The sequence below is a fragment of the Malaclemys terrapin genome, chromosome 1 (genome assembly GCF_027887155.1).
Source record: "Malaclemys terrapin pileata isolate rMalTer1 chromosome 1, rMalTer1.hap1, whole genome shotgun sequence".
NCBI lineage: Eukaryota > Metazoa > Chordata > Testudines > Emydidae > Malaclemys > Malaclemys terrapin.
Window position 1 is genome coordinate 342096072 of NC_071505.1, and position 143427 is coordinate 342239498.

A 143427-nucleotide genomic window follows, 5' to 3' on the forward strand; every position below is an offset into this window, starting at 1 on the left:
CGTCTCCGCTGCAGACGTAGCACAGCCGGGCGGCGTTCTGCCCGGTGCGGATCTGCCATTGCTCTGTGACGTGCTTCCTCACGCAGATGAAGAACAGGAAAACAGTCTGACTCTTCCGCTCGTACACCGGGCAGGGGCTCATCGTGCGGTGACCCGGTAACACTGCGCTCGTCAAGCACTCCCTGGGCCCCCACTGCAGCAGGAGAGAGGGGGCGAGAACAGGTAGGTCAGAGGGGTAAGCCAGCGGGGCCCACTCCTCAGTACATCACGATGACCATCCCATACGGGCTGGGCAGCAAGCGAGAGGGGTCTGCAGGGAAACAATGCACAAGGAATTACCTCGACCGAAGTCCCTGTCTTCCGACCTTGTCTCAGCACCAGGTACTCAGCGTCCTCGTCCCTGGCAGAGGAGCGCTTCTCTGCGAACGCCAGGAGCGTGTCTGTGGGGATATACAGCAGTGCGGGGATCCGATAGGTGACCCCACTCTGCTGATCCTGGTGGAAGAGAGTCACCTTCCCAGAGCTCATCGAAGCCTTGATCATGATGTCTCGACGTACCAGAGACCTCAGTTGGGAGAGAAAAAGGATCAAGGGGGTTAAAACAATACTAGTTACGGAGCTTCTCTCAGCCACAGAGCTGCACCCACCTGCTCGGACAGGAAACATACTGGGCTCCTTCTTCCCCATCTCTGCCATAGACTCACTGCACCAGGCAACCAGGTCAGGGACCAATGCTGCAAGGGGCTCAGCACAGACTTAGCTCCTACTGATTTCAATGAGAGCAGGATCCAGCCCTGATCAGCAGGGGGTGGGGCCAGGACACTGAGTTAGGGCCAAATTCTGCTCACTTACGCCACAGTAATTTCTGGCTCGGGGTTTACACCAGCATCACAGCGATCAGAACCCGGCCCCCACTGTCTCCAAGTGACAAACAGGGGCCTCCCTCCAAGCCCAGACCTTCCCAGCACCAGCCCAGGGCAGCAATTTACCATCAGCCGGTGCCTGCCCTGCTGGAGGGGATCCCCGCAGCGCTGTCTCCAATGCAGACCGGCTCTGGCCTCTCCCTCCTGGCCCGGCTTTCTGCTCTTTCCAGCGGGGAACGGGACAAACTAGACCAGGGAGCCTAGAAACAGCAAGAAAAGTGAAAGTAGAAGCTCTAACCCTGGCAGGGATTCAAGCCCTACTAAGCCGAGCCAAGCCCACCCCACCCCTGCAGACACTGCTTCGTCCAAGATTACTGCTAAAGAGACGCGCTACAGCGCCCCACCTCAAAAAGGCCTACGCACTGCCCCCAATCATGGCGAGTCCCCCCAACAGACCTGCCCCCACCCCCCTTGCGCCAAGTGCCCTCCACCCCCATCAGACCTGCCACCCCCGTTGCGCTGAGTCCCCCCCGCCCCATCAGACCTGCCCCCGCCATCCCCCATAGTATCGAGTTCCCCCGTAGCAAGATGAGGCCCTGAAACATAAACCCTTGGTATCGGAGGCCCGGTATGAGGCCTGAGGCCTGAACTAAAGTAATGGTCAAGACTTTGCTAATGTTGCCAGCACAGAGTGCCCGAGGCAAAGCAACAGCGGGTTCGTTGCCCGGTGTGCTTCGCGTCAATAAACACACCAGGGGGAGAAGCAAACAAAGTTTATTTGGGATCCCAAAGCGGTGCTAAGAGACAGGCACGTCTCAGATCAAGCACACTAACAGAAACAGTTTTTCTTCTTTTATACATTTTGCAGTTAAGCCTCACCCCCCCCTTTCCCCTCTAGCCCTCCCTTTCTCCCCCCCATTCCTCCCTCTACCCCTCCCGTCCCTGGTAATAGTTACTAAGCAAATAACGATTACATTTAAGCAGTTAAGTCATTCTTGGCAGCTATAAGCCTAGCTTGTTAGTAACTTCTTTAAACCGTTATCTTGTCCTTTTTCCCTTCAGCCAGAAACATGCAGGCCTCATTATTACCGCTTGAGCAGGAGGTTGCACACAGATAACTGGTTGCTTACATATTCCAATTGCACCTGGCTTTTGAGGTTGATTAGAGTTTAAACATGGAAGGATAGAGTTTGGTTCACTTAGGCCTAGTGCAGGAAGGCTTCATTGACACTTTGTGGCCTTCCACCCTCCCGAGTTACCTAGGGTGAGGCCTAGTGACGTCAACACTAACATAATGCAAAGTTAAGCTGTGAGACAGAGGCAGGCCCTGCTCACAGAAGTTGGCAAGGAGAAGGCTGCTAATTGCACATATACACATATCTAAAAGGTATCAAGTACTAATATGTCTAAGTACTAATCAAGTACCAGGATGGCACCAGAACATTCTGGTACGAACACATTCCACAGAGATAATGGGGAACAGGCTGACCCATCCTAAAGACAGGGTCAAAAGGATAATATGATGGATAAAGTTGTTTGTTCAAACCAACATGTACTAGGAGAGAGGCAGCACCCTAATGCGTAGAGGGGTTGTACCTCAATGCTTCAGGAGTGATGTATAACCTGTTTGTACCTGTATATAAGAATGCATCCCTGGGCAGTGACTTTGTCTGGCCTAGGGGGCAGTGGAGTGTCCCGCCACTGTCTGAGCCGGTCCATTGACAGGGAGCATATCTGTATTAGCAGAACTATAGACATCTGATCCAGGGAGCTAGAGACTGCATTTCGTTTGGCAATAAACCTGTCCGGGGGCCTTCGTACCTTATTGGAGTCTGTGGTCATTGGGGGTTCGCTCGAGGTCTGCTGTGCCAGCGATCTGCGCAGAGCCGGGACAGCACACAGAGGGAATACACCCACACAGCCGACTGTTATCAACATTGAATAGAGCAGAGCACAATACAAGTGATGTCTGACAACACGCCCCAGCCCCATCAGACCTGCCCCCCCATCCTATTGCGCCTAGTCCCCTCCACCCCCATCAGACCTACTCTGCCACCCCCATTGCGCCGAGTCCCCCCCCGCCCCCATCTGACCTGCCCCCACCCCCCCATTATATGGAGTTCCCTGCAGCCCCATTAAACCTGCCCTCGCCGCCCCCCATTTCACCGAGCCCCCTCCACCCCATCAGACCTGCCCCCCACCATCCCCCTATTGCGCCAAGTCCCCTCCACCCCCATCAGATCTGCCCCCTCAACCCCCTTTGGGCCAAGTCACCTCCGCCCCCATCAGACCTTCCCCGCCCCCCCCATTGCGCCAAGACCCTTCCACCCCATCAGACCTGCCCCCCACTCCTCCATTGTACCGAGTCCCCCCCGCCCCCATCTGACCTGCCCCCACCGCCCCTCACCGCAGACTCTGCTCCGCACTCACGGCTCTGCGGGCCGGCTCCAGGCACCAGCACAGCAAGCAGGTGCTTGGGGTGGCCAATGGAAAGGGGCGGCACATTCGGCTCTTCGGCAGCGGGTCCCTCGGACCTGCCGCCAAATTGCCGCCGAAAAATGAAGCAGCGGCAGTAGAGCTGCTGCCGAAGTGCCGCCGATTGGAGCTTTTTTATTTTTATTTATTTTATTTTTTTGGCGCCGCTTGGGGCGGCAAAAACGCTGGAGCCGGCCCTGCCACTGGGAGCAGCAGGACCCGCACACCCCCTAATTGGAATCGACATGAGCAATCACTCAAAGAAGAAGAATCACTTCTCTCGATCTGCTGGCAATGCTCCTATTAATGCAGCCCAAAATGCCACTAGCCTTCTTGGCAACAAGAGCACATTGCTAACTCATATCCAGCTTCTCGTCCACTGTAATCCCCAGGTCCTTTTCTGCAGAACTGCTGCTTAGCCAGTCTGTCCCCAGCCTGTAGCAGTGCATGGGATTCTTCTGTCCTAAGTGCAGGACTCTGCACTTGTCCTTGTTGAACCTCATCAGATTTCTTTTGGCCCAATCCTCTTTCGGCCATGGCCTGCGCAGTGGCACAGGCCAGTGCAGTGGCCATTTTGGACCCCATGGTATACCACCAGGCCCAGGGTTCCCAGTCCAAGGCCTCACGCTAAGTGGCGTCCTAGCCTACGGTGCCAGAGGCAGCAGCCAATCGCCCCACCCCTAGGAGTGCAGAGGAGTCGGCGGTCGCACCACCTCTTCCGGAACTCACCCCAGTTCCTGAGCCAGACCAAGAGGGTGTGGTGGACCCAGTTCCTCCACTAGCTTCCTCGTCATCCTCCCCGGACAAGGCGATGGCAGGCACCTCTGTCTCGGGACCGCCCCCTATAAATAGCCATGCCCACCAGGAACTCCTGCGCAGGGTGGCACGGAATATGAACCTGCAGGCTGAGGAGATGATAGAGCCGAAGGACCCTATGGTGGACATCCTGACACCAGAAGGACCATCCAAGGTCACTCTATCCCTCATCAAAACTATACAAGCCAATGCAAAGACCATTTGGCAGACCCCAGCCTCCATCCCTCCCACCACTAAGGGTTGGAGAGGAAGTACTTCGTGCCCCCAAAGGGGTTTGAATACCTGTTCACACACCCACAGCCTTGCTCGCTGGTAGTGACAGCAGTAAAGGAGAGGGAGAGGAAAGGCAGGGTCAGCAAGCCCCAGCGCCTAAATCTAAGGACACCAAGTGCCTGAATTCATTCAAATGCAAAGTTTACTCCATGGGGGGCTTGCAACTGAGGATTGCCAAGCAACAGGCAATCCTGAGCAAGTACCTTTAACTCCTGGAACTCAATGCTGAAGTTTAGCGAGCGGGAGAAGTTTGGGGCAATTGTCGAGGAGGGCAACGTTAGGTCAACGAATAAAATATGGAAAGGCTGCAGGGAACCCCCCAACAAAAATACAGGTCCACAGTCCTTTACTGTGAGCTCCAGTATCTATCACCTGGTTGGTAGCCAAGCTAGTCCTGCGTATGTAACCTTCCTTCCCTTTGCTGGAATGAGGCAAGTGGAATCAGGTGTATAGAAACACATTATGTTTATTTTGGGGAAACTGAGGTACATAAATGGGAACGGGAAAAATGCATAAAACAATAACAGAAACTTATTCTCTCTATCGGTACAGTAACTCAGAACATCTGTGACCTGAAGCCAAGACCCAAACTAGACCCCCGTGGAGTACAAACAGTAAGTAAACATACAATGTCACCCTTCTGATGGTCGCTCAGGACCTCGATCCTTTGGCTCATACAGAGCCTCTGGAGAGGAACTCTGAGGAGATCCCTCGATGACTCGTCCTTCTTACTGGCTCCAGATGACAGGGCAGCAGGCTCACGAGATGACAGCGGGTGTTCACAGGCGAATGACAACGGTGGAAGTTAACTGCTGCAGATGGTAAGTAATAGCTGGAGATGGCACTTGTCCGGAGTTTCCATCACCCATGGAGGCAAACCCGCGTGCACCTGCAACTCGGATGGGCAGCTCCGAACTGAGGTCACTGCCGCTCTTCTATAGACTCTATAGCGCGAAACCCCTCAGGGAAACCCCATAGAATCCCCGGGAAAATCCAGTTAAAACTGGAACTTGTTTACTACTTGGGCCACTGCTGACCGTTGGAAAGGGCGGGAAAACACTCCAACTGCCCTCACATGACCAAGTCCTCCATTTTAGATAACAAAATGGGTTCCATATAAACATAACAAATCATACTACTAATAACCTTACAAACACAGCTTTAGGAATTTGCCCCGGACAGCAAGGCTCTGGCATGGACCTCTTTACAGGCCTCACTGGACGCTGCAGACTCAGCAGTGCGCACCTTGTCCTCAGGGATAGCTATGCAGTGTAGTTCATGGCTGCAGGCCTTGGGGCTCTTGCCCGAGGTTCAACAAACTATGCAAGAACTACCTTTTTACGGGATGGATCTGTTTGCCGAGCAGACTGACTCCAGACTGCATAACCTCAACGACTCCAGAGGGACAATGAAATCTTTGGCTATGCACACACCCCGGCAACCCAACGAAACCCTTTAAGCCCCAACAGCACCCGTATCCTCCTCAGCCAAGGCAGGAATTCTACAGGCGCAGAGGTAGGAATGGCAGTCCTAAGCCGTCTCATCCCCCATCCGGACAGGGACAGGGCCCGACTAAGCCTTTGTTGGGCTCAAAACAGACATTTTGAAAGCGTGCCCGAGGATGGAGCACCTGTCTCAACACCGGATCCTTCCCAGTGTTTTTTGAACTGTCTATCCCACTTCTACCATGCGTGGTCCCAAATAACATCAGACCGCTGGGTTCTTCGCACGGTGGAAGTGGGATATTCTTTCCAATTCTGCTCCTACCCTCCTTCCCACCCCCCTTCTCCATCCCTCTTCAGGGACTCTTCTCACGAGCAACTCCTTATCCAGGAGGTGCAGGTGCTCCTCATCATAGGAGCAGTGGAGGAGGTTTCTCAGGAGCTAAGGGGCAGGGGATTCTATTCCTGATACTTCCTAATCCTCTAAGCCAAGGGGGGGGGGTCTCAGACCCATTCTAGACCTGCCAGGACTCAACAAGTTCATGGTAAAGTTGAAGTTCCGCATGGTCTCCCTCACTACAATTATCCTTTCCCTGGATTCGGGAGACTGGTTCGCCGCCCTCTAAATGAAAGACGTGTACTTTTACATAGCGATTCTCCCTGCTCACAGACGCTTCTTAAGGTTTGTGATCAACTGAAAACATTATCAGTTCACAGTCCTTCCCTGCGACCTGTTGACAGCCCCACGAGTGTTCACCAAATGTACGTCGGTGGTAGCAGCCTTCCTCTGAAGGAGGCAGGTGCAGATATACACTTACCTAGATGACTGGCTACTCAGGGGGCAACACATCTCGAAGAACAACAGTTATAAGAGATAAGTAACCAAAAGTTTTTGTCGCATTGGGAGTTGGGACAGCAGCCTGGATAACGGCAGTTTCAGAAAGCATCCTAAATGGCAAGACTGTTTAAGCTTCCTAGTGCGTCTCACACTGACTCTCAGGGTTTTCACACTGCAAAGAAAAACCCACAGCACAAAGTCTCAGGGCTCGGGGGGTTAAAAACAACAGCGTAGACATTACCGCTCAGGCTGGAGCCCGGGCTCCGAGAACCTCCCACCTTGTTGAGTTTCAGAGCCTGGGCTCCAGCCTGAGCGGGAATGTTTACACCGTTATTTTTAAGACCTGCAGCCCAAGCCCTGTGACCCTGAGTCAGTTGACCTGGGCTCTGAGACTCAGAGCCACGGGTTTTTCTCTGCAGTGTAGACATATGCCTCATTAGCCTGTTGCTTGCTTAGGTGACTGCCAAGCCGAGCCGGCTGATGACCTGCAGAGAACAGTGTGGCACTGTCAGGCTAGTGCTGGCTTGGCAGGGGCTATCACAGTGATCATAAATGGAGTCACTGGTGGGTGAATTGCAACTGTGCTAAGCATGCCTGGAGCAAGGTCGCTGGGACCCAATAGCAGGAAGGGTAGGGGAAGAGCATGTGTCACTATGTGCTTGGTTTCCAGGGAGTAGTCCACGAAAGCTTATGCTCTAATAAATTTGTTAGTCTCTAAGGTGCCACAAGTAATCCTGTTCTTCTTCATGCTTAGATAGGGAGCCCCATAACAAGGTCTGAAGTTTGACTTTATATCCCTCTCTGGTGATCCCTACCCCTGTAAAACTCCTCCTGGAAGGAACCAGCTGCAGTAAACAGACCTGCAGCTGGAGGCTAGGCTATCTGAGTTGATTTCTCAGCTTCATTATTCTGTCCAAAACAGATGGATGTGGTTTCCTGAGAGGTTCCGGAGGCACAGAGCCCTCCGACGTACAAGGCATTTAGACGAATACTGTCACGTGCATGCTCTTCCTCTAGCTGAGTGGCACCTGGCAAGAGGGCACAGCGGGTGCGGGAATGGCTGCTCTCAGGAGTTCCTCACCCACCTCCAATTCTCATTCAATTCAGAGCGGCCTGAACAAACACAGCCGCTTCTCATCTACTTCCTCCTTTCTCTCTCAAAAAAAAATACGAGGTCAGGGTGGGAGGTTTCAAGAGCACTCTGCCTTGGCCAATCACAGCTCTCATTGAAGGAGGCTGACATTACTTTGGCTAAGGCCCAGTGCTTGTGAAAATTCCTCTCTACATGACACTGGTCCCCGTAGCAGCCCCCTGCACTGCTAACCTCTCTTCACTCCCCAGAACAGGAACAAGCTGTTCTCCGCTACTTCCGGCACCTTCCATTGCTTCACCTTTTATGTGAAAAATTTGTAAACTCTTCAGAGTCAGGCCCATCTTTTTGTTCTATTTTGTACAGTGTCTACCGCTGTGCGCTCCTGATCCTTGACTGGGACCCTGGAGGCAATGCAAACGGGCACAATACAAATAGGTCATGTAAGCTCATTTTTTTAACATGAAGAAAGCAAAGTCCCTTCCAACCAAATGACATCACAGCAGGGACAACTCGTTTTCAAAGACAAGATGGGCTGTCTTAGCCCGTTGCTGTTCTTTAAAGGGCGACAACTTAATTGTTTCAAAACTGAATTTTTTTTTTTCCCCAAATCATTGCAAGACGATGCTGATGGTTATAAAAGTCTTTTCAGTTGGGCAGTTTCGCCCTTGAAGTCTCCAAGAAACAGTGAAACGGACTCCCGAGAAAGTCCTGTCAAATGCACAAACGGAAGGGAGTCAAAGGCCCAAATCCACAAAGGGACTGGGGCATCCACAAACCCTGGCTTGGATGCCTAGGCTATGCATGGGGAGAGTTTGGGCCCTGAGAATGAGACCCACAAATGCCAGCAAACTGGGGGGTAGTCTTCTAAACTAGCCAATAGCAGACACCGATGAGAGGGGTGTGTCCTAAGCCCCATCCCTCTCAAAAGTTAGGCACCTATGTCCGAGCTGGATGGAGGCACCTATGTGTGCTTCTGATTCACAGCTGGAAACCCCTCACCTGCATCCAGAAGAGTTTCTAGCAAGAACAGCAGCGGTGCACTTAACTCCACACAAAAAGGCAAGGGAAGGGCTATAAGCACGTAAATTCCTTTGTGGATCTGGGTCTAACTCTTCAGTGTTAGTGATCTCAGGTAAGTATGTAACATGGCAGTGGGTACCATGTTTTTCTAGACAGGAATGTGATCTTCAAGATGATTGTGCTCCTTTAATCTCTCCCCCATGAAGACCGCAACACTGTTTTCACATCTGTTCTTTCCTTTTATTGAAAAAAAAATCATTTAGAAAAATGACAGTTTATATCAGGGACACAACTGAACAGAATCTCAATACGAAATATGCCAGTTGGACAAACATGAAGGACATTTACAGCTCTAAAAATGCCATTGCTTTTATTTTTTCACCTTGTCGATAAATTTCGTGCTCTAACATACAGAAGTAGCATATTTGCAGTCTCGATATTTTTCCCTTCCAATAGATAAAAGGATTTGATATAAAAATCGATCCCACCCACCCACTCCCCAATCAGATAAATATAAAAATAAAGAAAACACTTGTTTGTGAATGGACAGAGTTGTTTTACATAAAGGTTTTGTCCTGAATTCCTAACAAAGATTCACGACGAAAAGGATAAAATGAAGTCAGCGAAATGTGAATGCTAAAATCCCCCAAACACTGCATGGCACAGAGCTACATACTATAAAGCACTGCCAGGTAAAAAGGAGGAAGTCAATAGAGCATTGAGCAAAAACCTCCCTCCTAAAGGTCTTTGTTAGGTCAAATGTCATCCAACATCATCTCAAAAGTGACAGAGCAACCTGAAAGGCAGGTTAAACACTGCAACCATACAGATCAAGACTGTCTGAGCTAGGCATTAGCTTCAAGATCTCGGATCCAAGTTTAAAAATCCTGCTTTATCCAGAATTCAATAGGATTTCAGGACAAAAACAGAGGCAAGTAACATTCTTTGCTATTTCACTTTCTTTATTGGTATTAATTTAGTATGATCCACGCAGGAAGATGGCCATTGGAATAGTTATTTTGTTTTTTTTTCCGTGGCCAAACTGTCATGAAGCTTGGAGATTTCCGGTTCGTAGACCTCCATGACTAATGTTCCATTGTCATCAAAGAATTTAGCGATAGATTTGGTGAACTCTGCTTCTCTCGGCTGTTTGGTTTTCCCGCTGATGAAAGTCAATTTCAGGGTGTATTTGTCATCAAACCTTGAAGGAACACAGAAAGAGAACCTGAATCAGAGTTTAGAGAGGGGGCTTTCTTCACATGTCAGTAAAGATCAATCTGTCCATGTCACAATGGACCTGACTTCCTGAAAATGGCAGCGTCCATGCCGTGAGATCAGTTCAACAGCCATGGAAGATTTCCACCTTCCATGTGTGTTTCTAGGTGTTTTTTTTTTTTTAAATATGTATCTATATGATCTTTTAAGGAAAACTGTGTTTTTAAGTCAAAGATGAGGCTAATTGGGCCACATTCCAGAATTTCAGAAGCCACACTTCGGGTTAACGCCTCCCGGTTTTAAATGACATGAACCAATTCCACGTAAGCATTTCTTCGGCCCTTAAAAGTGAACTAACATTGCTCCCGCTCCCTCCCCCACCCACTTCCTTCCTGCTCTACTTTCATTGTTTCAGTTAATAAAATGCTTGTGTGTTCAAAAGTCTGACTGTTTTATACTTTAATTAAAATATATTTTACAGGCCAGGAATAGAAAGCACAATTACATCACAAACAGGGAGCCAACCATCTCTCCCTATATGTATATATATGAAAAGCCATTTGTCCCATCTCTTTTGGTGTCATATCTGACAGCAGACAGTACCAGATGTTTTAAAGATATAGGATTCCTAAATTCCTTCCTAACCCAACAGTCAGTGATTGGTTTATGCCTGAAGCATGAGGGTTTATATCCCTTGTTCTTTTAGCCCATCTAAGCTAACTCTCTCTTCAGTTAAAAAGTTTCTTTTTTGAATCATGCTAAACTCTGAGGTCTCATGAGTTCCACATGTTAGTTATAGGAGACAGAAAACCGTATACTGCATACAAATTTTAGCCATCTCAAAACTAGAAATGATGACAGGAGCTAAAGTAAAAGGAACTAAATGTCCAATACTGCAATCTGCATTCATGTAAATAGAGTTAAGGGGTCTACTTTTCTAAGGGCTGAAGGACCCATTTGTAAATGTTTATAGCCTGTCACTACCCAGTAAATAGTCTGGGGGTGGAGGCCCTGGGATGGTTTCGGTCACATCCTGCCCCCCACGCCGGTTGGGTCCTGCCCGGCACTCATCCCACAATGGCAAATCCAGTGCTGTGAGGCTGGCTTGGCTCCCCCTCCCCCCCCCCCCCCACATGACTGAACCAAAATTGTTTGTGTGGAGTCGTGATCTGGCTCCTGGAGTTGCAGTGCCACTGACTCAAATTTGGCCTTCAGAACTGGGCAGCTGAACAGTGGCGACTGCTGGCCAGGCCTCCAGCTCTGAAGGTAGCACTGCAGTGCAGAAGTAAGGGTGGCAATACCATGCCCGCTACAGAGCTCTACCAACGGGCTGAGAAACACTGATACAGAGAGCAGAAAACATCTGGGGTGATTCCATGTGGGTGTTAACGGCAATAGAGCACAGGGAGAGAGACAGGCTCTAAGGAAGCAGGTCTCAGACCATTCAGGGCTTTTGATAGAAGCAACACTTTGAATATTGCCTAGAAGCAAATTGGGAGGCAATGCAGTGCATGACACAGATGTAATATATAACCCTTTGCATAAGACTTATGCTACACCAGCCATTTGGCTCCTGTACTGCTCTGAGTAAATCTGCACAGAGAAAGGTGACAGACCCAACAGGGAGCAGAACTGACATTCCTGCCCCATAATAACTACAGTAAGTAGGCAAATCACAGGCCTCAGCAGGGCGTGGATGTTCTGTCACTATGGTCCTTTGGTAACTGTGGTTCTAGAAGCAACAATACCTTTTTAGACTGGAGGAAAGTTGCCAGATGTCATCAGGGTCCATCCCTGCAGGATCCTTTCGATGTGCTACCAGGAAAATGCTCTTCTCCTTGTATGAGGTATAGATGGTCAGGATTCCCATCATCACAAAATAAGTTCGGGAAAGTTAAAGAAATTCAGGGAATATGAGAGCCATGCAACAGTAACACGTAGGACATGTGAACAATGGAATGCATACAAATAAATGATTCATCTCCACACAGCGCCTGGGGTATTTAATTGCTTCTGACAAGATCATTTAGAGCTCGGTTTTTGGTTGACATTTTTATTAGTATGAACAAGTTAAATGCAAATATAACGTGTCAATCTCTGACTCTTAAAAATCTTCCCACTGCCACCAGACCACAAATCAATGCCTGAATAGACAGGAATGGTGGGCAAAAGTTTATCAGAACCTCCCTTGAATGAGGTTTACCAAGGAGTCAGATAGAAAACTCAAAAGATTAAAAGACAATTAAGCGTGAATATAAAAGACTAAATCGTGTTTTCAGTTACTTGACTGAAATTTCATTGGCAACATCTAACGGAGGCCTCAGGAAAGCCTGAGGCAGAATAAGCAGTGGAAATAATCCTTATGTCTAGGGTCACTCAGCAGGTCAGTGGAATAGCAGGGGTTAGAAGCCCCAAACTCCTGGCTCTCAGCTTTGTGCTCGGTTTACCAGCCCACACTGCCCCCCTGAGACTATCTGCACAATTCAGAGAGATTGCGGCATATACAGAGAAATATTGCACCCTTTAGCCATCACTCTGGACACGGTATCCTGAATTATCTGCACTAACTAACTCCTATAGCCAAACAGCAGAAACAAAGTCAGTATTCAGAATGGCAGAGTATGTTGCTGAAAAAAACCAGAATGATAAAAGTTACTCAATTCTTCAGATTTACTAACTGGTCTCTAAATGTAACTTACATTTATACTGCTGTCCTCTTCCCAATTTTTATGCTGCCTGTTATTCCTTGATGGCAGCCTCGGACAATTGCTCCTGCTTGCCGTTTCACTCCCAGCACCTGATCTGCAGTATCACACGAAGCAGCTGGTGCTATAGGAGTCTGTCTACAGAAATACAAGTTTCTTACACTAAAATAAAGCGGAAGAGGCCTCGGATGTAAAATAAAATACTAACGTAGAAACCCGGTAAGTCCCACTGTGTGTGAAATTCAGACAGGACCTAACAATTTTACTTCTATGTCTGCTAAAAGAGGGAAAGACAATTATGGATTTTTTTTTTTTTTTTTTATATACACTTGTTGGGGGAAGACAAACACATGTCTTAAACCTGCAGCACACAGGAAAGGATATGATACCACACAGAAAGCGAGAACAGGTTTAGATTCAGGAAAGGGATGCAGATAATCCCAAATCAAAGCCACGACGGCAAAGAGACAGGAGACTGTGCAGATGATGAGGCGGCCATCAATCAAACAGAAATTCTCCACATACTTGTACTTTTCCAGGAGAACCTGATGGGAAAGCAAAGAGCCCAGTTTATTGTACACTTGGCTACTTTTACAGGTGGCTTCCAAAGACGACTTAAATTAACTCTCTATAGATGCACTGATTTTAACTGCATAATCCAGATAATTTTAATTAAAGCATCAGAAAGGGGAAAACCCATTCAAATCCAGGAGCGTCACAGAAACAGCAATAAATGTGGGGAGAATGTTGCAACTTGAGATATTTTTGATATCTAATTTAAATAGTCTTTAAATGTACATATGTTCTTTAAACTTTTCACTGACACACGTAAAAGCCATTTGAAGGCTAACTAGCCAATGTTATTAATGCAAAATGACAGTAATTGAGTTGGAAGCAAGTGATTTCTGAGTCACCCACAGCTCTAGGAGGAGGCACTCAAGAGGAGTCTGATCCTGGAAACGTCTGCATACAGATCTGTCATGAGAGTTCTGTACAGAGCGAGGCTCCAAGGTGGAATCCGTAAAAGGACTCAAGTGTTGCAACACTGAGGGCACCTAGAAAAATCACAGGAGCAACAGTGCAACCCCCCAAGCTGGGTTAGGCACCTGGGCTCCCTATATGATGAACAGGGAGGGTCGGCGCCTAAGAAAGGCGATCCACCAAAGCCAGCTTGCTAGGTGCAGAGCCACCTAAAGCAGCCTACTTGGGCATGGGTCCTGCTTTGAGCAGGGGGTTGGACTAGATACCTCCTGAGGTCCCTTCCAACCCTGCTATTCTAGGATTCTGTGCCAACCGGAGGGGGAGGAGGAGGTGCTAAGCCCTGCCCCACTCACAGATACAGGCTCCTAAGTCTGGGCTGCAGGGAGGCGCCAGCTCTGCTTGTGATTCACAAACCAGAAGATGGGTGTAAATTGTGTGCAGAACTTGAAACAAAATGGCCAAGGAGGGGAGGGCCATTACATACAACCCATTCGCCTAGTGGCTAGGGTACTCCCCCAGGATAGGGAAGACGCCTGGATCATGTCCTTCCTCCTCCTGAGGGGAAGATGGGATTTGAACAGGGATCTGCCACCTCTCCGGTGCGTGCCATAACTACTAGGCTACACAGGCATTCTAATTCGGTCACTGGCCCAATTAATAGTGAAGTATTCCACTGCTTAATTCAAGTGGAACAACTGCAGGAGGAGACATTGAGGAAATCACAACAGAATATCCCATAGCCTGGTAGCTAGGGCACTCACCTGAGAGGTGGCTGCTCCCTAGACAAAGGGCGGTGGGACGACTTGAACTGGGGGCCCCCCACACCCTGGGTGAGTACCCTATCCGCTAGGCTCAAGATTATAAGGGAGGTCTTTCCGCCCCTGGCTGTTTTGTGTGGTCACCTCGGGTAAGTTCGATCAGGAAGGTGTGCTCAGAGGGTGCCAACAGGATTGGGCCCCTGCACATGACTTAGGGGACCAAACACCTCTCTCTTTCCTGGTTTGTGAAGGGCTTTGGAGCTGAGGTGGGGATAAGCCTCCAAATACCTACCAGAAAGCAGCAGTGCATATGTTCAGGAAGGAAACAGGCGTCCAGGTGCCTAGAGTGAAGCGGCAGTGAGCACGCCCAGAGGGAAAAAACTTAGATGCCAAGTGAGTTTAGGCATCTACTGGGCTAGAGGCATCTATTGTACTTCACAATAGCGCCTAAAAATGGAACTTAGGCACCTAAGTACCTTTGTGGATCCCACCTGCAGTGATTTCAAAAGGCCCATCGGGAGGCTAACACAGTCAGTCAGTCAGAATATACCTTTTTGGCAGAATCATCCAAAGAATTTTTCACAGCTGATCCATCCCACTTGTCAATTTTTACTGGTTTGTCATCAATCCTCCACTGCAATGCAAATTGAGAAATCAAGTCACTTCCAAGAACTTGGCATGTGTAAATATTTTATTTGTTTCTATACTGAATAGGAAAATAATAGCAAATGATAGCTCAAAGCCAAACTCAAAAGAAGTGCTCCATAGCAAGTATCTGTATATGAACGACTGTCCAAAGATTAACAAAATCTAGTATCTATTACACAATTGTGCTGCAGTATGTAAGTGGATTGCACCGCAATTCAACATGATGTTAGACCTTCCAACCAGGCTTTTTTCAAAGCAGACCTCAGATTTAGTAGATTTTATTGTTGTGGCCATGATATACCAAGTTTTGAAAAGGTTTAACCTGATGAGTCTCAAACAGCGCTGTAGAAATGATCCCGTAAAGCGACAATTTAAGATGGGGAGTGATTTTAATTTCAGTCCTATGCTTGCCTTTGTCAACAGATGTCACTGCCAGTGATAGGAATTCTAATGATGCTGGATGATTTGTTAATTCTTTTCCATCAAATCTTCCAAAGTACTTGCATTTGCTATGAAAACTCTCTCTCTCCACACACACACACACACACACACACACACACACTCTGCCAACACAGGTGAAATTTGAGGGGGGGAAAAATCAGGAATCTGATGAGGACAATTTAATGGCACATACAAATAAGAAGAAACGACAAGTTTCTCACTCAGACCCTAGACCAGCAGTTCTCAAACTGTGGGATGGGACCTCAAAATGGGTCACAACCCCATTTTAATGGGGTCACCAGGGCTGGTGTTAGACTTGCTGGGGCCCACGGCTAGAGTCCCACTGCCTGGGACTGAAGCTGAAGCCCAAGCCCGACCACCCGGGGCTGAAGCCAAAGCCTGAAGGCTTCAGCCCTAGGCAGTGGGGCTCAGGTTACAGGCCCCCTACCCAGGGTTGAAGCCCTTTGACTTTGCCCTCCCACCCCCATGGCAGCGGGGCTTGGCTGGGCTCAGACTTCGGTCCCCCCTCCTGGAGTTGTATTGTAATTTTTGTTGTCAGAAGGGGGTCGCGGTGCAATGAAGTTTGCGAACCCTGCTCTAGACTAATGAGAGATTTTTTAAGAAAACAAGGACAAAAATAATCCCCACTCTTTTAACCCAGCTATACGCAGGCCATCTAGCCACTTGGCAGTGTGAGCTAGTGGAAAGAGCACTGGACTGGAACTCTGGAGACCTGCGTGCTATTCTCAGCTCTGCCACTGTGTGCTGAGTGGCCTTGGGCAAGTTACTTAGCCCCCCTGTGCCTCAGTTTCCCCAATGTAAAATGGGGGTGATGACTTTGACCTCCTTCGTAAAGCGCTTTGAGATCTACTGATAAAAAGTGCTATGTACGAGTTGTGTATTATTATTACATTCAAATTTCCCACAAGTTGTCGCCCAAAGATGTGCCCCTATTGCTTATGATGGACCAAGTATAACTGCACGTGTGCAATGAAAGAGTTAACTCCCTCCCTAAAGTTCATAAAACTCGTAGCAATATCTGTCTTACATTCATTTGGCAGGATTTTGCAGTACTGCTTTGAGCTGTGTGTATTTTAAATAGCCCGATATTTCAATGGGACTTGGACCACATATGTTAGATTCTGGTAGGAGATATTCTGAACTTGCATTATTTCCCCAAGGTGAAGTTCACAAGACAGTTTACCGATTTAGTGCCAGAAGAGCACTTTTCTCTCTCGGGTTAAAATAACCTCTACCTTGATATAACACTGTCCTTGGGAGCCAAAAAATCTTACTGCATTCTAGATGAAACCGCGTTATATCAAACTGGCTTTGATCCACCGGAGTGCGCAGCCCCGCCCCCCTGGAGCGCTGCTTTACCACGTTATATCGGAATTCATGTTATATCGGGTCGCGTTACATCAGGGTAGAGGTGTATTTTAAAAGTAGATGTTTGTCCTGATTTACTTCTACAGGCACTGAAAAATAATCATACAATTCTGCTCTGAGACACACAGGCATGAATTGCTGAATGCCTAGGAAACTTCAGCACATGTGCGAGTGCAGGAGCGGATTTTACAAGGCAGAGTAGTAACAGGCCCTTTGTATTTAACTCAACGGGCCAGTAGTGAACATAGCCCTTGTTTTGGGGTAAGTTTAAAATAGAAGATATTTATGGAAGGCCACTGGACCCTGATTTTTACAGCAATGCTAAGGTTAGTATAGAATGAATCATAGGTGAGAAAACCTTTTCCTACAGATTATAAAGGCATACAAGTCAATGATTTTTAGATTTTTTCCACCCTCCATATTAGATCATCCACAGGGATTTAGTTGAACGCATGTGTTTGGGATGGGGGGGTGGGGGGGACAGAGAGGGGAAAGTGAAAAAGGTTGAGGGGGAAGGATTTCTGATTTTCTTTCTAATAACTAGATTGGTAGCCAAACCTCGAGTAAGCTTCACATCCCCACACCACCTCTGAGTCCCTCCATTACTCTTATCTGTTGGCAGAAAGAGATACCAAAAGGAGCTAGAAGAAAATAATTCAAATGTCATGACTGCACAAAGCATTTCCTATTCATCCTTCGCCAGAACCTCTAGGCTCCATTTCTCAATTGGGTGGGGTGGGGGGTGGAATCCAAAAGTTTTGTGGGAAGTTACTTGCCTACAAGCGGTTGTATTTTGCTTACTAGAGGCTTAAAATGTATTACTGTTCCAAAAAGAAATTACGTAAAAATGGCAGCTTCTTATGCTACAGATCTGCTGTGTGTGTCACTCAAGTGTCAAAAATAAGTTATTACTGTTAGACCTGCAGAGTCAACATAGAATAGCTTGATCCTATTGTGTTGCTGATGTATAGACTAGAACTGTGAACTGTCAATTGCAGGACCATGTTCTGTCCTCTATTACACCCATAGAACCCAATGGAACCAACGGTGTTACAAAGAGGCAAAAGTGTCATTTGACCTGCAGAATCTTTGTTACTAGTGATGAAGTACAAGAAGGAGAGAGGCTGAATTTTCAGGGCTGATAGAAAAACTAGCTTTTTACTTGTGAAATTGAACAAATTTGATACAACAGGTAACTTCAACAAGCCATATAAAAGTCTCTTTTTGGAACTGATCTGCCCGCTTTGAGATGAACTGTGAAAAAAATCAGAGAAATTCTCAATTATTTCTATGTGCCCTTTATTAAATTACCAGAACAAATATTTTTCTGAAGCAACAATAATTAGTTCTCTCCATAAAGTCATTACTGTATTCCTGGGCTTGTTCCTAAGATATGAAATGAAGGGAAAAAGTGACACTTGGAATCCAGTGATATTTAAAGGGAAGGTGTCTCCATGTTTCATGATTAAACATTTAATATTAACTTATGTTAAAAGTGATCTCTGAACATTTGAGCCACTGAATAAAATGTCTGTGTTCTAATAAAAGAATCCCTCTCATAAAATGTGAAATGTGTAAGAATTCACAGGTGTCCATTATAGGACAATTAGGGATAGACAATAAATATGGAGATGAACTTGATTGTATTAAAAATGTTTGTTTATTGACATGTTGGTCTATATTGCTCACTGCTTTAGTAACCGAGTGCCTCACATTAATGAATTTTGCCTCAACCCAGTGGGTTAGGATTTACCCCTCTTATTTTTTTTGTTTTTTTTTTTGCATCAGTATAGCTACCCCCATGCCAACCCTAGAAAATGCATAGCAGTTTGTTAAGGAGGCAGCAGCAATGGAGAAGCCCTGCTGACAGGTGGTAATCTCTTTTAGAGGCTAGGTACAGTAGAATCTCAGTTACTAACACCTAGGGAATGGAGGTGGTTCGTAACTCTGAATAAAACTTTATGATTATTCTTTCATAAGTTTACAACTGAACATTGACTTAATACAGCTATGAAACTTTACTATGAAGAAGAAAAATGCTGCTTTCCCTTTATTTTTTAGTAGTGTACGTTTAACACAGTACTGTACTGAATTTGCTTTCTTTTTTGGTTTCTGCTGCTGCCTGACTACATCTTCTGGTTCCAAATGAGGTGTGTGGTTGACTGGTCATTTCATAACTCTAGTGTTGCGCAACTCTGAGGTTCTACTGTACTTATATGCTTCCATGCCTCCCAAGTGCTTACAGTAACGCCAAGATTCATTTGTGTAAACTACCACCATGTTAATCCTTCCTCAAAGCTCACTCCTGCATCTCAGCAAGTTAACACACACCAAAAATACCCCACTATGGAAGGAATTCAACATGTTCACATGTCAGAATTAAGTCACTGCATGATCTTTATCTTGGTCCTTCCTCACCCCTTTCACCCTGTCATTCTTATTTTATTAGATTGGGGCATTTTTAAGAGCGTGAACTTGTCTTTTCACATATTTCTAGGAGGCACACAGCACATGTTGGGGTGCTATAGACATAAATAATCAGATGTCTTGCAAGGTCATCCCAGGATAAACAAGGATCTTCCTGCACAAGTCGCTCCAGTAAAACCCACTTGTATACTACATCCAACCCACAACCTTCTATGACAAGGACTGAGTGAAAGTGACACCCAAGTTCTTAAACCACCTCACTGCCTGGAAGCAAGTCTCCTCAACAAGCAAGGGGCATAAATGAGGAAACGTCAAATACTCTCTCTTATATTTGGAAGTAATTTCACCAATGGGCCTCTATTACATGGAGCAATAGGGGAGCTCAGATCAGCCCTCAAAAGATGGTATATGTCAAATCCCTAAGGGATGACAGCATGTCATCACCACTAATTGACTCCCATCTTACACTACAACATCAAAAGAGAGGGATTCAGACCTTGAAGATGGAGAGAACATCTGCATGTTTAAGAATGGTTGGCACCCTCTCCTCCACATGAGGTTAAGTAGCCAATAGGAACAAGTCAGCATCGTATGTAGATTATGGTTGTAATAAAACTATTTCAACTCAGCTAGAGAGACATGCTTATCTCCCCCCCGCCCCTCTACAGTTCCTTATATCTCCTTGTCAAGGGTTGGAAATGGGCCATTTTCATAACCTCTACAAACAGTTATTTTTCTCTCCTGCTGACAACAGCTCACCTTAACTGATCACTCTCCTTATAATGTGTATGGTAACACCCATTGTTTCATGTTGTGTGTGTGTGTGTTTATCTTCCTTCTGTATTTTCCACTACATGCATCCAATGAAGTGGGCTGTAGCCCACGAAAGCTTATGCTACAATAAATTTGTTAGTCTCTAAGGTGCCACAAGTACTCCTATTCTTTTTGCGGATACACGCTAACACGGCTACTACTCTGAAATCTGTCAGGTTGTGGCTATCAAAATCTGGACCCAATCTAGCTTATCGTCCAAGATGAACTGCAAGCCCTACTAATGGAGCAAGAAAGTATGGAGTAGTCAGTATGCAAGGTACTCAGAAAAGTTCTACCTGACAGTATATTTATAAAACACTAGAAGTGTACTAAATATTTGTTCCTTGCCATGGCATACCTCCTGACCTTAGTCTTAGCTCTTCTGTAAATCTGAATACAAACCCTTGTAACCAAAGATATTCAGACACCAACAGTTCTCCAGATATCGCCTCACCAACATGTACCCCAACTGCTTTGCTCCCTGAGATCATCAGGTTTCATTAAAGCCATCCAAAGCATCCCAGAAAGAATCAACATGGCTGAGAAAGAACAGGTCTCAGGTGTGTGTGCACACATGCAAACAGAAATCCTGAGGAGGATACACCAGATTATAGTTAGGGTTTCCAACAGATTTAATGCACTGTTACTGAATGACTCAGTTTCTGCACCAACTGGACAGTCGCCATTTCAGAAGATAAAGATATTGATATTCCCCAGCGCACATTGGCTTTGGTTGCACTTTAAATAACCACAATTAAGTGCTTACCAAGCACATCGAAAATAATGAGGATACTTCCAGAAGGCATCACACTAAAAACCACAAACTGCTGCCATTTGAAATTCGAAAATTAAACACATTTGCTTGCAGCAAGAAACTTGGAAGTATTTAATTAAAAAAAAAAACCCACATTGTTCATGGCAACAGTTAACGCAAGTGTTTTTAAGAGATGACTGTAGCTCTAAAAACCTACAGCTTACAGGATATTTTGATCTCAAACTCGATTGTCCCACTCCAGGCCAAAGTCAAAGCTGATGCAGAGAAAGGGAGAAATAAAGAGGCAAACACCTTGCCCTTCATAACTGGGCTGAGATCACCAAACTCACTTCATATTAATAACCATATGCATTAGGCCAGATCTACCCTACAAACTTTTCCCAGTATAGCTATGTCTGTCAGGAGTACAATGAGGTACAATCTGTAACTGACAAAACTGTGCCAGTAAAAGCCCCTATTGTGGACACCGCTTATACCAGCAAAACTCGCACTTATTTTGCTCAGAGTAAGGTGGTGGTGGTGGGCATTTGGAATAAGCAATGCTGACATAAGCTGAAGTCATACTAGGAGCGCTTTGCTGATCTTGTATAGCTGTACCAGCAATATGCTCCTAGTGTAGACCGGCCTTAGTTTCCTATGTTTTGTTACTTCTGCATTTTACTTCCTACCATATGCTGCACATGCCAGGCAAAGAGACAACACCAAAAAGGAACAAAGCAGAGGGACCAGTTACAGCTGTCCATTATTTTAAATGTGCATTTACAGAACCACACCTCTGTGCGGAGTAGATTCCGATCGCAAAATGCTCCGTGAAGCAGGGTTGGTACTAAAGAGTGCCTGGAGAGGAGCATGTGAATTGCAAAATGTGATGTTGGCAGCAGAGGGCTTACTTGAGCAGAGAGCCCTGTTTCGATGCCCGCATGTGGCATATACATGCCAAAATCACCATTTCAATGTACATAGGAAGCCTTATGAGACCAAAGAGCCCCCTCCTATATTCAAAGTGGGGAAAGGGGAGCAGGTATAGGTGCAAAAAGCCCTGCTTCTATACTCATGGGGAGAGAGCCACGTAGAGGTCTCTCGACACTCAGATACAGGGTGTGAAGGATGTTCTTCTGTGAGGGTGTGGGTGCCAGGACTCCTGTGCTGAGGGTCACAGGACCAGCACCAGATGGATGCCTGTGCCCCTGTACCAGGGCTCATGGAGGTAATGCTCTAAGGGGCCAGGGCTCCCACCTCAGGGTTCAAAGGGGAAAGAGTATGCCAGGATCAACCTGTGCCCAGTGAGGGGGATCCCTGGGGGCACACAGGAGATGGCTGGGGTGGAGAAGCAGGGACCAGCCTGCACCCAGTGACGGGGATACTGGGAGGGAGTAGAGGAGGCGGCTCTGGGGGGGCGGGGAGCAGCCTGCACCCAGTGAAGGGGATGTCGGGGGGGGCAGAGGCGGCGGCTCTGGGGGGCGGGGAGCAGCCTGCACCCAGTGAGGGGGATGTCGGGGGAGGGGAGGAGGCGGCTCTGGGGGGCGGGGAGCAGCCTGCACCCAGTGAGGGGGATGTCGGGGGGGGGGGGGCGGGGAGCAGCCTGCACCCAGTGAGGGGATTGTCGGGGCGGGGGGGCAGGAAGCAGTTCCGGGTGTCCCCCGCCGATGCCCACAGAGGCCCCCGAGGGGAGGGGCCCGGCCCCGGGTTGCAGCGCCTGAGCCAAAGGCCCCTGGTCCCAGCCGCGGGGCGCCCCGAGCCCGCCTTCCCCTCCCCAGCCCGCTACCTTCTCCAGCAGCCCGTTCTTGCCGCCCTTCGCCGCCATCTTCTCGCCTCCCTCCACCCCGCGGCTCGAGGCGACCTGTGCGCCGGCGATTGGCTGCGCAGAGCAGGCGCGCAGGGGCTGACGGGATTTCTAGCACGTCGCCTCCAAAGAAAACGACAGCTTCCGTCGCTTGGGGCACGTGACCGGAAGCGCGCGCCCCGGCGCACCCCGGGATACGTAGTTTTTTGCGTGACCTGATCTGTTAGAGCCCTCGGGAGCGTCCCTGTTGCTATGGTGACTGAAGGGGGAGAAGACAACATGGCGGCTGCCTTGTGGCCCCCGGCGCGCAGAGACCCCGCCAGGGGCTGACGCTCCCCAGGACGATAGCGAGGGAAGCACAGGTACTAGCAGCACCCACAAGGGAGAAATGGGGTGAGAGGGGCCCCGCGCAGCGTCCTACCGGGAGTTAGGCTAAAGGCCTCTCTAGGAACTGGAGGACCAAGAACTCTATGATTTTAACTTGGCTCCAACGCTTCACGCTAGTGGGGACTCCCAACTAAGTCAGGCCGCAAACCGCCCTGGTACCTCCCGCCAACCAGGCGCCGACTCGCCCCGCACCGCATCCCCCACTGGTACCTCGCGCCAACCAGGCGCCGACTCCCCCCGCACCGCATCCCCCACTGGTACCTCCCGCCAACCAGGCGCCGACTCCCCCCGCACCGCATCCCCCACTGGTACCTCCCGCCAACCCGGCGCCGACTCCCCCCGCACCGCATCCCCCACTGGTACCTCCCGCCAACCAGGCGCCGACTCCCCCCGCACCGCATCCCCCACTGGTACCTCCCGCCAACCCGGCGCCGACTCCCCCCGCACCGCGTCCCCCACTGGTACCTCCCGCCAACCCGGCGCCGACTCCCCCCGCACCGCGTCCCCCACTGGTACCTCCCGCCAACCAGGCGCCGACTCCCCCCGCACCGCATCCCCCACTGGTACCTGGCGTCAACCCGGCGCCGACTCCCCCCGCACCGCATCCCCCACTGGTACCTCCCGCCAACCAGGCGCCGACTCGCCCCGCACCGCGTCCCCCACTGGTACCTGGCGCCAACCCGGCGCCGACTCCCCCCGCACCGCGTCCCCCACTGGTACCTCCCGCCAACCCGGCGCCGACTCCCCCCGCACCGCGTCCCCCACTGGTACCTCCCGCCAACCAGGCGCCGACTCCCCCCGCACCGCATCCCCCACTGGTACCTGGCGTCAACCCGGCGCCGACTCCCCCCGCACCGCATCCCCCACTGGTACCTCCCGCCAACCAGGCGCCGACTCGCCCCGCACCGCGTCCCCCACTGGTACCTGGCGCCAACCCGGCGCCGACTCCCCCCGCACCGCATCCCCCACTGGTACCTCCCGCCAACCAGGCGCCGACTCCCCCCGCACCGCGTCCCCCACTGGTACCTCCCGCCAACCCGGCGCCGACTCCCCCCGCACCGCGTCCCCCACTGGTACCTGGCGCCAACCCGGCGCCGACTCCCCCCGCACCGCATCCCCCACTGGTACCTCGCGCCAACCAGGCGCCGACTCCCCCCGCACCGCGTCCCCCACTGGTACCTCGCGCCAACCAGGCGCCGACTCCCCCCGCACCGCGTCCCCCACTGGTACCTGGCGCCAACCCGGCGCCGACTCCCCCCGCACCGCGTCCCCCACTGGTACCTGGCGCCAACCCGGCGCCGACTCCCCCCGCACCGCGTCCCCCACTGGTACCTGGCGCCAACCCGGCGCCGACTCCCCCCGCACCGCGTCCCCCACTGGTACCTGGCGCCAACCCGGCGCCGACTCCCCCCGCACCGCGTCCCCCACTGGTACCTGGCGCCAACCCGGCGCCGACTCCCCCCGCACCGCGTCCCCCACTGGTACCTGGCGCCAACCCGGCGCCGACTCCCCCCGCACCGCATCCCCCACTGGTACCTCGCGCCAACCAGCCGCCGACTCCCCCCGCACCGCATCCCCCACTGGTACCTCGCGCCAACCAGGCGCCGACTCCCCCCGCACCGCATCCCCCACTGGTACCTGGCGCCAACCCGGCGCCGACTCGCCCCGCACCGCATCCCCCACTGGTACCTCCCGCCAACCAGGCGCCGACTCGCCCCGCACCGCGTCCCCCACTGGTACCTGGCGCCAACCCGGCGCCGACTCCCCCCGCACCGCGTCCCCCACTGGTACCTGGCGCCAACCCGGCGCCGACTCCCCCCGCACCGCATCCCCCACTGGTACCTCCCGCCAACCAGGCGCCGACTCCCCCCGCACCGCGTCCCCCACTGGTACCTGGCGCCAACCCGGCGCCGACTCCCCCCGCACCGCGTCCCCCACTGGTACCTGGCGCCAACCCGGCGCCGACTCCCCCCGCACCGCGTCCCCCACTGGTACCTGGCGCCAACCCGGCGCCGACTCCCCCCGCACCGCGTCCCCCACTGGTACCTGGCGCCAACCCGGCGCCGACTCCCCCCGCACCGCATCCCCCACTGGTACCTCGCGCCAACCAGCCGCCGACTCCCCCCGCACCGCATCCCCCACTGGTACCTCGCGCCAACCAGGCGCCGACTCGCCCCGCACCGCATCCCCCACTGGTACCTCGCGCCAACCAGGCGCCGACTCCATCGTACCACGTCCCCCACTGGTACTATCCAATCAGGCGCCAACTCCACCGCACTGCTCCCCCATGCCAACCAGGTGCCAACTCCCCCGCACTGCGTCCCCCACTGGTATCTCACGTCAACAAGGCGCCAACTCCATCGTACCGCGTCTCCCCGGTTCCTCCCAACCAGGGGCCAACTCCATTGTACCACGTCCCCCACTGGTATCCCATGCCAACCACAGGCTGACAGCACCGCACGTCCTTCCATACTGGTACCCCACAACAACCACGCGCTGACTCCCCCATTGGAACCTCATGCCGACTTCACCAAGCCACGTCCTCCACTGGTACCCTATGCTGACTTCACCATGCTGCATCCACAACTGGTACTATTGTGATACTATTGTACTGGTACCACACACCAACCACGCACCAACTCCATCGTACCACGTCCCCCACTGGTACCCTACGCCAATCCCAGGCCGACAGCACCGCACCTTCTTCCATACTGGTACCCCACTTCAATCACGTGCTGACTCCCCCGTGCCATGTCCCCCATTGGTACCCCACGCCAATCACATGCCGACTTCACCGAGCCACGTCCTCCACTGGTACCCTGCGCTGACTTCACCATGCCACATTCCCAACTGGTACCCCACGCCAACCACACACCGACTCCCTCGCGCAGTGTCCCCCACTAGTACCCCATGCCAACCACATGCTGACTCCCCCGCCCACGTCCCCTATGCCAACCAAGCACCGACTACACTGCACTGCATCCTCCACTGATACCCCAGCCAAACCATGCACCGATTCACTCGCGCTGGGTCCCCACTGGTACCCCACGCCAACCACACACCGCATCCACCGTGCTGGGTCACCCACAGGTACCCCACACCAACCATGTGCCGACTCCCCTGCGTCACATCCCCCACTTGTACCCCACATCAACCATGTGCCAACTCCACTGCGCCTCCTCTCCCACTGGTATCCCATCCCAACCACTCACTGCATCCACCATGCCGCGTCCTCCACTGGTACACGGTGCTGTGTCCCCACTGATACTCCACGCCAACCACGTGCCAACTCCCCCGTGCTACATCCCCCACTCACACCCCACGCCAAACACGTGCCAACTCCATCGTGCCGCATCCCCAACTGGTACCCCATGCCAATTTAACCGCGCCACGTCCTCTACTAGTATCCCATACCAACCACATGCCAATACCCCCGTGCCGCATTCCCCACTCGTACGTACCCCACGCCAAACATGCGCCGACTCCACAGTGCCGCTTCCCCCACTGGTACCCCACGCCAACCACAAGCCGACTCCACTACTCTGCGTTCCCGTCTGGTACCCCAAGCCAACCACGTGCAGACTTCACCGCGCCGCGTCACCTACTCGTACCCCATGCCAACCATGCACCGACTCCCCCGCATCGGGTCCCCCACTGGTACCCCACGCCAACCACGCGCTGACTCCCCCGTGCCGCGTCCCCCACTGATACTCCACGCCAAATATGCGCCAACTTCACCGCGCCTCATCCTCCACTGGTACCCCTCGCCAACAGCACGCCAATTTCCCCGCTCCACGTCCCCCACTGGTACCCCATGCCAACCATGTGCCAACTCCACTGCGCCTCCTCTCCCACTGGTATCCCATCCCAATCACGCGCCGTGTCCACCACTTGTACACTGTGCCGCGTCCCCTTCTGGTACCCCATGCCAACTACGCGCTGACTCCCCCAAGCCACGTCCCCCACGCCAAACATGCACACACTCCACCACGCCGTGTCCTCTACTGGTTCCCCACCCCAACCACACTACGCCTCCTCTCTTACTGGTATGCCATCCCATCCATGCACCGCATCCACCATGCCATGTCCTCCACTGGTACCCCGTGCCGACTCCACCTTGCCCTATCCTCCACTGGTTCCCCACGCCAACCACACACCGACTCCACTGCACCGTGTCCCCCACTGGAACCCTGTGCCAACCACACACCGAGTCCACCGTGCTGTGTACCCTATTGGTACCCCATGCCAACCATGTGCTGACCCCCTCACTCTGCATATCCTGTCGGTATCCCACGCCAATCACGTGCCGACTCCACCGTTCTACATCCCCTACTTGTACCCCACGTCAACCATGCGCCGACTCCATTGTGCCACGTCCTCCATTGGTACCCCATGCCAAGATCACCGCGCCGTGTTCTCTGCTGGTACCCGATGCCAACCATGCACTGATTCCCCCGCACCGTGTCCCCCATGCCAAACACGCACTGACTCCATCGTGCCGCGTCCCCCACTGGTACCCCAACCCAAACACGCGTGGACTCCACCACACCACATCCCTCACTGGTACCCCACCCCAACCACACCCCGACTCCACCATACCGTGTCCACCACTGGTACCCCATGCCAACCATGTGCTGACCTCCTCGCTCTGCATATCCCATCGGTATCCCACACTGACCACGTGCCAACTCCACCGTGCCATGTCCCCCACTGGTACCCATGCCAACCACACGCCGATCCCGTTGCTCTGCGTTCTCCGGTCAGTACCTCACACCAACCACACACCGACTCCATCATGCTGCATCCCCCCTTGGTAGCCCACACCAATCCCATCATGCCACATCTCCCCACTGGTGCCCCACGCCAACTCCTTTGTGCCTTGTCCCCTATTGGCACCCCCACACCAACCACGTGCTGACTGCTTTGCACCGCGTCCCCTGTCAGCACCTCCACACCAACCAGGTGCCAACCTCACCACTTCCTTGTGTTCTCCATTGGTATCCAGTGCCAACTCCTCGTACTGTGTTCCCCCTCAGTAGTCTATGCCAATAACATGCCAATGCCTCTGTGTCACATCCTCCGATTGATACCCCATGCCAATGTCATGCTAACATCATTGCATTATGCTCCCACCATTGTTACCCATGCCAATGACACACCAACTCCATTATGCCATGTTCCTTGCATTCCTATCCCATCCTAACCACATGCTAATTCCATTGTGCCGTGTCCCCCGAACCAGTATCCCATGCCAATGACATGCCGACTCCATTGTACTGTGTCCCTTCAGTCAGCATCCTGTGCCCATGCTGTGCCAACTGCCATCATGTCACGTTCCCCGTCACCCCACCTCAGTATCTCATACTGATGGCACACCATTGGGCTGGCTCCCCACCAATCCCCCATGCCGACACCTCCTTTAATGCCTTTATGCTACATCAGCTCCATGCCCAGTGCTTGTGCCCCTTCAGTAGCTGGCTGACACTGTTACCATTCTGACCACCATGGCTCTGCATTACCCATCAGTATCCCATGCTGATGTTGTGCCAGCTCCTATCACACGGTCTCATCTCTTTGGTAACTCACAGCAAAGCTCTGCTGGCCACCACCTCACCGCTTTACCCTGTCATGCCCACGCCACACCGGCCATCACCACTCCTCCATCAAGTCACTTATTTAGGTGCTTAATATTTGACACCCAGGTTTTGAAATGTTGGCTTATGTGACTTGCTCAAGGCCTCAGAACATGAAGATAACAAAGGAAAGGGGTAAGAAAAGGGAGACTGAAGGTTAAAGCAGAAAAATAATGGGAGTCATGTTCTATACTGAATCAAACAAACACACTCTGATATTTTAAAGATGGATTTAGCTGTCTATATTTGGGAACTCTAGTTTGAAAATGTTGGCTGTAATCTCTCCATCTCACAGTTTACCCTTGTATATAAGAGTAGGGAATGCCTACCATGTCCCACTCACAGGATTGTTTTGAGGATTTACTAGCTAACCTTTGTGCAGTGCTTGGAGTAATATTATTAGCTGTAATAGTAACCAGTGAAAGTGTTAACTGGTTCATTTGTGCCTTGATCTTCTTAGTAACTCTGCAGACAAGATGGCTACAACAAAGCTGTATAAGCTGGACAATGGAAACAGTTATGCAACCAACTGCTTCCCTGCCAGAAACATTTTGCGGACAAGTGAAGAAGGTAACATTTTTTGGACTGATAATAACTTTGTCACCCCGCAGTATAATACCATGTCAGATTCCATAGAACTCCAATCATTAAAGGCTTGGGGCCAGATCCTAAGCTGGTATAAAGCAGTGTAGCTCCATTATTTTCAGTGAAGCTACACTGACTTACACCACCTCAGAATCTGGCCTTTGGACTTTTGATGTCTCTCCATCACCCGTATGTTAAAATATATGTTTTAAGGGATTAATCTCATTCAGACTAGAAACTCTCGACACTTACTTCAGTTTGTGTGCAAGAGTTCTTACATCTGCATGCACTTAATATGGGAAAAGTCACTGGGCCAAATTCAGCTCTGGTGTAAATGGCTTTTATGGGAACTGCACCCCTTTATGCCAAGGCTGAATTTGGTTAAATGTGATACTTTAATTAGTTTATCATCACAGACAGTAAGTCAAATGTAACGGTCACTATAATGATCTGTGGAGGGGAAGACCAAAGAAAATAACTCATTTTTCATGACACGTATTTGCTATCATGTGCATGTCATAAATGTACACAATGTTGTACATTTAGGCCAAATGACTAAGAGGCCCTGCCCTTACAAGCTTAGTCTAGAGTTATGTGTGAACACAACAAATTAAGACTATGTCTGCACTAGGGAACTGACCATTGGTAATTAAACAGATGGGACATCATAAGGGTAAGTACTAATGGTGCATTGTGTGCACACTTTTAAGTTTTGCCTTGCACCCACACTTGCACAAGAATATGCCAGGTCAGTTCCATTGTCCCCTGGTTTTTCTTCACAGTCCCCAGCACAGCTCCCTGAAGCAGTGGCTTCCGGGAGATTTCAAAAGGCCTTGTGGGAGCCCAGGGAATTGTAGAAGTCAAATTATTTCCTGGGCAAGTCCCACAAGGTTCTGAGACATGGAGCCATTTCCAAGTCCTTTTTGCCAAACGGAGGCCAAGAACAACACTCACCTTTTGCTTCTTGCTCAGCCAGAAGGGTTTCTGCTGGAGCTTTTGGAAAGTAATTGTGATGCAGCTACACTGGGAAAAGGACTTGGAAATGGCACTGGTTCTTGGAAGTTTATGGGAGTTTCTCAGGAAAATATCTGGCCTCTTTCCCCTTAATTTTCCTCCTTGACACCCAGAAGGTCTTTTGAAATCTCCCATGAGCCACTGCTTCCGAGAAGTGTGCTGGCTATTGTTAGGCCTCCAGGTGACAATGCAGCTACAAGGGTGCAGAACAGCACTAGTATATATGTGCAGGGAAAAGCTGCATCTGAAGCCGAGTGGTTAGTTAAACATTGCACCATTGGTACAGGCACCAGTGCTGGCTTGCATATTCATTTACTAATTGTTCAATTCTGTAGCGCAGATGCAACCATTGAGTCAAAAGCTCTACTCCAGCTCTCTTTGGGGTGGTGCAAATCTGCACCTCCTGCTACTAACACATTCTAGCCCCTGGATTATAAAGTGTTTTGGCCATCTTTTTGTTTTGCATTCGTACAGCATCTAGACAACAGAGTCCTGGTCCAGGACTGGAGCTCCTAGATGCTATAATGAGACACACACTAATAATCAGAATTTGTAATGTAAACAAGTACATTCTAAAACTACATTTAAATGTACCTGAAAATGTTCCAGAACGTCACCTGATATAAAGTGGACAGTTGTAAAATCTCTAGGGCTTCATTTTAATGAGAATTTCAATAGGAATCACAGCCTGATGACAAAGTAGGACAGGAACAGTACAGCTGCAGCCAGAGATGCAGGGAACAGCATCTGTCCCCTTTCATTGTTTTTAGCTATGCCCTATATATTTTGTGGGATTGTTTTGGCTGAGTTGATATCCATGAAATACTTAGAAATTACAGAAAAAATCCAGGATTTACTTAAAAACAGTAGTAAAATTCTGCTTTTCTCTGTCTCTGGCTACAACCTTGATATTTCTGTCCTTATCTGACAATAGAATTGCCCCCCGATTAATTATTTTATACACAAATATTTTATAGAGAGATCATTTAAAAAAAACATTGATTTAGCCATGTTTTACATCAGCTCAAATGCCGAAGTGCCTAGCACACTGTTGGTGCTGCACAAACACATTCTAAAGGTTGTTTGCCTACTTTGATGTCTATTTCAATCTTGTACTTCCTTATGCCAGGGGCTGGTCACTGGCTGGTGGCTCACAAAGCTGCCCAGAAGACCAAGTTTGAGGCAGTGATCTGTGCAAAATCCCTTCAAGATGAAGTAGGGGGGACTCTACAGTACCTGGCAGAGCTCCAACACCATGGATACATGGATGAAATGGTTCAAGAGAATATTCTAGATGGGCCATTTCTGGTGAGTGCAAACCTAACTGAATGAAGAGGCAAAATACTTTGTAAATTATACTTTGCATTTTCATAGCATTTTTAATCTCTCGCTCTCAAAGTGCTTTCCCAGCTAACTGAGAACACAACAATCTTGGGAGGGAAAGTCTAAGCATCTGTTTTGAAATATCTTGGCGGTCTTGTTACTAGTTTCCATTAGTATTGGAGTCAACTTTTGCTTTGATCCTGGGGTCTATACCATTTAGGCTGTGTAGGTCACATAGGAGATACCTTAAAAGCTGAGGTTCTCTTCCTTCTGTATGGACCCGGTGGCAATTTTTGGAAGAGTTAGGGACTTGCCCCTGTATCTATAGCCAAGTTATTCAGCGGTGGTCTGCTTGGCTGCCATCTTCCATGCAATAGGTAATTTCATTTCAGTGACGACACTGTACCTGCAGACACAGGTCAAATATTACTTAGATTGTAAACTTTTTGGCCTAGGGACTCTCTCTTTGTTCTGTCCAGCACAGTGGGGTACTGGCACTATTCCAATGCAACTAATAAATAAAATTTTGAATTCTCTACTACTGGAAGGGCTGCAGAATCCATGTGAACAAAAATCAAGATAGACGCTAATTTATGCCTGGAAAATCGACCCAACGGCATTCCCTACGTCTCTATTCAGCAAGTGACCTGATCCTTTCTGGCCTTCTTCCCAGCTCCCCCCAGCCCATATCCTAGCTGTTCCACAGGAAGTTCCCTACTCTCCTTCCTTAGGCTAGTCTACACTACCCGCCTGAATCGGCGGGTAGAAATCGATCTCTTGGGGATCGAATTATCGCATCTCGTCGGGACGCGACAATTGATCCCCGAATCGACGCGCTTACTCCACCAGCGGAGGTAGGAGTAAGCGCCGTCGATGGGGCGCCACGGAGGTCGATTTTGCCGTCGTCCTCACAGCAGGGTAAGTCGGCTCCGATACGTCAAATTCAGCTACGCTATTCGCGTAGCTGAATTTGCGTATCTTAAATCGACCCCCCCCCATAGTGAAGACCTGCCCTTAGTCACAACATCCTCTTCTCTACTCCTCCTTCCCTCCAAAAGCACTCTGACTTCTTAATCCACACCCTACCTCCAGTTAACTGAGGCTATTCTAAAGGTTACTTCTGGTGTTCAGATTCTTAACCAAAATAGCATGAACGATTGTCTCACACAAAGCTCTATGATCACACCACATTCCCACCTAACTTCATATGCACAGTATGGCGTTAAAGCCTGAGTTGTCTTCACCACCCAGAAAGCATGTTAAGAGCTTTAAGAAATTAGTATATTACATGTCTGCAGCCAATTGGCTACAAATACTCAGCCTATACAGTGATACATGATCCACACATATTAGCAATCACTGCCAGCTGATCAGACATGTCTTCTTTTAGAGCCCCTTACAAGACCAGTTCAGACATACAGGAGCCAGAGGGAAAATGCCCATGCTTCAGATGCAGAGAAATGCAGGGGCTATTGTAGAACCAAACAGACAGGGACAGGTCATGATACTCATTGCTCACTGGCAGAAAGAAATGACAGTCTAACAGTCCTCTCGAAGAGGAGAAGGACCTAGGGGTCCTCGTAGACCGCAGGATGACTATGAGTCGACAATGCGACGTGGCGGTGAAAAAAGCCAATGCTGTCTTGGGATGCATTAGGCGAGGTATATCTAGTAGGGATAAGGAGGTCCTGCTCCCGTTGTACAAGGCGCTGGTGAGACCTCACTTGGAGTACTGTGTGCAGTTCTGGTCTCCCATGTTTAAAAAAGATGAACTCAAACTGGAACGGGTGCAGAGAAGGGCCACTAGGATGATCAGAGGAATGGAAAACCTGTCATATGAAAAGAGACTAGAGGAGCTTGGGTTGTTTAGTCTGACAAAGCGAAGGCTGAGGGGGGATATGATTGCTATCTTTAAATATATTAGAGGGATTAATACAAGGGAGGGAGAAGAATTATTCCAGCTTAGTACTAATGTGGATACGAGAACGAATGGATATAAACTGGCCGTGGGGAAGTTCAGGCTTGAAATTAGACGAAGGTTTTTGACCGTCAGAGGGGTGAAATATTGGAACGGCCTTCCGAGGGAAACGGTGGGGGCGACGGACCTGTCTGGTTTTAAGATTAAGTTAGATAAATTTATGGAGGGAATGGTTTAATGGTAAAACATAGTAGTCAAGGAAAACCAAACAATGGTAGGTAAATCGTATAATGGCTGACAGGGGTCAGGCTGGTGACTCTTGCCTATATGCTCGGGGTCTGACTGATCGCCATTTTTGGGGTCGGGAAGGAATTTTCCTCCAGGGCAGATTGGCCGAGCCTCTGGAGGTTTTTCGCCTTCCTCCGCGGCATGGGGCAGGGATCTCTAGCAGGAGGGTCTCTGCCGATTGAAGTCACCTAAAACAGGATTGGGGACTTCAACAGCAGAGTCCAGGGAAGGGGTAGGGACGGTTTTATGGCCTGCAGCATGCAGGGGGTCAGACTAGATGATCATAATGGTCCCTTCTGACCTTAAAGTCTATGAGTCTATGAGTCTATGAGGTTTTCAAAGACTTAACCTTTAATGATTTCACAGGATGTGGTACAAACTGTGCTTTGTAAACATGTAACCTCGAACTTTGAACAGCATCTCTCTGGGTTCAAACAAGACAAATGGTTACTGCAAAAACAGTGTGTTTTGTTCCTGCAAACGATGACCCTCACACCGCAAAATAGTCTTTTTGTTCCATTTTTAAATCCAATTGTCATTGAAAAATCACTCAGGGTTTGTCTGTACAGGTAGTTAATGTGTGGTAAGCTGAGATGTATCTATAGTGCACTAACTGCTTAGAAAGAGTCGATCAAAGCGCGCTATGGAACTTTTACTGCGCAGTAGCAGGGTCCACACGGCCAATTCGTGTGGGGCAGGCTACTGTGCTACCTGTATATACCCCAGCTTGCCACACACAAACTGTCAGTAGACCAGCTTTCACTAAGAATTTTATAAACTCATTAACACAGAACTAACAAGGAATTACAGTAACTGTTTAATATTTGCTAGAAAAGGTATGTTCTTGTGCATCATTGAATATTGTCCTTTCCTCATATCCTGATGCTCATCTGAACCCCTCTCCTCTTCATCCTCTTCATTTACTACTCTTAAATTGCTGTCACCATTCCCACCTACCCCTATTGACATTCCTCATTTCTTGCTATGTTCTAGCTATCTTCTCCTCCATTCCTTTTTTCCTCTGTTCCTCCTCCTGTTTCTTCTTGGAGCGCCGCTTCAGCTTAACTGAGTTGGCTATTGAAATTGTCCCCTGCACCCAGTAACGTTGTGAGAGGTTACACAAATTAGTGAGAACAGGAGGCAGTGAGGCAAACAACGCATGTCTTTAGGACCGCATTTTGGAAATGCTGCACCCAAAGTGAGATGTCAGCATAAAGGCTGCAGATATTGCCCTCCTTCGAGTGTAAATGAAGGAGTGTGGAAGTGCATGGTACAACATGTTAACAAATGCTCCAGCTAAAAGCCATCAGTCTGTAAAATTTTACAAAAAGTTGCATTATTTTGCCAGGGACCTTTGAGCGATGTCTTGCTTCAGCTCTGTTTTGTCCCCTTAATACATGGGAGGCTGAATCATAAGCCATAGCTCAAGACTTCCATATATGGTATAGGGATGAGATGTAATAAGATGTTCTCAAGAATATATGTTTATCTTAACCCAGGTGGGGGAAGCTAAGCAGGAAAAAGGCACTTTTGTTGCAAATTAAGTGTCTCCACACATGAAGTATCAGGGGGTAGCCGTGTTAGTCTGAATCTGTAAAAAGTAACAGAGGGTCCTGTGGCACCTTTGAGACGAACAGAAGTTAGAACTTCCACACATGACGTTAATTATGAACAATTAATCAGGAAGTATTCCATTTGTAGACAAGGCCTTAGATTCAATGTCATGGATGGTTGGCAGAAGGGAACCAAAAGGCTTCAGAGTGTTGGTTATTCAGAGCAGATGACCTGAACATTAGCATCCGTGGTCCTTCACAATGGGCAAAGAGGACGGGATTGTTTGTAAACAGGCAACAGCAAGAGCCATGAAACTAATAAAGATGAAACAAGTGGAGTTTGCTCTGGTACGTTTGACATTGTGGCACTAGGGATTGATGCCACAGTACTGCCTGATAAGTCACTCTGCGGTGCAGGTCTCATCCCACCCTCCCACGTGGCAATATGTGCAGACTTTTCTATACTTCATCTTGATTTCCAGCCACCTTTCTGACTTTGGTTCAGCTTTGCACAGGTAGAGAGTTATCTCACAGTTGCAGCCAATATAAAAATTTGGTTTTGTCCTGGGATGTCCTCTGTATTTTTTCCTCAAACTGGCTAGGCGACAACTGACACATCCCAAGCCCTAGTTGAATTCAGTGAAGAACCCTTGCAGTATTCTGGGGGTAGCCTAAGGGAGCTGCTCTCTCAAAGCATCTTTCAAAGGGCCCATGTGCCTTGAATTTCTTTGTGATTCTGGCCAGACGATCCACAAGTTTCCTGGTTCACTGTCCTATCTGGGAAACAGTGCAGTGGTCTTGACTCTGAATAGATTCCTGTGATCTGCTGTCTGAGGAATCCAGGCTGGAGTACACTGCAGAAATTCTGAGTGGGAGAAAATAATAAATCTATTAAAACAACATATATGCGGTGGGAATTAAACTAAAACCATGAGTTTTCTATAGAGAGATGCTGTATTTCCTCAAACACATGGGAGATCTTGCTGACGCTGCCCCCCACATAAACCTGCTGGAGCCTCAGCTAAGTTATTAGCACTGCCTATGTTTATGTATGGAAGAAATATGATATTGCAGTGGTTCAGGGAGACAGGAAAACACGCTATGTGAATAGTCTGTGTGTGTATGTATCAAAGAGAGAGAGACAGGAGAGAAGCAAGAGCGGCTTGGATTCTGAAGGAGCCCTGCAGTGGACAGCGGATAAAGTGGTCTGAATTGAGCCATGGGAGTTGTAGATAGGACAGGGTATACCACGTTTAGGAGTTAGTATGTTGGGTGCTAGGTAACTCTGTATTTAAAATAAACTAAACCAAAATTCAATTTAGAGAAATAAAGACAAAGGCTAGGCAGAACATTTGAAAAAACATCTGCTACTTTAACTCTGGGAAAGGACCTAACCATTACAGCTTGTCAGCCTCTGACTGATTAAAGCTGTGAAAGTAACAAACAAAACAAAAAAATTAATGGAGATAAGTAAAGTATAAAAGAATGTTCCATCAAAGTCAACAGGACTACACATGTGCTTAAGAGCTCTGTTGGATCAGGACCTTCACAACCATTCTATTCTGTAGCAGTTAAAGTGAAAACATAAATGTAACGAAACTATTGAGTCTTTGAAAACAAAGTAAAACCATCAAGTAAATGAGAAAAAAAACATAAATATGCAAGGGTCTTATGCTTTTGGTACCGGCTTGGGGAAGTCAGAAGATCTGGTTCTATTCCCACTTTTCCCAGAGTTCCTTTTTACTGAAAGTGTGACTCTGCTTTGAAAAGGTGCTCTGTAAAAATGCTATCAGAGTTCCATATTTATTAGCTCTTAGTGGCTCCATGCGTTCAGTTTTGCAAGTAAACAAATATTTGACGGCCAGCACTGCAATCTTGTTTTCCTGTTAAAGTTACCCTTATCCGCCACCCCCATCTGCTTTATTGTTGTTATAAATTATTTGGATTACAGGCACTCCTAGAGACGCCAACTGAGACTGGGACTCCACTGAGCTAGGAACTGTATGTACACATAGTAAGAGAGAGTTCCTGCCCTGGAGCGTGTACAGCAGGTCAATAGCTGATATGACAATAGAATCCAGATTGGCTGACTCCATGTCCACTCACCAGACCATGCTGCCCCCTTTTCCTAGCATATTACTGAACAGCAGTATTATGTTACAGAATCTCAGATTTAAAGGACCTCAATGTCTTATTCCCTCTCCCCTTCAGTGCCCCCAAAAGATTGCATTACATATTGTATATACACATACACACAAAAGTTGAATTAGGGCTTGTCGACACACGAAAGGTATTCCAGAATAAGGTAGGTTGTGAATTGAAAGCAGAACAACTATTCCAGAATAACTCTATGTGTTGACAGTCCCTTAATATCTGGGGTCTGATTAAACCTGTAACTTCTGGGACAATCAGAGCCATGGCAGAACTTCTAATTTCTTACCTTCCCTGGTTGGACCTACATATTAAATATTCCTTATCAAAAACAGATTTTTTAAAAAAGAATGGAAATATATAGGTGTGTGCATTTGTTGCAGGAATTAGACTGTGTGAGATATGCCCACTTTCTCTTAATGGTGGTTCCCTGCTGGATACTCCGGAGAGCCAAAAATGTTTAGGGTCCCTGCCAGTGTGATCTGCAGGAGGGAAATTCCTCCCTGATCCTGGTGATCAGTGCAGCCCTGTCCACATGAGTACAAGTCTCTACACCTAAGCATCTGATCCCATATATACCTCAAAATAATATTCCAGGCACCCCTGACATCCCTTGTCCTTATTTAGGCCCTGATCCTTCAAGTTACTCCATGTGGGTGGGCCCCTGAGCCTGTGTGGACCCCAACGGGACCGTTCTTCCTCTTTTATTTTAATTATATTTCAGAGGGTGATTTTCAACCTGCCTAAACCAGTCTGCATGTAGGAGCAAGTCTTTTTGCATTACCTTTGATAGATGCAGACAGGAAACAGTTACAGGAAATATTCTAGATCCTTCGTTAAAATCAGTTCAGTTCAGGTTGTGAGTTTACCTATCCCTTGGATAGTGTTTATGAAAATTTTCATGTACTCACCAGATGTTTTCTTTGGCTTGGTCTTCTGTAGCATAGCTGCTTAAAGTCTTCAGTGTCTCTGGCACTCCTTAGTGCCTCTGTGAAGCAATTCCTAGTCTGTGCTGCTACCACCAGCTGGTCATTGCTCTACATATGGCCTTGGTTGCAGTTTTATCTCTCCATAGAGAGACAACTCAGCCTTCCTGAGACTGGCTTTTCACAGTTCATACTGTTCTCATTGGCTTGATATAAACACTAATATGTATGTAGATATAGGCAGTGACTAAAAATTCCTAGGTTATTTGATGTTCTCTAGTCTTGGCAAGGCATCGGAGATCTCCTTTGTTCTGGAAGATGGCCTCTACTGACAGAGCCCATATGCTTGGAAACTTTTCCAATTTCTTTTAAATCAGACTCCTAGGCTGGTTTTATCAAATGTTATTTCTAGTTCAGCAGCACAGAACATGGCACGTTCTCTTTCTAGAGAGTCCAAACTCAAATAATGTAATAGTCTTCCTGTTCGAATATTGTTCTCTCAAAAATTGTAACTATTTGAGGTGGCTACAAAATATTTTCTAAAAAATACCAATCACAATTATACAATCTTAGCATTAAATATTAAACAGTAACAAATTAGGGCACTTTACTGAGCACATAAAACAGAGTTTAAAGAAATTAGTAGTGTAAAAATCAACACAGTTTATACACTTAACACAGTTCTATGAAGCTTAAAATTATTGAATCTAAATGCAAAGGGCTGGATCCCCAAGTGTGCTAGAGGGGGGTAAAACTGGCTTTACACAACTCTGATCCTAGGGGCTCCTAGGGGGTCAACTGGCCTCCATTGCATATCAAAGCAGCTCTGGGGCTGGTCTAACTTGTGCTGGTGGATAATGACCCTCAAGAGGCCACTCTGGTGTTGCTGACCTGGCATCCCCCCAGGATCGGGGGGACTTGGCATCAGGCTGGCTACACCAATGGTTTTCGCATTCAATGTATGATTCTTTAGTTTAATGCTTAAAAATTCACTCACCCCTGGTGAGCAGAAACTCGTCCTGGTAATTGGGGATGAGACTTAAAAATCAGCAATTTCTGCAGAATTTATGCTTTAATTTGGAAAAAAAACATTTCTTGTCCTTAAGAATATATAATAAGCTTCCAAACATGACCGGATGCAATGCTTTCTTTCTGATACTGCAGACAGACAGCTCAAGTGTCTCTGTTGCAGCTCATGGCTTTCCCAAGCATCAGTAGGGGGAAGTTAACAAGACTCTGGTCAGTTTCATGGCTACCATTCAGAACTCATTTTGGACAGCAATGAAACAGACTCTTCCCACCTACCCCCTTCACAGCAGCCCCCAAGAGGCTGTGAAAATCCCCAACAATTAGCTGGTTCTGGGATGGGGAAGCAAAAGCTGTTTCTTTTCCAGCAACAGAATGGATGGAGATTCAAATTTATCAAGACATCAAGTACTCAAAGGCTGACAAATAGTGGAACCCCTGAGCAGAGTTCAGGACCAAGCACCCTGATAGGAATCCCAGCAACCTCCCTATTCTCAGCATTTGGGGGACAGAAGTGGGGTTCTAACCATGGCATTGTTGACTATTGCTGGTGCAACCAATTGATTTATCTATACTAAAGTGTTTGACTGACTGGAGAGTTAACTGATTGCCAATTAGTTTGTACATGCTAATCTGGACACTACAAATGTTTGTGCTTTATACCGTAGGCTGCCCCCCCCTCCCCTCAAAGGCTCGTTACATCAGTTTTCAGTTAAAATTAATTTGTATCTGCTAGTATGGACACTTGTCAAACATTCATTCCAAGAAACAAACGTTTGTGATTTGCCATAGCCTGATCCCTAGGACAAACCACAGACATTTGTAGCCTGGAACAAATTTATTAATGGCAAAGGGTTCACGCCCTGCTTCTGTCATTAAAAGGGATGTCTCCTTTGTTTGGAAAAACCGTTTAACTCTGGAATGTGTGAAAGAGGGAGAGAGGGCTGCAGACTGAAAAGACTGTGGTGTACCAGTTAATAATGCTGACATTTAAACTGTCTAGCACTGATATTGAGGTGAATGAGGAAAATTTATACTAGAGATATAGTGTCAAGCTGTTTGCAGATTCACTACACTGTATCCGGTTACTTAAGGTTGATTTTCTTTGCCATTGTAAGTGCTACATGCAGAATTTATTTTTAAAATGAAAGCATAGGGACCTGAATGCCTAGGGAATCCCCTGAACTGCTTCCAGTCCTCACTTCCCAGCTGCTCCATCCTCCATACTGTTGCTTCCCAACCCCCCACTGAGAATTTCCCAGAACAGACCTCCCTTTACAATGTAGAGCCATCCCACTATGCCAGTTCTGATTCAGTTTCCAGGTTTAGTCTATCAAGAAGCTAGGATGCAATCTGAGAGTTGCATTTGGTGCTCAGATGGTCACAATTACATTCCCGACTTTGGCTGCTCCATCTTGCACAACATTAAGAACTGAGTTGCTTTCACCACACAAGAGGCATCTTCATGGTTTTACAAAATTAGTTTCTTACATATATGAAGCCAATTGACAACTTAAAGATGCCTGCATATTAGTAACTATTACCTGCCAACAAGATCCATCTACTCATGGAACTCCTTGTGCTAGTAGCTAATTCACGGATACAGGAGCCAAAGATAAAATGCAGACTGCTCCTCAGCAAAAGGAGAATGCAGATGGCTAGCTGCACAATGTAGCATAGAGGGACAGATCATGAGATTCAGGCTATACACCACAGACTTCTGCTGGCATAGCTAGGTCGGTCAGGGCTCTGTTCCCTTACTGATGTAGCTGTGCTGGCAAAAGTCCCTAGTGTAAGATGCAGTTACACTGTCAAAACTGCACTTTTACCAGTATAGCTTGTTTCCCTGCGGGGTGGGGTGAAATAAACCCTACTGGAAAATACAGTTTTGCTGATATAACCACATCTATACTGCATCCAGACTAGGAGCGCTTTGGGACATAGTATACCAATATGTCGATAGTAAAGCACTCCTAGTTTTGACATGGCTTAGCTGTTCCTACACAGAAAGAGGTGATAGCAGCAGATTTGCTAAATCTTTACCCTTCATTTCACACAAGAAGGGTTACAAAGAGTATGGCTACACTGCAAATTACGGTGCAATTGTAGCATAGGTAGCCATATCCCCCACTAACTTTAATCTAGCTGGTGTGGGTAACAGTAGCAATGAAGAACCAGTGACATGGACCCCAGAGTAGTCTAGCAACCCAGGGACGTACTTAGGGCCCTGGGGGGCTTGTGCTGGGGTGGCTAGCCCGCTCTGAAGCCCCAGCCAGCCCATCTTCACTACCATTATACACACTAGCAAGATTAAAGCTAGCACAGATATGCCTACCCATGCTACAATTACACTGTGATTTGCAGTGTGGATCCAAATTCTGTGCTTCACAGATCTGTAATTTCACTGTCTGAAGAAACCACAAATCACCTGGCTCAAAGAGCAAGCCAAAAAGTTATTGCAGAAATAGTCTGTCTTGTCACTAACTACAAACATTCTCTTCACACACTGAAAAAACCGTTTCCTCCCTCATTGTTTTTAACACAAATGTAACAGAACGACACTTGGCAAGACCTTTTAAACCCAGTAAAACAAAGCAAACCTAATAAGAAATAAACTGGTTGGATGTTTGCCAAAGATGGGATTTTCCTGTGCCCAAATGAATATCCCTTTCACTATATTATTCCCCTTATACATAACCACTTTCACTGCCCCAACATGCCCCTGGTGCTCTTCCTCATCTCTTCTGTCCCTCTCCTATTTCCCTTCCCTTTTCTCTTGTCTCTCCAGAGAGTTCTGTATTGACTTCTCTGAGCTGGTTGTTGGGCCTGATGAAATGAATTGTTTTTGCTGAACCTCACAATACAGATCAGGCTTGGAGGCAGCACGCTCAACCTGTTATCAATAATGTTGCAGAGGGACGTAAAGATCAGACAAATACATGTCTGTAGGACAACATCTTGGAAATTCTGCACCCAATATGAAATGGCAGCATAAAAGCGGTTGATGTTACCGTTTATTGGGTACACAGTGTGTGTAAACTCATAGACCAGCCCGTCAACAAGTCACACTCTGAATGCTTATTTTATTACATTTGAAAAAGGACAATAAATGCAAAGAAGTGCATTCTTTTGTTATTGGCTCTTCAGCAACATCCTGTTTGAGCACTTTGGCCCAGATCCTCAAAGATATTTAGGCACCTGATTGATTTTAATGAGAATTAGGTGCCTAAATGCCTTTGAGGCCTCACAAATAGAAGTATGGCTGAATGACAAATGTTAACCAGAGATCCCTGTAACGGAGAATGGGTGCAAGTTGCAACAAGATGTTACAGACAGGACCAGGTTTCACCATCTCAGGCACCTTTGTTCAAAGTGTTTGTGAGGCTCTCTTAGGCTCTTGGCAAGAGAAGGTAGGAAGAGGCTTCAGAATATTGGTCCTCTAAAGCAAAAGAGCTGAAAAATAGCACTCAGAGATCTTTAGGTGTGTCACAGAGAAGTGGGCAGGGTATGCAAAGGCAACGGTGGGAGTCCAGAATGTACAATGAATATTCATTCCGAACTTTTAATTACAGGTATTTCCTCTGATGTTTCTTCTTTTCCATATTGGTTCGTCTGTGACCCTTCCTCTGCCCCACGACATAGGGTTCTTTCTGTAATTTCCTATGTTTACAGTGTGAGCAAGCTTCCATAAGAGGCGGACGACCAATGTAAAATTTCACCAGATACAAGAAGGACCCTATGGGTACCCTCTCACCTTGGTACCAAGGGGTACGATTGTTAAGGCAGCGAGGATCCCTCCACTTTTTCTCCAGGAATCTCCTCACATCAATGGTACCATCTACCTTAGTGAAGTAGGTGTGTACTTTCTTATACGCTTCCAGCTCACGTTTGGCAGATCCGATCTCCCACAGGTAAGGTCACAGGGATATTAATTCAGCATCCAGTATCCTCACCAGAAAGCCTTCCGATCTCTTTAGCTCACAGAGGATCTTTTCCACATTTTGCAGGAATAGAGGATGAAACTCAGTCATGGCTCAGCACTGCTCCAGGTAATGTGGGTATTTCCCCATCACCTGGAAGAAATCAGTCTTCAAAAACTGCACTAGCTCATTCTTGTCTTCCATTTGGCAGATCCTAAAAATGATTTCTATCTCTAGTACCCAAACATTTTCTTCACGCTCACTCAATGCCACTGGTGGAAAGTGACTGCAAGGTTCCCCCCGATACCTGTTCAATTTGTAGATCAACAGAAAAATGATACCAGAGTGGTTTGCTCTGGTACGTTTGACATTGAGGCACCGGGGATTGATGCCACAGTACTGCCTGATAAGTCGCTCTGCGGTGCAGGTCTCATCCCACTCTCCTGCATGGCAATAATATGTGCAGGCTTTCCTGTACTTCATCTTGATTTCCAGCCACCTTTTTGACTGTGGTTCAGCTTCCCACAGGTAGTGAGATATTTCACGGTTGCAGCCGATATAGAACAGTTTGGTTTTATCTTGGGAGGTCTTTTGAATTTTCTTCTCAAAGTGACTGGGAGGCAACTGGCACATCCTGTGGCACTGGATGAATTTGGTGAGGAACCCTTGCAGTATTCTAGGGAATGCCCGACGGAGCTTTTCTCTCAGGACAGCTTCCTGGCTCCCAAAACGTCCAGCTGCTCTGAACTCCCTTCTGGTTCTGGCCAGATCATCCATGAGGTTCATTATTCTATTTGGGTCTATCATCTTTTCTGGTGCATCAGATTATGGCTCTGAAATGTTTCCTATCAGGTGTCACTGGATCCCTGTTGGAATACAGAGGGGTGATCTTGACAGAAAATAAAAAACAATAAATATATAAAACTACATCTCAGAGATGCAACTTAACCCCAAGCCTGGGCTCTTCTGGAGAGAGTTACCCAGGTACTATTAACAGCAATTGGAGTGGCATTGACTCCACTAGCTCATTTGGGTCCCATCAGAGCTATTGGCACCCATGTTTATGTTAACAGAATCTACTGGCATGGACTCAAAATCTGTTTAGTGCAGCTCCCAGTGTGTGCGCAAAGGTAGTTTTAAGCTCCCTTGCACATTTCTTGGTGCTGGTTGCCAATGGCCTCAAAACCCCAGCCTGGCAGCCAGGGATCACTAGGTGGCATTGGCTACATCCTTGTTTACCTGTCTACTCTCCTGTCACGAGAAGTTGGGGTGGTGATGGTATAGGAGCTGTTAGGACAGTGCTACAGCTACCTCCCCCCAAGCATTCCCCTAGGCAGTGGCTGGCTTTGATGCAGTGTGGCACTGTTGGAGTGGTGTAGAGCTCCCTCCCCAAGGGAGGATCGGGGCAGAAGGTCAGAGGGGCAGCACAGCCTCTGTTTGTCAGAGGATGGAGATGGATGGCAGGAGAGAGATCACTTGATCATTGCCTGTTAGGTTCACTCCCTCTGGGGCACCAGGCATTGGCCACTGTTGGTAGACAGGATATTGGGCTAGATGGACCTGTGGTCTGACTGGTTCGGCCGTTCTTATGTTCTGTTCTTCTGTCCAGTGAGCCCTGTGCGCTGTCCGGTGAAGACAGAAGGGTGCATCCCAGAGGAGTGTGTGGGTGCTGGGGAGGAGCTCTGAGGGGGGTCAATGGGGGAGAGGAGGGGGCTGGGAGGAATGAGGGGGCCAGGCACTGTGGGGTGGGATGAAGGGAAGGGGGCTTGGGGCAATGAGAGTGTCAAGGTCAGAGGGGAGTTGTGGCGATGGCTTGGGGGACGAAGGGGTGAGGCGCTGAGGAAGGGGGGATGAGGGGTCAATGGGGTGGGGAGCTGAGGAGGTGGAGATGAAGGGAGGGGAGCTGTGAGGTGGGGGCTGGGGTGGGAAGGGTCAATGGGATGGGGTGAAGGGAGCGGGAATGTGGGGTGAGGTGCGGGGCTCAGGGCCGCCTTAGGGGAAATGGGGCCGTGGGCAAACTTGTATTTTGGAGCCTCTGGCCCCGGCTGCCGCCCTGGCCCCCGCTCCCATCCCCCCGGCCCCCGCTGCCTCCCCGGGCTCCTTTCCGCGGCCTCGCACCCCGGGCTTTGCCACTGAACGCGGCGCCCCCCCTCAGGCCGGCCCTGGCGCGATTGCCGGCGCCGGGCGCTGCTTCCGTTGAGGCGTCGAGCGGGAAATGAGGCCGGGAGCCACCAGCGCCACCCGGGACTCGGGCTCAATGCGCCTGTGCGGCGCGTGCGGGCCGGAGTCTGGCGGGGACGCGCCCCACCCCTCACTGCGCGCGCCCGTCTGTGCGCGCGCGCCTCGCCCAGCCCAGCCCCGGGGGGACCCGCACACCCGGGCGCACCCAGGCCCCGCCGGCAGGGGGCGCTGCTGTGCTGAGGCTGCGGGGAGGGACAGCAGCTCCCACCCGATCCCGAACCCAGCCCGTGCAGCGCCGATCGCTCCCCACCCAGCACGTGGTTCCGGCTCCCCGCACAGCGAGCGCCCCTCACGCCGTCAGAGCCGGGTACCCTGCACCTCTGCATGGCGTGTCCTGCTGCAGCGTGCGGCCACGCGCCTGGCAGAGCTGGCACTTCAGCTGTGTGTTACCAGGGCCGCCCGGGGGGGTGCAAGCGGGGCAATTTGCCCCAGGCCCCTGGGGCCCCCACGAGAGTTTTCGACGGGTCTTCGGCGGCAGGTCCTTCAGTGCCGCCGAACACACCCGGAGCGAAGACCTGGAGCTTCTTCTGCTCCGGGTCTTAAGCGGTAATTCGGCGTCGAGGGCTCCTTCCGCTCCGGATCTTCGGCGGCAATTCAGCGGCGGGTCCTTCACTCGCTCCAGGACCCGCCGCCGAAGTGCCCCGAAGACCCAGAGTGGAAGGACCCCCACCGCCGAAGACCCCAGGCCCCCGAATCCTCTGGGTGGCCCTGTGTGTTACATACTCTGGGGAAGCTCCTCTAGAAGTGAGAGCAGAGTCACTTGTCCCCAAGTCATCATCCAGATAATAAACCCATAGCAGTTGGCAGTCCTGGTTGTTCCTGTGCCTTCGTGGGTCCAGATACCGAACTGTTGAATGTGGAATTGCCTGGCGAGGCTGCAGGGCTAACCCTTTGGTTTGTGTTCCCAGATTAAGCTCCACTGTGTGAAGATCCCTTCAGATCTGTGCTCTGTGGATATAAGCAACAAAAATCTGGTCTCAGTAAGTAGGAGATACTCTCTAAACTAAATGTGGAGAAACACCTCAGATCCTGAGAGATCCACTGTGTTAGCTCGTGAGTGTCCATGCTGCAGGCAAACAATGTGTGAGAATGCAGACACCTACTTCCTCCCTGCAACCAGGCCAGACAACTGTGCACTCCTAGTATAACTCTGGTTCTTGACATTTTTGGGGACAGGATCTGCCTGGAAACCTTGACGGCCTGTTGTGACCCAGTAAACAGCTTTAGTGCAAAAAAAAAATCTGGTTTATTAAATATTTCTTACCCATGATACATAATATACATGTTCCCATAGTAAGTATTAAATAAGTCCACTGGACATACTGTGGTGGTGGCTCCTGGGGATAGATGGCTGGTGAAAATATTCTTGTGGGGGTGTGGCTGAGTAAAACTGTCAGGCCCCACTCTCCCGTGTGTGGATGGCAGGGTACGGGGGTGTCCCTGTCTCTATCCCAGTCCAGTGCGGACGGGAGGCCTCGGAGAATCAGGGGGTACACGTACCGTGTTGGAGAGCGAGCGTGCCCTGCACTCACCCTGCAGTAGCGGCTCCTGTCCCATGAGACTGGGATTGGCTCCCCGCTCTGTCCCATTGGCTCTCGCCACTTGGAGATTTTCTGTGTCAGGCTCCTCTGAAAAGGGGAGGGAGTCTAAGCCATCTGCCCACCCCAAGAAGACGAGGGGAAGGGGAAAGAAGGGGTGAAAAGGTCACCAGTCCTTTTGTGAAGATGGGATGCTGGGGTTAGAGGGGTGAGGGGCCCTGTGAGGGGCTAAAGTGGGGTTCCTGGGTGAGCCATAAGGGACTGGAGCAATTGATCACCCAAGTTAACTCTGCAGTGAAGACAGACCCTTTTCTGCCCATTTTCAGAATGCACAGTAGGAAACAAATACTGGGAAGTGCTACAGCTTAGGAGTTGTGAGAAAAAAAGATCCAGCTATTTCAAAATGGGTACGAACGCTTGTTTTTCTTTCTCTTCTTTCAGGCTAAAGAAGATGACTTTGAGCAGTTTGATTCCGTCGCTTATATCAATGCTACAGAAAACCTATTGACATTAGGTAAGAAGGTATATTGCTGAAATGTAGATCTCTCTCTTAGACAGAGGCATGTAACACAGGGAAGCTAAGAATCTCTGAGCTTATGGCTAGAATCTCACAAATAGGTTTAAAAAAGAAGGCACATGTGGCACCTCTCTGCTGGAGAATTGCTCCCCATCATTGAGTAGATTTCCTTGTAGAAGTTCTTATAATAATGCTAATAATGCCTAGCTCTTACATAGTGTTTTTCATCACTAGATCTCAAAGCATTGTAAGAAGGAAGCCAGTATCACTCTCCCCATTTTACCGATGGAGAAACTGAGGCACAGACAGGTGAATTGACTTGTTCAAGGCCACCCAGCAGGCCAGTGGCAGAACAGGGAATAGAAACCAGGTTTCCTTAGTCCCAGGTGTTGGGAGCAAAGGGCTGACAGACACCCACTCTGATGTAACAGAAAGAGCAGAGTAATCTTGTTTAGTGTTGCACATATGTAAGAAAGATGCAATGTAATTGTGTTTGTGAGGAAAACCAGAAGATGCAACTACAGCACTAGAAGAAACTGGTCTGAGTTAGCACAGGGCCGCCCGGGGGGGGGGGCAAGTGGGTCAATTTGCCTCAGGCCCCGGGCCCCGCAGGGGCCCCCACAAGAGTTTTTCGGGGCTCCTGGAGCGGGGTCCTTCACTCGCTCCGGGGGCCCCGGAAAACTCTTGCGGGGCCCGGGCTTCTTCCGCTCCGGGTCTTCAGCAGCAGTTCGGCAGCGGGGGGTCCTTCCGCTCCGGGACCCGCCGCCGAAGTGCCCTAAAGACCCGTAGCGGGGGGTCCTTCCGCCCCGGGACCCGCCGCCGAAGTGCCCTGAAGACCTGCGGCGGGGGGTCCTTCCGCCCCGGACCCGCCGCCGAAGTGCTGGGTCTTCGGCGGCAATTCGCCGGCAAGACCCCAGGCCCTCTGGATCCTCTGGGCGGCCCTGAGTTAGCACAAAACTTGTACTGGCAGGGGTGGAGGATTGATAGGGAAATGAGAGACTAATATATAGGTATAAGAAAATATCACAAAAAGTTATGTATAAGTCAGCCTTACAAAGGGAAGTTGAAGCTGTGAATTGTCTGGTGCTGGAGGCGACAGTGATGAGATCATCCTGATGTGCTTTTCCCACTTGTAAATAACTGATCACTGCTTGCTCGCGCTTTGGCTTTATACAGGTTTGTTAGACCCACTTGCAGAGTAGTGTATTTCAAGCCAACACAAGCCTAGTGCTGTATGATCAGTTATTAATTTGGAGAAAATAAAAGAAACGAATTTTAGTTGAGAATAAAAAAATTAAGCTAAATGTTTCCTTCAGTGGTTCAAGGATACACGCAGATCAGAGAGCAGGAAACGTGTGAAACGGACTTGCATCTTTGAAAAACAGCAAATTATTTTGGGCCATCATGTATTGTAGAGATTGTGTTGAGTTGAGGTGTGGTTTATATTTTCTTTCAAATGTGTTCGTCAGTAATATCAAGAATTTCCAGAGTTGTTATAATTAATTACAACATTTTGGAAGGGATATTAAACCTCATGCTACAAGATTTAAGCTCATGTCTCTGCTCTTGGAGATCAGGATGAGACCTAATGTGGGGGACAGATTGCTCCACATCTGCCTACTATGGGGCTCTTATTCCTTCCTCTGAACCATCTGGCACTGGCCACTGTCCGAGACAGGCTATTGGACTGGATGGGCCTTGGGTTTGATCCATGAGCTGACCATCTTCCATTGTACCTATTTAACCTTTACTAGCTTTACAATAGCATAAGCCCAAGAGAACACTGGGGCATGTAATCCAGCTGGTGGGTCATCTTTACGGGGGGATATCTAGGATAGGCCAGGAAGGATTGAAGTATGGATGGCTGGCCATGCAGAGGAAGACTAAGGCTTGGTCTACACTTGAAAGATATATCAGCATAGCTACCTCAGTCGGGTGTGAAAAAACCCACCCCTGCCCAGAGTGCTTCTGTTGACATAGCTAATGTAATTTAGGGAGGTGGTGTTCCTGCTTTGACAAAAAAGAAACAACCCTTCAGTGGGTGCACTGCTTCAGTGCTATGGGGCAATGTTGGCATAGCGATGCCAACCTAGATACGCGGATATAGATATAGCATTGTAGACATACCCTTAAATGTGACAAAACTGGGGGAAACTGACAACAGTGATGGTCAGGCAAAAACATTGAGGGATTGAAGATGTCAGCTTATGGGTGGGGTCTGTGAAGGAGCACACTAGAAGAGTTTAAACACCCAGCATGGTAGGAGTTCATGCAGGGTTTTAAAAAAAAAAGATGGCAGCTGTGAACTGGATCCTGAAATATATTGGGAGCCACTGGAATGATCTGAGGATGGGATGATGTCATGCTTTCTTATATACATGGGAAGAGAAGAAGCAGTATTCTGTACATTCTGGAGTGTAGGGAGTTGGAGATTTACAGGGAAGGGAGTTGCAGCCATCGAGGTAAGAAGCAACCTTGAGGCATGGATGAAGACTGCAACGAGACAGGTCCATACATGGTCAATGTTGCCGAGGCAGTGAGAGCTGCATTTGCAGGCATATTTAGGGATATGCAGGATTGCTCCTGACACGGCCAGTAGGAGAGGGGATCGAAAGAGAAGCAATGGCTGGCATTATTTTGTTGGAAGTGGACCAATGTTCCCAAACACTTTAGGCCCCAATCCAATCATTGATAGTACCTGGAGGACTGCCTGTGACACTCCATGTGTTATTAATTGCAAGATTGGAGTCCTAGTTGTGACCCATGTGGAGGCCATCCCAGATTCCCAGGACTCACCATAAAATCAAATTGCAGTCTCAGTTCTTTACTTAACAAAAAAAAAAAGACAATATTAACCCCCCACCTCTGCACTCCAGTGACTCTCCTAATCCTTGGTGGGACAGATTGTTTTGGTGCCCAAACTCCCGCTCTTTATTGTTTAAAGGGGCTAGCAGTCAACTTCCATGTCGCCAGTGTTTTGTTTCAGCTTGTTTTGCTCAAGACTGGGGAGCGATGCTGAAAATTAACATTGAGCATTTTACAAAAAGGAGCTCTGTATAGCTCAAGGGGTAAGTAATAGGATATAGAGTCTTTCACTTTGACTGCCGCCCAGGTCAGTAGTGACTAAAAGTTGTTACTGTCTGATGGCTGTTCACTGGCCCTTCTATGAAGTGACTTTGATGGCCTCAGTCCAGTTCCTAATGGACATGGTTACACACCATTAAACAGTCACTAGAATTGGTACTGAGACCAGAGAATGAATGGCAATGGAGACTGAACTCATAGAGGTGGTCGGTCCCTCTAGGGCAGGCTTGAGCACGGTGTGACTTTCACTGCCATTAACCATGATGCACCTGATGTTTATATAAACAGGGGACTTTGGTCTCCAGGGTTGTCAAGAGGATTCTCTGTTTGGCGTCTCCTTGTGGTTCCCTCATGTTGTACCTCTTCACCCCATTCCTGTTTGTTCATTTTTTTATCCCCCATATTCAGTTAAGCCCTAAGTGCTGCCCCATCACTCATCTGAGGGGGTGGGCCTTCTATTGTTGCGTGGGTTCTGCGCACCTCTCAGGATTTAAGGGCCAGTGCTTTTCACCAACACTAAATTCACTTACGAGAGATTTTCAAGGCAGCATGAGGGAGTTAGCTGTCCATTTTCCGTTGCCTTTCAGTGAGAGCCGGACCCCTCTCTCTGTTAGGCCCCTTTCTTTTTCTTTTTCTTTTTTTAAAGGCTAGAATTTCAAAACAAAACCATATAAATGATCATTAGAAATAAAATCTGATTTGTTTTTCTAGGAGAGAAAAACATGGTCCTACTCTTTCCTGCCAGCTGGGTACCTTGGCTGGTTCCACAGCAAGATGTCAATTGTTTTTTCAACGCAATTTTCTCATACGACTTTTTCTCTTTTTATTCATTTAGAAGCATTTCGTACGTTTTCTGGACTAAGGGAACTAGAACTTTCCTTGAATGGACTAAGAAATCTTAAAATCAGCGCTGGAGACTTTCTGCACTTGGAAGTAAGATCAGAGGGAAGGTGGAAACCAAACTCATCTTCTACCCACCCACATTTAGAGTTGTCATAGCAAGGTGTAACATTATTGATATTTGTTATTAACATTATTTAACAGGGTATTTAGATTTCATTGTGGATATTGTAAAGGAAACCTGAGCAAAATGGTGAAGATGTGGGCAGAAAATATAATGAGGAATTCAATAAGGAGATTTTTATCTCTTCACCTTGGGCACAGATGTGATTCACATACTCCATTGGTGACAAGAGTGAATGTAACTATAGGCTGGTTGTTACTCAGTATTTCACATGGGATACCCATGTTGGAGATTAGTGGGATGAGATGGTGATGCCTTCAGAATTGCTTTGAATTCCCAGGCTGGCTATTTTTGGGCATCTTTCATTCAGAGACTGTGAATAAGGAACACTGAAAAGATTTTTCTGATACTTTTATGGGAAAAGGTCATTTTTAGATACAATTTTTCAGTGTTTAACTAAAGCCACACACCTACATTCTTTAGAGCTGTTCTTTTAAGCCAAGTATGTTTGTGATTAGAGGAAGGAGCACGGTGTAGTCTTTAGAGCACAGGACTAGGAGCAAGGAGACTAGGTTTTATTCCTGGCCCTGTCAGAGGTATACTGTGTGACCTTGGGTGAGTCAAGGAACCGCTTTGTGCCTCAGTTTCCCAATCCCCCAAGACCTCTTCCATTCGCAGGCCAAGCTAGGCTTACACTTCACACACTCAGAATCGTTTTGAAAGTGCTTTGAGACGCTCCAGGGGAAGGTGCATCAGAAGTGCAAGGTATTATAAAAATATTTCTACTAATAGTGACTCGAAAACTCTTCTGTCAAAGTCTTCCTTTTTCAGTCACTTCCCTGACAGTTTCTATTTGCCTGCTCGCACCTGAACTGTTGTCACAGGTATCAGATGCATCTGAGCAAGGGCTCTATGCTGAGCTCTTCCTGCAAAGGCTGAGCAACGTCCACCCCCACTGAAGTCACTGGAAGTTGAGTGTCACCATCACCTCATAGGATCGGGCCTCACTGAATATTACTTACTTATTATTATTTATTAATATCCCATATATAGAGAAACCATAAATAGTTCCAGCAGAAGCCAGTGTGTTTGTTTTTTGCAACATTGGGAATTTCTTTTACATTTCCCCTAGATACTGGATCTTTCTTATAACAATTTGTCTCCTGAGGATGTTCGGAGATTGGGAGTTTTGTCTCAACTTAAGGTTCTTCACCTAACGGCCAATGGACTTAGATCTCTTCCTTCTGACCTGGCAGTCTCAGAGAAGTAAGTCCAGAAAGAGGGAGAATCGTGAAGCATTATTAATTTGATCTGAATAAAAAGACAGACTCTCACTGTGCATTATCAGTCTTTCTGAAATGTAACCACGGCACTGTTCTGCTTAAAAGCCATGCTCTTGTGGGTAAGGTGAGGCTCATGTAGCAAGTTACATTAACATGACTGTTGGACGGCTGTTGTCATGGCTGGCAGGCCAAGGATTGAGCTTGTCTTGACAGTGAGCATTTCTTACCTTGAAAATTGAAACCTGTTTTTTTTTATTTCTGGGTAAAAAAAATCCATCATTGAAAGAGCCTCATGGCTGATGGCAGAGTGAGTGTGACCCCCCCGCCCTCCCAGGAAATATGAAGTTGGCCAGCAGGTTAGATTCCAAAAGCCCACAGGTTTATCATGGAAAATCCAGCTCGGTCAGATGCCCATGAGACCAAATATTCCCCTCCCCCTCCCATGTAGGGTGACCAGATGTCCCCATTTTATAGGGACAGTCTCGATATTCAGGGCTTTTTTAAATATCGGTGCCTATTACCCTCCACCCCCTGTCCTGATTTTTCACACTTGCTATCTGGTCACCCTGCTCCCATGGGTGATTGGGCAGGACAGAGCCCCCCTTACTAAAGGCTTGCACACAAGGTGCTGAACACTCTGCACACAGTTCAGCAAAGCACTTAAGCATGTGCTTAGCTATAAACGTGTGATCGGTCCTGTTGACTTCAGCCCCATGGGGACCATGGCACCACCTGTCCCGTGATCAAGGTGGGAGAAGAACCTCCTATCCACCTCAACACCCAAGGGTTGGGGTTTTTTTAACAGCTGCTTCCCCTAGAAATCTAGGCCCTGCTCCCATCCCTCTCCCCTACCACTTCACGCCCAGCTGCTGTCTCATATCCCAGAGCAGAGGCAGAGGGCCAATCCGGGAACCTTTGTATTGCAGAATCTTATCTGTGCACTCCAACAGCTCCTCCTGTGTCAGGTTCCTCTGTAACTTAAAGGGGCCCAACCCTCTAAACTGTCTCCTGGGAAGTTCTGAGCACTTAAACTCCCATTGAGGTCAAAAGTCCTCCACACCTCTTAAGAGGAGCCTGTCAGTTGTATGTCTCTGGTTTGAATCCAGCCCAGGTTGGTAATTACCCCAAGTTGTTACCATCTAGCTGTTTGGTTGCCTGTGGTGGCCTAGTGGATAGAGTACTGGAGTGAGACTTGGGAGACCTTGGTTCTGTTCCCACCTCTGCTGTTGAGTGACCTTGGGGCATGTCACAGCCTCTTTCTGTGCCTCAGTTTCTCCCTCTGTTAAATGGGGATAATGATACTGACCTGCTTTGCGATGTACTGATGGTAAGATCTAGCTGTTCTTACATGTGAAATGGATTGGTGATGTCATTCCAGTTTGGAGTGGTCGGAGGAGTCTTCTCCATAACTGGCAATAATTGGCCTGTGAACAATTCCCCCCCATCCCTGAGCGCCCCCTTGTGGCTGCAGGGCCGGCTCTGGCTTTTTGGCCGCCCCAAACAAAACCAAAAAAAGAAAAAAAACAGAACGGCAAAGCAAAAAAAAAAAAAACCCCTGCGGCGCGGTTGGAGCGCGGGTGCAGGAGGACCGGCTAGCGGGGGGGTGAGGGAGGGAGCGGGAGGGAGAGAGAAGGGGGGCGGCCAGGGCTACAGCGGGGTGCTGCCATGCGACCCCTCCCGCCGCGCCGCCGCCTGCTGGGAGGGCTCCGCTCTGGTCGGCAGGGAGGGAAGGACGAGGACTGCCCTGCCAGGCTTGCTGCAGGGCACTCCCGTCCTCCGCCCCCCTACAGGGTGGCCGGAGCAGAACAAAACAAACAAAAAAAGCGGCCGTGCCGCCCTAGGATTGGGCGGAATGCCGCCTCGTTCAATCTGCCGCCCCAAGCACCAGCTTGCTCGGCTGGTGCCTGGAGCCGGCCCTGTGTGGCTGGGCACCCTGATACTGTGATTACCATCCCACTTAACCTCTTGAGCCCCTTTGGACTCTACAACAGGCTCAATAATACCCCTCCTTGGGACTGGTTTGTTACCAAACCATAGTGCAAACAATCTGTAAGAAAACTCCCAAAACATGGACCATTTATCATCCCCAGTCCTTAAATTCCTACAGCATCTGGGACATCAATATAGCATATACCACACTCTGGCATCTTCCACCACATCCATGTTCTTCTTTGGTCCTCTCCTGTCCTTTTGCCTGGACAGTTACTGCAGCCCTTCCAGATGGAGTGTAGCGCTGCTTTTCCCAGCAGGCCTTTCCCCAGCCTCCCTGCTGGAAGTTCATCCTCACCAGGGAACCACCCATCCCTCCCCCAGTTCCATTAACCTCTCATCTCAGAACGGCCATCAGCTGCTGGGCCCTTCCACTGCTTCCCTGGCCCTCAGCCCTCTCTGGTTCCAATGTGGAGACATCAGTGGGTAAGCCCCCTTGATACTCCCCTGCCTTCAGCTCTATCTAGCCCTTGGCCCCAACTTGGAAGTCAGCAGGCAACTCCCTCTGCTGCTGCCTTGAGCCTTCTCCAGTTTTGGGACGTCAGCTGGCAAACCACTCACCTATTCGCCCGCCTGCCCAGAACCTCCTACAGCCTCCTTCAGGGGCCTTCTCCCTGATCATTTTTGTCTTTTTAAAAGCTAAGACATTTAACAATTTTCTGTTTAAATCTGAATTTATGATAAACTACATAAAGGCCTAAACTTGCTACAATCTATTCATATCATGTAAATAAATGTAACAAACGTACTGAGCACTCCTCATAAACGTTGACTAAAAAGTTAAAGGCTGCTGTTTGATATACTCAATCAGGGGGGAAACTTCTTTAACTTTTTAGGTAAAGCATTATAAATACGGCACAATATTATATACTGCTTTAAGTTAAGTATCACAGTCATTTTCAGCCTTTACAAAGGAGCGATCATTTATATTCTTTTTTCTAAATGTCAGTATTTTCCTCTTTCTGTGTGTGTATATGTGTGTATGCAGAAAGTCTTTTACCTAGTTACTTTTAGTTTCCAAATTCCATGTAATAGAAATACTTTTGTTTTAATATTTGTAGTCTATTCATTAGTCATTAGTAGATTTCAATAATTGGGAAGTGTGGGAAAAAAATACGATAGTTTTATTCAACTACTAACTCTCTGCCCCAACCTTGACAAATGCGGTTTTTGTGCATATTTGAAATTGAGTTTCAATTTTCATCCAAACGAAGCTTGATACAAGTAAAAAGTGAATTATTATCTAGTAAATAAGAAATACATCATTACCATTTTCTAGCACACTTTTGCCAACTCTCCTGATGTCTCACTTAAAGCCCAGGGCTCTTGGAGAGAGGTGATTATATGAGAATCTCAGCTTTCATCTGAAAAGATAAGAAGTTGCTAGCCCTCCTGGTTGCAGAGAATGTAAATGTGACCCAAGTGAAAGCTCAAAATCCAGAACCCAACCTGTATTTTATTTTTAAAATCTCTTGATTTTTAAGATACTCTTGTGATGGGGGGGGTGGGGAGGCTGACTCGTTATTTTTGAATGTTTGGGGTTGGCAATACTACTGACAATAAAAAAATGGAGATATTCCAAATGTAAATAAATGTTACGTTGAGCTGTAGGATTGCTTAAAGTCGTAGTGTATCCTGCTCGTTAGCAAAAGAAAAGTACAATCTGTATTGCAAAGGTTATATTTAGCTGTAAGTAATCAAATTAACATGTTTTAATGGTTATCACAACCAATGAGATTGAACTTTCCCTTGGGAAAATATCTAAACGTACACATGGAAAACATAATTAAAATCAGTTGTTTAAATCCAGGGTTTCTGCCTGCTGATTTAAACTAGGGTGACCAGACAGCAAGTGTGAAAAATCGGGACGGGGGTGGGGGGTAATAGGAGCCTATATAAGAAAAAGACCCCAAAATCGGGACTGTCCCTATAAAATCAGGACATCTGGTCACCCTAATTTAAACTGTGATTCAAACAAGTGGTTGAAATCAGTCCGTCCTGCTGACCCCTCTCTTGCCCTGGAGGGGGTCCCTGAGGTCGGGGGTGAGGCACATTAGTGGGTGGTGAGAGGGAAGCGTGCGTTGCTGCAGTGCATGCAGTACCTGTTTGGTGGAGAGGTAGTCAGCGTCACTGTCCAGAACAAGGAAAAGCAAAGAATAAATATGTAAAAATGAAGGGTTGGATTTAAAGAGCAAACACACGGGGAGAACTTCATGTAACTGACCATAATGATTTAGATTCCGATCCCCCTAAGCCTTTGCTCCTGTGGGTAGACCTCACTCACATGAACAATGCCATTGAAATCAGTGGGACTGCTCTCCTGGTGCGCGTGACTCCCACCCATAAGGGTTTCGGACTCTTACTGAGCCCAGACCTGAAGGTCTAATTGTTAGGGGTACCAAGCTCCACCAACTCCCATTGACCTCAGAGGTGTCATGGGAGTTAGGGTGATCAGCTCCTCCCAGGATCAGGCCTTCAGGCCTTGCTCAGACAGCACTCCCATTGAAGTCAGTGATCCTGACTATGGGAATTTGACTGAGTATGGCCCTTAGGCCCAATCCTGCTCCTTTGATGCCAATGTCAAAACTCCCATTGTCTTCTATCGGAGCAGGATCTGCTTCTTGAGGACTGTTGCCAATAACATGCTTAGAACCATCTTTAACATTGCTAAACCATGCCAGAAATATACTTAACGCCTCTAAATCATGCCAGTAACATGCTTAGAACTACCTATAACATACGTAACCCATGCCAGAAACATGCTTCATGCAGCTAAATGCCAGTAACATGCTTAGAACCACCTAATCTTGCCCATAACATACTTAAACAGCTATTAATAATTTATTAACCCTTTATAAACCATTTAAAAATGGAGTCTTAATGGAGCCTGAACTTAAAAAAGGTAATGTGTAAAGACCAAGGCTCATGTCTCTAGTTGAACCAGTGGAGATCTGTTTCTTGCACAGCAGTGAAAAATGTGGTTTTGACTTCTCTCCCCCTGTTTGATTTATTAATGAGATCCCTTTTGTACTTGCAGTGACAGCCCAAGTTGTTTAAGGTTTCCATCTCTAGAAGTCTTGTTGCTGGATGACAATGATCTTTCTCACCCGAGCGTCTTTGTAAGCCTGGCTAATCTCCGCAGGTAAAGAAACCATCATGCCGCAGATGTTTACGACTTCTTTTGGCACACTGCCCGGCTCTGCTCGCTGCTCTTAGTAACACATTGAAACTTAAAAAAAAAAAAAAAGTCTTTGTAACTCATTTAGGGTATTTTCCTTTCCACTTTGTGTAACCTTGGGAACTGTAGGTCAATGAAAACAGCCTCAAAGTGACAATGTCCCCCTAGCTGCCCTACAATAAATGGGTGGGACGTAATTCAGAATCATGCCAAGTGCTTCTGCTCATGTCCCAAGGCTCAGAAACGATGGATTGGAGAGGATTGCTCTTCCCATTTTCCTTCCGTGGATTTAACTGCCTCAGATGGGCCCAGGAGGTTATTTCAGTCCATCTGAGTTACGGGAGCCAGTGTGAAAAGTCCCTTTGATTTACAATCATTAGCTATTCATACAGCCCAGTGGTGGAGTGCACTGCATTTTAGAGGCATCTGAGTCGAGGAGATCAGTCAGTGCAGAATCAGGCCCCAACCCCTCACCAAGAGGGGGCCACCTGCTACAGTAGAATCGTGGACACACTGGTGTGGTCTTTACACATGCTGTGTGTTATAGAACAATAGGATTTGAGAAGGTTTTTGAAGGGAGACGGGGCTTGTAGGGGGCATGCAGCGGAGCAGGAGGGAGGAGGAGAGCTGAGTGAAATCTTTCAACGGAAACTTTTTTTTGATGAAAAAAGCAGATTTGGGGCACAAATTTGTGTTCATTTTGCCGAATTGTTTCAATCGTAAACAACCAAACAAAGTAAAATCCAAAAAGAAAAATGGAAACGTTTTGCTTTGACATTTTAAAGATGAAACATTTTGATTTTTTGCTTCAAAATGACTTTTTGTTTCTAACTTTCCTTTAGTTTTTTTTTTTTTTTTAATCAAAACCCTTAAACCATGGTCAAGATTGAAAGGCTTGGTTTGGAAGTGTTTGAAATGAAATGTTCGGTTAGACCTGAAGCAGTTTTTTCCCCCTAACTTTTTTATTTGCTGCAAATTAGAAAAAATGTTTTTGGTTCAACCTGAAATAATTTTTTTCAATTTTTCGGAATTGCCATCAACCTGAAAACTCTCCCAGCTCCAGTGAGGAGTGCGTGAACAAGCCAAGGGGAGCTGGCAGGAGAGCATTTTATAATAATACCCTGCACTTCTGTCACACTGAATGATCTGAAAGCCCTTTGCAAACATTCACCAGTCAGACACCACAGCACCCTGTGAGTTGGCTAAGTGTTGTTATCCCCATTTTACAGGAAGGGAAATTGAGTCACAAAGCGGTGAAGTGTCTCATGCAAGAGCACTCAGGCAGTCAGTGGCAGAGTTGGGACTAGAATATAGCCACTGTCGGAAGACAGGATATTGGGCTAGATATGGACCTTTTGTCTGACCCAGTATGGCCGTTCTTATGTTCTCTGATTCCTATTGCTGACAATCACTAGATTGTATTTTTTTGGAAGCATTTTGGAACTGTAACTGGCCTGGAGGTGGTGGTTTGGTCTGAATTCAAAGAGATGCTCCATATGTTATTGTTCTTCCTCAGTGCAGACATTCCTGGCGTAGAATTTCATATTGTCTGTGAAGTTCTGAAGAGAGGTGGACGGCCAGACTGGGTTGGGACATGGGATTAGGTATCAGGAGCCCTTGATTTTATTTCTGTTTCTTCAACAAATTTCCTTTGTGACCTTGAACAAGTCAGTTAATCTCTTGGGCCTCAGCTTCCCCATCTGTCAGTTGGGGATCTCATGCGTACCTTCCTCACAGGTTAAATTCATCAATGATTTTAAGCTGCCATGGAGGTACAAAGCACTGTTCTATTCTTACAGCAGGATCCCAATTACCCAAACCCCAGGATCAGCACCTCCTGATTTAACCAACTGCCAGCCCGTCTTCCTGCCTGAGCCCAAATAACTGAACACACGTGGGGTCACTCAGGCTACAGAGCCCAGTCCTGCAAGACGCTGAGAACTCCCATAGACTTCTGTGGGAGGGAAGGACCCTCAGCACCTTATACAAGCGGGCCTGTGATTGTTACCTTAGCGTATTTCAGCATAGATGAAGAGCTGTGGGAGAAGCAGCTCTCTCTGAAACCTTCATGTTGCATTGTTCTTGAGAAGTACAGCATCCACGGAGGCTCAGGGACAGTTTCCCACTCCGGGTGCTAGTAACAGGGCTTTGGTGCATATTGTGCAATGGTAACTTTCATTAGGCTTCACGGTCACTTCCTCTTCTGATCAGCCTGAAGCAGTTAAACCTGGACAAGAATGGGATTGCAGAGGTCCCTTACCTGCATCAAATGGAGAATTCCCAGTTCTCCCTCCACCCACAATTGGCAAAGATGGGCACAAAGGCAGAGCCATGCAGCTTTCCGTCTAGATTCGGACAGAAGCATGAGCAGCCGCTGCAAGCCGGGGCAGGGCTGCAAGGCCAGCTGGTGACGGAGAAAGAGCAACTGGAATACTTAATTTTACAAAACCACCAGGATCCAGACAGGACAGGTAACAGCTCCGCCTTTCATTCCCAGCTCTCAGGGCCTGCTCTTCTTCTTGTTGAAATCAATGGGAACGTTGCCATTGATCTTAGTGGGAGAAGGATCAGGTTTCTTAATCCGCGGCTGAGCCTTTCCAGAGCCATGTATCAGAAACTGCACGCCGTGATTCAAACAGCAATACCGTGTGTGTGTGTGTGTGTGTGTGTGTTATGGGGGAGGAGGGGAGAGACTGGTAACTCAGAGAGCGCCCTTCATTATGAGGTCAGACAAGGTCCCTTGTGGCCTTAAACATCTATATGGGGTGAAATCCTGGCCCCATTGAAATCAACAGCAAAACTCCCATGGGCGCCAGGTTTGTATAATTTTTGGTGGTGCCCAGAATGGGTCCAAGCAGAGCCATGCCGTCCATAGGATGGATCGGGCCAACTGGCCAGGGCCCTGCGCTTTGTGGAGTCCTGTGCTTCAGGGGGACGCAGAGTCCAGGGCAGTTTGTATTGTCACAGCACCCAAGATGGATATTTGCTTAAAAAACGAAATTGAAATGTATTTGACATTTCACTCCATCTAAGTATGTGAATCATTTTTAAAATGAAAAGTTTCTAAAGAAACATTTTCCTAGTAAGGACCAATAAAAACACAAGCTGCTTGGGGTAATGAAAATTCTGTATAAAAAACTTACAGTGCTGTAGGGGTTTTTAACAATTAATTTATCACACATTGACGGTTGTGGTGGAGGGAAATTTCAAACTTCATGACTCTCAACCTTAAGATCCTTGCACTGAGCCAGGACCCCATTGCGCTAGGTGCTGTACAAACAGAGAACAAAAAGGTGGTCCTGCCCCAAAGAGCTGACCGTCAGAGTCCCATGCAGTGGTATTTAGAAGCCCGTGATTTGTTTGTGTTTTATTACAGAGGTTGTTTTCACTTCGGTGTCTCGAGAACCACCACTGCTGGTAAGAATTGTTTGCTGGCTTATAGAATCATAGGACTGGAAGGGACCTCGAGAGGTCATCTAGTCCAGTCCCCTGCACTCAAGGCAGGACTAAGTATTATCTAGACCATCCCTGACAGGTGTTTGTCTAACCTGCTCTTAAAAATCTTCAATGAGATTATGGTCTAGGATGGACATTCCAAAGTTCTCCTCCTCGGGTTCTTCTCTTTAGGAGCATTAGCCTCTTTCTGCCTTATTCTTTAGAAGCCCTTCTGGGAATGCCAAGGCCTTAGCAGCCTGAATGATTTATGATCAGTAGCCTGCCGTAGCCTGGAGTCTTGTGCAGCTAATTTTCACATAACCTGTGAATGTTTCAGCTCAAATCTGCTGTGTACGTTTAAAATAAACCTGTATGCCATTTGGGTGTATAGTGCTCCCTACGCAGAGTGGAAGTGCGTTCTAACGGTTTCAGTGTCAGGTTGAGCGGAGTCCAGAGTTCTGTCCTACCACTGCCAGTTTATTACTCTGTGATCATGGTCAGGTGACACAGGCCATAATTTGGCAGTTGGGTGCCTGAAGTTAGGCTCTGAAATCCGTATTTAGGCATTTAAATCAGTGGCCAGATTTTCAGAGACGCTAAGCACCCACAACTCAGCTTCGCCCTCTCTCAGGTTATATCTGTGCTTCAAGCTGGGGGTGAAATTCCCATCTTGAGGAGACATACCCGCGCTAGCTCTGATCAAGCGAGCACGCTAAAAAGAATGTAGCTGTGGTGGTGTGAGCAGTGGGAGGGGCTAGCTGCCTTGAGTATGGACAGGTCTGTATTTGGGATGGATCACCCTTCCTGCTACTCGCTGTACTGCTGCAACGCTCAATTTTTTGCATGCTAGCTCACTTAGCGCTAGCATGAGTATGTCGGCTTGAGCTTGGAATCACACGTGTGCACGCACACACGTAGGAGAGAGAGTAGTTCTGATTCCATCCAGTAGGGGGCAGTTCATTACCCATTTGTATTTGAAAATTCTAGAAAATTCCACACAAAACTCCAGCATTAATGCAACATGCAAAAGCAAGTTCTCTCACGGCTCCCCTGGCTGTAATGGATTAGTCTTCATTTAAAGCTGATTTAATGCACATTTCTGTTGCTGTTTAAATAACACATCTGGTCCTATGAACTATCCCAGCAGGAGCATTTTCTGAGGAAAAGACTCTTTGTTAATTTCTACTACTCCCAGGCACTTACGCAGTGCCTTTCATGCAAAGGTCTCAACAGGCTTTACAAACACACAGCAGTGAGTGAGAAAAAAAAGTTAGTATTGTCACCAAAACGGTTGTGCCATTCAGTGGTTGCGGCGGATTTTCCTAATATGATCATTCCACTCTCCTTTCAGGCAAGCTCTCGTCAACAGTGATAAAATATTGAGATTTAATCCATCCTCGTTAGACTTCAGGGTTAACACCTCCTTGAGATGGAGAAGGGTCTGAGATGGGGTGTTCACCCTGCAACAGCACTGAAGGGGTTCAGGTGACTCAGAAGGGCCCAATTAATCTTATAGGCCGCACCTGTGGGAGAGTCTGGCTTGAGCTGGGGCAAAAATCAGTACTTGGTCCTGCTAGTGAAGGCGGGGGGCTGGACTCAATGACCTTTCAAGGTCCCTTCCAGTTCTAGGAGATGGGATAGCTCAGTGGTTTGAGCATTGGCCTGCTAAACCCAGGGTTGTGAGCTCAATCCTTGAGGGGAGCCACTTAGGGATCTGGGGCAAAAATCAGTACTTGGTCCTGCTAGTGAAGGCAGGGGGCTGGACTCGACTCGACTCAATGACCTTTCAAGGTCCCTTCCAGTTCTAGGAGATGGGATATCTCCATAACTTATGATTGATAAGCACTAATTGAGGTGCAGGAGCAAGCTGGGCTTGGATAAAGCCAGAAGTTGAGAGCAGACGGGGGCATCAGGAAGAGTCTACAGTTGCTCTCTGAGCACAGAGAGGTGGGTAGGAGGAAACCCAGTGAGGAGCAAAAACCCTGGTATTCTGTCCTGGTATTCTGTCCCTGATGGAGGGGGTTTATCCCGAGGAGTTGTGGGGAGAAATAGCCTGTGGAAGGCAGAGGAGGAAAGAGCAGCGAGGATTGATACTGTGCAGACCTTGGCTGCTGATTTTAGGGTCCCTGAACTGGAACATGGAGTAGCAGGTGGGCTCAGTTCTCCTACCTGCCACTGGGGAAGGGGCACAGACTGGGAATTATAGAGCACTGCCTGAGATGGCCCCTGGGCAGATTGTCGGGTGGGACTTGGCTACCCTGGAAGGGGAAAACTGTATAATGACGTAGCCAGAAGGCTGAGTCACAGAGAGCACCCCAAGTCCTGGAGAGCCTGTGGGGCGTGCGAATAACAGACAGAAGGGGGCACCAATCCATGAGGAGGTGTCAGAGCAGGGAGTGAAACCCGTTACAGGGCTGTTCACACCTCTGATAGCTATTGGTTTCCAGGCTAGCTGTAGGCTCAAGCAGAGATCACAGCAGTGGCGTGTTTGGTTCCTATCTTGAAGGTTTGCAATACAACTATCAGGTTAGAGTTTTAATTTATTTTAAATGAACGCTTAGATTCTGGAGCAGAAGATGCAATCAGCAGGGGAAAGTACCAGCTGGCTGTGCTGCCTGGAGCCAGGCCAATATGAACCTTGCAGATATAATAACGGCAACACACCTGACCTGTTACAAATGGGGAAACTGAGGTGCTGAGAGGTTAATTGATTTGCCCAAGATCTCGCAGTGAATCAATGGCAGGCGTGGGGATGGAACCCAGGCGTCCTGAGGCCTAGTCCTCAGTGGTAACCATTAGGCTTCGTGCGTTCTCTCTTTCCTACTCGGTTCCATTCCATGAGTACTTTGCTGGTCTTCAGCGAGTATGGACTTTTTATGCAAAAAGAAGAACAGGAGTACTTGTGGCACCTTAGAGACTAACAAATTTATTAGAGCATAAGCTTTCGTGGACTACAGCCCACTTCTTCGGATGCATATAGAATGGAACATATATTGAGGAGATATATATACACACATACAGAGAGCATAAACAGGTGGGAGTTGTCTTACCAACTTTGAGAGGCCAATTAATTAAGAGAAAAAAAACTTTTGAAGTGATAATCAAGCTAGCCCAGTACAGACAGTGTGATAAGAAGTGTGAGAGTACTTACAAGGGGAGATAGAGTCAATGTTTGTAATGGCTCAGCCATTCCCAGTCCTTATTCAAACCGGAGTTGATTGTGTCTAGTTTGCATATCAATTCTAGCTCAGCAGTCTCTCTTTGGAGTCTGTTTTTGAAGTTTTTCTGTTGTAATATAGCCACCCGCAGGTCTGTCACTGAATGACCAGACAGGTTAAAGTGTTCTCCCACTGGTTTTTGAGTATTTTGATTCCTGATGTCAGATTTGTGTCCATTAATTCTTTTGCGTAGTTTGATATGCAAACTAGACACAATCAACTCCGGTTTGAATAAGGACTGGGAATGGCTGAGCCATTACAAACATTGACTCTATCTCCCCTTGTAAGTATTCTCACACTTCTTATCACACTGTCTGTACTGGGCTAGCTTGATTATCACTTCAAAAGTTTTTTTTCTCTTAATTAATTGGCCTCTCAAAGTTGGTAAGACAACTCCCACCTGTTTATGCTCTCTGTATGTGTGTATATATATCTCCTCATTATATGTTCCATTCTATATGCATCCGAAGAAGTGGGCTGTAGTCCACGAAAGCTTATGCTCTAATAAATTTGTTAGTCTCTAAGGTGCCACAAGTACTCCTGTTCTTCTTTTTGCGGATACAGACTAACACGGCTGTTACTCTGAAACCGGACTTTTTATGGTAACTGGACTGGATTTAGATGTCACCATGTCCTGGAGATTCCCCTGCGGCAGCTCTGTCTGTCTCTCTCTCTCTCTTGCTATTCCCCCTCTTTCTGTAAGGATGTTTTCATGGAGGGAAACGACCATTCATGTCTCGCCGACTCTGGGACTCTCCCTGCCAGTTCCAGGAACACCTTGAGCCAGGAGTTTATGCCCCCCCTTCCGGAACTGCGCTATCTGAGCCTGGCCAACAACAAGGTGAGTCAGCCCGTGTGGTTACAGGCTGGTGCTGTCTGTAGTAGTCAGGGTGAAATCTGGGCCCGTCAGGGGAAAGGGGAGCCATTATTTTGCAGCTACATGCAACCCCTCGGTATGCTTTCTTGGTGGAACTGGAAATACACTCACCACGGAGACTTGCTGTGGCCAGCTGTGCTCTGCTGTACCATGGGACTGTAAGAAACTTAGAAACCTCTGTCCCCTTGTTCTGTCCTAGACACTTGCTGTCCCCACAGTGACTCCACTCCTGCCCTGGTGGCAGGCTCTAGGATTGAGGCTGTAGAAGGCACTGGGAGGCAGAGGTAGGGCCTAGGGCATTGCACCAGCGTCAGGAGCTGGAGGCACTGTGCCTGCCTCTGGGGGTGCTGGAGCAGCACACGGAGTGGTCATGGCTGCTCCTTTGAAATCAGTGGGCTCCAGCTGCTGACTGCTAGTGGGCGCAGAAGGGCGGGCGTAGAGGCCACCCCTGCCCCGCCTCCTCTGAAGCATCTGGCACTGCTGGTGGTCTCTGTGCTCAGAGAGTGGGATTGGGTTGTGCCAGTGCCTGGTGCAATGGAGGGTACCTTCCCCTTCACCTCCCCCCCCCCCACGCACAATCAGCTGTAGTCGCAGAGTAGTACTAAGACATCACCGCTCTAAGGGTGGTAAAGTGATCCAGTCTGGCCCTCTCTCTTGCCTGGCTGCTACATGAGTGCTGGATCTTCCTGGTCAGACTGCAGGATGGCTGATGCTCCCGGGGAATCTGCCCGGGGAAAGCCTGATGTAAATGGAATTGTAGTTCATCGTGTTATAAATTATGATTGCAGATATACCCTCCTCTTTGCTATGAAGGTGTGGCTCATTGAGACTACACTTCCCAGCATGCATTGTTCCAGGCTGATCCGAGCTGCTGGACTGTGAGAAATGAGGGTGGTTGCACCCCAGCCCTGCCGTCAGTGTTTACTCGGGAAGAACACTGGCTGTGCAGTACACGAGCTTTGCCCCTCAGAGAGTGTTTTTTCATCCATAGATCTCCAAGCACTTTACAAAGGAGAGCCAGAATCATCATCCCCGTTTTGCAGATGGGGAAACTGAGGCACAGAGCTGTGAAGTGACCTTCCTAAGGTCACCCAGTGCCGGAGCTGGGAATAGAACCCAGGGTCTCAGTCCCAGCGCAGTGCTCTACCCATTAGACAGCACAGTCCATTCTGTCCCCAAACTGCTGCCTCAGGGATTCAGCCCATCGGTACCTTTATGATGATAGTAAAATCTGAATGAAAGAGAGCGCCTCAGCGCACGCGAGCAGGGCGTGTGTGGCTTTGTATTTTATCTTGCAGATCAAAAACGAGGAGGACCTGCTAGCCGTGGCTCTCTTTCCCTCTCTGACGGAGCTGACGTTCCATAGCAACCCCCTGACCACCCTCAGGAGCGGTACGGGACCAGCCAGGATCCCTGAGGGGTTTGGCCCTTTAACAAGAAGGGAAACCCACAGGGCCTCCTCCTGCTTCCTGGGAGTCAGTAACAAAACTCCCCTTGAGGTGCAGGATCCATCCATTGCTCCCCGGTGCTGCTCATTTGGAAAAGGGGCTATTTCCACACATCGCTCCAGCGCCCTTTGTTCTGACAGCTGGCACGGACACAGGAGTGGAGGTGTTAGAGCTGCTGTTACTTTAAACTGCTGGCTGCCTGCTCAGATCAGGGAGAAATCCCTCTGGCCTTAGTCTCCGTGACATCACTAGGGTGATATGCAGGTTTTCAGTGTCCTGGGCCAGAGACGTGTCTCTTGGGAAGGGTTGGCAGGCTGCACCATTGCCCACCAAGACTAGCCTGTTACAGCTCTTGTGCTCTCCTGGACTCTGCTTCTGTAGCTTTAAGCCTCTCCAAAGGCTGCAGGGAGGAGGCAAGGCCTAGCCTATGCCCACACAGCGGCCTGGGGGGAGCAAGCCCTGCCAAATCTAAGGGCTGGTCTACACTGGGGGGAGAGGGGGGTGTCGATGTAAGATACACAACTTCAGCTACGGGAATAGCGTAGCTGAAGTCGGCGTATCTTATTTCGACTTACCTCCCATCCTCACGGCACGGGATCCACGGCTGCGGCTCCCCCATCGACTCCGCTTCCGCCTTTTGCCCTGGTGGAGTTCCGGAGTCGACGGGAGCGCGTTCGGGGATTGATTTATCGTGTCTAGATGAGACGCGATAAATCGATCCCCGATAGATCGATTGCTACCCGCCGATCTGGCCGGTAGTGTGGACGTACCCTAAGGCATGCGGAGCTGGAGCTTAAGGGACTTAGGTGCATGACTCCACTGAGTTTCCGGGAGTTGGAAACCGAACTCCTTTAGGTTGCTATGCTTAGAGCTCCCGTCTCCTAAGTCCCATTGCAGTGACCAATCAGCTGCTTCTTGCTGATAGCACAGTGAGGACTGGGACAGTCCATCCCCAGCTCAGTGGAGCTACGCTGATTTACACCAGCTGAGGATCTGCCCCGATGCTTTTACACATTAAAGCTTCAATCCAGCAGCAACCGCTGGAAGCCAGAGGAGGTGCTGGCTCATTGTCCCACTGCATGAGTCAGTCCAGCCCCTGCTAGCCTGGAGAGCCTTGTCGTGGAACTTGCTTTTTGCTGCCAGAGTGCCGGGACAGATACAGCTTATTTTAACGCAGTCCCCTTGTTTGGCAGGTGATCCACCTTTGCTAACCAGTTTCCTTCAGCACAGACTGGGGATTAAGCTAATTAGAAGAAAGATTTCAAAACTGGAGAAACCGCACATCTTTATTCCAATCAAGGCCAATAGGAAGGTATGAGAAGATCAGCGTGGTCAACGCAGCCTTGGTCCCAGTGAAGTCAGTGCCAAACTCTCATTGACTTGCATGATTCTGACCGCTCCTTGCTCCCTAGCACCTGGCTGACCCGTCTGATCCACCTCCAACTCTTAACAGCGGAGGAGGAGTTCACATCAGCCCAAACCAAACACTGCAGCAAAAAGTTGCAGTACTGATGGAATGGTGCTTCTCTCTGGCAGAAAGCTAGAGCTGCATGTTGTTCTGGGTGGTGGAGCGAAGGACAATCCTCATCCACCAACCACTAACGAGATGGTTTGAAGCTACACACAAGCTGCTTGTTCATGCCAAATATAGTCAAGATATTGATATCAGTAGGCACAGAGAAATATGACAGGCTCCTAGCCCTGGTGATTTTACAACCCAAAGAGTTTACTGTCTAAATAACATACAATCCGTATCATGGCCCCAGTTTAACAGAGCACTAAAGCACATGCTTAATTTTAAGCAAGTGCGGAATCCCATCTCTATTAAGCACTGCAACCGGGTAACGTGACTTTCAATATAATTACATGGGGCTCCTCCATGTAGTGAACCCTGCAGAGCATGCGGGACCCGACCCTCAAGTGAGAGGGCTTCGGAGGAGCACAGACGTCTCCATCCCATGGATCCAGGAGAGCCGTAGAGATGGGCACCCCCTGATATATGGAGGCAGGAGCTGGTCTGCATGAATGACTGCTGCCCTGCTGGCCTCTCTTTCCTCCTGGCACACACTTCCTAGATTGTAAAGCCAGAAGGGACCCTTATGATCACATAGTTTCACCTTGTGTGTAATGCAGGCCACAGACTTTCTCTCCGTGATTCCTGCTCTGTGGCTCCAGCAGGGTCTGAACTGCCGTTGGCAAAGTCTACCTATGGCTGCTCAGTAGCAGGTGGGGGACTTCCAGGAGTTAAGGGTGCATCAGGCATGATTTACTCCTTACTGCATCTCTTGCAATAATGAATAAACTTCCCCTGGATGTCCAGCAAGGGCTGCTTCAGCCCGACATTTGCGGTGTCCAGCAAGTGCATCGCCAGGGAGTTGACTGAAGACAATTTGCTTCCCAGACCCTGGCAGAGCCTAGCACGTTCCTGACACGCAGCTCTCACTACCTGGCCTGGGAGCTGTAGAATAAAAACATTCCAGTGATAATGGCAGCTAAATTCTGCTGTGGCTGAGCGAACATATCCCATGGATTGCTCTGGCCTTTAGGGATGGGGCTCAGTTATTATAACCAGCTTAAAAATGGATCGAGGTGCAGAGAAGGGCTACTAGGATGTTCTGAGGAATGGAAAACCTACCTTACGAGAGGAGACTTAAGGAACTTGGCTTGTTTAACATGACCAAGAGAAGGCTGAGGAGAGAGATGATCCCTCTCTATAAATACATCAGAGGGATAAATACCAAGGAGGGAGAGGAGTTCTTTATGTTAAGCCACAATGTGGACACAAGAACCAATGGATATAAACTGGCCATCAAGAAGTTTAGGCTTGAAATTAGGCAAAGGTTTCTAACCATCAGAGGAGGTGAAGTTCTGGAACAACTTTCCAAGGGGAGCAGTGGGGGCAAAAAACCTAACTGGCTTCAAGACTGAGCTTGATCAGTTTATGGAAGAGATGGTGTGATGGGACTGCCTACAATGGCATGTGGCCCATCAGTGACTGCCAGTAGCAAAAATCCCCACCAGCTGGAGATGGGACACTAGATGGGGAGGGCTCTGAGTTTCTACAAGAATTCTCTTCCAGGTGTCTGGCTGGTGGGTCTTGCCCACATGCTCAGGGTTTAACTGATTGCTCTATTTGGGGTCAGGAAGGAATTTCCTCCCAGGACAGATTGGCAGAGACCCTGGGAGGTTTTCGCCTTCCTCTGCAGCATGGGACATGGGTCACTTGCAGGTTTAAACTAGTGTAAATGGTGGATTCTTGGTAACTTGGAGTCTTTAAATCATGATCTGAGAACTTCAGTAACTCAGCCAGAGGTTAGGGGTCTATTGCAGGAGTGGGTGGGTGAAGTTCTGTGGCCGGCAATGTGCAGAAGGTCAGACTAGATGATTACAATGGTCCTTCCTGGCCTTAAAGTCTATGCGTCATACCCTGATGCTGACGTTGGCTGTGTCTGCATTCAGGCCCTGCCTACACACACACACTTTATTTAGTAATGCCACCGCCCCCCTTCCAGGATGGGTCAGAAGTCCTATAGGGCGCTCAGTATTTGTCAGGGCTTAGAGAGCTCTGGAGGATCGGCCTTTACTTCTCTTCCAGGTAACATCTCATGTCCCAAAGGTTCCAAAGCAGCCGCTGATGCTAGAAGCGCCTCTTGAGTCCTCCTTTTGGAAACTCTGGTCGGATACAGAGGGGGGTAAACTAGAGGAGCCTGAGGAAGGATCACATAGGTTGAACCGGTCTGATCCTCTGCCGCCGATCAGACCATCGTCAGCACAGCAGCACCAGGAGCCTTATGACGACGCCAAAATGCTTGGTAGCCACAGGGAGGTGCCGGAGAAAGAGAAATGTGATTCCAAGCTTGGGCCTGACAGCGCTGGAGATGACATTGCATTGTTCTTTCTGACTCAGGTGTGTGAGCGTGTACTGTGTGTCTGCCTAGTGAATTATCTGGCATTCGAGAACCAAAGGCTCATCCAGACATGCTCAGACGGTGGAAATGACCTTTGTTTTCTAAAAGAAGAAAGCCTGGCATGCATGTAACTGAAGGTTATTATTCATAATTCTCCCTCGACAAGCCAGCTGGAAATAGAAAGTCCAGCAGGAACAAGTAAAACTACATGCACGGCTGGGGTGTTAGTGGAAACCAAAAATCAATTCTCTACTTTCCCAGTCGTGATTGCATTTATAAAGGTAACTTGGTTGCAGGTGGACTAGATGGTTAGGCGCTTGGTAACTGACTATAGAACCTTGCCCTTGCAGTTACTGGTTCAAATCCAGCCCAGGTCATCAAAAATCATTAATGTCTAATGGCTCTTTGCTGATGTGTGCGAAACGAGTTGGTTGTTGCTTTTCTCTTCCCACTGGGAAAGTGACCACATCACAAAAACCATTGGCACCAATTGATTCCCTTATTAGAAGTCTCAGCAGAGACCACATTCAAGGGACTACTTGTGCATGGAAACTGAATTCCCACCTCTCCTCTTGAGGTGTTGGCCCAGATCTGGACTGAGGTGCATTGGCTTGGCAGAATGGTGACGTTCTTGCAGTAACACCTACAGGCCCTAATTGTGCTGGGGACTGTATGCACATGTACAAAACCGTCCCCAACCACAGAGCTTCCAATCTTTGTAGGCCACTTCCTATTTGGCACCTGGCCTAGGGGTAGACTTCAGCCTGCTGAGTGCTCGGGCTGGTACCTTTCATGGCACCAAATTCCCTTTCAGAAGTGACGAGGGCAGCTTTCCAGACACCCTTTCCCCGAAATGGAGCCCTCACATTGTGTATGCGAGTAAACGTGGTTAAAGCTGAGTGTTCCGAGAGGGAATGTGGTCTAGTGAGAGCAGGGTACCAAGCACCAGCACTGCTAACTTCTGTTCCCAGCATTTCTAGTGACTCTCTGTGTGACAATGAGCAAACTCCCTATTGGTCTTCGGCCTGGTCTGCACCAGGATTTTTCTGATCTGGAATGCCTGGTGATGGAAACAATCACGTAGACAGGGCTGAGATGAGCTCAGGTGTCGTTCCTACCTGTTTAACCTTAAGGTTGGATTGTGGTAAGAAGAACTAAGCAGGTCTTAGCCTTGTCTGAAAAATCCCCGGTTAGCAGGGATAATACAGGCTTCTCCAGAGGTGTGGCAGGTAAATTAACACTTGGAGAGTGTGAGAGTGTGATATTAGAAGCTATACTTTAATTATGAAATATTATTATTACAATGCATTCAATTAGGAAATCTCGATGCATCAAATTTGGATGTTTAGAGGCAATTTCTACCCTCACTTGAGCCCGAGTACCCCGAGGGGCTATGGCGTTGCAGTTGATGTAGCTGGTAGAATTCGTCTCTGAGAGATGTGTGTCCGATCTAGAGTTTGGGTGGGGTAAAGGCAGGTTTTGGGGGAGTTGCTTTGCCTGTTGTAAATCTTTTCCCCTGGATGTCTGAAGCTGGATGATGCGGATGACATCCCCAGCTCCGTTTGGAGACATGAACTGGAGGAAAGACAAGGGAAAAGGAAACACAAGCCCAGGACGTCGGGCAGCTGCACATATATTCCCACGAAATATAAAGGCTATGAAGAATTGCTCCGTGTGAAAACTGACCCCGAGTTCATTGAGCCAGTGGGTAAGTCAGGGAAGCTAATTTCTCTTGCTCAGTAATGCTTGTTCTGCAGGTCAGATGAGCTGATTGGAAACATCCCTTCTGACCTTGAAACCTCTGAATCTGAACCTGCCTTTGAACTTTAGGTTAGCAGGTGTAACTGGGAAGCTGAACAGTCAGTGGAAAGGACCATGTTCCTGAAGTGCCCCTCTCTGCCCCTGAGCAATGCTGGTCTTAGACTGGTGCCTTTGGAGTTTTCCACAATAAGGGTAATGTTCACCCCTGGGCATGGGGCCAGTACATGGTCTTCGTGTCACTTAAGTCCCTCTCAGCCCTAAGAGGCTGGCCCTGAAGCAGGGGTGCATTCTGGGTAAGTGGAGTGAACCAGATCCTCCTCTGGCCCGGAATCTTATGCATATCTTTGCTCTGAAAGGCCGTTTCCTTTGGCTAGTTCGGTACAATTCAGTCTGCCAGCTTCTGAGCCACCCAAGTATGAAAAAACAGCGGTTAGTGCTGGCAGAGCCAGCAGAAGCTAGAGGGCCCTGTGCTGCTGCAGGGTCTCATACCTCAGTCTGAGACCCTGGCCACCTGGAGCCAGTGAAGGAACCCATGGCCCGTTTTGTAAGCAGAGGGGTATTAGGCTTGGAGACCTGGGTAAATTCCTGCTTCCCAGGTTCCCCTGCACTTTCAGCTGGCTATGGTATTCTCCACTTCCTGTGAAAAATCCTGTTCTCACCCAGGCTGGGCTGATTGCGGTTCTGATCCATGCAAGTGATGCATTGTTTTTCATTGCCAACTGCACCCTGAGCCGGGTGTCTGACTGGCATGCCAGAGCTGAAGCTCCCGTCTCGGTTTGTTTGTTTGTTTATGTGCCAGTGACCAGCAGAAGAAATTGTCTGTATTCCCAGCCCAGCCAGATCTCCAGTGGCTGCCTTGACCCCGTACCGCACTTCAGGCTACAAAGCAATTGGGGCAATGCCGTTTTCTCATTGGCTAGCCAAAGCTGAGGTCCAACTTGCCCTTGGGAACGTTACCCTTGTGAACAATCATTCTTTAGCCTGTGTCGAACCCGGCGTATAGTGTGGATTTTAAATAGGGGCCGAGTCCTACTCCAGAATGGGCTGTCTTTGAATCGTGAATGAGGTATATAGTCCTACAGTGTCTTGGGTACATAGCTTGTAGATCCATTGGTTAATGGCAGTGTGATGAAAGCAGCTAAAGAGGATTTCTTACCCGATTAATATGGGAAGGCTCGTTGAAGAGGTCGGTAAGTGCTAAGTATTACTGTAATTGTCAGCTGCAGCAGGGGGTTTCCTCAGACACACCTATTTCCCTTTGTTCCTAGGAATGCAGCAAAACGTCCAGGCGCTGAGGCGTGCTCTGAAACAGCCCCTGGTGTATCGTGACTCGAAGGCAAGGCTCGACAGTGTGCAGAAGCCGTATGTGCCCAGAAAAAAGAAGGTAAAACATTTGATGGCAGAACAGTTATTTTTGTTCTCTGTCTATATGTGGAACCAGAACTGTGGCTTCAACCCCTGCCAAACTGGGCTCAGAACTTGGTAATGGACTCGAATGGAAGCCCTAGAGTTGAATGTCCCCCCACTCAGGTCTGGGTCAGAATTTTGTATCCCTGAGCCATCTCTTATTAAATCCTTCACCTCTCTTCATGGCAGGCTCCAAAGTTTTGGCCCAGTGCTATCAGATGCCTTCTAGTCTAAGCGAGTGGTTCCCATCTCCCGATATGTCGCGTGACAGGCTTCGGAGTCTGGTACAATAAGCTTCCCTTATTCCTGACTGAAGAGTTTCTGTTCAGGGCCCCAGCCTATTGCTCATCTTGCCTTTCGTTCCGTTGGGTGGACTCTTTCTCCACTACGGACCATGGCATGCTCCAGACCCCCACCTTGCCCTTACAAAATTATTCCAAGCTTAAGCGTGGCGTGTTGCGGGCAGTTTGAATGGGAACTTTTGGGCATGGGCTCACCCCCACTTAATCTGGTACCTGGCACAGTTGCCCAAAAAGGTTGGCAACCATTGGTCTATGGTTTATTGAGGAACTCCATCTCCAAAATGTTGACAGTAGCCCACCAGGATGGGTAGATGCTACGGAGTAAATTCTTACATTGCAGTAGAATGATGTAAGAGCCACGCTACTCTGTAATTGTACATCGCACAGCATTTTAGGTACAAAGGGCAACTGAGAAACATGGACCTGACGGAGATTGGCACGTCTGAGACAGGTCTATGACCAGCTTTGCTCATACAGAGTCGAGCACTTAAAAGGGATAGGCCATGTTTCTAGTGAAAGCGCAGCTTGCCAAACATTGCAGGGCAGGGTAGGAGGATAGTGGACATGGACCATCACACTTGCTCGTCATTGTCTGCTTTCCTTGTAGATGGGGAAACCACCAGGCCCTCCGTCTCAAAAGACTAAAGCCGAGGTGCTGGAAGACATCCTCCTAGCCATGAGAGGCAACATGAACATCATAGAAGTTCCACTAGGTATTTCCTAGGGATGATTTAGTTGGGAATTGATCCTGCTTTGAGCAGGGGGTTGGACTAGATGACCTCGAGGTCCCTTCCAACCCTGAGATTCTATGATTCTGATTCCCGCCCCCTGCATTTCTGCTCACTTGCATGCAAAGACTGTGATAGGACAGACCTGTGCAGAGGTTGGAAATATCTGCATTGTGACGTATTTGAAATTAAATGTGTGGTCCAGTGACTAAGGGCACTGGATTTGGAAGTCAAGTTACCTATGTTCCACCCTTGATTTTTTGACAGTGACTTATGGGTGACCTTGGAAATGTCCCTGATCCGTGCCTCAGTTTCCCCATCCCTCTAGGAGGTGCTGAGAAGCCTGTAGACGCTGAGAGCACTCAGCATGTTATAGAATCAGACCCAGAACAGCCAGGGTGTACACCGTCCTCCTTGATGTGAACCAGGAACTAATCATGAACTGGGCCCTGCTGCCCTCTGTTTCCTTAAACTAAATGGAAAATGGCTTCCCAAAGTGGAAAAGTACAAAAGCTGGTAGTGACCAGAGTGTAGCTTCCGGACTAGCCACGCACTTCCCGCTGCCGGTTAAACAACACAAGCCAAGCAGAGGCACCAGGTTCAAATTTCCACTCTAAAGTCCATTTGTTGAGGTTCTATAATAGAATAATCCTTAGAACAGGGGCCACAGCATCAAGCCCTGTAACTGACCTTCACCCCACTCCTGTACTGCAGTCGTTTGACAGAGGAGGGAAACAGAGGCAAAGGGAAGTGACTTATCCAAGGCCAGACGAGTTGGGATTTGAATTCAGGAATGCTAGGGTCCCAGTCCAATACCTAGGCCGTTCTCTAGCTCCAGAGCAGAACCTTTCATCCTCTATGGTTTGTTTGTGCTTCCGACGCATCAAAACCTAACGCGTGAAAAAGTGGTCCCGTTTGGAAGTAGTTTAGTGAGAGAGGTTCTCCAAACAAGGTAGCTGGTGTCCAGCTATCTATGGACTAAACCAGTTTTACTGTATGGGCCCAATCCGTGCAGTTCCTGTTGCCTACAGTAGGAGCTGCGGCTGAGTTCCCAGCATAGGATCAGACCCGACCACGTTTTGTGTATCAGAGATGGGAGGGAAGTAGTAAAGATCAAAGTCAGTGAGATTTTAAAAGACCAATTCCAGGGGAAACATAGTGAGATCATGCTTCTGATCTTCCCCAGTGTCTGTTTTGCAAAAGAAGAAATCCAACCGGAAGGAGTATCAGGAGGCTCTGGGGTTGATGAAGGAATTCCACAAGAAATACAAGGCTGCTTTGGCAACTTCCAATAAGGCGATTTGCAAGGAGAGTGTGAATATCCCAGCGCTGGGGCAAAGCCCAACTCAAGAAACTTTTGTCGAGATCGAGGAAAGTAAATCAGACTCTCTGCCTCAGGTTACGGATGAGAGCGAGAGCCTTAAACATTACCTATCACTGGAGAAAAGTTCATCTCGTAAGAGGAGCGTAGTGACATTTGCTTTGTAAACTGGCCTGTGGAGAACAGGAACTTCCCAACTTTTGTGTTTCTTTCTAGATAGATTTTTGAGTTAGTTTTATAACGAGGTTAGTGCACTTTTAGTAGCGAGGGTTGAAAATGCAGCACAGTGAAACGGTTTGTGTGTAACATACCAGTACAATTGTGCTCACTTGAGTCCACATAGTTACAGCTGCAATCAGTGAAATAAACAAATAGCTCACAAAACACCTGGTCAGTTATTGCCCTGCTCCTGCCAACGGCGAGGCGTCTGCCGCTGTAACGTGGTTATTCTGAAATAAGGAATCCAGCTGGCTCACATGTGGCAGGTGCGCGAGCAGCTGGTACACTGCAGTGATTGATGGGGCCCAGTGTAGCAGAAATCCTTTCATCTATAGATAGGGAACAGCAAGGGTGGCTAAAGGCACTCAGGGACTGCGCAATATGTGGGTGGGTGTCCTTTATAAAGTAGTGAAAACAGAGGGAAGGGCAACAAATGGAGCTAGTTTCACATGTTGCCATTCTAACTTCAGCTCATCTTAACAGATCATTAATTAACCCTGCCCGGTTAAATTTACATGGACTATGAGTTCTCTTCCCAGGCCGCTCACACCTCAGACTACCCAGTCCACATGGATTCTGGACCTAGGAAACTAACGCATTAAAGTACTTGTATTTCTAGCATAGATAAGCAAGGTGAGGATTCCACTCCCCGTAACTGAATCATTCTGAGCTAGGACTAGGTAAGAACTCAAGACAAAAATATTAGAACAGTTTCTAAGCAAAACATTATACTCCAGCGCATGCATTTTTGGCATGTGTTTCATGGGTCACACCTGTAGCATAACCCCTCAATCATGCACCTGCTTATTGGTTGTGTCTCTCAGTTTTTTCTAGAGCAGCAGCGGGGTGGGGGGGGCGTATTTGTGAAACATGTGAATCTGATACACTTGCCTTAGAACTGAAGAGTGTAACTCAGGTCACTGCTGGAAGCTCCAGCGTTCAGATTTTAAAACAAGTTACTAGCCATTCGCTCCTACGGTGCAAATACAGCTGCTGCGGAGGTCACCTTGCCTTGGAGTACAGCAATAGCCCAAAGAGATTTAAAAACATTCTACATGGCTCAGAATTGAGTTAGGAAATCAATGTGTGGGCTTAGTCATCTTTAAAAGTAAAGCCCTTCCCCTCAACTCCAGAGGTGCAGTGGCAGGGGGAAGGAGCACCACTGTCAATCAGTAACACCCCTTGCTACAGTGGCTGTGGAGTTGTTACAGACCCGGTTGCAGCAGTTTGACTACCCGAATGGGCTGTGTTCGTACTGAAGTACTTGGTGCAGCACTCATCCATGCAAAGACTCATTTTCCTGTAAGAGGCAGATGTTTGACAGAAACGAGCACAGGGCTTGTGGGAAGTGACCGGGGGACGAATGATGAAAAGAACCAGAGTGGCAGTGGGGGCCAAATCCAGCCCTGAAGGAATTCCAGGGCACTTGGGCTAATTTACCTAAAACTCAAAATGGGGAGAATGCTCAACTTGTGCAGTGTGGAAAGACTGTAAACCCCCTCCAAGGGGAAGATACTATTTCCGCTCGGCAAGCGGAGCCGGCAATACTGCATCCAGGGCTGGTGGCCACCTTTTAAAGGGGACGTTGAAAAGTTGGAGTGAGCACAGAAGAGCCATTAAAAATGATTTGAGGCGTGATGAGAGAGCATAATCTGTTTACTTTATCAAAAAGAACAAAAGGGGACTTAATCAGAGCATAGAAAAGCTACTAAGGGCTCTTTTAATCAAGCCCAGAAAGGTGTAACAACTCCCAGTGCCCCCCTGCAGCCTGAGTGAGCGAGCAAGCATGCGTGGATCTGGATCTGGGCCAGCAGAAGAAAGAAAACCTTGGCCCCTTTAAGGATTGCTCCCCTCTCACCTCCTTGTGGGCACTCTGGTGCTGGCTGGACAGAACATAGACTGTTGGCTCCCACAGTAGCAAGGGAAGGTTTAGAAGCCTGCCAGCGTGCCGGGGGGGCAGCATTCTGTAGAGAAAAGCTCCCCCCACGCTTGGGATCAGAACACCAGGTTTCTGAACTTTGCGGGGGAGGGGGGAAGATGCTAGTTGCCTGTTGCAGGCTGGATACCTTTCTGGAAGAGATACTTTAGCCAAATTATAGGGCTCAAGCCAGGGCTAACTGGGTAAAATTCTGTGGCCTGGGTTAAGCAGGACGCCAGCCTAGATGATCTAAAGGTCTCTTCTGGGCTTGGACTCTATGAATCTATACCTTAGCATAGGAAGTGTTCCAATGGCCCGACTCCAAAACCCTCCTCCTCCATCTCATTTCTGCAGCCAGGGTTGGCTCCTGGGCATTAGAAGGACCTCGGTGGAGCCAGTCTTTCATTCTCCTCCCACCTCGCTGCAGTTATCCTTGACTATACAGCAAAGGTTCTTGTTCTCAGCTGTATTGCTACTGGTGATTGTGCCTGCCTCTGCTCCCTGACTGCAATGGGAACAGAGTAAGACTATGGCAAATGCCAGCCCTGTGAGCCATGGAAGCCCCAAGCCCTGGCTGCACTACAAAAACGGCAGTTCAGCTCTTCTACTGTTAGCAAGGGGAGGGGGCCCTCACCTATACAGGCAAAACTTCAGGGTGTTTGGACTCTCAGTGTCATTATCTCAGCCCAGTCCCACCCTCAGAGCTCTCATCTGCCACTTACCACGTGCAGGCCGACCACCCCTACCCCTGCTTTTCCTGGCAGCACTGGCCAGATGGTTACTTCAGTCCATGAAGAACATGTTTTGTTATGCAAACTGGAAGTTTCAGCAGCTGTTTTTTTGCATCCCATTCACTAGCCAACTTGTACAGGCTGGGGCTGTAACAGGTTAGAAGAGACACAGGGACGGGCTTGCTAGTTTTCATGTACAGCAACTTCAGAAAAAAACAAGTAATTCACTACAAGAACCTTGTTTTATTCTATTTTAACTTCTGCCTTGGTCCTAGGATTAGAGCTATCTTCTCTGCTGTTAAAATGTACAAGATATCTGTATGACTGACACAGGTGGCGTCTGGGAATTTTTCACTCTGCTTGAAATAACAGAAACCACAGTCTGATAGAACCATGTCCCCACATGTTATTTTACCCACACATTATACACATGCAAGTAAATAAGCTCTCAGTAAACTCCGATGTGTTTTATAATGTTCTGATGAAGCCACAGTGGTTCAGCTGAGGCTCTCAATGACCTTTTGTCTTTTACTGCACTGGTTTTTGAACAGCAAGTTGAGGATTCACCAAAGCACAATAATTTGCTGGAAAAAAATGTAGCAACATCTATATTTGTTTTAAACAGTTTGACAGTAAACACCAGAAAACCAGGCATACACATGATCCCATCAGTTAAACGATTTTTTCCTTTGCATAGTGAATAGCTAATTCTCTGTTTGATGCGTTGCAGTGTTTTAAAGATACGGGGAAGAAAACAGTTTGCATCAAACTCATGTACAACATGGAGAGAGACCGTTCCGCTTTCTGAGTTACAGTTCAATCAGAGGACATGGCACAGTTTTGAGCTCATTGTGAAGATCTACCAAAGATCCCATAGAGCTCGAGCAGTGACTTGCTGGACCTTCATGTCCACATGTAAAAGTTGAACAAGGAATGGTCTTTAGTTTTCATCTCTCGTCCCCTTTAAAAATCGGAAAGGATTGGTTTTGATGAAATATTTTCCCACTGCACAGGACAAGCTCCTTATCAACCTTTCACTTGAAAGCTAGAAGATGGCAAAGAGGTCCGGAAAGTCCAGCAGAGAGTACTGCAGGGCTATCTCCTTGACACATGGCTAAAGGCCTGGTTTTAAAATCAGTTATAGTCTTTAAGGCTTCTATCTCCCCTTTGCTTTCATTGACAAAAGACAAAGAAGCACTTGATTAAGCTGTACTTCAAGACTAATCCATACTGCATGTACAATACCATTTGAAGAAAAAATACTGACAATACAGGACAGTGTTATACAATCATCTTTTGCACAATCCATTCTTTTGGCACTTTTCCTTCATTTCTTTACTGATGTCTGTAGTCACTAACCCCCCCCAAAAAGAACTTAATACATTTGTTTTCCATCTAGAAATCTACATAGAGTCAGAGTTGGTTTAAAGTCCTGTGGCATCTTTGGCAGATTCAGTCATTCACCTACTAATCGAAATCCCTAACCCCACCCCTTCTGGTCACAAGGAAGTGCAACAAGCAGTGCAATTACTTCACCAGCCACAGGGCCCCCACAGCTGAGCCCCATTTTAGCTTACAGGAGGGCAGTAAGGTGAGAGACTTTCACATTTTAGAAGAATTTGTACATGCCTTCACCTTCACGCAAACTGCAGGGAGTAGGTTCAATTCCTTAGAGAATGTTAGATCAGAAAAGAGTAGGATGCAAAACAATGGCCAAAATAGAGATATTTTTAATAAAATCTTTTGTTGTGTTAGTCTCTCTAGACATGTGGAGATCTTTGACTCCATCCATGGTTCTGGTGTCTCCACCAGAGCTGCTGTTTTCCTGATACTTCTCACATGGCATTAGCTGCGACAAAGGAAGTGTAAATTTGATCTTTGAATGCACGAAGGGCTGGGAACTTCTGTTTGCAGTGCAATTGTATACAGTATCCTATTTTTTTACCCAAGCTTTTCTAGTAAATAATAAAAACACTGTTCCTGTTAAAGTAGTAAAACATTCCAACAGAGTCATCGACATTCCATCCACTCACGTCTCCAGCCTCCCAAGCTAAGTGCACATGGAGCTGCACAAACCAGGGGTCTGAGCCAAAGCCCAGCAGAGTTAGTGGAAAGACTCCCACCGACTTCCGTGGACTTTGGACCAGGCGGTACGGGCCCAATCCTGCTCTCACTGACTTCAAAGGGAGTAGGACTGCGCCTGTTCTAGCAAACTGGAAACGGTCTTTCTTGATCTTTAAGCAACTAGATGGAGGATAAAATTATAAATATAAACTGTAGTTTTCTTTTAAGAAAGGTTGAAATTAATGGACTAAAATCCTACACCGTATTTTGTGGACAAGTACCCCTTGGAAATATTAAAACCAACCCTGCCACATTATTTAAAGATGCTACTGCATACGAGTAATAATGTCTCATAAAAAAAGTGACAGATTTTTAGGATCCACAGTTATTCCACAAGAGGATCCCAAAAATCAAAGGCCTCCTTAAGTAAATACTGATACAACGGACCATACATTGTAAGAGCTTTTCTATGATGGTCCGGACCTGCACCCACAATCAACGGGAGCTTTGTATTAATTTCAATGGGATCAGGGCCTCGGATTAATCATGTAACAGTTGGCAGAGTAGGGCCCTTTGTGTGAACGACCCGTAGATAAAGTATGTAACAGACATTCTAGCCTGGTTCTTTTCTATCAAGCTGTTAGCGTGAGGAACTGTCCTAACTGAGGCAATGGCTCCTGCACTTCCATTGAGACTCAGATTTTAAAAAGGAAATTAACACATGAAATTAACACACAAAACCCAAGTGTTAAAGTGACCTTTAAAAAAAACCACACAGAAGGACACTGGCCTAGGTGGGTAAGACTCAATCTCATTCTAAGGAAAGATACATTCAGCTTGTAAAACCCCACATAAAGTGAGTTTCTCAAAAGCTCTTTTGTTTTAAAAAAAGCCAGCAGTCCAGGCCTAGAACAAGCCAAAGTAATTGAGTAAGGAAGCCTGTTTCAAGATAGTCACTTGTGCGGAGTGGGGTGAGGGGGGTGTTGAAAGAGAGACTGGGGAAAAAATCATGAATACACTTGGATAGTGTAAAAAAGCTTTTGCTCGGAACAAAAATAAAGGAAATTCAGGATTAAAGACTGTTGTTCCATCCTTAATGTACTCTGCTGTTCGCAAGTACTGAGGAGACCAAATTTGACCATCAGTAACTCTGACCCATGCAAACCCACTGACTTCAATCAAGTCAAAGCCTCGGCAGTTTCCTTCAAATTCACTGCTGGCGTAAGTGAGTGCAATGCAGGTCAAGTCACTGGAGTCGTATCAGCTGTGCATTTGGCCCAGAGAGGTTGCAAGTGTGTAACTAAGGGCAGAATTTCCTCTCCAAAGAGGATACAATAATACACAACCCATGAGCTACAACAGTTAGGCACAGCAGTCCAGTCTAAGAGAGTGCAGAAAGCCAGCATCAACTTCCTGGCTTCACATATTAGTTGAATAGCCAGTAGTTTGTGTGTGTTAATACGAGATATATATTATGTCATCATTACTACAAGATTTCTCAAAATGAAAGTGTCGATCTGTTGAAATATAGTATTTAAAATATATAAATTTTATCCATTAAAATATAAGATTTCTTTTTTTAAAAAAAATCCAGTTTAAAGCAGTAAAAAGCTTCAGGGTCCTTGTAGTTATATGAATAAGTGGCAAGCCGGAGACTAAACCAATTCCTTCGTTGCCAGGAAGGCAAGCCATTCATCATCATTTAAGATGGAAGGAGAGAGCAAAAGACACGGCAGAAACAGATGAATAATTAAAATCCTTTTACATCAACCTCTTGTATGCTGCATTAGCAGAACCTCCCTGCACTCCACAGGTCAGCTGCAAGTTTCGCCAGCGGCTTGGTGTACTGCTGGTGCAGTGTGTGTCAGGTAGCTCTTTCAAATGCCAGTGTCACCTGGTATAAGGAGCAACAAGATATTAAATTGGCAGATGCATGTTTCTGAGGGGGGAAAAAATCCACTGAAAGAACAGAAGATCCATCGTCTAGAAATTCAGGATTCAAAGAGTGACATTTTTGAGCCCATTACTGGTGGTAATCGAGAAAATTATTTCACTCAGTGAAACAAATGTGAGGACAGGCCTGAGGTGAAAGGGAGAAAAGCAGAGGTTCTTTGGGAAGGAAGGGCACCCATCAACAGTGAGCACAGACATTTATCTTACCTAATGCATTGATCTATATTCCTTGCAATTGGTCCAAGAGAGAAAAACGAACACTCTCCATGACACAGGCAGACAGACAGACTTCATTGGGCTGCTTAAAACATCAGAGTGATTCAAACCAAATTGTAGCATTAAGCTCAACAGTGAAAGCCTGGTGGGAATTCTCATTTGGAAAGGGCTTCATGTGGTGATTGCCACATGTGGGGTGGAGAACACACTCTCCACTGGATAGGGTCCTGGATTAGTCAAGAGTCCTGGGTTCTATTCCCAACTCTACCACTGACCCTGGGCAAGTTGATAGGCTGAAGTGTCAACTAACTGGATGCCACTGTTTTGGAGAGCCCCGTTTGGGAGATCTAGGACCAAGAATTTTAAAAGTGCCGAGCACCCCCAGCTCCCAATGACTTCAACTGGAATGGGAGGTGCCCAAAATGAGCAGCCATTTTGAAAATTTTAACCTTTGTGCTTCAGTTTATACATCTCTAAAGTGAAGATAATGGCTACTTACTTCTACCAAACACTTTGAAACCTCTGGGTAAATAGTGCATTAAGTGCTAAGTAATACTATCACTGCAGTGCACACATTCCCCAACCCAACCGTGGCTGGTTTATACCTAGGGAATGAGCAGTACATGGGGCTCCCATGCTGCCAATGTCAAACGGATTCATTTGGGTGGCTCTCTTCCTTACTGATGCTTCTCTTCCTAAATGTCCAAGATGAGCAAAACCACGTTGATTGGTTTCACCTTCGTGCCATCCCAAGAGAGTGGGTTGGAAGTATTCACTTTGCCTTTTCTTTATAGCTAAGTTTTCTGTGATATTACCAACATCGATTAACTAGTTTTCAACAATGCATTTTCCGTAAAATCCTTGGTTTGCAGGTTTCCTACATTTCATTTGGTCTCATTAAAATAACCTCTGATCTACGCTGTCTAATGTATTTCTTTTTTTGTGCCCCTGGAAGGTGTTACTGAATCGTATCCACTATCGGTGTATCCATTTGCTCCTTAGGACACAAAGGAGAAAGCACGGCTCACAGCCTCTTTCTTAAGGGGTCCCATTGTTACAAGGTTATCATAAACCAGGGAGTTTACATCACTATGGTATAACTTATGATCCAGTCACAGTATCTGGCTGCAGCATAAGGGAGAGAGTGAAACAGGCACAGGATTGGGATGTTGGAGAGAAACAGTCTAGAAGATTTATGTAAATGTGTTTTCAATCCCTAATTTCTGTCTGACATGATGCAGCAGGCTAGACATTGGATTGACAGGGTCCTTATCATTGGGCTCCTATACTTGGTATCCTATTGCCTTAGTAAGATGGTCACCACCAGCATTTAACTCAGAAATGTCACCTACTATGTTTAAGTACATTTCAACGTATACATGGGGAGGATCAGTTGTCTTTCAGAGTGATGGACAAAACGGAGCAGGTGAATTTTTGTTTTTAACCTGCAAGGACCCTGGCTTCAGCATGAACTGGATCTAAAATGTCTTACCATCAAAAAGAAAAAAAAAAAATTGTGGGTGGTAGTATGACAAGAAAATAGTTCCTCCTATAGGATATTTTGATAAACCTCATGTCCTCTACAAAAGGCAACATTGTTCCTAAGTGCTACTTTGCACCTGTAGTGCTCTTTGACCGCAAGAGATATTGATCTACTCTTCCTTTCCGCCTATCCATTGTCCTGTTTTCACTGTCAAAAATTCGCTGCAGTTGTAAGGCCAGCCTCCTGTCTTCCTCCTCCTGCTGCAGCTTCTGTTCCATCTCCCTCACTAAAGGATCAGCTGTGGCCAAGCCCATCTCGCCAGCTGTCTGCCTCAGTCTTTTAACCGAACCATTCTGTTCCAAGTGCTTTGTTTTACAGTGTCTCTTTCGTCCTCGTCTCAGTGAGGGGGGCTGTTCGCCAATAACATTTTCAACAGAATTGCAGGTACCATTTTGTACGTTGATCAATTCACTATTGTTCAGGTATTTAAACTGCTTTTTTCCTGCTGTCTTGACAGAAACCCCTAGCATACTGTTCCCTGGCAGTGCTGGGTTGACTCCCATTATTCTTCTGGTCATTATTTTTGCCCCAATGCTAAGACAAGATTTGTCCAGATATGAATTTGTTTTTACTTCAGACACATCTGAAATTTGAGTGTTCAGAGAGGTTCCATTTGATCTTGTATCTAGTTCAGAGGAACTGCCATCCATTGTTAAGGCCTGTGAACGGTTTTTCTTGTTACCAGTCCTTTCAAGCTTCACTTCACTGATCGAAGGGAAATAATCTAACTCTGTGTTTGTGTGTGCCGCAGAACCAGGTGAAATTTGATCATTTAACATTCGTGGCTGCTCTTTATTGGAGTTAGCAATGTCAGGAACCAGAAAGTCCTCTCCCGTCTCTGAAGCCAGAGATGTAAGGGTAGCTTTACAGAGAGTCTTTTTAATCTGGCGCTCCTGAAATATTTGCTCCCATTTTTTCAAGATTCTGGGACTAGCTTCATAGGTGGTTGGTTTCTGCAGGCTTCGGTTCAGGTTCCTTGGAGTAGACTTTATAATCAAAGGACTCAAGACTTTGCCGTCGGGAAGCCTCTTGGGAGGAGTGCATGGTGAGCAGACAATAGGTTTGAAATGATTGAGCTCTTCTGAGATACTGTCATTGCTCTCAGGACTGATGGATCGCTCCGGCTTGTGCAGGATGGAGAGTGACGAAACCGAGTTGAAAACCAGACGCTTTTCTGCTGTCAAATCTGGGGCAGAGAGGCAGCGATTGTTTTGGGTGGATGACAAAACTCCAACGATGGGAGTTGACGCACTGGTCACTGATGGAACCTGTAAGACAAGTCATCGGGATTAGAAAGTTTGCCATTGTGGTGATCTAAAAAGAGGGGCCAGGGTAAGAGTGAAATGGATGAATCTGTGAGAGAACAGAAGATGCTGGAAGTCACCTAAACAATTAACTAGACCACTAGTTCCTAATCTTTCAGGCAACTGTACCTGTTTATCAGGCCACGATGTCTGCTGTACCAGCTAGCAGCTTCAGCCACCTTCTTCCTCTCGGGCCAGCGACTTACTTATCCCACCACGTTAATAATGAGCACTAAGTCCAGCTTTGGGGCTAGGCCCTGCAGTCCTGCTTGCCTTCCATTCAGCTGTGCACTGTCTAATCTGGAATGCAGTCTGGGGTGCTCCAGATCCTGCAGTAAGTCAGACTAAACAACTGTGGTTGGTTAGAGCACATTGAAAGGCCCACAGGTAACCAGGGTGCACCGGAATCCAGCACAGCCTGGGTCCCAGATTCATCCTTGACAGGATGGCTGTGCTTGGGACATCAAAGGAATGGAGAGTAGCTAGCCATAGTGGTGGCAAAAGCTCAAAAGCACAGGACAAAGAGAGGTTGATAACCATGGAACTAAACTAACTCAAAGAAAAATTTACCAATGGTCGTGATGGATTCTCCATCACTGGCAATTTTTAAATCACGGTTGGATGTTTTTTTAAATGATCTGCTCTAGGAATTTTTTGGGGGGAAGTCGTGTTTTATATAGGGAGTCCGACTAGATGATCACAATGGTCTCTTTTGGCCTTGCAATCAATGAAGCTATGACATTGCCGTTTACAGCAAGTAAACTCAGACATTTTCTGGTCATCAACTGATTTATAAAAAATGGTTGATCCAGGATTTAACACACTCTTACTGCAAAAAGCAAAGAGAAAAGGCTGGCCAGATGATACTGAACAGGGTCAGTTAAACAAATCCTCCTGTGCATTATCGGCACACAAAGTGTGGTTTCCAGTTTGCTAGTGATTAAACAACCAGGGAGCTGGCAGCAGACACTTCTTAAGAGCAGCACGGCCAGCCATGCTCAAAGCCATTTCCAACACTGTCACGTTTAGGAGTGTGAGGGCATCCAACTACAAATAATGCAGAGTAAAAACTCTGAGTATACACAAATGCAAATGACAGTTTTCCTTTTCAAAGTCCAGGTGATTTTATGCAGTGGTTAGCCCCTGGCACTGGAATGGCTTTTCTTTGTTCCGCTTAGAGAGGTGATTTTAACAAGCTTATGTCTCTGGAGTTAATACAGGTTGCCAAACATCCTTTTAGCGGAGCACTTGTTCTCCGGGAAGGTCCACTCAAAGTCTTCTTAAAAAAAAGATCTGGGAAGACAGATTACTTTTACAGTGCCTCATTCTGGACTTGTTCCAACTCCCATCAATTTCAATGCGAGTTAGATTAGGTCAGGGGTTCTCGAACTTCACTGCACTACGACCCCCCTTCTGACAACAAAAATTACTACATGACTCCAGGAGGGGGAACTGAAGCTTGAGCCCGCCCAAGCCCTGCCGCCCTCGGTGGGGGAGCCAAAGCCCGAGCCCCAGACGGGGGGGGGGGGGGGGGGGGAAGGGGGGCAAAGTCAAAGACCAAGGGCTTCAGCCCCAGACAGGGGCCTGTAACATGAGCCCTGCTGCCTGGGGCTGAAGCCCTCAGGCTTTGGTTTTGGCCCCAGGCTCCAGCAAGTCTAACACCAGCCCTGGCGCCCCCATTAAAACAGGATCCTGACCCACAGTCTGAGAACCATTGGATTGGGTCATCTAAGGGGGTCCTTTTTTAGGACCATGGCCCATGACTGACCTCAGAGAGGGCCACAGTACTTTGGACCTTGTCAGAAAGATTATTTAGGTCACCTGAGCAGGACCTACTGAGGATCTCCCCATCTTGCAAGCAGGGTTCCCCACCAAATGGCTATCCCAAGGATTCCTTAGGCTTCTGACAGTTACTGCATTCTTAGCATGATTTTTTTCCCCCACTTGTGGAATGAAGAGGAAGCAGAAGCTGAAGAGAACGGGATTCAGTGCAGAAAGTGGATAGTCCCAGTAAAGGAGACAGATGCAGGCAGAAGATGGATGGTTCCTTATTCCTTCTTGAAAAAAAGGGAAGCTCTGGGGAGAATGAGGTCATGAAGATCTCTCGCTGGACAGGGAGATGCGGAGGAAGAGTGGAGCTTCCCTTTGGTGACTGGAGGTGAAGGCTCGGATGGATGTAAGGTGCAGTGGGAGGGAGGAAGGCTCTGGAGCAAGGGCTCAGCCAATGGCTGCAGGGGACACCCCATCTCTATGCAGGAAGACTCAGCAGAGAGTGGAGGGAAGGTAGGAGAAGAGCCAAAGGGCCACAGGTCTCATAAGGCCCTACCACTGAAGCCCTTTGAAACATGCTACATCGCCTACCTTGACTGGGGCTGGGTCTCCTGAAGTGGACATGAGGCACCGGGTACTTGGTGCGACAGGGCTAAGTAACACTGACTGAATCCACTGTGTTGTATGATGCTGCTGCCAGGCACCAGGAGCCTGCAGGCCAGAGAGGCAGAAAATGGCCCAGTATGTGGAGAGTGACATCAATCAAATTGCTGCTGCTGGGGAGACCAAATCCTGGGGCTGATGGTGCTACAAAGGCCTGAGAGTCTCAGAAATCGTGCAAAGGAAGACGTCTGCCAGATGCGCAACACCAGCCCAGTAATTAGGCTGGAACAGCAGATGGACATTTGCCTGAGAAAATCCTGGGTTGGATGTTCAGAGGTGCTTAGTAACCACAACTCTTACTGAAGCCCATCTGTGCCATAGGCACTCAGCACCGCTGGAAGTCAGGCCTCCCGTTCTCCCTCTGCTGGGCCTGGAGCACCAGTTCATTCACAAAAAGAGCCCCACTGACTTCAGCAAGAGCAAGACCAGACCAACTGTTCCTAGAGAGGCGATGCTAATCAGTGATGGTGCACAAGGAAGGAGACAGAGACCAGGTCAACAATGATCATTTCTGCTCCACTTTAAAACTGATCTGCAAGGGCTGTATGGCAGGGGTGGTGGAATAATTTTTCGCTAAAATGCAGAGGTTAAAAAGTAGTTTGGGGGCTGGATGGAGACAGTTTTTTTCAAGCTTGCGAGAGATTTGTTTTTTAAACAACCGGTGAATCAAAGAAAAAGAAATTCTTTCAAAAAGAAATTTTTGAAAAGAAATCGGATTTACAAAAACGGAAATGGAGTACCCTTCGAATTCCCTGTTATCACATGATGCTAGCAAAAAAGTGTGTGTGTTGTCCATTTTTCCATTTAATTACTTCCAACCTGGACTGGCAGTCAGCTCCTGCTGTAAGTCGTAAGGGACTGATTAACATCGCACCTCTGCTGACAACCATTTTTTTGACCGATAGCTAGATGATCTCCAAGTAACTGTCACTGTATAGCCTTCAACAACATTTCTATGAAATGGACAAACTTCTCCCTCACGGGATGTAACATTTCCAAAAACCTCTGGTACCTTTGTTCTGTTGGCCGGGGCTGATTTCTGCCTGCTCTTTGATCGATCTCGAATGGTGTCATTGCAACTCTGACTCCTTTCCAGTTTGGAGGTTAGGTTCCTAAAAATCAGGGATATATAAAACATTAGACTGGGTATTAACTTAAAACAGCAAATTTCATGGCACCATCAAACTGGGCACATAGCTCATTCTGCTTATGTGCGCTAGTTACCTGTGTCATGCAGGAGGTAGAGGTAGCCACCAAGACAGAATCTAGCTTGCACAGGACACCTCCCAACTACCAGAGCAGGGGGAACTTGGAGGGAGATTATAACTGATCTGTTTCCTGGGCCACTGCAACAACACACTGCTCTACACCCAGGGCTTATGACAAAGCCACAATTTAGCCCTGAACAAATGCAGGACATTACAGAAACCCTTGTCCTGTCCTATCCACTCTCCCCCACTTGGTACACTTGATGCAACCGATGAGAGTAAAGTTATATAAGCAGCTCCTTGGAGCAGGGGCCAGCTCTTGGCATTTGTGCTGTAAAGTGCCCTGCCCCTTTTGAGAACTGTATAAACAAAGGTTTTTATATATGAACCTACCATGTAGATCTTTACAGAGTACAGAGACCGTAAATGTAATGAATTTTACAAGACAGCCTTCAAAGGACACATACCCAATGCATTAATCCTCAAGAATTCTATCGCAACCGTGGGACAAATTGGTCCTATTCACGATCAAAGATTTAGAAAAACTAACCTATGAGAAAAGGTTAAAAAAACTGGGCATGTTTAGTCTTGAGAAAAGCAGACTGAGGGTGACCTGATAAGCCTACAAATACATTAAGAGCTGTTATAAAGAGGATGGCGATTGTTCTCCATGTCCACTGAAGATAGGACAAGAAGTAATGGGCTTAATCTGCAGCATGGGAGTTTTAGATATCAACTAGAGTTAATAGTTAAGCACGGGAACAGGCTTCCAAGGGAGGTTTGAAATCCCCGTCATTAGAGGTTTTTAGAAAAGGGTTGGACAAACACCTGTCAGGGATGGTCTAGGTTTACTTGGTCCTGCCTCAGCGCAGGGGGCTGGACTTGATGCCCTCTTGAAGTTCCTTCCAGCCCTACACTTCTATGGATTCTATGATTATATTTTACCAATTATTCAATACTAAGTTTTCTAAAACAGCAATAACTTATTTTGGGCTGTGGTGACCGTTTGAATTCGATTTAAGTACTTAAGGGACGTTTAGAACAAAAAAAATGAATTGTGCAATATTTACATTCGTAATGGACAGCCAGCGTGAACTAAGTCTGCTTCTTACCCTGTCAGGAAGGCAAAAGAGTAGGCGCTGCCTTTGGAGACAAAAGCCGACCGATGCGTGTGTTTGCTCTGGAATGGTTCTTCATTCTCTGAATCCGAGAGGCGTTCTGGAAACTGAAGTTAATAAAGGAAGAATCAGCTGGCATACACATTGAAGTCACTCAGGACATAGTTATTCTTCCTTGGGAAAATGTTTCAAGTCTCCAAAAGCCCATGTAGTGGCGATATTTGAAGCGTGTAAAGAACAGAATGTGAGTGCCAGCTAGTGTATAGCTTCCCTTGAGCTAAAGCAATTTATGTCAGCTGGAGATCTGGCCCAATGTTTCTGCCACTTGGGGGAAACAAACCAAACCACCAGAACTCTCACGTGCAGCTGTGGTTCAGTGAGGAACATTTCATTATCAAATGCTACAGGACTCAGAGCCCATAGTAATTCATCCAGAAAACAATGCTAAGGGAGCAACAGTTTGATATCAGCATAACCTTTTATCAACAGTAAACTATGATATGGTCCTTTCCACACAGTCTATGACTGATATGGGCAAGAGCCAAAGCTAAACAAGAAGTTACTCTTTACCATGCGGACATACAGTCCCCGGATGACTCGTATTGTATATATGTGTAGATGTGTATTTCTACAAGTCTATGTGTGTGTGTGAGAGAGAGAGAGAGAGAGGGAGGAAGGATACATGCCATGGCATGGTTTGCTATACAGGTTTTATCACCACCTGTTTGAAATGGCCACGTTACTCATGAGTGGGGAAGCCAGAAGCAAGTTAAACAGGCCACTCCAAATGGGAACCAATAAAACCTTCATTCCACATCATCCTGTATTCCAAAGATGTCACCTGCATTACAGAGAAGCTATTTTAGGAATGCTTTAGAGCGTTTTCAAAATGTGACTGGGACTATTTCTTGTATTCCTTCCCCCTAAAGCCAGGTGCCTTAGTCACTATGGAATCCAAATGTACAATGCACAGAAGAGCTATTCAAACCCCTACCCCTAGGGTAGGTTTTCTATAGCTAAAAATACCACAACTGTACAGTCTGGTATCTCAGGTCCTTCTAGGGCTACAAAGAAGTCAAACAAGTTCTATTGGGAAGCTACAGCTTCATAAGAATGGCTATACTGGATCAGACCAAAGGTCCATCTAGCCCAGTATCCTGTCTTCCGACAGTGGCCAGTGCCAGGTGCCCCAGAGGGAATGAACAGAACGGGTAATCATCAAGTGATCCATCCCCTGTTGCCCATTCTCAACCTCTGGCAAACAGGCTAGGGACACCATCCCTTCCAATGACATATAGCTCCTAGTTTCAACTGAGAGACATTAGATCATTTTTTACATCTAGAAAAGTGATGAATGATCCAGGACTGAATCCTGTCAGTCCTGGGTAGGTTTAATGCTATATCTGGGGTGGGAACAGGGTAGTATTTACTTACACATTCTTGATTCATTTTAAGCATTAGTGGTTCATCTTTTTTTTGCTGTTCTTCCATTTTTCTTTTTCCCACTTCCATGTCTTCTAGAATTAGCTTGTGGATCAGATCCTCAGACGTTTTTTCCTCTTGTAATTTTTCTTCCCTCAACTAGCAGTAAAATAACAAAGGAGACAACATACTTGAAATAGGCTGTTAATACAGGCAATGTATTTGTTGAATTAAACATGGAACTGGGAGCCAGAAAATCCTGTATTCTAATCCTGGTTTCTTACAATGATTCACTGTAGGAAAATCCCTTAATCCCCCCACATGCCTCAGTTTCCCCATCCATAAATAGGGCCATCACTTACTTCACAGGAGTTTCTGAGGACAAGTTTTTGAGAAGTGTTTTGACACTAACACGCACAATTAAGTACCAAGGCTATTACTGTCTTTACACACCTTAAACTGGCCGGGGCGTAGTTAGGACCAATATTTGACACAGCCTTTTTCCTTGCATCTGTTCGTAAAGCATGACAAATAGTTCTGTCTACTTTAAGAGAGCTACTTATACGTGATCCTACGACAAAGGTGCAATGTGGAAACATACAATACACACACACAGAACCCTCTCTCAAGCAAAGATTTCTGTTTTGATCTTCAAAGGGGTTATAATAAACTGAATACACTTCGTTACACACACACAGACAGTATCCTTTCTTCGCCAAGGTTACAGCGCTGCCTCCCACACCCAATATTGGGAGTTTACAGACAAATGTTGGCAGGAAGCGCTTAGTGCATCAACACCACAGATTAGGGGTGCCCAAAATCTGGGGTGGGGGAGCATTTGATATTCAATCAATCAATAGTAAATATTTGCCCATGTGATCACAGTACATGTTCTTTGAAGCCATAAGGTACTGCAGCTCTCCAGTGCTTTGATTTTCTATTCTCACGCTTCCTTCTCCTGAGTGCTCTCCTCCTTCCCTGCCACCACCTCTAAATTTGGTGTAGGAGAATATGAAAATCAAGCTTTTGAGCAGTGAATATTTTTCCCACAGTTTCTAGACTTTTCCCACTTTTGGACTATCTCCAGTGCTTTCAACTTCACCAGTATCTTGGTCCATAGAGATCGGCTCCAGAAAAAATCCTGAGGGGTTGTGATGATTTGTTCATCATTAAACAGAACTGTTAATTCCAACGACAACGTCTTTACCATATTTTCTGGTTCTCCTTTAAGTCATTAGTTTGTTGCATATCCTCTCCTGGCTAGCAAGGTGTTTTTAATTTACAGAAAAAATAGAATTAGTGAACAAACACGCTAAAAATTGTAATGACTGCAAAAATACTTTTGAGTGAAGAATTGTATTTTTAATGTAGAATATTTCATAACATACTAATACATAGTATTTAAACTAGTATAAAGAAGTGTGCTAAATACTTTGGAGATATGCACAAAGACCCTGCCTTGAAGAGTTTACAATCTATGGCCCCAATCCTGCAAGTGTATCTGTGCACGCAGAATCCAAATGAAGTTGGAGAGCTTCATACAGAGTTCTCATTACAGGATCTGAGCCTAGAAAGGCAATGTACAAACACTGGAGGGGGGTGGGGGAAGGGGAATGAAGAAAGGAGGGCAAAAACAGGAGCAAAAATTGTATGACCAAATGCTGAAGTTGGGGTTGAGGGTACCTTCTTTCGATGCATGGTTTGTTAAGAGTAATATAGAATCTCGCTACAGGACTCATATCAAGTCTTTACTCAGTAATGGGAAGTGTGAATTAAAGGGAGTCTGCTCTATTTGTTTTACTATGGGACACAATCTCAGAGGTTCATGACTCCTGTATACAATGATTTAAGTAGGGGTAAATAAACCAGGATTTTTAAAAGTTATTTCTGGCAGTCTGTCCAAAATCCTCCCCACATCTTCCATCCCTTCTCCCCCAAAATTTGTAGATTTATGGAATTTGTGGAATTATCTATTTGTCTTCTAATCTATACGATTATATTTGGATTTTATTTTAACAGCCAGGTACAGTGAGACATACAAGAATGTTTAAAAGCGTATCAGCTTACTGAAACAGACAGCAAGAGGTGCAAACATAACCTCTGCCAACAGAAAACACTCAGGGCTATCTTCTTTGGCTATTAAGAACAGCAGAGGTCTACAAAAAATCTTACAAAAAGAAAAAAGCATCTCTTGTTGACAAAGACTTTTTGTGCTCTATTTTGGAGACCATATATATCTCCCGCAAACCAAAGGGTTAATTTTGGCATCCAATAACATATTCGTACAAAGGTAACAGAGCTTTGTTTCCATTTGACTTAGAAGTATGCGAAGTTTTCCCTACAGTATAAAGTTTGGAAGCCAATAGCTCCAAATTTGGCTTGGAAGTCCATATACCCTTCCCCAGATATACCCATTTGGATGTAGTAGCTTCTGCAACTAGCAGGTTTCTCTAACCTGGAGGGAGGGAAAAATGGGAAAGCAAAAACAAAAAATCCACCACCAGAGCAGAAACAACCCGTATTCTAATTAATGGAAGATTGCCTGGGAATTTAGGCCCCAAATTTTTGTTTGAATGCAAACCGTCCAGGGAAGGCACGAGGAAAAGAAAAAGCGAAACAGACAACCTTACTTGTAACACCCAACTTGCGAGAAGTAAAAAGAGTAGATTCCTAGAAGTTTCAGTTTTGATAATCTCAGATGTTATTAGTAATTATAAGTAACAGCTCTTATTTTAACCTAGCTACCCTTTTAATATCCCAGAGGCCTTGATCACTATGCTCAGAGCTTCAGAGAATAATCCCTTGCAAGTAATCCAAAGGAAAATGGTTTTTTTAAGGTGATCACATTTCTCCGTATCAGAAATACTATTCCTATATGCTCAACATATATTTCCAGAATCTGTGAAACTCACATTTGACATCTTCTCTTCCTTGAACCTGTCTAGGTTTATGTAGTCTTTAAAGGTGCCCTCTTAGGTGAAACTGCTCTGTCTACCCCGCTGCTGAAAAGTGACATGTCAGCACATGCCCCAGGTAGGAGTTTCCCTACTGATTACAGAGTTTCCAAGGAAAAAACTGTTGTGTGAAGAGAACTGGATGCAACTATGGATTTACTCAATATTTCCTCTTCTGCCGCTAAGAGTTGTGAGGAGGTGGAGGGGATCGCGGTGCACCCTGGGTCCTGTCCCAATGACCCATGATGCAATGCTTCGCATACCAGCAATCCCTGTGCTTCCGTCCACATTTGGCACCATCTTTCAACTGTTTGTGTACTGCGCGCTCTGCCTCTTCTGTCTGCAGGAATGGATCCTGCACGGCTGACCAAAATGCTGCTCGCTCTCACTAACACGTCACGAGTGGCGGTGGAGATATTCCTTAAACTACAAAGGCAAGAGGAGTGTGACATTTATCTTGCCACGCGTAGTAGCTACAACACGAGATTGCTTGTGGCATTCACGGAGGTGCTGATCACAGTGGAACGCCGCTTTTGGGCTCGGAAAACAAGCATTGAGTGGTGGGATCACATCCTCATGCGCATCTGGACGACAACCAGTAGCTGCAGAACTTTCGGAAAGCCACATTCATGGGACTGTGTGATCTTGCCCCAGCTCTGAGGCACAAGGACACAAGAATGAGAGCTGCCCTGTCATTGGAGAAGCGTGTGGTGATTGCACTGTGGAAGCTGGCTACTCCAGACTGCTACCTATCGGTTGCTAACCAGTTCAGAGTGGAAAAGTAGACTGTTGGAATCATGTTGATGGAAGTGTGCAGGGCCATTAATTGCATCCTGCTCCAAAAGACCATGACTCTGGGCAATGTGCATGACATTGTGGATGGCTTTGCACAAATGGGCTTCCCTAACTGTGGAGGGGCGATATTCCAGTTCTGGCACCAGACGACCTAGCCACTGAGTACATTAACTGGAAGGGGTACTTAATGGTTCTCCAGGAACTTGTGGATCACCGTGGGCATTTCACGGACATTAACACAGGCTGGTTTGGAAAGATGCATGACGCATGCATCTTTCGGAACACTGGCCTGTTGAGGAAGCTGCAAGCAGGGACTTTCTTCTCGGACCAGATCACCATAGGGGAAGTCAAAATGTCCATTGTGATCCTGGGAGACCCTGCCTATCTCTTAATACCGTTGCTTATGAAATCATGCATGGAGCACCTCGACAGCAGCAAGGAGCATTTCAACAACAGGCTGAGCAAGTGCAGAATGACAGTTGAGTGTGCTTTTGGCCATTTAAAAGCCTGTGGGTGCTACCTATATGGGAGGCTGGACCTGGCCGATGACAATATTCTGATGCTTATAGCCACGTGCTGTACGCTCCATATTTGTGAAGGGAAGGGTGAAAGCTTCATTCAGGGCTGGATCGCAGAGACTCAGTGCCTGGAGGCTGAATTTGAACAGCTGGAGCCCAGGGCTATTAGAGGGGCACAGCGCGGGGTCATAAGGATCAGGGATGCCTTGAGGCAGCAATTTGAAGCTGAAAGCCACTAATATTTGTTGCTATGCTCAGGAGTGCAGTGCTTGTAATGCTAGGAGGTGATTGTGATTGGTGCAGACGATGCACTATGAAGGGGTAAGAAAATTGCCCGTTGCTTTGCAGGGCTCTGTTTGCTTTCAATGAATGGAATAAAGATTGCTTCCAAACCAAAACAATTATTTTATTAAAGAAAGAACAACCGGAGGGGAGAGAGAAACAAAAAAATTCATCAGCACTGTGGAAGATGTGGGAAGGGAGGATCCCAGGAGGAGGTGACGGTTAAAGGTTTGTGTATGTCCAGGTATCATATGCAACCTTGTCCTTTGGAGTACGGTGCAGCGGGTACTGTACTTCAGCAGGGCTAAACTGCAGAGGGACGGGTGTTGAGTGCAGTGGGTACTGGGAGTCTGCAGGGCTGGACTGTGACGGGGCAGGAGTGGAATGCAGCGGATACAGACTGGAGCTAGGAGGTTGATAAGCGTGTGTTGGCGGTGTCTGGGGGGCGCATGGGAAAGAGTTTTGCGACAGTGGCTGCAGGGGAAGGTGGACATGGAGCTGCTCGGTTTGCTGTACTAATAGCACCTGGAGCGTGTCTGCTTGGTGCTCCGTAACGTTTAAGGGCCGCTCCGTGGCTTTGTTCTGGCACACCGCATTCTCCTTTTGATTCCTCTTCTCGCTGTCCCGCCACTCTTTCAATTCTTGTTTTTTGGCCACAGAGTGCATCATGATATAACGCAGAAAGTCCTCCTTAGTTCTTCGTGGCCGCTTTCTAATTCTGCGCAGCCATTCAGCTGGCAATGATAAAGAGGGAGGCTGGGCTCCGAAGGTCATATATGTGAAGCCAAAATGCAAGATTTTACAGAAACAGTATTGTTTGCAGCACACAGACCATGGATTCAGTGATTTAAAACACAGCCACTATTCACATACCTGGCTGACCCCAGGCAAGCACACATGAGCCACAAGACCCCCCAAAATGGTGAGTAACAGCAGGGGCAGGGGAAATCAGTGTTCCAGGACTGTACTGTACACTGGGCATGTAGCTCTTGGGGAGAGCCAGCACTGTAGGGGGGCTTTATAATCATTACTGTCCCCGCATTTTCCACAGGCTGTGTTCATTATGGACGATCTCTCGCTGCTGAGGGTGAGCATGGAATCAAGAGAGGGTCTTCTCCAAGCCTGCGGCTTCCACCCTGGCCCTTATGTGGCTTGTTTGTATGCAGCAATGCCCCCCCCCCCCCCAAGTTGACAGCAGTGTGTCACGGGAAAGTTACCCGTAATGGGGCAAGAAACAAAGCAGCTCTGCCAAAGAACTTGCGGCAGCGGATAGCCCAGTATCTCCATGAGAGTTTCCTGGAGATCTCCGAGGTTGATTTCCGTGAGGTGAGGGAGTCAATCAACACCCTGTTCTGCTGCTCAGACTAGGCATGTCGTGGCACACGCATCATACAGACACTAGCCTGCTTTCTACAACCCTCCTGCCCCCAACAACTCGCTTCAGCGATTCCCAAAATCAAAGCCACTTACACCAGGAGCCTCCTCTCCTGTTTGTGCGTCGCCAAGCTCCAATCGCTGTGACTGGCTAGCCTCCTCTGGGGTAGAGAAGAGCTCCTGGCTGCATGCACCTCTGACCTCCGAGTCGTCCTCTGCCTCTGGGTCCTCCTCTCTCTCCACATCCTCGTCCAAGATTTCGTCCTCCTGGCTCGGTCCACTCTCGACTGGCATGTGAGCCACCGAAGAATCCACAGTGGCCTTCTCAGTGGAGGTGGGGTCGCCACAGAGTATTGCATCCAGCTCTTTGTAGAACCGGCAGCTTGTGGGTGCACCACTGGAGTGGCAGTTGGCCTCCCGCACCTTGTGGTAGGCGTTCCGCAGCTCCTTCACTTTGACCCTGCACTGCAGTGTGTCCCAGTCATGGCTCCTTTCTGCATGCATCATGAAATCTTTCCATAGGTGGTATAATTCCTACGGCTGGAGCGCAGCTGGGACTGGACAGCCTCCTCTCCCCAAATGCTGATGAGGTCCTGCAGCCCAGCACTGCTCCAAGGGGGGGATTGTCTGATGTGTGAAACAGGCATAGTCGCCTGAAAAGATGTGCTGAGACCAATGCACGCATCACCGAGCAAAGAGGAAGGGGACTTTCAAAATTCCCAAGTTATTTAAGGGGTAGGGCTCACGGTTGCTCACCTGAGGGCAGGGCAGTTGAGTTCAAACCGATGACCAGAGTGGGGAGAACAGGCATTGTGGAACACCTCCCGGAGGCCAATCGCAGCGCTGTAATCAACCAGGGTGTCTACACTGGCACCGCAGCGCTGTAAGCCCAGCACAGAAAGCTATATGCCTCTCGTTGGGTGGGTTTTTTTTTTTTTTTTTTTACTGTGCCGCAACTGCGCAGTTTCTGCGCACTAAGTGACTGGGCATTGTGTACACTTCGGGAGTTACACCGCAGAAAGCTGCTTTACTGCGCAGAAGCATGCCAGTGTTGACAAGGCCAAAGTTAGATACCGGATCTGAACTCAAGAGTCTGGGCTCCCACATATATTTTTAAATAATTCTGGCCACTGAAAAAGGAACTGGGGACCACGAATAAGGAGCAGTACCACAAATAAAGAACTGAGAATAAGGAACCACCCTCAGTTTCATGCCATGTTGCCCCTAGTGTTCAGGACTCTATCCAAATAATGATACAAAGCGATATTATGAAACTCTCATTACACGAGTTAGAGGGATAGTATTTAGCCCTCAAAATTTTACTTAACTTAAAAATGTTCTTTTTAAAGTTGTGGATTGGTTACATAAGGGTTGGTTATAAAAGTGATAGAGAATTTTCTCAACTGACAACCTGTCGAAGGATTACATTGTTCTTTGCTCACAGGATGAGATTTGTGGAATCTCCGCCAACCCCCTTCTCTTTCAGATGAGGTTCAGAAAGGGTATGTACACCTTGTGAGGGAAGGAAGCAGGGTTCCAGTCTGGCAGTGAACGAAGATCGAAAAGAGGAAGATAGATGAACCATCAGGCCAAACAGGAGTTAGGCAAAAAATTCTATCCTCAAAATACACAAGTGGAATAGTCAAAATGCCAGAAGCACATTAAAATACTTTTCCTTTTTGCTGCAGTGGAAATGAGAAGGATTGCTATCCATTTGTTTCAGGTCAAGAAAGAGTTACAAAAAGATCTCAGAATGATCTATAGCTAACATTACTATGATTAAAAATGGGCTTATTACACTGAACTTCAAATAAAATATATATATAAAAAAAATCAAGACTCCGACACCCAAACATACTCAGCAGCACTTATATTAGCTCTGCTGTACACTCAATACTTGTTGACTGACCAGAGCAATACAAAGGACTACAAATCAGCTACAAGTTCACTAACCAGTATCCTGCACAGTGACGGTGCTCACATAAAAGGTTTGTGGAACATGGGGAGGAGGATGGATGAGTCCTCCCAGAAGTTCCAGGCATTTAGCGGTTTGGAGGAGCAAAACCAGATGTCAGAATTAACACCCCATTGAAATGCACTGAGGCACTTCAAACCCCTGTAGTTACTGTAGCTGAAGGTGGAATAGCAGCCATCAAACGAAGTTGCCAGCAGCTGATGGAAGAAAGATATTCCCTCAAGCCCAGCAGAAATCCCCGGTACACATCCTAATTAGCTGGGCTGTGTGTTGAGGCCAGGATTTGGGCTATTTGTAGTTCACACAACTCAGATTCAGGAAGATCTGTGCATCTAGACACATCTCCTTGGAGAGAGAGAGACAAACACAGACAGCCACAAGCAACAGAGGGTCCTGTGGCACCTTTAAGACTAACAGAAGTATTGGGAGCATAAGCTTTCATGGGTAAGAACCTCACTTTTTCAGATGCAAGTAATGGAAATTTCCAGAGGCAGGTATAAATCAGTATGGAGATAATGAGGTTAGGTCAATCAGGGAGAGTGAGGTGCTCTGCTAGCAGTGGAGGTGTGAACACCAAGGGAGGAGAAACTGCTTCTGTAGTTGGATAGCCATTCACAGTCTTTGTTTAATCCTGATCTGATGGTGTCAAATTTGCAAATGAACTGGAGCTCAGCAGTTTCTCTTTGGAGTCGGGTCCTGAAGTTTTTTTGCTGTAAGATGGCTACCTTTACATCTGCTATTGTGTGGCCAGGGAGGTTGAAGTGTTCTCCTACAGGTTTTTGTATATTGCCATTCCTGATATCTGACTTGTGTCTATTTATCCTCTTGCGTAGTGATTGTCCAGTTTGGCCAATGTACATAGCAGAGGGGCATTGCTGGCACATGATGGCATATACAACATTGGTGGACATGCAGGTGAATGAACCGGTGATGTTGTAGCTGATCTGGTTAGGTCCTGTGATGGTGTTGCTGGTGTAGATATGTGGGCAGAGTTGGCATCGAGGTTTGTTGCATGGGTTGGTTCCTGAGTTAGAGTTGTTATGGTGCAGTGTGTGGTTGCTGGTGAGAATATGTTTAAGATTGGCGGGTAGCCATCTTACAGCAAAAAAACTTCAGGAGGTATGGGATCTCCTGGGCCTTTGGGGTGAAGAGGCTATGCAAGCAGAGCTATGGACCAGCCTCAGCAACATGGATATTTAAGAGCAGATTGCACAGGGGAGGAAGGCAAAGGGGTACGATGAGGATCAGCAGAAATGCAGTATGAAAGTGACAGAACTGCGCCAGGTATACCAGAAGACCAGGGAGGCCAACAACTGATTTGGTGAGGAGCTGCAGACCTGCTGCTTTTACAACAAGCTGCGTGCCATACATGGTAGAGACTCCACCCGTACCTTGCTGTCCACCGTGGACAACTCAGGAAAGCCTAAGACCTCTGCTGTGAACAGCCAAGAGGAGAAGAGGAGAGATGCGATGGGGTGGTCCGGCTGTGCTGCGAGCCAAGACCTGTTTGAGTCTAGCCAGTTCCACCAGCTGAGCGCAAGGAAGGGGAAGGGACCTCAGGTAAGTGTGCATCCATTTTTCCTTACAATGTTTAAATTTAAAAATGGCACCCAGCCCCAAATTAACAAGACACAGGTATCAACTTTGCACGGTTTTACTCATATGAGAAGAGGTAGAGGTACAACAAATAGATGTAGAATTGGCATCTGATATTCATTCCCCTGTTGGTTTAGGCAGGTGGAGAAGGGGGACACAGGGCACAGCAGTTTATGTACATAGGAGTGTCCCTTGCATCTCCTGAGACATATCCATGAAAAACTTTCATGGAGATACTGTGCAATCCTCTCTGAAAGGTTTCTAGAGATGGCTGCCTTATTTCTTTCTCTAAGATACTTTCCCACCCCACCAGGAGTCCAGCTAGCATCATTGCAGTAAACGAGCTAGCAGCATACAGGCCTGGAGTCTTCAGGATGCCAGCTGTGCTCTCTGTGCCTTTGTGACTCTCAGAAGTGAGGTATCAGCTAACCCCACCACTACCTGTGGAAAATAATGCCAATGTTGACTGCCATCGCCCTATACTTTTCTTCCCCACCCTTGTCCCTGGTGGGCCATATTCACTATGGCTGGGGCTGGCAACCAGTGCTGTGGTGAGGCATTCCAAAGATGAAGTGTCAATAAGCAAGTCTTCTTAAAAGTGTTTATGGGAATAAGAAAAGTGAGTTCTGACACTTATCTTTCCCTTTCCACAATTATTGTAAATCCAATGGTACATCTGTCTGTAGCTGCTGCTGTGGCAGCCTTGAGAGATGCCCCCTTCACATTTGCAGAATGCCTGATTTTGATGAGGAGGAAAAGACGACGACTAGAGAGGCCATATTCAATGAGATCCTGCAAGCCAGTACTGCATTGGTCTGCAAACAAAAGGCCTGGAGGGACACCATGGCAGAGAGCATGGAGAAGGAAAGAGCAGACAGGAGAAAGGTCTAGGAATGCCAGCAGGAAAAGAATAGGAAGATGCACCAGCACATAATGGGTCTTCCCAGGCAACAAACACAAATGATAAAGACCCTGGTGGACCTACAGGTCCAAAAAACCAGGAATCCCCACTCTTTGCTGACCTTGGAGAACTCCATGGTAGCAGTTCCCTATACCCCTCAACATTCCACATGGCATCATGGGCCAGGATCCTTATCCCTCTCACTCCACTCCGGGGAACAAGAAGGAAAACCACAGCTTCACATACACACCAGCAGTGGTTCTCACAGGTCAGTGTATGTAGCCACAACGGACTACATTTGTGCACTGAAATGTTTGTTTGTTTGTGCATTTTTGCACTTTTTTGCCACTCAATGAAGTTCTATTTGAGGAGAATACAGTTATCTTTATTAGTTCACAACGCATGCTGCAGAATGCATAGCAGTACTCAAAACACGCCGTACTTGTAAACAAATAGGAAGGCCCACATAAAACAGATTCAGGAAAACAGTCGTTTATAGACGTACAGCAATCACTACACAATTCTTAGCAGCACCCAAAGCTCCCGGCCCGAGAACATTACTGTTGCTGACTGTTCATGTGCTCTTTCACAGCCTCCCTCAACGGCACAGCTCCACACTGAATCCTTTTAGTGCCCCTTGTGTCTGGCTGTTCCAAGTCAGCAGGCAGCCGCTCCAGCTCCACCTCCACCTCCACCTTGAAGGCAGCTTTTTCCCCCTTTGCCTCACAGATATTATGCAGGACACCACAGGTAGCTATAACCATTTGGATCTCAGTGAGAAAAATATCCCATTTAGTGAGTAAACACTACCAATGTTCCTTCAATCTATCCAAAGCACATTCAACTGTCATTCGGCACCTTTTGAGCTGGTAGCTGGCAGTACTGAGGAACTATTCGAGATGGCCAGCACACAGCTTCTTCAGCCAGGAGAGCCAGGGCTACTCTGGCTACCCCAGAATCACTCCTGGATTTCAATATCACTAATGCTAATCTGATGGGTTGGGAACTTATGTCCCTGCTTGCAGCTTTCTGAACAGTCCTCTGTCCTTAAAGATGCAAGAGTCTTGCACCTTCCTGGACCAGCCCACACGGATATTGGTGAAGCATTGCTGGTAATCCACCACTGCTGGCATAACCATAGAAGAGTAGCCTTTTCTAATGACGTACTCTGTCCAAGGTGCTACAAAGGGGATGTGCGTGCATCTATTGCCCCATTGCTGTAAATACACCCACTATGGCCTACACATTGCTGAGAGTTACAGCCTTACATAGCAGGAGACAATGAATGGCCCTACACATTTTTATGACAACGCCCCCAACTGTGGATTTTCCTACTCCAAAATTATTTCCCACTGACTTGTAGAAAACAAGTGTTGCACGCTTCCACAGTGCAACTACCATTTGCTTCTCAGTTATCAATCCAGCTCTCATTCTGGTGTCCATGTGCTGGAGTGAGCTCAGCACACAAATCAAGAATGTGACCTTTCGCATCTGAATGTTCTGCAGCCACTGCTCATTGTTCAAATCTGCATTACGATGCGATCCCAGTGCTTGTTTCTCTGGCCCAGAAGCAGCACTCCACCATCTGAAGCTGCTCTGTGACTGTCACTAACAACCCTGAATTGTTTTTGTGACGTTGTGCAGTCTATATGGTTTTATAAAAACCATGATAATAAGTGAATATAACGTAACTGGGATATGCTTCATGCAAAAGGTCTCTTGTTAGGTATCATTACAAAGCTTATAATCTACTGAGTGTAATCATCCACTTTGTATAAATGTACCACTCTTGTATCTAAAACTAGAAATATAAAATAACTCTGAGGGCCTATTGTAATTATGTAAAGTGTGGGCCATTAATGATGGTTTGAAATCTTGATGACTCCCATTATCTGCAGATGGCTGTGTTTACCTGTGAGTTTTCCTGTATGTGTGCGTGCTGGCAAGTGAGTAATGAAGTCTTGCAGTGACATGTGATCATGTCACCTGATCTGGAATCCATTTTAACCTGGTGCTTTTCCAGTGAGGGGGGGTGGAAACCCAGAGGGACAAAGGGTTCCCGCCTTATGCAAAAGATATATAAAGGGGTGGAAGAGAACAAAGGAGGGAGAGGAGCCATCATGAAGAATCCCCTAACTATCACCTGAGCTGCAACAAGAGCTGTACCGGGGGAAAGAATTGTGCCCAGGCCTGGAAGGTGTCCAGTCTGAGAAAAAACTTACTGAAGCATCTCTGAGGGTGAGATTTCTGTATTCAGTTTGATTAGGCATAGATTTGCGCATTTTATTTTATTTTGCTTGGTGACTTACTTTGTTCTGTCTGTTACTACTTGGAACCACTTAAATCCTATTTTCTGTATTTAATAAAATCACTTTCTATTTAGTAATTTACTCAGAGTATGTATTAATACCTGGGGGAGCAAACAACTGTGCATATCTCTCTATCAGTGTTATAGAGGGCGAACAATTTATGAGTTTACTCTGCATAAGCTTTATGCAGGGTAAAATGGACTTATCTGGGTTTAGACCCCATTGGGAGTTGGGCATCTGAGTGCTAAAGACAAGCACACTTCTGTAAGCTGTTTTCAGGTAAACTTGCAGCTTGGGGGCAAGTGATTCAGACCCTGGGTTTGTGTTGGAGCAGACAGGAGTGGCTGGCTCAGCAAGACAGGGTGCTGGAGTCCTGAGCTGGCAGGGAAAACAGGAGCAGAGGTAGTCTTTGCACATCAGGCAGCAGCTCCCAAGGGGGGTTCTGTGATCCAACCCATCACAGTTTTTTGCTATGTCCTTCAGCAAACTGTCCTTAAAGAAATCATGTCCACCATTGGTGCAGCACTTCCAGCAGGTCTGAGAATAGTACAGAGGTCTGCGGGCTCCATGCTTCTGTCAAAGATGGTGAACACTGAAAAGTGCCGCACAAGTTTGTGAAGTTTAAAAAAAAAAAATTAAAAAAACAAGGGTGAGAAAGTTATGGGATATGGATGGCATTATGGGATAGAGAAAGTTGCAGGCTGGGAACTTGACCCCTAGCTCCCAGAGATTCTGGGAGACTCATTTGTACTCCACAACCCACTGCAAAAAGTTCCCAAGAGGCATTGTACCAGATGACAGTGCATGGCACACTGGGATACCTACCCATGGCGCGTAGCCTTTTGCATCTACACAAGTACTCCTGGTGAACACGCGCAGTGCTGATTCAAGCAGCCAAGTATGCATTCACATGAGTGATATACAAACTTTGGAGGTTGTACCTTAACGTAACTTGTGTCAACCAAAGTTTGTAGTGTAGACCTGGCCTAAGATGTCAGTAGTTCTGGAACCAGCTAACTGCCAACATTTTCCTGAATTGACTGACTGGTAGGAAGGGACAAGTGACCTTTGTTTTAGAAAAGAAAATAATGCTTAGAATTCTTCATATAGGTAAGCAGGCATATCAGTAAGGATTCCAAGTTTCTCTGGAAGAAAGTCACAATTAAACAAAATACTATACCTTCCTCAGCTGGCTTTCGTATTCCTCCCGCAGTTCCCCTGGTTTGCATAATTTGATGGGTGCTCTGAATATAAAGTCTAGAAAAGAAATGAAAAAAGGGAACATACTTTAAGGTCTGATAATTAGGAATATCGTCAAGCTGCCCTTGTTACATTGTCTTGCTCTCCCAACTCAATACACAAAAGTGTTCTGAGAGCTAAGTGCCAACAGTAACACTTTGCTGTTCACAGGTCTCTGACCAAACCACTCCTGACATTTCCTTTTGCATTTCATCATTGTGGAATTCACCTCCCCAAAGCAATTCACCTGCTCAGTTTCCTTAACGTACCCAAAGTGCTCAACCCCATGCACTGACAGGGGATGTATAATCCTCACGCATCCCTCCCTGAAAGTGTCACTCCCATCTTAAAGAACAGGAGTACTTGTGGCACCTTAGAGACTAACAAATTTATTAGAGCATAAGCTTTCGTACGAAGTGGGCTGTAGTCCATGAAAGCTTATGCTCTAATAAATTTGTTAGTCTCTAAGGTGCCACAAGTACTCCTGTTCTTTTTACGGATACAGACTAACACGGCTACTACTCTGAAACTCCCATCTTAGTTATAGCTAGGCATCCTCTCCAAGTGTTTTACAAGCAATTAAGCATCATAACCCCCCATGGAGGTGTTATCTCCATTTTACGTAGATGTAAACAAACAGTAATTAAGCAACTTGCTTGAAGTGTCACAGCCAGTCAGTGATAGAGCCAGAAATAGAAACAAGTGTTATGCTCTACTACAGTGGTCTCCAAAGTGGGGTGTGCAAGAGAATCCTTCAGGATGCGGCAGTTCGGGCGGCTTTTTTTTTTTTTTTTTGCTTCGGCAGTTCGGGCGGGAGTCCGAGCATGTTTGTTTTTTTGCTTGGGGCAGCAAAAATGGTAAAGCCGGCCCTGCGGCGCGGCAGGGGGTGCGTGCTCAAATTTTTTTTACTGATAGGGGTGAGCAATCAAAAAAGTTTGGAGACCACTGCTCTACTAGACCAAACTAGCAAGCTCATCTACAAGTCTTTACTCACAAAGGCAGTACAATATCCTTATTCCTACAGGTCTCTTGCTTCCATTTAAACAAAGCTATTAATCTAAACATAGTTTCTAAATTTTGTTTAAATGGTCTGTTACATTTATCAACATGCCTATGAGATCTACATTCTATTCACCTACACAAACATTTTGCCGTTTGAATTTCTCAATTAGCTGTCTTATTAGAACTATAATTAGAAAACAGGGCTTTTATTTTGTTTGCAATGCACAGAGTAACTTCAGCAGTCTTAAGTCTCACACACAATTTATTCAACTCTTTCCCCAGTACACTAAAAAAAACCAAAGAAGTAGAAACAAAACCAAGTTTATCATATTGGTGAACAGTCACTTTTAAGCTTCCACAGCAGTAGGTTTTGGTACACTATTAAGTTCCTAATGTCAGCTTTAAAAGTCCCCACCCACTTTTATATAGCACACGTCTGGACAAGTGACACTCTAGAGTCAGAGAAATTTTTAAGAGGAATCCAAAAGAGAAAGCAACCTGAAAAAAATATCTTTCAATCTGCGTTCACCTACTCATTCAGGAAATACCCATGATGCAGCATTAATACAGGCAAGCTAGGCCTATTTTATATAAAAGGTATGGGGTTTTTTTTTTTTGTTCTACAATTTTCTTCAACCATCCCCAACCTCCACCAAAAAAAAAAAGGGGGGGGGGAGGAGGATAGGGAGAAGTAAAAGGTTTTATGAAACAAAACCAAACCACAAACCATATAAGTCAGTTTTTAAGCAGATTTATTCCTGAAACATAAGAGGGCATATTTATAGTCCAAAATGAAAAGTTCATAACTGTGTAACTAACTTAAAAGAACACAGCAACAGAGTCTCCAGCCTACTAACTAGTGAGGTCCTACCCCTCTTTTGTACCTGCTTTTCAGTATCAATATCTGCATCAACTTACTTGCTTTTTACAGTCACTTGCCTATCACAAAATTTCAGCCATGCTAAAAACACACACTCAACTGATAGAGAGCTGGCTGGACAGTACAGGCATTTTAAAAGTTGACAAAATTCTGAATTCAACTCTCTTGTCTTCCATGACTTTGCTTCCATGATTTTCCAACATTCTGATACAACCAAAACACAAGACAAACTCTGAAACTTGTCATTCACAAGGGTGAATTTGGGGTATAGATCTGGCGCTTCAATTTTAAATGCTAGAAAGAACATAAGAATGGCCAGACTGGGTCAGACCAAAGGTCCATCCAGCCCAGTATCCTGTCTACCGACAGTGGCCAATGCCAGGTGCCCCAGAGGGAGTGAACCTAACAGGTAATGATCAAGTGATCTCTCTCCTGCCATCCATCTCCACCCTCTGACAAACAGAGGCTAGGGACACCATTCCTTACCCATCCTGGCTAATAGCCATTAATGGACTTAACCTCCATGAATTTATCTAGTTCTCTTTTAAACCCTGTTATAGTCCTAACGTTCACATCCTCCTCAGGCAAGGAGTTCCACAGGTTGACACATTTATTAGAGTTAGAATGAGAAGCAGCCACCTAGTAAATGCAAAAATATGAAGACTGAAAAATAAGATGAACTAGCTAGCTTTATATGGAAACATTATCAGATGCCCTGTTCATCTTCCAGAAGCTCCTACATTCTGCCAAACCAATTCCATCCTTCAAGTTCATAACTCCATCCATTCTCAACAGTTAATCCCTCCCCCTAGTTACGCCCCCCTCTCTGAGAATTTAGGGCATGTCTTCACTAGCAATGTTAGAGTGCTGGTGCGGCAGCGCTTTAAGGTGGCTGTGCTGTCGCGGCACCAGCGCTAGGTAAAAAACCAACACCTCCACGAGGGGAATGGCTCCCAGCGCTGGTGCACTGTCTACAATTGGCACTTTACAGCGCTGAAACTTGCAGCGCTTGGGGTGTGTTTTTTCACACCCCTGAGCGAGAAAGTTGCAGTGCTGTAAAGTGCCAGTGTAGACAAGCCCTTAGACCACTTTGTCACTCTTGGTTTCCTGGTAGACATAAAAACTTTGAGGGTCTCCCTGCTTCCCTTTCTACATTTTAAAGTAGTAAATGTTTTCATTCACGGTCAGAGCCTGGTGCTTTCAAATATAAATTATGTTTATGTAAATATTTCAGTGATACAGAGGTGCAGAAATGGGGGCAGGAAGGAAGGAAGTCCTGATAAAACCTATTTCTTCTTTTATCTTCAGAAAAAGAACAGGTTTTTCATAACCTACAAAAGATTTAAGGATGTGAACATTGAGTAGGGAAAGGAATTCCTTAGAACAATCCAAGGACTATAACTAGGAGCTAAGGACAGAAATTAAGAAAATTTAGGCTGAAAAAAAAATAAATCAATAATTTTTTCCTGAAAGCAAGAGCTAGTCAGTAGCCTACTCTTTCAGAAAGTGGTGGAAATTCCATTATTTAACTAGACTGGGCAAAGCACTCGAGAATGCATTGCAGGGAAGAATCCTGCAAGGCCAGAAAGAGAGAGACTAGATGACGTAGTAAGTCTTTTCCATCTCTATGATAGTAAAGATGGTCTTAGAGAGTGGAATTCATTCTTCAAACCCTAGCAAACACTTACATTATCCTAAGGTTTGGACAATTTATGCCATATAGTTTTGTAATATCCCCATAGCCGTCCCAAAACATGCAGACAGTAGAAGATATTAACTCCCAAGAGTCAGCCCCAAGCAGCAGCAACCAGAGCAGCACTGGGACAGAGGGAGCAGACCATCAGAGACCTAGGATGCTCTCAGAACCCTTGACAGCAAAACTGTGAAGTATACTGAAAATGCACAAAGGAGGAATAAGGGAAGGTGTAGATGCTGATTAGGGTCTGAAACAGCCTTGGGAAGGAGACATACAGAAGGGTGAGGCAACAGGCAAGCATTAAAATAAAATATAATAGAAAGGGCCATAGAGATTGAAAGGGAAGCACTTTGAGTCAGCAGTGGAGGAGCATACTGGCCGAGGAACCCAAACAGAAGGATTCATATACTTCAAGGACAGATGGGACTTTGTAATAATCTCCAAAATCATCTGCCTGCTAAAACCTGACAATAGCTAGGCAGCAAGTATGGTGAGACTGCTGCCTATCATGCTGACCAATACTGTCTCATTGTTTCCTTCTGCTGCCCCATCTGTCAGTATCCACTTGTTGTCTGTTTTCTGACGGCAAACACTTTGTGGCAGGTACTATGTCTCTTTGTTCTGTGTTTGTACAATGGCAGGCACAGTGGGGTCCTGGTCTATATGCAGGGCTCATAGGTGCTACTGAAATACAAATAATCTACTCCGACCTCCTGCAAAACATGAATCATAGAATTTCACTCAGTGGTTCCTGCTTCCAGTCCAATAACTTGTAGCTTAACGAGATCATGCATTTTAGAAAGACTTCCTATCTTGATTTAAAAGACTGCAAGTGCTGAAGAATTTACCACATGCCTTGGTAATCTGTTCCAATAGTTAATTAGGGAGATGGTGGTAGAAGGGATGGTTCATGGGGGAAACAAATGTAAGTAATAAGATTAGTACCTTTATGTTTTGCTCACATCTGTGTATTAGGATTTGTCTGACTTGTGTTTTTAGATTATATATTCTGCAGGGTAGGGACCTTGTTTTATGTGTGGGTACAGCATCTAGCATAATGGGGCCTCAATCCTCACTGGGGCATTAGGGTTCCACCACATAATAATTTAATATTTGATTATTACCAGTGAGTTAACAAACAAGTGTCCTTAATCTGCAATGCTTGACTCAGGCCTAAATTGTATCTAAATTATTATTATTCATTTTTACTATGGCAAATATTAGACAGCATAATGGATAAATTAGTCTTTTTTAAAAAAATCCTTAGGTATAATCTGTGACCTCTATAATAGGCTGGTTCTGTACTAATGTTATCTCTGCATGTTATGGCCAGCAGAGAGTGAAATAAAGATTTCCCCAATTACCCCCATGCTAGGACAGGGAAGTCACACGAAGCAGGATGTTTGAAGCTCTTTCATAAGTAACATGCCATTTTATGAATGACAGCAACACACTGAATACAAACTAGCTGCCAGATTCATGAAGGTCTACTAGAACTGGGGGTAAGCTTCAATTTGTAAAGAGATATTCCTCCTACCTAGAGAAGCTGTTTCATTTTTTGAATGCAGCGGGAATAAAATGGGCCCCCACCCTATAAAAGACACACAGAGCTCTGAGCAATTCTCAAGTGCTTATGTGGAAAGGGAAAGAAAGGGGTTTAATTCAGTGTGTGTGGGGGGGCACTAAAACTATAGTTAGATTTATAGATAGCTATTTTCATTCTAATACATTTTTGCTGCTAAGTGCTTTATCTTCAGCTGTCCCAATCTCTGCTGGTCAACAGAATGAGGTACCAAATGCTGTTTTCAGCTAGGAGTCATTGTCACTCATCCAGCAACTCCCTCCTTCTGTCAGTCTCCTACCCCTTTACTATGGCTCTATCCCCCACTTCACATTGTTTGAGCTGTTTCTCCCACTGGGGGCAGGTCTACACTACAGCCGGGATCAACGCTCCAAATCGATCCACTGGCGGTCGATTTAGCGGGTCTAGTAAAGACCTGCCAAATTGACTGCAGACTGCTCTCCAGTCGACCCCTGTACTCTACCCCCGACAAGAAGAGGAAGGTAAGTCGACGGGAGATTTTCTCCCGTCGACCCCCCGCGATGTAGACCCCCACGGTAACTCGACCTAAGGTACATCGACTCCAGCTATGTTATTCACATAGCTGTAGTTATGGAGTGTAGGTCGTCTTACCGCGGTGGTGTAGACATAGCTTGGGTCCTTATCTATCCTGGGAAATGCACTGATTAGAGCAGTGGTTTTCAACCTTTTATCGTTTGCAGACTCCCTAAAAAATTTCAAATGGAGCTGCGGACCCCTTTGGAAATCTTAGACACAGTCTGTGGACCCCCAGGTTGAAAAGCACTGGTGTAGACAGAAGCCATACTAACAAATCAAATGTTAACTATTATTTGGCCTTTGTACGAACAAGACCATTCACATTTAAAACACATTAACTAGACAGGGTAGTTGAGGTAAAATAATTTTCAAGCTACCTATTTTTCTAGTCTACACAAGGACACTCAGGGCAGATCAGTGTTTAACATCATGCTTATTAACACACTTTCCAACAGGATGCACTTGCCCAGCATAGACAAGATCTGTGTTTTTGCCTCTCATTTGTCTCCCTTCTTACACAGGATCATATGTTTCTTTGCCACCATCCCCACTGCCACCATCAGTGCTTTCACAAAAGCAGAAGCACAGTCAAACTGACATGAGCCTCATACATTTCACAGCGCAGAGGGCTTTTTGTCTGGATTTCTTTTGTTGGCAGTTAGCCTTGGGTTATGCACTCCCATTCCCTCCCTCGACTCTTAAGGAATTTATCTTCTTTGTACAATGCTAAGAGTTCTATTTTATTTTAGTACATGCCCCAAATTAAGTTTTGTTAAAAGGGATTCTACAAAACTTAGTTTTAGTTTCAACAACAGAACATTCCCTCACCAGCATGAACCTCCGGGATACTATTATCAGATTCAACAATGGAACCCTACAGACTATATACAAGAAACCCATGGATCACCACACTTACCTTCACAGACACAGGCCTACAGTACATAATTATTTCAGTACAACTATGTCGCTCAGGGGTGTGAAAAATCCATACCCCATAGCGATGTAGTTATACTGACCTAAGCCCAGTGTTGTCGGTGGGAGAAGCTCTTCCGCTGACATAGCTACTGCCTCTTGCGGAGGTGGATTAATTACGCTGACAGGAGAGCTCTCTCCCACCGGCATAGAGCGTCTTCCCTAAAGCACTACAGTTGCCCAGCTGCATCAGTGCAACTGCGTCAATGCAGTGAAGAAATCAGTTATCTACAGCCAGGCACTCGGATACCACAGGATATGTTTCAAGAAGAAAGTCTGGTAAACACACTTAAAACTGACTTCATCAAACAAGGACACTCCACCAGAGAAATAGATTGCATCATGGAACGGGCTACCCAAATACCCAGAAAGAACCTGCTTCAATATGGGAAAAACAAAAACAAACAAACAAAAAAATCCTCTGACTGCACCCTCCTAATTGTCACATACCACTCCACACTGGAATCCATAAAAGGTATCATCAATGAGGACCCCATCCTGAAAGAAATATTTCCTGAACCCCCTCTTCTGGCCTAAAAACATCCCAATCTCATCATCGGAAGCAAGTCCCCACAGAACAGGACCCACCAGTTCAAAGTGGCACTAGGCCTCGCTACAACAACTGATGCAAAACCTGCAGATAAAATTTCACTGCTACAATGATCAATATCCTCCCAACACACCTTTCAAAATCCATGGTCCTACTCATGCCTATCACAACATGTGGTATACCTCATCCAGCGCACTAAATGCCCCAACAACATGCCTGAAACCAGTCAATCACTATGCTCTCAAATGAACTCACACAGAAAAATGATAGGAGACAGGAGCACAATATCACCCATGAGTGAATATTTTTCATGGAACAACTGCTCCATGTCTGACCTCTTGGTCCTCATCCTCAGGGGAGCATCATCTCCTTCTCCTGTATTTTATGCGGGACTCAATCTGGTAGACATACTGTAAAGTGGCCTCAGACCACATCTACTCCTATCTTGCCTGTAGGACCTGATCCTACTTTGTGAATCCTGTAGAGGCTTAGGCTTGAGTTCAGTACTGAATGCTCAGTGATTTCAGGACTGAGGTGGCTGTGTGCATGCCCAGTAGCAGAAATTTAGGCACCATGGGAATTTAGTCACCTACCAGGTTAGGCAGCAGCTGAGCACAGGTTATGAAGATCTGAATTTTGGATGTAGGCATCTAAAGTGTCAGTTAGGCACTTAAGTTTCCCTCATGAATCCCACCCCATCGACCTGTCTACATTATTTTAACTGTAGCAGAGGAACACCACCGTTTTAACACTTTTAAATTTTAATTTTTAATTAATGGAGATATCCTATCTCCTAGAACTGGAAGGGACCTTGAAAGGTCATCGAGTCCAGCCCCCTGCCTTCACTAGCAGGACCAAGTACTGATTTTGCCCCAGATCCCTAAGTGGCCCCCTCAAGGACTGAACTCACAACCCTGGGTTTAACAGGCCAATGCTCAAACCACTGAGCTATCCCTCCCCCTACACAGAGTTTCCTAAATTCTTTAAAGCTAAGCCCAGTTCCCTTTCAACACTGCTATTTGTTAAAGACCTACCCACAACCTGTAGACACTGAAGGAAGAATATCATATTATGAAGATCTACACAATCTACTCTAATAATATTGACATACTGCTATTGACATATCACTGAGTTAACCACCACCGCAAGGAAGAAGGCAGTTCACACCTCAGAACTACCCTTTCAGGTTCACTGCAGACAATACACTGCATCAGCTACTCTTGGGTTTCATTTTGAATGCTTTCTACACAACCAAGACAGCTAACAATTTACGGGGGGGGAGGGGGGAGGAGGGGAAGAGACTTAAGAGCAGTCTACAGGTTCGTCCACGCCTTTAACTCCTGCAATGAAGACAAACCTTATGTTAATGTTTGAGGAGAAAGTGAAACTAGCTAGTCTGTAATCTGTTTACACTGTCCAGTCTCCAGAGTCTAAACAGCAGCATTAACGAATGGTGCATTGCTAATGACAAAGCATCAGTGGTGAAGAGTTCATTTTTTAAATGATCAAGTGCTGTAATAGGTAGAACTTTTAGAAGACAGTTGTTTGTAGTGAGTGTTCCCTCAACTGTGTTGCTGCCTGCTTTACAGATGGACGAGGAATTAGCCAAAGGAAGTGATTAATTCAGTACTAGTAAACATTTTGCCAAGAAGAGACTCCCTTTGGCACTAAACTTTTCTCTTTTCCTTACACCATACAGATGAACTGACCGTACTTTATCAGCTGACTAACCTGATGCCAAAGAAAATACCTCAGTAATCATTTACTTCTGGACTATATATTTTGCCAGCTACAAAATAATTCCCAATCTGCCATCTCAATCTATAGGAAAATTTTCAATTCCTGCACCCAAAATTGTGGTAATGAGTTTTAAAGACTTTGTACTATTACTTAATCTGAAGCTAAGCATATACAGAAAAGAGGAATAATACATTATCCACCACCCCAAGATCCCAGTCTGCTCTTCATTGACTTTTCTAAAATAAATTCATGTTGTCACTATTTGTTGACTAAAATAGAATAACTACTGTATTAAAATATCTTGGCTATTTCCTTTCATTCTTCTCCCTTAAGAACAGACCTATTACAACTCACTACAGAGAAACTTGTTAAAAGCTCAATATTGTAATAATGTTGGTTTAAGGCAACTGCCATGTACTTACAAGCTTAATTCCAAAGTATTTTGTCTTGAGATATCATTTATCAATATCTCACACAATAACCCTGCATTCACTTCAATGGTAAGAACCACTGGTTTCTGTCTACTGCCTGCTTACATTCATAAAATAACCTAAGTCGGATGCTTAAGGACCTTCCACCTAGCTTTTTTGCTCTGGTTCCCCTCAGCACACACCCCCGTCAATCAACATTTAGGGTGATGGATAACCAAAGGACAGCATGAAGGCAAAGGCAGCTCAAATACAATAAATGCTGCCCATAGTCGACGCCAACTTTTTTATTTAAAAGAACCTCATAACTGGGTTTAAAAAAAGAACTAGATACATTCCTGGAGGACAGATCCATCACAGGCTATTAGCCAGGACTCACAGGAACACCACCTCATGCCTTGGGTATCCCTAAACTCCCAACGGCCAGAAGCTGGGCTTGGACCATACAGAACGGATCACTCAAAATTACCCTGTTCTGTTCATTCCCTCTGAAGCATCTGTCACTGGCCACTCTCAGAGACAGGATACTGGGCTAGATGGACCATTGGTATGGACCCAGTATGGCTGTTCTTGTCAACTGGTGTCCAGTCAATTTCAAAGAGTTATTTTAAAGTAATTCTAGGTACTGCCCTTGACCCAGAGGCCATCTGTCAGTGTTTGTGGTATTCAAATCACACTGTGTTAGCGATTCATGCTTTTCTCTTCCATGTTGGCATGACACACACAAATAAAATGGGAAACTGCTTATTTAGAGGACACATTACAACTGATTAACTATATGATGTAGTTAAATGTAGAAACGAGAGACGTGTCAATGACCCTGTTCCCTCTACTCTTTCAATTCACCATTTTAAGAAGTTATTCTAACATGAGCAGGTCAGCTCAAGAAAAATTGAGGGTCTGTTTTCTTTTTTTTTTTTTTAATTGATCTTGTCTTTTGACTACAGTTGCAAGGCCAACCCAGACGGTCTGAGAAGCTACCAACTCCTGTAAAGCTACCAGCTTCAAGATGAGATGCAAGAAGCTGTATGTTAAAGAAAGATAGGTTTTAGAGTAGCAGCCGTGTTAGTCTGTATCCGCAAAAAGAAGAACAGAAGTACTTGTGGCACCTTAGAGACTAACAAATTTATTAGAGCATAAGCTTTCGTGGACTACAGCCCACTTCTTCGGATGCATCCGAAGAAGTGGGCTGTAGTCCACGAAAGCTTATGCTCTAATAAATTTGTTAGTCTCTAAGGTGCCACAAGTACTCCTGTTCTTTTTGTTAAAGAAAGAGGGTCTGCAATCTGTTCTAGTTTACTAAAAGCTTGTGTGGCCTTCAGCCTAAAGGTTAATTACTGATGTGACAGGATACGTAACCCTGGATAACATATCCGCCCTCTATATAGACCTACCATTTTTGAAAGTCAGTACTATCGGACAACGGCATGACTTATGCTGAGAAGCAGTAACAAGGAAGCAAGCTAACACCAAGAAAACATAATCACACTAGATTATGACAACAAGGTCTTAATCCACCCCAATTAGAATGACGGGGGCATGAGAGTTCACACGTTGCTGAGTCAATGTTTCAGGCTTTCTGTAGACTGAGGCAGATAGCCTTTTATGGATTATTTATTTGGAAAGTTCACTATGCAACTATGAAGGCTAGAAATAACTTTAAAAGGGTGTGCAGAATCTGCACAATCTGAGAATATCTCTATACTGAGCCCCAAACGCAATCACTCCAGGCCCTTTCCTGCACCCCCATTCAGCAGACTACCATAGAGGGAGAAAGAACAACCCAGTGCTCCCCATGAGCTGAGTGCCAACACACTAAGATATGAGCTGAGCCGCAGCAGATTTAGTGCATGTAATCCCCTCATCCCTCACTGTGTGATGGTGGTGAGAATAGCCTCTTCACAACCTAGAGCCCCGCCCCCAGGACTGAGACCTAGCATACTCAATACATGTAACCCCCACACCCCACCGTGTCACTGATCCGGGGGGGGGGGGGGGGGACACACCCTCCACAGCCCAGCACCCTGTCCCTGGCTGAACCCCATGCACTCAGTGCATGTAACCCCTGCACCCCAATCTGTCACTGATCCCAGGGGACCCCTTCACAGCCCTGCGCCCCTACCCCAGTGCTGAGCCCCGCGCACTCAGTGCATGTAACCCCTGCACCGCACTGGGTCACTGATCCCATGGGGCCCCTCCACAGCCCTGCGCCCCTACCCCAGTGCTGAGCCCCGCGCACTCAGTGCATGTAATCCCTGCACCGCACTGTCACTGATCCCATGGGACTCCTTCACAGCCCTGCGCCCCTACCCCAGTGCTGAGCCCCGCGCACTCAGTGCATGTAACCCCTGCACCGCACTGGGTCACTGATCCCATGGGGCCCCTCCACAGCCCTGCGCCCCTACCCCAGTGCTGAGCCCCGCGCACTCAGTGCATGTAATCCCTGCACCGCACTGTCACTGATCCCATGGGACTCCTTCACAACCCAGCACCCCTACCCCAGTGCTGAGCCCCGCGCACTCAGTGCATGTAACCCCTGCACCGCACTGGGTCACTGATCCCGGAGGGGGGAGGGGGCCCCTCCACAGCCCCGCGCCGCGCCCCGCCCCCCGGCCGAGCCCCGCGCACTCAGTGCATGTAACTCCCCCCCCCGGCTGGAGGCTCCGGAGGCGGCCGCACCTTCGTCCGGCGCTCGCGGCTCCCCGCCTCCTCCCGCGGCGGCGGCCCCGCTCTGCTGCCGGCGGGCCCAGGTGGAGAGGCGGCTGCGGCAGAGCGGGCAGCAGAGGCCCGGGCCCTGCAGGCAGCGCTGGAAGCAGGAGCGGCAGAGCGAGTGGCGGCAGGGCGGCGTCACCGCCTCCACCAGCGCCTCCCGGCACAGCGGGCACTCCGCCCCCGCCTCCTCCTCGGCCTGCGCCCGCCGCCGCCGGCCCCGCCGCACCGGTGCCGCGGCCCGGCCGCCAGGGCCCGCCGCCGCCATCTTCTCACCCTTGGAAGGGACGGAGCGGAGCGTTAGGCCGCGGCGCCGCCCACCTCATGCATATTCAGCAGGGCAGGGTGGGTAATATTCATGAGCTCGCGCGGCCCCGTAGGTTGTCCCCGCCCCCTCGTGAGTATTCACCAGCCGCTGCCGCGTGCAGCTCCTGACGTTCCAGTCTGGCCCCTAGGGGCCGGATTCCATTCCCCTCCCCCGCCTGGGCCGGCCTGTCCTGCCTCCCAGCCCCCCCCATCTCCCCCGCCTGAGCCGGCCTGTCCTGCCTCCCAGCCCCCCCCATCTCCCCCGCCTGAGCCGGCCTGTCCTGCCTCCCAGCACCCCCCCCATCTCCCCCGCCTGAGCCGGCCTGTCCTCCCCCCAGCACCCCCCCACTTCCCCAGCCTGTCCTGCCTCCCAGCACCCCTCCCCCTCACCTCCCCCTCCTGGGCCAGCCTGCCCTGCCTCCCAGCCCCCCCCATCTCCCCCGCCTGAGCCGGCCTGTCCTGCCTCCCAGCCCCCCCCATCTCCCCCCCCTGGGCCGGCCTGTCCTGCCTCCCAGCACCCCCCCCATCTCCCCCTCCTGAGCCGGCCTGCCCTGCCTCCTAGTACCCCCCCCATCTGCCCTGCCTCCCAGCACAGCCCCCCCCATCTCCCCCCCCCAGGCCGGCCTGCCCTCCCCCAGCACCCCCCCAACCTCCCCTCGCCTGGGCCAGCCTGCCCTGCCTCCCAGCTCCCCCCCATGTCCCCCCCCCCGGGCCGGCCTATCCTGCCTCCCAGTACCCCCCCCACCTCCCCCGCCCCCTGGGCCAGCCTGTCCTGCCTCCCAGTACCCCCCCACACCTCCCCCGCCCCCTGGGCCGGCCTGCCCTGCCTCCCAGTACCCCCCCCCCATCTCCCCCGCCTGGGCCAGCCAGGCTGGCTCCTAGTACCCCCCCCCTCACCTCCCCCGCCTGGGCCGGCCTGTCCTGCCTCCCAGTACCCCCCCCCCGCCTGGGACGGCCTGTCCTGCCTCCCAGCCTCCCCTCCCCCATCTCCCCCGCCTGGGCCGGCCTGCCCTGCCTCCCAGCACCCCCCCCCCATCTCCCCCGCCTGGGCCGGCCTGCCCTGCCTCCCAGCACCCCCCCCATCTCCCCCGCCTGGGCCGGCCTGCCCTGCCTCCCAGCCCCCCCCCATCTCCCCCACCTGGGCCGGCCTGTCCTGCCTCCTAGCCCCCCCCCATCTGCCCCGCCTGGGCCGGCCTGCCCTGCCTCCCAGCCCCCCCCCCCCCATCTCCCCCGCCTGGTCCGGCCTGTCCTGCCTCCCAGCACCCCCCCCATCTCCCCCGCCTGGGCCGGCCTGTCCTGCCTCCCAACACCCCCCCATCTCCCCCGCCTGGGCCGGCCTGTCCTGCCTCCCAACACCCCCCCATCTCCCCTGCCTGGGCCGGCCTGTCCTGCCTCCCAGCACCGCCCCCCGGCATGTGCCCCGCCTGGGCCGGCCTGTCCTGTCTCCTACCCCCCCAGCACCCCCCCATCTCCCCCGCCTGGGCCGGCCTGTCCTGCCTCCCAGCCCCCCCCCCCATCTCCCCCTCCTGGGCCGGCCTGTCCTGCCTCCCAACACCCCCCCATCTCCCCCACCTGGGCCGGCCTGTCCTGCCTCCCAACACCCCCCCATCTCCCCTGCCTGGGCCGGCCTGCCCTGCCTCCCAGCACCCCCCCCCCCATCTCCCCTGCCTGGGCCGGCCTGTCCTGCCTCCCAGCACCCCCCCCCCACATCCCCCGCCTGGGCCAGCCTGTCCTCCCCCCAGCACCCCCCCCACTTCCCCAGCCTGTCCTGCCTCCCAGCACCCCTCCCCCTCACCTCCCCCGCCTGGGCCAGCCTGCCCTGCCTCCCAACACCGCCCCCCCCCTCCTCCTCCGCCTGGGCCAGCCTGCCCTCCCCCAGCACCCCACCCACCCTGCTCACCTCCCCCACCTGGGCCAGCCTGCCCTCCCCCAGCACCCCACCACTCCCGGCCTCCCCCGCTCCCAAACGCCCCCACCTGGGCTAGAGATACCACAGCCTGTTTTGCCCCCAAGCACACCACTGCCCCCTGATCCCCCCACACCTGGGCCAGGGATACCACAGCCTGTTCTGCCCCCAAGCACACCACTGCCCCCTGACACCCTCCCCCCACCTGGGCCAGGGTTACCCCAGCCTTCCCTGCCCCTGACCTCTCCCACCTGGCCCAGGGATACCCCAGCCTGCTCTGCCCCCCAGCACCCTACTCGTCCCCTGTCCTCTCCCACCCAGGCCCTATCCCAGCTTGTCCTATCCCCCAGCACCCCACTGCTCCCCCGACTTCTCCCATCTGGACCAGCGTTACACCAGCCTGCCCTGCACCCCTCCAGATCTCCCCCACCTGGACCAGGGTTACACCAGTCTTCCCTACCCCACTGCCCCCCTCGTGCTTTCCCAACCCCCTGCCCATGTCAGAGGCTTCTCCCTCAGGGTCTCTGCCCCAGCCCAGAGCGCAGGTGTAGGGGAAGCAGGAGCCCTGTTCCCCATTTATCTCAGAAGTAAGAGGTTGGGGGAGAGCTGGAGCAAGGGGGTTAGTGAAGTGTGTAGGGGACAGCCTGGGGAGAGAGCCCAGAGAGGGGCTAGGGTGAGGGGAAGCCATGCCTAGGCAGATTGTTGTGATGAGCTTGGGGAGAAATGCAGGAAGCTTTCACCAATCCCACCTCACTCCCCCTTAGCGGCCCACTTCTCATCCAGTCTCAGCCCCCACTCTTCCCCATCTCACCTCTCAGCCACTTTTCACCTCCGTGCTGGCTGGGCCCCAGAAGGGGAGCAGAGGGGCTGCCAAAACCCAGCAGGGAAACGGAGAACAGGTCTGCTCAATGCCTGATGCACATCACATCAGGCAACACTGTCTCTTCTGCTCCTGCCCCCTCCATGCCCACACTCTCAGGCCTTCACTTCAATACACCCCAAGAGTCAGGCCAGCCCTCGTTGCCGCCTCTGGGCCTTGCTCCCACCTGCCCAAGACCAATAGCAAACAATTTTATCCACCGCCAGTTGATGCTTAAGACACTAAACCAAAGGCTGAGCCACCACAAGACAGATCACTAGGATGAACAGATGGAAAAGAAGCTAGGCTTACAAATCCCTGCCCAGAACTGGCAGGTTAACAGACTGTCGCTCTACAAGGCTAAGGCTTGCTCTCAAATACAGGCTCAGGGACCATATTGATGGAGTGAGAAACCACCGAATAAATCCAGAGAGGTGACCTGGGCAGCTGTGGGGTGAGAGGAGCAATTGAAAGACACTTTCTACTTGTGTGTCCAGAATAGGTGGGAGCATGAAAGAAATTACCTCACGGTAGCCGAAATGTAAAGGGACTTTCCATTAGTAAGTGATGAGAAAAACAAAACATGGATGAATAAAACTAGGGACATAGAGAGACAACATCACCACCAAGTCTGGAATGGACAGCAACGAAATCGCAGACAGAGGGTAACAATCCTCCCTTTGCAGATACCACAGTGAGCAGACAATATAAAGCTCTATTGTTCCCAGCTAACCATCTGCTTTAAATTCCTATGGCTCTTTAAGGTCCTTACGAGCCTATTCTTGCTCTCATCTGCCATAGAACTCAAACTGCTCCCATCTATACCATACAGCTCAGGCCTCTCTTACAGCACTCCCCCCCTCCCCCGCATTAACCCACCACAAAACTTGAGCTACCCCAAAACCCATTCTTCATACCATCACTCTAACCCCCCTTGAACAAAGCTCATGTTTCCTTCTTTTTAAAAAGATGTCAGATACTTTGTTATTAACAAGACTCTTCTCTATTTGCCAAGGCTTTTGTGGTTATTTAAAACCTCTCTTTCTAGGATCCCAGCCAGATGCTTCTTTGAAAGTCTTTAAACAGCAACAATTAAATACAATTCTGATCAAACAGAAGCAGGCTAAGGCAGAGGTTTTCAAACTGTGGTCCGTGAGCTCCATTCAGGTGGTCCGCAGATAGTTCTCTCTAAGGTGCGTGCCTGGGCGGCTGCACATGAGAGAATGAAGGGCCACCCACCTAATTAGTGGAGCTGCCTGGACCCTGGAGAAGATGCACATATAAAGTGAGATGGTTGCTTTGGGGGGAATAGGGAGTAGGTGGGAAGGGGCAGTGGGGTGAAAAGAGTGGGTGGGGGGAATTTGGGATGTGCAGTTTTGCGGTGGCCAGAGAAGGTGACTTTCCCCAGCTTCAGGGCTGTGGCTGCAGGGGAGAGATGGCCCTCCTTCCCAGCCACAGCGCTGTGGTGGGTGAGAGACACCCCCCCCCCCTTCCCAGCCCCAGCTTGGGGGCTGCCGCAGAGGTGGAGAGACTCCTCTCCTTCCCAGACCCAGCTTGGGGGCTGCTGGGGGGGAAGAGGGCACATCCATTGCATTAGAAAGGTAAGACTACTGGTATTAAAATATGAGTTGTGTGCTTTTATTTGTAGAACAAAAAAATGTTCATTATTAAGTTTTTTTTTTTATATAGCGCTTTTATCCAAAGCGCTTTACAATAGTTAGCTAACGGTACAAACAACATTTGGAAAGATCATTAAGTGGTCCGTCGAGACCCTCAGCAATGTTCAAGTGATCCATGGGAAAAAAAGTTTGAGAACCACTGGGCTAAGCCATAGAGAACCCACTCTCCCAACCATCTGTGTTCTCACTCCAAGCTCTCTGGCTTGTGTCTATAAACTCAGGGGAGCTCCATAGGTAAGATTAGCAGGTTATAAACTTCCTGTCGGATTAACTGGCCAGGCAACAAGGGCCAAATGGCAATCAAACCCTGTGATTTAACCCTTGCTGGAGCTGGATGCACCCCTGCAGTAGATAGCGGGGTAGTGGGTTTTCTTTCCAGGGATCACTATATGCTTCCAACACTGCCAAGGGTTAGGAAGACTGCTCCAAACCTCAATCTCACAGCATCACAATAACCCACTGCAGAACTTGGGCTTCTCAGAGCTGCACTCTCGTGTCCCATGAAGTTCAAGCATCTCCAAAAGCCAATCTTTTGCCATTGATTTCACCCAGGGATTCCCAAACTTTTTCCATCCACAGCCCCCAAACTTTCTCCTCAGCGAGGATGCAAGATGGTGGAGAATGGGGCTCTAAGACTAACTAATTTACAATCTAATATCAGGGGGTGGGGGTGGGGATCTTGTCATTTTAAAAAGAACAGGAGTACTTGTGGCACCTTAGAGACTACCAATTTTATTAGAGCATAAGCTTTCGTGGACTACAGCCCACTTCTTCGGATGCATATAGAGTGGAACATATATTGAGATATATATACACACATACAGAGAGCATGAACAGGTGGGAGTTGTCTTACCAACTCTGAGAGGCCAATTAAGTAAGAGAAAAAAACCTTTTGAAGTGATAATCAAGCTAGCCCAGTACAGACAGTTTGATAAGAAGTGTGAGAATACTTACAAGGGGAGATAGATTCAATGTTTGTAATGGCTCAGCCATTCCCAGTCCTTATTCAAACTTGTCATTTTAAAAATCTGCAAAGCAGCAGGCCTAGTTACACTGCTGTATAAATCCCCAGTCTTGCAAGTGACTGTGGGGGTGCAAAGCTATGCGCCTCTTGAGCTCAGAGTTGAGTATTAGATGTTTAGTTGTATTGTATTAATAATAATACAATAGAAATAATTAACATGTTCTTCAGATGTTTAAGGCCTTGGCTACACTCGCAGATTCACAGCGCTGCTGCGGCAGCACTGTGAAGCGCGAGTGTAGTCGCGCCGCCAGCGCTGCGAGAGCTCTCCGAGGGGAATAGCTTGCAGCGCTGCAAGAGCTCTCCGAGGGGAATAGCTCGCAGCGCTGCGAGAGCTCTCCGAGGGGAATAGCTTACAGCGCTGCGAGCGAGCGTGCAGCATTGCAGGCGCTGATTACACTGGTGCTTTACAGCGCTGCACTCACTGCGCTCAGGGGGGGTGTTTTTTCACACCCCTGAGCGCAGCAAGTGCAGCGCTGTGAATTGCCAGTGTAGCCAAGGCCTAACATTAATAATCCTAGTGTGAATAAGGCAAACAAGATTTGGCCTCTACAGCAAAGTAAAAAAAAACGGGGCAGATGGGCCTTCGTTGCTTAAACAAACAATAAAGCTTATGCTCTAATAAATGTGTTAGTCTCTGAGGTGCCACAGGTACTCCTGTTCTTTTTTTAATAAGGGGAGTCTAGCTGTTAAATATTTGAATCGTGGAAGGTGTGAAATTAAGGGGGGCTTATTGGGATGAGGAATGCAAAATGCTTCTCAAATAATTTTCAGTGGGGGTTGCACAATAATGGCTGATGAGCTGTGAGTGTTTGTGCCAAGACCCTTCTGCCAGCAGAACTCTGCCTGTGCTGCAGGTGCCAGCCGGCTGGGTAGGGAGAAGAGCACAGCCAATAGCTTTGAAAGTAAACAACTCCGGCACAGGCAGCTGGGAGTGGGCGTGTGCAGTAGGCACTGGCTGCAGAGACAATCAGAGCACGTGTGCATACCCTGCTGCTGCTGCCGCCATACAAGCCCCTGCAATTCAGTGTGGCCACTGCTTTCAGCTGCCGGAGAGCAGATCTTTGTGGACATGGCAGTAGACCCTTTCCCCCACTGTGCAGGATTTGAAGAGGTGTTTAAAATCAGCTCCAGGGTAAGGATGGGTGGTTTGGAATGAGAGAAGGTTAAAGGAGACAGTCTGTGAAATCCAGATTGACATGCCTTTCCCAGGAATCCGGGACATATAGGCCTTGTCCGATCTCTCGGGGCTTGGAGCAAAGAAGCTAGACAATTGGTTACCTGGACTAGCAGTGTTTGTAGCTTCAGAGCCATGTGGCATAAAACAAGCAAGGTACAAGGGGACCCTGCCCAGCCACAACTCATGGGCCAGCCAAGAACTAGCCTAATGATTTATGGCAGTGGTTCTCAAACTTTTGTACTGGTGACCCCTTTCACATAGCAAGCCTCTGAGTGCGACCCCCCCCCCTTATAATTAAAAACACTTTTTGATATATTTAACACCATTATAAATGCTAGTTGCAACGTGGGATTTGGGGTAGAGGCTGACAGCTCGCAACCCCCCATGTAAGAACCTCACAACCTCCTGAGGGGTCGTGACCCCCAGTTTGAGAACTCCTGATTTATGGGGACCCTGAGCTATTGGAAGGGGAGGGATAAGCCTGTGAATTGCCTCCCCATCTGGCCTATTAGTGGGAGGATCAGAATGCTTCCTTCTCTCTGGTCCCATTGGTGCGTGATACAAGGTCAGCTTGTGAGTAACAATCTGCATTAGATACAGGGTACCCAAAAGAGCAGGCCTGGCCTAATCACCCTGAAACTAGGACTACACGGGGAGGCAAGCGGCTTGCAACCTGATGTCTCTGCCTCCCACACGCTGCATGATGGATCACTTGGGTGGGCTGTATATGACAGCTCAGAGCCTGATTTCTTCTCCCCCCTGCCCCGAAGGACCAGCTCAGGAGGCAAATCTCTCCTGGCACCTTGGGGGAGGGATAGCTCAGTGGTTTGAGCATTAGCCTACTAAACCCAGCGTTGTGAGTTCAATCCTTGAGGGGGCCATTTAGGGATCTGGGGCAAAACTTGGGGATTTGTCCTACTTTGAGCAGCAGGTTGGACTAGATAACCTCCTGAGGTCCCTTCCAACCCTGAGATTCTATGATATATAACTCTAGTTTGCATTTTTAAGGCTCAGTTCATGGAGGCTGTGTGGCTGGCTACCATGCAGTCAGAACAGCAAGTTGCCTGGGATGAGATGTTAGGGCCAGATTTGGAAAGGTATTTAGGAACCCAAACATGCAGGTTGGTACCTGGTGAGATTTTCAAAAGCACCTAAGTGCCCGACTTCCATTGATGGCACCCATAGGCCCTTTAAAACTCTGGCTCTTAGTGGCTAGTGAGGAACATTCATTTGCCAATCTGCCTAACTGCAAAAAAAACCCCAAGCTGGCTTGGCAGGGTAGCTTTAGTTGTAGAAAGAGAACACTTCCCAACGCAGTCCTGGGATTGGCGCTGGATATTTTGATGCCCTAAGCACAGTAGGGTGCCCTTAAAGGGGCAGAGCCTTCTAAATCAGCAGTTCTCAACTGGGGGGATGGGTGGGCTCTGAGGCCCCTGAGGGGCCGCAAGCAGGTTTCAAGGGGTCCGCCAAGCAGGGCCGGCATTAGACTCACTGGGGCCCAAGGCAGAAAGCTGTCCTGTCCATGTGGTTTACTTGTTGATTCCGTTTAAGCCTAGCTACAGAGGAAGGATGGCTAAAGCATACAACCTAGATGTTAGCAATTGTGGGTTCTGTCTCCGGCTCTGCCATGGTCTTCCTCTGTGGCCTTCTGCAAGTCACGTTGACTCATATTTTCAAATGTGACCATCCATAATAAGTGGCCAGTTTTGAAAATTTGGGCCTTAACCTCTCTTGTCAGTGTTTCCTCTTCTGTAAAATGGGGATAATAATGCTTACCTCACCTGGGTGTGAGGCTTAATTCTTACAGTGCTTGCAAAGTGCTTGGAGATCCTCAGGCGGAAGATTTTGTAGAAGTGCAATTATTATTAATCAAGTTTATAACCTATGCAATGGTCACACTGTAGGATGTTATCCCATATCTTGGGCCCCAGAGTCAGTCAGCCAGGAGGCCCACTCCATTTTGTAGTGATATGCACTTTAATCGACCTACCAAAAATACAAGAAGACCTTCTGCCTGCTCTTTAGGGGATCAGTTGAAATAGGCTTTGCCTTGGAAACAGCCTGCTGTGAAAATAAAAATTTCCCCTTCAAGCTATGCTGTTCTCAAGCTATGACAAACATGTTGTACGTTAAAATCCACGTTCACTATCTAAGGGGCTATTCCTGAGCAACTACAATTCACACTCGCAGCTCTGCCAATGATTAGCAGTGGGACCTTGGTTGAGTCACTTAACCTTTCTGTGCTTCATTTTCAATGGAAATAACGATGCTTTCAGGGGCATACACAGAGTGGGGGCAAGCAGGGGCATGCCCCCCCAGTAATAGTCTGGGGCACAGAACTTCTCCAGTCCTGGGGCCATGGAAGCAGGGAAGAGTGTGCTCCTCCTGGGGTGGAGGGGGCGTGGGGGAGACAGTAGAGTGAGTTCCTGGTCACGGGTGGGGGGTGGGAAGGGAGGGAAGAGCAAGGTCCTGCTGGGGCAGTGGGAGCAGCGAGATCCTCCCAGGGATGGGTGGGGAGGGGGAGAGCAAGCTCTCAGGTGGTGGGGGCGGGCACAGAATGTGCCCCTCCAAAAGGGGTCAAATTTAAATTCCTGCACACCCCCCCCCTCCGGGTGCTTTGTAAAGCACCTTGAGATCTACAGTGTAAAGTATTATGAAAGTGTTATCTTCTTCCTTGCATTAATCCCATCAAATGGGGTCCACTCTGATGAGTCCTTTCCCCATACAAGTGCTGAGTATGATTACTTATTCATTGATATAATAAGCTCTTTGGGGTGGGGAACCATCTTTTTGGTCTGTTTGGTCAGCACCTAGTACAATGGGATCCTGGGCCAATACTGGTGTGTTTAGGTGCCACAATAATACAAGTAATAAATAATTATTATTATTATTGACTTCGGAGGGATGTGTGTGTACTCCATTCCTCTCAGGATTAGGCTCTAACTGCGATGATGGAAGATAAGAAAAATGTTACTGATTATAAATGCCTGTATGGTGTGGCTATTATGAAAATTTGGTGGGTCTGTGCTATGAAGACTCTTGGCTTGAGGCAGCACTTTTGGACAGAGCAACATGTCACATTCCTCATGGAAGTGTGAAATCCAGCTGTGACTTTCCTTCGTAAGTGAGGACACAGCAATCTCAGGCTGTGTGTTAATTACTAATATTAATGCTATGCCTTTATACTGTGATGTGCACTGAAGAATCTGAAACACTAGGTGAGAATAGTATCATTAGTCCTATTTTACAGAAAAGGAAACTGAGTCATAGGGAGGTTATGAAGCTCGCAAGTTGATACAACCAGTGGAAACCCATTTATAGAACAGAGGGAGTCCTGATACCCAGTCCTGTGCTCTGAACAACTACCAAATGCTCACTTGCTCTCCTGTTGTAACTGACGCCAATTCAGCTTGAACAAGTGTTTAGTGGTTCATCCCATGGCCAGCAGGGGCCAGAACTGCTCCATGAAATGGGAGCCGTTGACCTGTCTCCTGCTTCCTGTACCTGAGACAAGGAGTCTGTTCCTGGGCAGTGAGGGATAAGTACAGGGATCTGGAGTGTAGAGGGCACTCTAATTCCCGGCACTACTTTGGTTATAGGCTATTGATATTGTGCGCCTCTAAGGAGATCTTTTGTTGTCTTATGCACTAAACCAAGAGGGCCTATTTCTCCCTTTGTCTGGCCTGGTATTCAGTTCCTGCAGAAGGAGCTGTCCCATTGAGAAGTTCCGCAGAATAACTACATCAGCTGTTGCATTTTACTAGTGATCAGTAGTAACCGCCCGGTACTCTGACGTCCTTTTCAAAGCTGAATTTAGGCTAAATCATAAGATCAGAGCAAGACTGTCTCCACCGCGATGTTTGTACAGCACCGAGCATACAAGGTGCTCAGTAAAATAATAGGCATTTACTGACTAATGAATTGCTTGTCTGCCCTTGAATATAGTCCTAACATTTAGGCAGTTAGGTACAATTCTACCCACTCCCCTTCCCTTTTAGGAAGGTTTTGCATACTCTCTAAATATAAATTATGGGTGAAGTGGCAATTTTGGATATTTCGAGCCTTGGCAGAGGTCAGTCCAGAAAAATGTCCAGTGATTTGTTTCAAGTATCTAAGCAGTAGGCAAAGAGCTGCAGTTTGGTGGCTTGAGTGCAGGCTTAGCAGCCAGGACCTCCTGAATTCTAACCTCAGCTCTAATTCCCTCTGCCACTTTGGGCATGAAACCCTCTGCCTCAGTTTCTTTCTCTGCCAAATAACGAAGATAAGAGTTCCTTACTTCACAGAAGTGTTATTTACAAGGCTCTACCAAGGGGGTGAATGTGGGTGAAAACTTTGAGCTCAGGTGGGAGGGGCTGTTCTGACTCATTTACAGGGGGACAGTCGGTTCCAGGATGGTTATGGGTGTAGCCCATGGGGGGAGAGAGGGGCCCTGCTGGCTCCCAGATCTGCCTAAGTGAAGCACACGGTAAATGCCTGACAGACTTCCTGTGCTTCTGGATGGGTGATGGGTGCTAATTAATCTACCAGTAAAGACTCAGGGAGGATTAATACAACAGTAAACTGCTGCTTTGGGGAGTTATCTGGGACTTTTCCCTCTTTGGGCTGTATGGCCACTAGTCCCGCATTGAATATCTGTGATGGCCCATCAACCTACTGGACAGTCCAGTGATCAGGGCACTAGCCTAGGACTTGGGAGACCCAGCTTCAGTTCCCTGCTCCACCACCGACTTCCTGTGTGACCTTGGGCAAGTCACCTAGCCTCCCTGGGCCTCAGTTCCCCATCTGTACAATGGGGATAACAGCCTTGCCTTATCTCATGCACAGTTGTGAGGATAAATAAATTAAAGCTTGTGAGGTGCTCAGATACGAAGGGAACGCGGGTTGGAGATGATGCCTCCAACATGTTGCTCACCACTCGTACACAGCTGGGGATTATTCATGTATGTTTGATTATTATAAAGAAAGGCCAGCATTGTGGCCAGTTTTGAAAGGCCTATGGATCAAGTGCTACAGAGCATACTAGGGATTATACATTACTTAACATTTTGTTAATGGGGAGAGATACGCCCGCTCAGCTGAAAAATTCAATGGCTGCCTTCACCCAGTGGTGCAAATAGGGTGGTCTGGTCCGCCGTACCATTAAGATATTTATTGCCGGTATGCTGTACCGGAAAGACACAGGAGCAGAACGTGGGGCCGCCGGGCGGCCCCATGCCAGCAGCTCCTCCAGCACAGCTGTACTGCCCCCAGCCCCACCTCCAGCCCTTCTGTGCATCTCCTGTCTGGGTCTGTACAGCCCTGCCGGAAGACAGGGCTGGGGGCGGTACAGCCGTGCCAGAGGAGCTGCTGGCGTGGGGCCACCAGGTGGCCCCAAGTTCTGCTCCTTTTGCTGCTGCAGTTCCAGAGAGCCCTGTGGTTCAGAAGTCTGTGTCTGGCGCAGCGGGAGCAAAGAGCCCCTCCGCAGGTAACGTGGGATGGGGAGGGGACAGGGAGAGCACGGGGGCCCCAGGCTGGGGGTGGGGTGGGGAGGAGTCATGTGGGTGGGGTCACACATGCCCCCCCCGTTAGCTGGTGGCTCCCCTTTGTGTCCCTCCCATGAGTCGCCAATGCTCAGCCTACCGGTAAGCGAGAAATTCTATTTGCACCACTGCTTTCACCCCAGTCTGAAGGGGAGGGCTGAGGCTTAATAAGAACCCCTTTCTGAAATATCTGGGCCTTTTCATTCATATGTGGTGCAGGAGCAGCAGAGATATAGCCCCTAGTCAGAAACATTGGCAGCTGTAATGCAAGCCCCACAACCCCAGAATGTCTCTGAGCATTTCAGGATTCCATTTTACTGGGTCTCAGCCTGGTGCCCACAATGCCACATCCACGCAATATGCGCTTTAGGCTGGTTTCCACAACACCAGGGGGCTTTTCTGAATGAAAATCACAAGCTGGGGAGTGGGTCATTTCTAGTGGGGATGTTACATAAATGAAGGGAAGAAAGCAAAGGGACAGCTGAACAAGTTGTGAAAGATAGAGGTTTTTTAGGGTTAAGCCTAATTTCAGCCCCCCTCCCCCCCCCCAGTGCAAATTGGGTCAGTATGGTTTAGTGCATGAAGCACTGAGGACTCTGGAGACCTAGTTCCATTCATGGCTCTGTCACTAACTGCTGTGTGACCTTGGGCAAGTTACTTCCTCATTTTGTAGATGGGGAAACTGAGGCCCAGAATGGGGATGATACAGCCGCCTTTGTAAAGCGCTTTGAGAGAGCTGATGTAAAGTGCTATACAAAACCTAGGGATTATTATTCTAAATCTCAAAATTGCACCCATATCTGTTTGAATTCCACATCCTCCTCAGCGCATGAGGATCCTAAAATGAATCTGTTTGTCCCTGGTTGCTCTAGGGCAAGGGAGGGCAAACTTTTTGGCCTGAGGGCCTCATCGGGTTTCGGAAATTGTATGGAGGGCTGGTTAGGGGAGATGTATTTCAGAAAAACTGTTAATTGTATACATTGGTTCCACTTCTTCTCCCAGTTGAACCTAAAACATGTTTGCTTTAAAGCATAGGTTTGACTTTTCTCCCCCATCAGAATCTCAATATTGCTTTTAACAAGATTTTTTTAAAACCCAGTTACAAAAATAGCAAGAGAAACTGACTGTCTCTAATCCATAAACCAGGGGTGGCCAACCTGAGACTGAGAATAAGCCAGAATCTACCAATGTACGTTGCCAAAGATCCACAGTAAAAAGTCAGCAGCCCCCCACTCGCCCCCCCCCCAAGCATCTCCCGCCCACTGGTGGCCCCGCCGATCAGTGCCTCCCCCTCCCTTCCCATGCCTCCTGCCCACCGTGATCAGCTGTTTTGCAGTGTGCAGGAGGCTGGGGGAGAGGGGAATGGGGAGGAGCAAGGGTTCTGGAAGGGGTGGGGGCCTGGGGCAGAGGCAGGGGTTAAGTAGTGAGCACCCCCTGGCACATTGGAAAGCTGGTGCCTGTAGTTCCAGCCCCAGAGTCAGAGTCTATGCAAAGAGCCACATATTAACTTCTGAAGAGCCGCATGCAGCTCCGGAGTCACAGGTTGGCCACCCCTGCCATAAACCCTTCATGTTCTGGGCCTGCAACCAGCAGCTGCTAGGTTAGGGCACGGAGCAGCTCCTTTCCCCACCAGAGTGTAATCCAGGGGTGGGCAAACTTTTTGGGCCAAGGGCCACAGCTGGGTGGGGAAATTGTATGCAGGGCAGGGGGTTGGGGTGCGGGGGTGTGTGTGTGGTGTGCAGGAATGGGCTCAGGGCAAGGGATTGGGGCAGAGGAGGGATGCGGGGTGCAGGAGGGGGCTTGGGGCAGGGGGTTGGGGTGCACCGGGGTGCGGCAGGGGCTCAGGGCAGGGGGTTGGGGTGCACAGGGGGGCAGGGTGCAGCAGGGGGCTCAGGGCAGGGGGTAGGGGTGTGGGGTGCATGAGGGGGCTCAGAGAAGGGAGTTCGGGTGCAGGAGGGTTGCAAGGTGCAGGCAGGGGGCTTAGGGCAGGGAATTGGGGGTGCAGGAGGGGTTCAGTCTCTGGCCCGGCACCACTTACCTAAAGCGGCTCCGGGGTGGCAGCGGCGCGCCTGCCCTGGCCCCAGCCCTGCGCCGCTCCAGGAAGCGCTGTGGCCCCTGCGGGAGGCAGGGGGGGTGGGCGGAGGGCTCCGCGTGCTCTTCCCTTGCTGTGCCTCCAGGTACTTCCCCCAAAGCTCCCATTGGCCATGGTTTCCCATTCCCGGCCAATGGGAACTGCGGGGGGCGGTGCCTGGAGGCAAGGGCAACGCATGGAGCCCTCTGCCCTCCCACCCGGGGGCCGCAGGGACGTGCTGCCGGTCACTTCTGAGAACGGCGCGGGGCCCACGGCATCACTGGGGGCAATCCCGCGGGCCATAGTTTGCCCACCCCTGGTGTGGTCTCAAAAATGGTTTGAGATAAACAAGCCCCCATGCAGAACTGAACTCATTTTGTATCTGTGGCCTCATTTATTTTAGCCATCATCCCACATGTGCTTATGGGACATGCCCTAGCAGAGTTGTTTTTGGTGCAAGGTTCAAAAGTTGTTGAGCTGGACAGAGAGCACAAAGAAACTCGCTCTTGCATTAAGGAGAGCTTTGTTTTAGGAGCGCGGAGTTACTCCAGCCCTGGTAACAAATAATAAGCAAAACTTTATGGAGCGGTTTCTGCTCTTCGGTATTGTCATTATAGCCACAGACACGACATTTTTCATGGGAAGGCAATAAATCCGTCTAAGATGCCTTTTCCTCAGCCTCTGGCTGAACAAAACTCATTATGGCCATTGCACTGTCTCTAGCTAAATCCTGTATCAAACTCCCCTGAAGCCTGAGGAGGAAACTGGTCATGAACTAGGAGGAGTATAGGGGCATGCTTTGTAGGGAGGAAGATCTACAGACAAAGATATGCTGTCTCATATGCCCCCTAGGACTCTGTTCCGGAGGGGGACAATCTCACACAGGTCGGCTGGTCCATACACCTCCAGAAAGGTTAAGTGTGAGGATTGGGGGTTTCAGATCCATGGGAGGATTGTTGGTGAGCGCAGCAGCGGGGTTCAGAGCTCAGGTGCAAGGGGCTAGTTTGAACTGTTACTGGGAGAGCTGGAACATAGGGGACCAGAAGGTTCCATGACAGTTGGGAACGACAGTTGTGGGAATGGCCAGCGGGGGTCGGGGGCCAAAGCGGGAGGAGATATGAACCCTGCTGGCTCCTGGGCCTAGCTACAATTTAGCCTTCTGTAAATAGCCACTACAGACGTTGCCTGTTTACATCTGCCTGTGTGATGTGCTAACCTGCCTGTCTGTGGAGAACACGGGAGCAGGGATAGGATAGTGGCATCAGCTATTTTAGACACAAGCAATGAACTCAGTAGGAAGATGCCCTATTCTCACCAGGTCTTAGTGAATTGAGTGTAATCATAGACTCATAGACTTTAAGACCAGAAGGGACCATCATGAGCAACTAGTCTGACCTCTTGCACATTGCAGGCTCAGAACCTCGCCCACCCACTCCTGTAATCAGGGCCGGCTCTAGGATTTTTGCCGCCCCAAGCAAAAACAATTTTGGTTGCTCCCCCCCCCCCCCCCCGTTTTTTCCTTACCCCACCCCTGGCCCCTTCCCCATATCCCCAGCCCTGCCTCCTCCGAAACAGGCATACACCTGGGAAAGAATTCTGTAGTAACTCAGAGCCTTCCCCATCTACTGTCCCATCAGCGACCGTTGGGGACATAATCACGACTATTTTTTCAAGACAGAACTATTTTGTGACGAGTAGCCAAATTCGCTCATTTATTCCTATATTTAGGCTGACAGATTCCAGGATTAGTTTTCAAACACACAGTAGGAATCTGGCCAATCTATCGATGTGGCACTTATCCCTGTAGAATCTGAGCATTGCGCAAAGTTACATAAATCCCTCTCTCTAGGGACTATTTGCAGATTCGGGAAGATCCCCTATAGAATTATTAGAATTCACGTGATTTAATTCCCATATGGAAGAGCTGATAAAATATATTTTTGGCATAAATGGTAATAGAAAAAAATGAACCCTTCTTTATGGCAAACAAATATAAAACATATCTATGAAGCTGTAAGTTCATTAGGACAGGGATTGTCTCCATACTACATGGCTGACCAGCACCTAGCACAGTCCCTGATTGGTGCCCCTTGGTGCTACTGTAATATAAATAAATCATCATTATAAACACCTACTTTAAAAAGGACACTGCGGTGAAATATCAGAGTACAATCCAGACTAACCGAGTAGCTGTGCCATCCCTGCCCTCTAACCTGGGGTGCCCTTCACAATCCCTTGTTGCTGTAGCCTCCAGTCCCGATTGCTCACAAACAGCCTCCAGCATGTCAAGTCACTCCCAGCGATGCGTGTTTGTGCTGCAGCCAGCCAGCCACACCTTGGCTCCTACCAGCCTTAAAGATTACCAAAGGGTGCCCCCAGCACGCTCCCAGTCTCAGATTCCCCTCCCCCAGAAACATATGTCCTCTACTGCCCAGCCCTCTCCTGGACAGTACAAATATATGAAGTCAGTTATTCCTTTAAGGGAATAATATGCACACAACTTGTTACCCAAATGGGGTTACCCAGACTCTTCAACTTGAACACCTTGGATTAGATAAAACAATAAAGCAAGTTTATTAACCACAAAGAGATTTTAAGTGAGTACAAGTAATGAGGTATAAAAGTCAGAAATAGTTAAAAGAAAAATAAAGATAAAATGCTTACTGGTGCCTAACTTAATAAACTATATTAGATTCAAAGCAAAGTTTTCTCATCACATGTTTTCAGCAATCCTACTGACCAAACTCCGTAGGTCAGGACCTCTGGCCCAGAGTCCATTGGTGCTTCCTTTGTCTCTCCAGGTGCTGTGAACATGGTGGGCAGGGAGAGAGAAAGGGGTGTCTTGGGGTGTTTGCCCCTGCTTTTTATAGTTTCAGTTCCCTTTTTGACAAACATTTCCAGCTGGAAGCATGGTGACAGGCAGTCTGTGTGGAAGGAAACTCCATGCTGTTTCTTTGCCAAGATGTAGATTTTTTGCCCCTGCCAAAGAATAGCCACTTAGCAGGTAATGGTCCACCAGCCTTGTTTACACCTGACTGAGGTATCAGCGTGCCCTTTATCTCTGAGGAACTAGTCTGGTCACACCCCAGACATATTTGGAAAACATACTTTTGGTCATGATTTCAGCTTATAACTTCATATAGAATGCTGCTATGTGCATTTTGCCATGATATGATTGATCAGCAAATTATGAGTTTTTAAATGATACCTCAGAAGGCATACCTTGTCAAACATAATTACAATAGTGCGTAGGGTGTGATCACGGGTATATTCTGTCACATCCATCCATTAGCAACTCAGTCTTGAAAGGACCCAGAGTTTCAAAATGTTAATATCATTACAAACCAATCAGCCCTAAAACATTGATTGGTAGTTATCCTTACACATAATGAACTTGACCTTTTAACATTATTTATTGCAGTTAATTTGGTTTGAGTATATTTATTCCTAATAGATTTATAAATGCATGGCTAGATTATGGAATAAAACTGTGTGTGTTTATTCTGTATTGTACAAGTTACAAAATATGCATTGCCTTTCTACATGCATTCATTGATGACAGTTTATGCTAGAAAGCCCACATCTCCAAATACTTTTACTTAATGTCTGCTAGTGGATGGGTGGTCTTCAGTTTTCTTGTGACTGTTCTTAAGCATTCAACAGCAAATTGAGAGGGGATTTCCACTCCTTTGGCTTGAATGAAGGGGTTGCTAGGAGGAAAAGGAGGCAGAAAAAAATGTCCTGAGACGACATGATGGAATTACGTGACAATTTTACCACTTTATTTAACTGGGTTTCAAAATCTGTATCAACAAAGACATCATGGTCCTCTTCAGGGGCACATCATTTACCGTGCATCCTCCATCACTGTCACATACGCCTATAATGAGTTTCAGCCAAGAACACAAAAGCATTTTACTTTCACCAACAGAGTTTCTATACTGAATGCTGGAGAAAGGAGATATGACCAGTTATCTCCCAAACCAGGAGGCCCAGCTTCTGCTGGTGTTTCTCCTCTAGGACAAAAAGGTTGATTGTAACTGCTGCCATGAAAAGGGCCAGTTGTTATGTTTCTGAATAGTGAGGTATAAAACCCACCACTTCTGTGTCCAGAAAAGCAGCCAGAGGTGAAAAAGTGCCATTTGGGGCAGGAAACTCAATCCTTTCCCTTTTTTTCTGTCTTGTATTGGATCCACAAACATTCCATATTTGATTATGTTTTCTCAAAACGGTTGGGCACTGCTCAAATTCAGCACAATCACCTGCCTGGGTCAGGATCACCCTGCAGATAATGTACACCTGGATGAGTTGAACAAAGATGCCTTGCACATCTGAAGTCTCCTCCTTGATCTTTTTTAGTTTATAACCAGGTGTCTCAACTCTTGGTTTTGGGATTGCCTTGTGCATGTTCTGCTTCGGTTCCCCATTAGCAGGGCCTCTATGCGCTAGTGTAACACAAATACATAATAATAATTAGCTACGTTGAAAAAAAATCTGTGTTCTTGTTAATTTTTATATCACACATTTCCTCTTTAAAGAGCTTTACAATGAAAATTCAAGGTATATATAGGGAGGGGTGCAAGTAGCATTGGCAAAAAGCACCTTCAAAGAAGCCAAGCAGGACAATGATCAGTGGAGTGTCTAAGTTAACATGGGGGAGAGGGAAGGGGGAAGAACAGAATAAAAGGCAGATCTCACAATTGAAATTAAACAGTGGCAAGTGTCCTGATCACTTAAAAACATCATAGGAATCGTCAACTAGAAGTCAGAATACAAAATGTCTTTTCCATTGAAATAGAACTACACCTGCAGAATCTGATCTCTTCTGTGCAGCCCATCCAGTCTTTCATAAAGGCAAAGCACAGGGTTGCTTAATTGATCCATAGCTCTGTAGCACTTGCCCAAGAACTGAGCAGCTAATCTTCTATGCTTAGTTTATCAAATACCATTTATACTGACACACAGGAATGAGCCTAATCATAGGCCTGTAGATAAACAGCCAGATGAAGTTAGAATGGCTGCTAGCCTGGTGAAGTTTAGCCTGCTGTTGCAGGCAGGGCTTGGACCTGGGTGGCTGGGAATGTCAGTCTGTTTCCCTATCAGTTGATTTTGGACAGGCCTCCCAGGGAGTTTCAGAAGGAAAAGGAGGGCAGGTTGAGAAGGTTTCAATGGACAGTTGGGTTAGAGAATGATTAGGGGAGGGAAAAGAGCGGGGGCAAGGTTAAACAGAAGCAAAGGGGAAGGAGTATAACCTCACTGTACCCTGTGCAATGGCAGCCTTGGTTTTCCTGACTTGGCAGCCCTAGGAAAACTACCACCATATCATATCAGCCTTGATCTCCACAGCGTTTGCCCCCTTAGGGCTTGTCTACACAAAACACTGCAGCTGTGCTGCTGTAGCACTTCAATAAAGATGCTACCTATGCCAACAGGAGAAGTTCTCTTGTCCATGCAGGTAATCCACCTCCTCGAGAGATTGTAGTGATACGCCGAAAAATGGATTTGGGGCACACCTAGAATGACCTGCCTACCACCCCCTTAATCTGTCCTTTCCAAGGTATAGATTTCCGGGGTTGTTAAGGAAAACACTGAAGGACACAGATCTAACCTTCTGATAAAGTAATTGACACAGGCAGTATTCTTTTCCAAAACAGAGTATCTTTTTATTAATGTAGCTAGTAATCCCTAATACAGTATAGTCTAAAAATCCAAAAGAAGGCTCAAAATCCCTTACATAAATCCCTTACTGCAAGTTTAAAGAGCATTCACACTACAATAGCATATAGTTTAAATGATTCTAAGTAAAGCGCTTTGTTACAAATGTCCAGTTTGCAACAAGTCGCTGACAGCAGTTCTTAAATTTGCTATACAGTTTACATAGGTAAATTGCAATTAATAACAGAATTTTATGCATTCTTATAAGCACATACACAAAGGCTAAGCCTATATACTATCCTACACTATATTTATACTATAATTAAAAATAGCAGGCTTAATTATCAATCTGGTGGTATCCCTTTAGATTACAGTTGGTGCCTGCTGCTGCTCCTCATCTCTGATCAGTCAGCTTCGCTCTGGTCAGTCAGCTTTGCTCTGCTCCAGTCGTCTTTATTTTTCTCTGCGACAGATCCCCCTTATCCGTCCTTTCCCGATTGCTCTCTCTCTCCAAATTAAATTCTGCCTCCTGGCAGCTGCACTCTGGCTCTCTGTCCTGGTATAACTGTGACGTTGTGCAGTCTATATGGTTTTATAAAAATATGATAAGTGAATATAATGTACCTGGAATATGCTTCATGCAAAAGGTCTCTTGTTAGGTATCATTACAAAGTTTATAATCTACTGAGTGTGATCATGCTATTTGTATAAATGTACCACTCTTGTATCTAAAACTAGAAATATGAAATATAACTCTGAGGGCCTATTGTCATTATGTAAAGTGTGAGCCATTAATGGTGGTTTGGAATCTTGATGACGCCCATCAACCAGGACCATTGTCTGCAGATAGCTGTGTTTACCTGTTAGTCTTCCTGTATATGCGTGCTGGCAAGTGGGCAATGAAGTCTTGCATGAAGCATATTCCAGTTACATTATATTCACTTATCATATTTTTATAAACCCATATAGACTGCACAACGTCACAATAACTTTCTATTATTAGAAGCAATTACCTCATTTGCACATGCTCAATATCAACCCTTACCTCAGAGCTATGATTGATAGCTCTGACCTTTAGAACAAGTTATGAGTGGGCAGTGACCAGTCAGCTAGCTGACCTCTCTCTTTACCCCATACTGCACATGCAAAGTAGCTATTAACTTTGCACATGCTCACTGCTGTTGTTTACCTCAGAGTTATGATTCTGCCAATCCGTACACACACATTTGGCCTTTTGCCAAGTTGCCATCTTAGAAATTCTGGGCTTTTTCACCCCATCTCAGTACTGAGCATGCTTAAGATCAGCAGCTAGAGTGGAGTAGCTCCTGCTTGTTCAGAATAGAGAGCAGGCAGACAAAAATGGAGGCTGGAGAATTTCTCTAGTAACATTAGCTAAGTCAATGGGAGAATTCTTCCACTGATCTAGCAGTGTCTGCACGGCGGGTTAGGTCAGTTTAACTGTGTCACTCAGGGGTTTGGATTTTTTACACCCCTGTGCGATGTAGTTATACCGATCTAATTTCCTAGGGTAGACGAGGCCTCAGTGTCCATTAGGGTTACCATATTTTAATTTTTAAAAAGGAGGACACTCCATGGGTCCCCGGCCCCACCCCAACTCCGCCCCTTCCCCGCCCCACCCCTGCCCCAACTCCGCCCCCAGCCCCGCCCCAACTCTGCCTCCTTCCCTGAACGCTCCGCCCCCTGCTCCTCCCCCTCCCCTGCTTCCTGTGAATCAAATGTTTGCGGGAAGCCTGAAACAGGGAGGCAGCAGGTAAGCTGGGGCGGCGTGTGGCGCGGCGCAGCACAGTGCAGCTCAGTCCAGCCCCCCTGGCCGAGCGGCTCCCTTTAGCAGCCGGCCAGCCCAGGCCAAGAGGCTCTGGCCCCAGCGTCTCCCGCCCGGCTGGGGCCCCGGCCAAGTGCCCGCACCCCCAGCCGAGCACCGCGCCAGCCCCTGGCCAAGTGCCCGCGCTCCTGGCCCGGCCCCCGGCCCAGCACCATGCCGACCCCCCGGCCCCGGCCCCCGGCCAAGTGCCCGCGCCCCAGGCCCAGCCCCGCGCCGGCCCCGCACCCCCAGCCCCGGCCGAGCACCGCGGCAACCCCGGCCCCAGTCCCGGCCAAGTGCCCGCGCCCCCGGCCCGGCCCCTGGCTCGGCCCCCGGCCAAGTGCCCGCGCTCCCGGCCCGGCCCCCAGCCCAGCACCACGCCGACCCCGTGCCCCCGGCCAAGTGCCCGCGCCCCAGGCCCAGCACCGCGCCGGCCCCGCGCCCCCAGCCCCAGCCCCGGCCGAGCACCGCGCCGACCCCGGTCCCGGCCCCCAGCCAAGTGCCCGCACCCCCAGCCGAGCACCGCGCCAGCCCCCGGCCAAGTGCCCGCGCTCCCGGCCCGGCACATGAACATGTGCTAGTGTCCATGGCATGCCCCACTTTGTTTCCCATGGAGTTGTTTTTGGGTCCACAACAGCCTTCCTCTCCATGGCTTTCACAGGAGCCTTTGTACTTCTAGGAGGAAAAGTAAAAAGGCCTGCTGAGTTTGGGGATGCTTTTGAATCTGTGTTGTAAAGAGCTCAAGGCCATCAGTCCGTGCTTCAGACTTAAAACCAGCGCTTTCATCATCATCTGGGGTAGCGGCTTTTGTCTCTGTTGGGGTGGCAGCCTTGTCACGTCAGCATTTGGGTTCTAAGAAGAAAAATGAAAACGGCTTTTGAGTTTCTGTATTCAGAGTGTTGAATGTTAACAGATAGTTGCCCCTCTTGTCACATATTCCCACACACTTCTGAATCTCCAAGTTCACCTTCAAAGGAATGTGTCTATCTTCTCTGCAGAAGTAGGAATGGTGCAGAGGATTTAAATGCATTCAAATCTGTTATATTATCTGTGGCTTGGGAAGAAGCAAGAGGAAAAAACTCCTCTTCACTGGTTGGGAGGGAGTTTCTTCCATGTTTCTGTTCTGACTCTTTTCTTTCTATAGGGTGTTAGACTGTCTTCCTGTCAGGTTTTGATTTGGATAACAAGAGGCCTGTCACAAGGCAGCTGGCTCTTTTAAAGGGAGATGGGTCTCAGCCCACCTGTGATGCAGCTGATTGGCCTCCCCCAGGTGAAGAAAATGACCATGTGACAGAGAGTCATGTGACTAACCCAGGCTTTTGGGGGTAGAAAAACAAAGGCCTGTCGAAAGTAGGGTTGCCAACTTTCTAATCACACAAAACTGAACACCGTAGCCCTGCCCCTTCCCCGAGGCCCTGCCCCCTGCTCACTAAATTCCCCCTCCCTTGGTGGCTCACTCTCCCCCACCTTCACTCACTTTCACTGGGCTGGGATAGGGGGTTGGGGTGCGGGAGAGGGCTCTAACTGGGGATGCAGGCTCTGGGATGGGGCCAGAAATGAGAGGTTCAGGGTGTGGGAGGGAGCTCTGGGCTGGGGCAAGAGGTTGGGGTGTGAGGGGTGTGGAATCTGGGGTGTGGCTGGGGATGAAGGGTTTTGGGTGCAGGATGGAGGTCCAGGATGGGGGATGGGGCAGAGGGGTTCAGGGTGTAGGAGGGGGCTCTGGGCTGGGGTAGGGGGTTGGGATGCGGGGGGGGGGTGAGAGCTCCATCTGGGGGTGCAGGCTCTGGGCTGGGGTTGGATATGAGGGGTTTGGAGTGCAGGATGGAGCTCCGAGTTTGCGGGGGGGGGGGCTCAGGGCTGGGGTAGGGGGTTGGGACACGGGCTTACCTCCAGCAGCGCGTGGTCAGCGGTGCAGCGGGGGAGCTAAGGCAGGCTTTCTGCCTGTCCTGACTCCATGCTGCGCCCCGGAAGCGGCCAGCAGGTCCGGCTCCTAGACAAAGGCGCGGCAGGCATCTCTGAGTGCTGGTGCAGCTGCTCTTACCCACAGGCACCGCCCCCGCAGCTCCTATTGGCTGCGGTTCCCAGCCAATGGGAGTTGTGGAGCCAGTGCTCAGGGCGGGGGCAGCGCGCAAAGCCCTATGGCCCCCCTACCTAGAAGCCGGACCTGCTGACCGCTTCCAGGGCACAGCGCGAAGTCAGGACAGGTAGGGACTAGCCTGCCTGAGCTCTGCAGCACCGCTGACCGGACTTTTAACAGCCCGGTCGGTGGTGCTGGCCGGAGCCGCTAGGGGCCCTTTTTTACCAGGTGTTCCGGTTGAAAACCGGGCACATTGTCACCTTAGTGAACAGCCAAAGGGGGGACTGCAGAGTGAAGCTGGCAGGATGAGAGTCTCCTGCACGGTCCCAGAGGTAGGGAGTTATGGCTGGATAGAAAGCCCTGGTTGGAGGTTTTATTTTCCTTTGGGCAAAAAAGCAGGTCTGGCCTTGTGTCTCCCGAGGCTCAGAGATCACAAAGATACAATACCTCAGGGAGGAGGGATTGTGCTCAGCTTAAGGCTAGGTT

At 47.9% G+C, this 143427-nt stretch overlaps 3 protein-coding genes and 1 pseudogene across 7 annotated transcripts; 1 reads left to right on the forward strand and 3 right to left on the reverse strand.

The window, feature by feature from the left end:
• LOC128831534 (sialidase-3-like) overlaps positions 1 to 1139 on the reverse strand; it is a 3722-nt pseudogene extending 2583 nt beyond the window's left edge.
• A 7899-nt stretch (positions 1140 to 9038) lies between these two features.
• Positions 9039 to 22847, reverse strand: SPCS2 (signal peptidase complex subunit 2). Its single transcript, XM_054015891.1, has 5 exons — positions 22738 to 22847; positions 15030 to 15113; positions 13125 to 13285; positions 11784 to 11918; positions 9039 to 10021 (listed from the first exon to the last, which is right to left on the reverse strand). Exons 1-5 carry the CDS (start codon positions 22774 to 22776, stop codon positions 9835 to 9837), a joined length of 606 nt encoding a protein of 201 aa, XP_053871866.1. The 5' UTR covers positions 22777 to 22847; the 3' UTR covers positions 9039 to 9834.
• A 180-nt stretch (positions 22848 to 23027) lies between these two features.
• Positions 23028 to 77062, forward strand: XRRA1 (X-ray radiation resistance associated 1). 5 transcript variants are annotated; one of them, XM_054015892.1, is made up of 18 exons: positions 23028 to 23117; positions 29236 to 29345; positions 31504 to 31682; positions 46629 to 46700; positions 47700 to 47772; positions 51695 to 51792; positions 52956 to 53089; positions 58133 to 58237; positions 60485 to 60744; positions 61650 to 61690; positions 65630 to 65767; positions 67102 to 67195; positions 68445 to 68563; positions 70847 to 71158; positions 72690 to 72867; positions 74189 to 74304; positions 75237 to 75342; positions 76544 to 77062. In XM_054015892.1, the coding sequence occupies exons 2-18, from the start codon at positions 29252 to 29254 to the stop codon at positions 76843 to 76845; spliced, it is 2421 nt and encodes an 806-aa protein (XP_053871867.1). In that variant the 5' UTR covers positions 23028 to 23117; positions 29236 to 29251; the 3' UTR covers positions 76846 to 77062. The 5 variants fall into 5 exon arrangements, with proteins under 5 accessions (XP_053871867.1, XP_053871868.1, XP_053871869.1 ...); XM_054015893.1 differs by having other exon boundaries at positions 70868 to 71158; XM_054015894.1 differs by lacking the exon at positions 67102 to 67195 and having other exon boundaries at positions 68429 to 68563.
• A 3074-nt stretch (positions 77063 to 80136) lies between these two features.
• RNF169 (ring finger protein 169) lies at positions 80137 to 119114 on the reverse strand. The gene is made up of 6 exons (XM_054039031.1): positions 118817 to 119114; positions 106692 to 106768; positions 92820 to 92966; positions 91380 to 91492; positions 90072 to 90171; positions 80137 to 86590 (listed from the first exon to the last, which is right to left on the reverse strand). Exons 1-6 carry the CDS (start codon positions 119112 to 119114, stop codon positions 85388 to 85390), a joined length of 1938 nt encoding a protein of 645 aa, XP_053895006.1. The 3' UTR covers positions 80137 to 85387.
• Between the last annotated feature and the right edge of the window lie 24313 nt (positions 119115 to 143427).

Coding starts and splice junctions, on each gene's coding strand:
- SPCS2 (XM_054015891.1), bottom strand. CDS start 22,776: ATGGCGGCGAAGGGCGGCAAGAACGGGCTGCTGGAGAAG. Junction 13,286..15,029: donor TGGATGATTCTGCCAAAAAG/GTATATTCTGAC, acceptor CTTTCCCATCAG/GTTCTCCTGGAAAAGTACAA. Junction 10,022..11,783: donor CTTTCCTCCAGTCTAAAAAG/GTATTGTTGCTT, acceptor TGTTCCTTCAAG/GTTTGATGACAAATACACCC.
- XRRA1 (XM_054015892.1), top strand. CDS start 29,252: ATGGCTACAACAAAGCTGTATAAGCTGGACAATGGAAACAGTTATGCA. Junction 67,196..68,444: donor CCTGACCACCCTCAGGAGCG/GTACGGGACCAG, acceptor CTTGTTTGGCAG/GTGATCCACCTTTGCTAACC. Junction 68,564..70,846: donor CAATCAAGGCCAATAGGAAG/GTATGAGAAGAT, acceptor CTTCTCTTCCAG/GTAACATCTCATGTCCCAAA.
- RNF169 (XM_054039031.1), bottom strand. CDS start 119,114: ATGGCGGCGGCGGGCCCTGGCGGCCGGGCCGCGGCACCGGTGCGGCGG. Junction 92,967..106,691: donor ACGAAAGCCAGCTGAGGAAG/GTATAGTATTTT, acceptor TTTTACTGCTAG/TTGAGGGAAGAAAAATTACA. Junction 90,172..91,379: donor TCTTTTGCCTTCCTGACAGG/GTAAGAAGCAGA, acceptor CCTGATTTTTAG/GAACCTAACCTCCAAACTGG.